Here is a 143123-nt window from a genome sequence, read left to right on the forward strand (position 1 = left end):
TTGCTTTGGATTTATATAAATTTATGATTCAGAGTGCTTAGAAAGAGCATCACTTCCAGAATTGCAGCTGTCAGGGAAGTAGTTTTCTATACAGGTTTATGCCAGAGACATAAGCAATTTTACAACTTTGAAATAAATACATGATGATCTTGTTTAGGCTCCAGTGTATACCTATGACTTCTTAAATGGATCATTGCTTTCCGTGTTCTTGACAAAATCTCTACTCCACTCCCTTCCAAGCTTCCTCATCTACAAATACCACATACGTCTAATCCTGGAAAGTTGTTCAGGCCTTCCCACCATGTTGGTGTGTCATTGTCTTGTAGTCTACATGGCTGTAGAGTGTCTTCTCCTGTGTGTGTTTCTCCTGTGGCATCCTGGAATGTGCCATGGGCCTTGGTGTATGGTGTACTACTCACCAGCAAAAGCAACGCAACTGCCTGCTGCAGGAGGAACCTCAGAGCCTACCACAGGAGTCATGGCAGGTCAGATATCTCCAAAGACAGAACCAAACCAGGCAGCACATTGCTTAGAGAGCTGCCTTAGCCAGCAGCAAGAAATGGTGGCCACCAGACAGCATCTGAAATCATGTGCCTCCACAGGCATCTTTATGAGGAAGGAGATGTGTCTGCTCAGGATCTACAAGGCAGTGCCTGGCTTCAGCCTCTGTGCCTCACGGCTCTGGGGTCAGCTCCTCTGGCAGCCTCCAGGGATCCAAACCCCTGTACCTTGCTCTGAAGGAGCAGTTCTGCCCTCTGGGTATAGGAGAACCTGTCTGGAAATACTCACTCCCCCACTGAAGCCAACGTAGCAAGTGCCAGGAGCCTTGGGGCTGGCCAGACAGCAGCTGCGAGTTGCAGCAAGGCTAGTGGGGTTAGTGGCCTCACAGGACAAGGCGCAGTCCCACAGGCCCTGACCAAGAAGAGCAGAGCCGATCTGGTGATGCCAAGCAGGGTCAAGCAAGAGTGCTCCGAGGCTGCACAGCTGCACCACATCAGCGCTGGCCCTGAGCCAACACCAAAAAACCCCCAGAGGTGAGGGATGTGCTCGGGGCCGTAACAAGACAGTGACAAAGAATGCCCTTTTCATCCTTGTTTCATACAGAATTGCATCAATCCTGCAACCTCCTCTAAGTACCCATGTCTTTCACTGCATGTGGTCCCTTCCCAGCTGCCATTTTCACAGGGATGCAGGGACAGAGGCAGCCTCAGCAAAAGAGGGCCATGCCCTCCACTACGTGCCTTCACATCAGAGGAGCTAGAGAGAAGGTGCTCCCTGAGGGGCAGCAAGAGTTGGGTCAGATGTCAGCACTGAAAGGAAAACCAAAAATGAGGAATCATAAGAGATCTAAAATTCTTCCTGCCCCACAGTGAATCATGTCTGGACCATGTTCTCTTAAGATTCCCTGGCCTCAGTGAGTTCCTTTGTGATCCCATGAAATATAGAAGATGATGTAAAATATGAATTTAATAGAGAAGCACTATCCTGGTATGACCCTAATCTCAGCAATTTAGCAGACAAAATGCATACATTGGGAAGGAGTTGTATCATACTTTGTCTTAATTAATACTGTCTCCAGGCTGCAACTGAGTAATAATTAAATGCAAAAATTCTGCCTTTGTGTAATGCTAGGGTTAATATTTTATGCACGGTAGGAGTGAAGAAGGAACAGAATTATATTACTTGTCTTCCAAGTCAGACAAAATTGATCTATGCAGAATATTTTATACGTAAAGAAAGAAACACATTGCTTACTAGAGGGTAAAAATAGGACTCACGTCATTAGAATACTAGAAATAATCTAATTTGTATTATAGATCATGTCACCATAATTACAGTATTTTTGAAAGGTACCTAATATAGTCTTGTTCTCTGTCTTAGGGAATTGTGTTGTTTTATTTACTGTCACTAGTGGGCACATGTTCCATGTTATGCTCCTGTAGCTTCAAATAAAATGGACGGCTAATACTGCATAAAACTATTTAACAAGATTCAAAACATTTAACTGCATCTATATAAGAAGCAGACTGAATAGAAGAATTTATTGTGAATAAGATGAATCACTGCCAATAATAGCAAGTCTTAAAGTGTCTCTGTTCTCGATTAAATTACTGTGTCACCTTAAAAAAATCACCTTCTGAAGGGAAACTTTCAGAAACCTCAGATGCCAGTATCTCCTGGCCCCTACTGTCTTCCCTTGTGCATTTTCCTGACCTCTGCTAAAGCCTGCCTTGTGTCCTGTATCCATCAATTATAATGATAGCTGTCCCCATTTTATACTGTATCTGGCAACCAGAGTGAATCCTGTCCTGGAGTGACTAATGCCACCATGAGTTCAATGTCTGTGCTCCTCAAGGTCTTAGCCTTTCCAGTGAAGGGATTTTTTTACGTACAGTACTTTGGCAGCTTTCTTCCATATGGACAGTTTGCTTTGAAAATACCATGAATAGGTGAAGTCTTTCTGTTTTTTTCCTCCTAGACATGCTGCTAGAAATTTAGGAATGTAACTATAATCCCACCTTTTTCAAAATCTGGTCCCTCACATCTACATATTTACCACCTTATTTAACTTAGCATCTTCGCTGCAGTTTACACTACTTGTTCAGCAAAAGCTCAGCATTTCACCTGTGTCTCTGCACTAAATTGTGCTTGCCATGGAGCCACTAAGTCAGTGTACACTGTAGTTGAGGACAATATGTTTTGCATTTGTAAAATAACCTCAGGATTGTTTCATTTGGCACTCGAGAGAGATAAGAAGGGCACACTGCGTAAGGGGGAGGAAGACACTGACCTGCAGCTACTCTGATACTTATCTCTGTGTAGCCATCGAAGTGTTACTAATGTATGTTTCTTGTTTCTCAGCAGTAAAAGAAAATACGTCCTGGAACACTCAATTCCATAATTGAAAATTACAACATGTACTTTGGAGGTGTGATGACACTCTTTGGCTTGGAAGAGGCATGTAACTCCTGCATCTCCAGCCTGATAGCACACTGGCTCCTCTTCTGGAATGGGGTTATCACAGCATGGAAGTTTGGGGAGTACTGCGGCATTCACGCACTATTATTACAATGCTTTCACTTCTTTCAAAGTCATGCTGTGCTACTGTGCAAATTACTAGCCAAATGGGATTTTCAGAAAGACATCTGTATTACCATATAGAAGGCAAAGATACCTGCACTTATTTTGGCTTTGAACAAACAAGGTATTTAATCACACATTTATTTTTGAGTATGAGACTGGAACAATGAATTTCAAGTGAAAAGATAAGGAAATACTTAACCGCTTTGCTAGACCAGGGCTGTGAGTTGCACTATAAATTAGTGCTAAGGAAATAATCATGCCTTTCCATGTGATAATTCAAGTAAGGGCAGAAGAACTGGTTGCAGAATGGGGTCTTAGGAAAAAAAAAAACAAAACCAAAAACAACTCAATAGTGGAAAGAGAGAAGGCGTGGACAACCTGTGGGAAAATATGGACATCTCAAAATGGTTGACTGAGGTTTCTGTGCAATGGCCTGATCCCATTCAAATCTGCAAGTAATTGATGACTACAATCTTCATGCACAAAAGAAATCTCTGAAGATTTGCAGGACTATGAGGTTAAAGACAAGGCTCTAACCCAGGTACAGCATTCCCTATGGAGCCACTCACCTGCTTGAAAACACGCAACCCTAGAGCAGATCCTCAGTTGATATAAAATTATAAGCTTCTGAAGCAGGATCAACTCACACCATCCAGGAATCTGCAGTGGAGATCAATAAAGCTGGGATAAAAAGGAGAGGAGATAATAACAGAAGACTTTGTCCCAAGAGACCTTTAACGTCATAGCTCTAAAAGAAAATTTATGGATAGGTATATGTGCAGTAACACAGACAGCAAGTAAACAAACAAACAAACCCAAAAAAGCAGCACAGTGAGAAAGTGTGGGTTGCTGAAATATTTGTGTAAGACATTACAATATCCTCAGCAGGTATTTGCAATGTTAGTGAAGTTGAACGGGTAATCTGAGAACTTCCACTCACATACCTGCTGGAAAAGGGACTGAAAATCTAAAGAACTCAATTCTGATTAGGGCACTCCTACATTAGCAAAGAACTTGGTATTGTCTTCCTTGTGCACCCAAATTGCTTACAGCATCAGAAATACTAACACAAGAGTCTTCATTTTCATCTTAGCTGCTTTTCATTACCTGAGGTAATGAAAACCCAATTGAAAACTATAATGGAGCGTACCAGGAAGGTGGGAAAGGAAGCATAAAATTTTTCTTATTATACATTAGTAGCTAATATCCAAGCAGCTGGAGAGACAGATGGAGAAAGATGTCATGCTTATCTTCTGTTTTGCTTCTGTGTCTCAAAACCCATCTATATCACCTGTGATGAAGTTATAAAACTGTTCTTCTTAATGACTTAAGAGCCAGAAAAAAAATTCCACTCCCACGCACGTCGTCTGTGGTAAAAAGCCTACATAACTTGTGTCATTGTGTTTTGGCATATAAAGAAGAAATTATATCCTATCTTTATTATGAATGCTGGATTCTGTGGTATTCTGCTGATATTATTCTGTAAAAGTAGATTTTCAGTATTGCTGAAAATATCCTGTAGTAGTTAACCAATTATAAATATTTAAAATCTCTCTCTGACATTCTGGAAGAGCCAAACCTCACTAATTAGCACTAATGATCAGGGGGATCAAATTAGTGAATAACAGAACAAATACATGAACAAAGCAAGGTAATGTATCAACAAAAGTTGTTTGTTAATTTATTTGTTAACAGTTTTGTTTCTTATGCAATGATTTATGATTAGAGTCACATAGAATTCTTTTTTATTACTTTGGCAAAATGCTTTCAAAGGGGAAAATGCCAGTCTGTTAAAGCTGAGACATCCTCTAGTAACATCTGAACGCAAGAAAAACATTTACGGAGAAAAAATGTACACCTCCCTAGTTCTTCGGCATCCTCCCAAAGGTTACGCTGCCCTGTCCAAACTAGTGTCAGGCAGAAACACTGGGTCTATCTCCAGATAAACTGGCATTCCCATACAGCAGAATTCCGTGTTATCCAGATATTGGCTTGGGTCCCAGATGCAGCACTCACTCCATGTGTGCACAAACCTCTGCTCATGCGCGTTAGCCCAGGCAACGCTGAGTGCCATACCATAGTTCTTTGGGGTCCCAACCTGGCTGGTTCAGAATGGCCTTGTGCCGTACAGTTGCATGCTCAGAGGGAACTAGCAGCCTGGCAGCTCTCATTTAGGACTCCAGCAGAGATTCAGGAAGGCCTGAGAGCACCTTCTGCATCCTCTTGCTGTAAGTACGTATGTGTAGTGATGGCAGGATTCCCCCATCTCCATGGCTGGTCCTGTGTACTGTCCTTAGTGCTGATCTGGACTGCTCCATTCACTCTAAAATTAGCAGAGAAACTAATTTCCATTTTTCTAAACTAAAAATTTTAGTTTAGAATTCTTTTTCCATAGTAACTGTTTAAAACCCAGATTTTTTTTTTTTTAATTCCTGAAATGATAGAATTTCAGGAACTGCAGTGCATGATATAATAATGGTATACCTAAGCCCTAAAACCCAAACTAAAACTTACCACTGTAGAAAACCTGAATTTTCTTAACATGACTGTGGACTGAACTTGCTCCCTTAGGAGTGCCTCTAACTTTACCAGCTGGACAGTGAAGGATCTATTGGAGAACACAACAGCTCCCATCTGGCATCAGGCATCTGTGTTACCTTTCAGACAGGGTAATTATTGGAAATACATCTTCCAGAGGGATTTGAATATGAAAGGAATCTGGAAGAAAACTCACTTTTATGTAAGAATTATTATTTATGCAAAGTGCAAGTTAGTAAAATTTCACTTTTAACATTTCTTCCCAAGATCTGATTGCTAAGCTAGCATGATAGTGAAAAGGCAAAATAGAGACTGTACATATGAAAATAGCAAGACAAAAGCTGATAATTAAATACAAATGTTGAGCTGCTCCAGTCACTGTGTAACTCTGTAGAGGAAGTGCACCACTGAATTTACCTGCTCTTCTAGCAGCTCTATCATAAACCTCTGCTGATTTACAGCCAAAAAAGGGAAATTGATGGTGGAAGTTGTGCCCATGGAAGCTGAACAGAAAGATAACTGGAGGATGCCTACATAGATGGGCAGGGACTGTCCACAGCTTCTCTCTCCCATGCCCTAGCACTGAGCCACAAACAGCTTCGCCCCAGGAACCAAACAGCTGTATCTGTAAAACTCAGAGCTGTGGGCAGCAGGAGCAGACATGGCTGCGCCACTTTAGACAGGAATGGGGCCCCGGCCCAGCTTGGCTTGCACCTTCCACCAGGGATTTCTCTGCTGGGTGACAGGACCGTGTCAGCAAAAGCTGCAGCACCTTGCCTGGGCTCCCAGCTCACCCACTGGTGCTCCCCAGCCCGAGAAAAGAGCTCCTATGCACAGCAGGGCTTCACAGTGCTCTAGCAGAGATTAATTAGTGCACATGAACCTTACTCCCCTCTCTTCTTTATTAAACAGGGCATATGCACAGACTGTAAATAAATGAATTCACCAGGGAAATTACTTTCTGTGTCACTAACTTTTCTACAGCCTCTCCTTCCAGAGGCCTGAGAAGACTGGTACTGAGCAAACAGGCAAAAATAATTAACCTCTTTGCCCTTCCAATTGATCAGCTGTGACCATCCTCCCTTTTTTCTGGCTAGGAGGAATAGGTTTGTGAAAGGGTTTTTCTATAGTTTACCACTGGTCACTGCATGGGAAATTATGAGATCTACTGATGCAGAAAGAGCTTATAATTAACTATCTGAGATGTTCAAAAACCTGAGCTAAAGGGTCAGAGATGAGAACTCAGCCCTTACCACATGTCAGGGGGATATGACCAGCTCAGTGACAGAGCCCAGCCTCCTGCTGGCAACAGTCTACTCTAGAAGGATTTAACCCTTAACCATTGAAGTATTTTGCATGTGGAAATTCTGTTGCAATGCTCCAATGAAACAGTTTGAACAAATGCATGTTTGCCCTTCTCATCACCCAGCCACAGAGCTTTATAGATATTCACAGGTAATGTGTGATGCAGCTCACAGAACAGCCATCTGCCTCTAAGTACATTTTAACATTATCTATTAAAGCCGGTGTGGAATGGGTTCCAAACTTGTGTTACAAATAATCCTCTCAAGATAATACAATTCTCTCTGTATGCGAAAAAAGACATGGGTATCTGTGTTCCAAACCTTCTGTAGATTTTGACCAATGAATTGTGGAAATGGTCAGGAAGTGTTTTACAGTAACTGAGTGTTTCATATGAAAGTCAATGCTCTCACTTACAGTTCTGTGCTATGCCCTAGCTCATCTGCTGTATCTCTACTTTTCCTCATAATTTTAAAACCGACAAGAACAATAGCTCCATTCTTCCAATGCTGATGTAGGAGTTCTTGTAACTCTTTCACCCCCAGGTCTTTAGCCAGAGAAAAGGCAGAAGAGATCAGAGGTCATACAGACTGCTGTGATGCCAGTGGGGTTTTGCTCAGTGATGTCACACATCTTACAGGCAGTGACAGCACTGAGGGTTTTTTGGAGGGTGAGAGGAGGGCTGCTGAAGTGAAGGGGGAAGTGGAGGCTCACTTGAGTTCATGGGCGGCACTACTTTCTGGAAGCAGAAGGGGCGACCACAGCAAGTGAGAGGTTTAATCATCACCAGGTGACCAAGAAGATTGTTTTCCTGTGGGTGTATCAGAGGTACCATCTGCAGATCTGAGGAAGGTGGTCTTGGAGAAAGAGACAAGGGGAGTGCTGATTTGGAGGAGCTGGTACCTAGGCTGTGTGGCTGTGTCAACCAAAGCAGGGACAAAGGGACCCATTTCCCAAACTATCCCAATGAAAACAGGATGGGTGGCCTGCTCACTAGATCCCAGAGACTGTGGGGGCCAGAGTAACCCCAGTGGTTACCCCTGCTGGCTCCTTGGACAACAAGTGTTTTTACTCTGCTATTCACTGGCCTGGCATTTTAATTCCCATTTGTCTCCAACTCACTGAGTTTCAAAGCCTACATTCAGCCTGCACCCAATTGCTCTGTGTCTGAGGTGCCTGGGGTTTTACTTCAAAAGTGGCCACCCTTGAAGAACATAGGCTGTTGTTCCCTTAAAGTTCAGAACAGTTCTGCCCTAGGTGGAAACACACATTTACTGTTCCTCACCTTTACAATTAAGACTGATCCAAATGAGTAACATTTTACAGACTGTATTTATTGGTCTCTTTTAAAAAATTTTTCTCAAGCACCCCTATATTTAATTTCCTCTCTTCCAGTCTCCCTTTCTTCATACCTGTTTTTGTCTGCTTTCTTTAGACCAGTGCAGCTGGTAAGTCACTTGTGTTGCCACCCAAGCTGAACTTGAACATACAATGCACAAGATAAGATGGAGTCCAGTGTTATTAATCTTAAATAATCTGTTGTATAGCTAGTTATCTAGCCATAAACAATTACTCCAGAGCTGTTTGACAGACGTAGCACAACTAGTAGTTCAGTGGTAGATCATAGCCACTGGGAACCTGTGCAAAAAATGCATCAGGAAATCATTAAACTTGTATGCTCTACTGAGGCCTACATATTGTACTTCTGTGAGAAAGGAGAAGTGGCCAGCCAAGTAAAAACCCAAGAAATACTAAGATGTATTAAGCCGATGCTAAATAATATGGAAATCTAGTGGTTCTTAGTAGACATGTGGGTTCACCCACAGCTGGAGCTCACCAGAACTTCAGAAAACAAATGAATGCACAACATACAAACAAAAATCTCCAGTGGGAACTGGAGGAATTCAGCTACCTAGCTAGCGTTCATATTGCTAGGGTGGGACACAACTAAGGCAAAGCCTCTTGCAGACGAAGTGCTGAACAAGGCAGACAAACTCTCCCTAGAGAAGAGTGACAATAATGGTGACCTTCTTTTTACTGTGGTCAAGCCTAGAGACATATTACTGAGATCAAGTAGGATCAAGCCTGAGGGTAGGAAAGTAAAATGTGTCACATTTCTCTGAAAAGATTTTGTTTCTTTAAAAAAAAAAAGAAATAACATATCCATAACATCTTTCCTTGGGAACAAACACAAGCAGCCTGGTGAAGAGGCTGACAATAGCCATCAGATCCCTGGGAACAGCACCAGGATTCACTACTGACCCACGCTCTGTCACACATAGATGCTAGGTGCAGAGGAGAGCCTTTTGTCACGTGGTATTACTCTAAGATGGTTATGTTAACTGTGATGAAAAAGGCACTTCAACTATCCATCTCTGGCTTTTATATAAGAAAAAATACTTCTTTCTCTCCCCTCTTCCCCTCACTTGGAACAAGAAAAAAAATTATTCTTTTCTGGATTTGATCTTTGCTGAATTAGAATTAATTATTACAACACTGAATTTGGTTTTTTGTTTGGGTTTTTTTTTGTTTTCTGTATAAACAAAAAAGGAGGGGAGATTTTTCCCAAGTAGTCTGCAACCACAATTCCTCTGAAAACAAACAAGGTTTATACTCCAAAGCTAGTTACACATTTTAAATAGCCTATCAATTGTATTTTATATACATACTTACTCAACTATATATGTGCATATGTATTGTGTATATAAAGAAAGCCACAAATAGTGCAAGGTGTATACAATAGACCACTGTAATTTGAAATGTACAGCAACAGGCAAGGAAAGCTCCAGTCTTTGTAATGAAGAAGAAAATCATTGATGTGTGATTACTCACTTGAAAATCTTGTTACTACAAACCAACCAGCCAAAAAAGTATATACACGGTATAACAGTGGTACCCAGAGACGGAACAAAGAAATGCACCCAGTTATTTCACATAATTTATAAAATCTTTTTCTTAGACAATTAATATTTTCATTACCAAAAGTAATCCTTTTATTAGCTCATGTAAAATTCATACCCTGTATTTTCTGTCTTTCATTAACATAACATTATTTAGAACTATCTGCAGATACAGTAATCAATGTGTTTTAAAAATCTGACACTGAAAAATAAATTTAACCTACACTTTCCAGTTTGTATACTGCATGGGTGATTCTTTTCTTATCTGCCTTTTAATTATGTTGATAAAATGTACGGGCAATTGCATTCCTGCAATTTGGGGAAATGTTGCACTTTCTTTCATTAGACACCTTAGTATTCATTGCTTATTTACCTCTTATTCTTGTTACTGAAAATATAGTTGTCCTTCCAATAATTACTGGTAGACCAACAAAATCATAAATGTCCATTTTTCCTCTGGTTATGGGTTAGACTTGTATAGGAAAAAAAACCCTACATTATTATAATTGTACAATAGCAGTGGAACACTCAGTGCCTTTTGCAGCAAGCTCTGTACAGACATAGCAAGCCAGTTTGCTATTTAAAAATGAGATGAGAAACAAGTGGTTATAATAACTGAAAAGATGGGGAAAGGTGGTAACAAAGAGCTAACTGCATTCAGCACCTTATTCAATACCAAAAAAAACCCAAACAGCAATAAAACACAGTACTGTCTATCTCTGAGAATACCAAATACAGCCAGCTGAGCAGCCACAGAAGAAGGGTTATTTTACCATTTCTAGCTACTCATTTTAATTTGTTATAAAAAAGTCTCACTTCAAGAGAAGAATTTGCTGCTTCTTTGTATCACTCCTACAGGCATGTGACAGTTTCTCAGCTTCTCTCAGATACGTTACGGACCATTATCACAGCCAATGGCAATGAATGAAGGTGGAGGCTTAAACCAAAACAAGTTTTAATGGTTAAATGAGCCTTTTACTTTCATTCTATGAGCTTATAATTTTAAACTAAGCAGCTTGAAAATTATTGATAAGGAAAGATTATTTTAAGAGTATTGTAAACCAATTTCCTTGGACAGGAGAACAAACTGAAGTTGAATCACAAAAACCCCCAAAAACCTAAACATTATACACACAGAGGCTTTGACACAACAGAATAACACTTCAGTGGGACAAGAAAACTTCCAAACATCAGGTGGAGGTGAAAGAACATCATTCCTTAACCACATCACACCACTTAAAGACAAGGAAAGGTCTCTGCCCCCAGCTTGGCACACTATGTAACCATGTCCTGCAGTAAATAAAATACGGCAGATGATCTGGAGCAGGCAATTTGACTTACTTACTGGGACTATTTCTGTGGGTAAATATGTAACATTTATGTTGGACTCATTATGTATTAGGATGTTTAGTCTTTGACTTACGAAAAATTTAGTATCTCAATAAGAAAATACACATTCAAGATATTTTTGCTATTGGTGTTCTTTTTCTGTCTTTCTTTGCTAGCCATATTAAAATTCAGCTTAAGTTCTTGTCTTGCAGTAATAGAGTCTTAGAAATAAAATGCTTGTCCCAAGAAGGAGCATGGAAGAGACATGAATTCTTTCTATTGTGCAGCATTTGGGCTATGACTATTCACGCCCTCCTGGATTCAACAGGAGTGGCGAAGGACTTTTCCACTTCCAGCTGTTGGTTACTGGCCCTCTGTCAGAATTACTATCCCACAGCTGGGTGTAATTTTGAAAACAGCAGCTAATATCCCCATCTAAAGCTATTACCTCGAGCCCGTGGATTGTTTTGCTGAGTACTTCCTCAACTGCTTTAGGCAGAATCCAGTCGATCACTTTAAAAGGGAAAGCCCATCAGGTAAAAGCTTACACGTACCACAGAGGTGAAAGGTAGTCTTTGCTTCTGAGCGGAAGGCAACAGCCAGCAGCTGGAGGCAAGATCACCCTAAATCACCACAGATGCTTGCTAAACAAACATCTATCAACGAGACATCTGGAAACTGTGTAGTAATTGGGCAGTAACCATCTGTAAAGTTTCCATAGGGGAAAGCAAATTAGCAGGTTTCACACAGGGAGAGGTGAGGCACTAGAGCTCAGTGGGGAAACAGCTCTGTAGACACACATCAAATGAGGTGAGATTAAGAGTCTGTCCTCATGGCATCCTGGTGAACAGGGTGAAGATACTGCTAAACAAGCTCACTTGCTTATGGGAGCAAATCTAGCTATGGCAACATCATCCGATTATTCTAAGGAAGCCCTCCTACCATGGAATGTAGACCTACCTTAGTTCCCCATCTCCAGTGCATTGCTACTTTGAGCTGCTATTTCAATATTGCCTTTGACTGGACTGTATTCTGCACAGTGTTTCTATATCTTGGGAAATAATGCCTGCCTTGGAGCAAAGAAAATTGCATTGTCAAGAAGGCCTGCTTATCAAAGGTACATATTGCATAGTACTCTTCAGACATTATAACCTACTGGAGAGTATTTGGCCATTTCAGCGTTGTTCTGCAAGACTGCTCCTGAGGGTCACCCCAGTAAAGTTGTTTAGATAAAGAACCACTCCAAGGTCACTTTTCAGGACATCAGGATATGCCTGAAACACTCCACAAACAGCTACGCTTTATGTCATGTCTATTCCTGTGTGCGACATCTATCGCAAAGCACCTGTGACATACCTGCTATGGCCTTTTGGCATGTACCACCCATGCCAAAGCTTGCTAACGGTTGCTTTAGGACTCGGTACCTCAGCAGTAATATGGACGGATTTTATTCCTGTCATACTTGCAAACTGGTGGATCATAGCATCCTTCAGATGTGCGGGTGACCAATAGCAGGCCTCTAATTTCTGGATGTGAAAAGACACTTTTCATAGCCTCACATCAGGAGCTAGAACAATCCATCAATAAAGACAAACTCATTTCCAAGACATAGTCTGCTTCAAAAGTGGGTGGAAGCTCAGGAAGGTGGCCACATACAGCCCCTACAGATCTGCAGGACTGTAGTTCAGTGAGGGAAATTACTCTAAAGCAGTTTGGCATCAGTGTCCTGGAGTTGGTTTAACTACCTGCATCCCCAACACAACTGCTGCATTTCAGATATACAGCATACCTAATTGTGCTGATGGAACAAACATTCCCATCAAAACACAGCTTTTCATTTTAGAGGTCAAACAATGTTACCTTCCAGGATTCATTGCCAAATCAGCAACAAGGCATCCATAGGATCACATAATGAGTATTTGCTTAAATAACCCAAAACTTCATTAAACTTCAGAAAAAGCACCAATTTTGAGCATTCCTGTGGTTTTACTTGACAGTGGATAATTCCCCATCTGACCATTCCAGTAAAAGCTAGTCTCCTGGCCCTTCATCACAGCGGTACAGTCAGTAGCGTGGATGGATATTTGCACCTTGCTGCTTGGTGGAGGAGTCCTACAGCACAGACAATTTTGTACCACGCGTAGAAAGCACAATTATGAGGCAAACAGCACACCAATATGTTGCTGCCACTAGATGGCAAAAAGCGCACATGCAAAGCAGCAACACGTTTCTGAGAGGACAACTACTAGTCTCTTCAATCAGGGGAGTTCATTCCTTCCTCGGGTGGGACATGCAGGAAGGCAACAAGGCAGCACAAAGGCCCTGTCCAAGCATGCACTGTGCCTTTGGAAAAGCTGCACTGGGTCCCTACACTGCCTAATTATCAACCTCCCTCTGCATTGAATTCTGTGGAAGGTTAGCTACCAAAAAAAAAATTTTAAAAAAGCCAAACTAAAAATAGGCTGCAGCTGGAGCCCCCACAGGGGCATGGGGAAGCTTTGAGGACAGGACTCAACAGAGTTCAGGAGTCTGGCTGCAAGAGACTGTGAAGCCCTGGGGAGAGTGCAAAAGAAGGGGGCAGGGGGAAATCCTTAGCCATTCAGAAGGATTTACTCCGCAAGACTCCTCTTTGTCTTGTGGAGTGATTATGGAACACACCACGTGATGTCAACAGAGACTTAACTAACACAAAATCACCTCACCCACCCTAGGCCTGGGGACAGACGGCACTGTGGGGCATCACCTGGAAAACACTGGCACCAAACATCAACTACCACAGTGATGGTGTTATAAGATCTCTTTCCCAAACATACCGGGAAACAAATCCCCCAGCCTATCTCCCCCATCTGTACAGCACCACCTCCTTTGAACACTAGGCTGGGCAGTGATTCCTACTGCCATTGCATCTCTGTGAACACAAAATGAGCTGTCGTTGGGGGCTGAATGACTGCAAAGCTCACAAGTTAAACGACAGCGAGGACTTGTGCTATACATCCCAGCAAGTGTGCTACAAAAGACCATGTTACTGGTAAGCTTCACTTCATCTGGCACAGTGCTACAGACAGAGCATATTCATCTTCTTTTTGCACCTACTCACTTTCTTCACAACAAAATGCCCTTTCCGTACTTCTCGGGTTTAACAGCCTTTGCAACACCTTGCAAAGCACAGTGACACAAGAAAAAGCAGATTGAAGAGGCCCCACTGTCAGCTGCACTAGGGCCATGCTAGGGCAATTACAGGCACGTCAAAGGAAAGACAGCTTACATGAATCTAGCTGCTGACTAATACATTTTTGTCCTCCACAGCACTCAAGGACTAAATCGCACCTTCCTTGTGCTGACCCCTGTACCAACACAAAAGCTCAGTCCTGAGCTTCCCACTCTGCAACTGAGGAGGAGGAATTACTGGCCCAGGAGCTGCTGGAGGTGGCAGCCCCTTACAGCATCCCTTCACAAACACCACCTGTATCATAACCCTCGACTGTCAGTTAGGGAACTATTCTAGTCTCTCACTATTTTCTCGCTCATAGCTGTACTGATCCGCTTACAGCTAGACTCATTCAGCATGACATAATTTCACATGCTGCTGCATTTTCCTACTTTGGCGCCTTCTGTATCCTACTGTGTGTTTGCACACCTGGGAGTAGAGAGGGTTGGTCATGTTCCAGGTCTGGTCAGGTAGCAGTAGCAATAGTCAGCTACTGAGGTCCACCTAACTAGTCCCCATCTCTTCAAGCAAAAGCAGACACGTAAGCGTTACAACTTTGACAAACCACTCTGGACACATAAGCTAAAGCACGCATGGAAAGAAACATGAAAACAACATACTGTTTTCTTCCCCTGTTCATGGGGAATAATTTGGATTAAAGAAAACATTCTTAATGAGAGCAGAATGATCAGGAAGGCAAGAGAGAATATGAAAGAGACACTCTCCTCCCTTACAGTGCAGGGGACTGGGAAGGCAATGAGCTGTCCCGGCTTTGCTCCCACAGCCTCATTCTCTGCGGATATGCCAGTTTCCTAAGGAAGGGATATTGCCAGGGGAAACCTGGACAGTATCAAAAGTAACTAGAGAGCTCTGGGAGCAGTAGTCAAGGGCAGGAGGGCCCAGGTGGTGTTCTCCTCAATCCTGCTGGTGAGGACAAGTCAGTAACTGGCTGTGAAACTGGTGTTGGCAACAGTGTTTTGGGTTCTGTGACTGGGACCCTGTTTGCAGATCAGCGTCTGCTTGAGAGAGAGAAGGTACACCTCACCAAGCAGGGCAAAGCTATTTTCGCCAATAGGATGGCTGACCTCATAAAGAAGGCTTTAAACTAAGAATGATGAGGGAGGGAGGGAGAGAGTAAACAGCACCCCTGTGGGGGAGCAACGGGCGGGATCACTAAGCAAAGGGCATGGGGTGATGGGACAGGAAGACTACAAAATCAACAAAATGGGGCTTAAGCAAGGACACTTCCAGTACTTGCATGCAAACAAGGAAGTGCCTGCAAAGCACCGTTATGGACAAATCCCCTACACCCTCTCCAGGAACTCAATATGCTGGTGTGCCTCTCTGAAGTGCCTGTATGCTAATACATGCAGTCTGGGGGAATAAACATGATGAGTTAGAGACCTGCGTGCTGTAGCAGGGCTATGTTCTTGTTGGGATCACAGAGACACAGTGGAATGGCTCCCATGACTGTTGGAATGGAGGGATGCAGGTTCTTCAGGAAGTACATGATGGGTGAGGAGGGGAAGCTTTCCTTTATGGCAGAGAGCAGCTGGAGTGCATGGAGCTCTGTCTGGGAATGGCTGAGGAGTCAACTGAGAGCTTATGGGTTAGGATTAAAGTGAGGACTGGTAATGGTGACATTAGAATGGCTGTCTGCTATAGGCCATCTGGCCAGGAAGAACAAGCAAATCAGGCCCTCTACAGGCAGACAGGAGTAGCCTCACATTCGCAGGCCCTGCTCCTCATGGGGGACTTCAACCACCCCGATACCTGTTGGAGGGACAACACAACAAGAAATAAGCAACCCAGGAGGTTCCTGGAGTGCATTGATGACAACTTCCTCCTCCAAGTGACACAGCAGCCAACAAGGAGAGGTGCTCTGCTGGACCTCATACTCACTAACAACAAGGGGCTCGTTGAGGATGTGAAAATCAAAGGCAGCTTGGGTTGCAGTGACCATGAGATGGTGGACTTGAGGATCCTGAGGGTACAGAGGAGAGTGACAAGCAAGCTCACAACCCTGGGCTTCAGGAGAGCAGACTTTGGCCTGTTCAAAGATCTGCTTGGAGGAGTCCCCATGGGACAAGGCCCTGGAAGGAAGAGGAGCCCAAGAAAGCTGGGTAATAGTCAAGGGTCACTTCCACCAAGCTCAAGAGAGTTCCAGCCCAACAAGCAGGAAGTCAGGCAAAAATGCCAGGAGGCCTGCATGGGCGGCTTGAACAAGGAGCTCCTTGTTTAGACACAAAAAGGAAGCATACAGAGGGTGGAAGCAAGGACGGGTAACCTGGAAGGAATATAGAAATGTTGTCCGAGCATCCAGGGATGAAGTTAGGAAAGCTAAAGCCCAAAGGGAATTGAATCAGGCCAGGGATGTCAAAGACAACAAGAAGGACTTCTTGAAGCATGTAGGCGACAAAAGGAAGACCAAGGAAAATGTGGGCCCATTGCTCAACAAGATGGGGGACGTGGTTACACAGGACATGGAAAAGGCAGAAGTACTGAATGCCGCCTTTGCCTCCATCTTCACTAGCAAGGCCAGCCTTCAGGACTCCCAAGTCCCAGAGACCAGGGGAAAATCTGGAGCATGGAAGATGTACTCTTGGTGGAAGAGGATCAGGTCAGGGAATACTTAAGCAGACTGGACATACCATGGGCCCTGATGGGTTGCACTCATAAGTGCCGAGGGAGCTGGCTGATGTCATTGTGAAGCCGCTCCCAATGCTCTTTCATCGATCATGGCGACTGACAGAAGTGCCCAAAGACTGCAGAAACAAAAAAGGTCACTCCTATCTTCAAGAAGGGCAAGAAGGAGGACCCAGGGAACTACAGGCCGTGATTCAGTGCAGGGCGGGGAGCAGCAGCCACCAGCACAGCGAGACTGGGTCCTTGATTTTCACCACACTGCAGGAAGCTCAGGCCGCCTTTTGGTTGGAGGAAAGTACATCGTCCTGGAGCTGCAGCATGGCAGCCTTGGAGCCATCAGCAGGCACCTCTTGAGAGCTCCCCTGGGCCCTGCAGGGCTGCTGGAGCTGGACTCTGACCCCACCCCAAGCCTCATTTCAGGGATGCGAGTCTTGAGGCACCCTCACCATGCACTGAGGGAAAAAACAGGAGCTGGTGAGGCAAGAGCTGCTCCAGCATCTGACGCAGCCTTTGCCCAGGCGGCACCAGCCCGGGCCCTGTCGCGGGGGCAGAGACCCCTCTCCCCAGCGCCCCTGGCAGCCCTCACAACCCCGGGGCCGCCCGCGCACCCGCCCGCCAGGCCTCTCCACGCAGCGCCCCCCCGCCCCCCCCGCACGGCCCGCGCGGCGGCGGCGGCGGCGTCACCCCGCCCTCTGTGACGCCTCCTTGTGACGCCCACGAACGTGCGCGGCGCCCTTGTGCCGCGCCCTCTGCTGGCGCATCCAGCAGGCCCTCAGTGCTGTCGCCGCCGCTGCGGGAGCTGCAGCACGTTCCGGGCTGGCAGCGTCGGTGCGTCCCTGACGCCCGCCTCAGCGGCTCCAGGCCGCGGCCACTGCTCGGCGCGAGCTCATCTCCCTTGGGCCTCTCCTCGCCCTCGCCCTCGCCCTCGCCCTCGTCCTTGCCCTCACCCTTGTCCTTGTCCTTCTCCGGGCCCCAGCAGTCCGATGGATGCGTCCTGCTGGTGGTGGCTGCCAGTGGCACCGTTACTTGAGCATAATGCCAATATTGATGCTGAGAACCAGGTAACCTTGGCATTTGGGTAAAGCTGCTCTTTCGAAAAGGTGCAGAACTTGTCTGTGTTTTTCTAACTGGGATTATTTATCCTTTCAGGAGGGATATACCCCCCTTAATCTTGCTGTCTCCAAACGTCATGAGGAGATGGTAGACTTTCTTCAAAGCAAAGGGGCTGACAGGCATGCTCAAGATCGGCGTGAAAGGTGAGGGGTTTGTCAAAATGGCACATACATCTCCTTAGTCGTCTGCAAGTGTGATTGATGAGAGGCGTGGGGATGCGCTTTGAAAAAGAAGAAGCCACATGGAAGGAGTTTCCTGTGTGACTTGTAAAAGCAGGTCTGAGGTCTGCACTTGGCTGCTCTCACACCTCAACTGCTCTCATACTCTCCACGCTGACGACTATGAGAAAGCGTTGCCTGTGGTGGCCCCTCCCCACCAGACCCAGGCCCAGAGACAGGCCCAGGCCCAGGCCCAGGCCCAGAGACAGACCCAGCAGAAAACTTGTTATTAGCTCAGCAGCATCGCTGCTCTGCAAGAGAGCATCTTTTAAGTGCAGGCATAGTTGGTGCATAGGTGTTGTCAGCGGAAGCACTGGGAGAAAGAGAGGCAATGTTGTCTGAGGGACAAGGGGCATAAAGTGAGACATGAGGGGTTCCAGCAACATGTAAGAAGAAAACTTCTTGGTGCAAAGACGGTCAAGCAGTCGAATAGTTTGCCCTGCGAGTTTGTGCAATTTCCATCCATGGAGGCTTTGAAGAGCAGAGCGGAAGGAGCACTGAGCAGCGTGGCCTGACCTCGTAGCTGAGTCTGCATTGGGGAGGCAGTTGGACCTCCTGAGGTCCCTTCCAACCTGAATTCTCCAACACTTCCGTGTATTTGGCTTTGCTTTCGCTGTGCTTGTGGGAAAGGGGGAAAGAATTGTTTGGGGAGCAAGCAGGGATTAAAATGATGGCAATGCAGTGCCTGCAGAAACGGATATATTTCATATCACCTTTTACATGCTTTAGGACTGCTCTTACGGTTGCCACATTTGCAGGGGATATGAATGCAATCCAGCTTCTTCTTTGGCATGGTGCTGACACTCTTAGAAAGATAACTCTGGCTTCATGGCTGTGCTCGCATGGATTATGCTCGCATGTCTACACATGTCAGGTAAATGGTTTACGTTATCATTAAAGGGGCTGAGTTGCCAGAGTGTCTGCACTGATTTATGAACCTTTTTGGTAACGGCACCAAGGTTTAACGATGTGTTGAGACCTTTGTTGAAGCTGGGCTCAATGGATGTCTTCTGATACATCTCCTTCCCAGGTCAAGAGTGGATGTGGAAATTGAGGACAAGTTCCACCCACAACGCTCTCTTAGAATTCCCACATGTGTTGCTAAGCTCTATGCAACCTTCCTGCCCAGGAACCACCTGCCTTTTGTTTCAGTGGGGATCTGCTTGTGCGTAGCTTTGCACCCATGGGCGTTCAGTCTTGAAGGCGGTTATGTATGCTTAAAAGCTAGGCTGAAGAAAACAGCCCTTTTTCTTCATGGTGGTAGCCAGCTGAAAGCACTACATTATCCCTAGGAGCACGCCTTGTTGAACCTTACACAACTGGCCTCGGCCCATCGATCCAGCCTGTCCCAATCCCTCCATAGAGCCTTCCTGCCCTCCAGCAGATCAACATTCCTGGCCAACTTGGTGTCATCTGCAAACTTCCTGAGGGTGCACTCGATCCCCTCATCCAGATCCTTGATAAAGATATTAAACAGAACTGGCCCCAGTACTGAGCCCTGGGGAACACCACTTGTGACCGGCTGCCAGCTGGATTTAACTCCATTCACCACCACTCTTTGGGCCCAGCCATCCAGCCAGTTTTTTACCCAGCGAAGCATACGCCCGTCCAAGCCACGAGCAGCCAGTTTCTGCAGGAGAATGCTGTGGGAAATGGTGTCAAAGGCTTTACTGAAGTCCAGGCAGACAACATCCACGGCCTTTCCCTCATCCACTAGGCGGGTCGCCTTGTCATAGGAGATCAGGTTAGTCAAGCAGGACCTGCCTTTCATAAACCCATGCTGACTAGGTCTGATCTGCTGGCTGTCCCGTACATGCCGTGTGATGGCACTCAGGATGATCTGCTCCATAACCTTTCCCGGCACCGAGGTCAGGCTGACAGGCCTGTAGTTCCCTGGATCCTCCTTCCGGCCCTTCTTGTAGATGGGTGTCACATTTGCTAACCTTCAGTCAACTGGGACCTCCCCCATTAGCCAGGACCACTGATAGGTGATGGAATGATGATCTTCACTCCTTACTCCAGTGTTCTGGCACAGCATAAACGTTGTGCTAATGCACTGGTTTTCAAAGAAGCCTTGGTCTGAGCGAGTGCTTTTTTGTTGTTGCTGGGGGGAGTTTAAGCTTCAGTTAAAAAGCAAACCTGAAAGGGGTCTCTCTCAGGAGCCCCAATTTACTCTCTCCCAAGGTTGTCAGAACACCTCTTCAACGTACTTAACACATGTAGCGCTCAGGATGCAACCGCCGCTTGATCACACTTAGGAGCTGTCCAAACTCTCAAGTCCTCAGACTAACCATAAAGATTTCTGAAGTCCTTCCAAGTCAGGACTGCGTTTGAGGAGACCATAGGCTGGCTTGACGTGAATAGTCGCAGCATTAATGTAGCATCCTGCGGACGTCGTTAGATGTGAATCTGCCAGAGGGCCTCTTAATTTTTGTAGTGCTCCCTAGGGAGGGGTTCTTTATCAGTTTAGATTGTAGCCAGCAGGGCTGTAGTGCTTCACAGATAACCAATATGCAATATACCAATATCTAGAGAATGAACATGCCTGCAGCGAATATTTCATCACGTACTCTTGCAGCAGTGCAAGAGTAAGGTGTGTGTGTGTGGGGGGGGGTGTTACCGTTTCTCAGCTGGCAATGAAAATGGAGAGGCTGGGTAAGGAATGGCTGTTGCTGTCCTAGTCAAGCATGTATGCAAAGATGTGGTTGTTTTTACTGACTACTTTCTCTCTTTCTGTTTATATTCTTAGTAAGCTGCTGGTGGAAAACGCGGACAGTGAAAACATGGAAGAATCTTCTGCAGGTGGTGCAGCAGACAAGGCATTTCTCAGCAGCTCCTGCCCTGTGAGGACTGCTGACTTTACATGGGCTGCCCTTGCTTGGGACAGAGGAGGTAGGATCCGTAACTGTGGAAGAGCCTGTAAAGGACCGATAGAAAAATGTGGGTTTTGTCTCGACATTGCCGCCGTAGCGCCATCCACCGTCGCGCTTCGAAAAGACCACCTTCTCCACAGCTTTAAGAAAAACAACCTCGTGCGCCTGCGCACAGACTAAAGGCGCGAAAAGAGCCGAGGTGGGGACAAAAAGGCGCGAAAAGAGCAGAGGCGGGGACAGCACATCCGTGGTGAGCCGCACGTACGCATTTGTGATCCGCGCATGCGTGAGCCCCTATATAAGGAGCACACGTGCCCCTCGGGTGGGGCGGCAGCGGCGGCGCATGAGAGACCACTCCTTCTATTCCTGCACCCTCAAGCCTCCCCCCTCCCCGCTTCGGTCCCCGACGACGCCCGAGGCCACCGGAGACCCAGCAGAAGATCGTCAGGACTCGAGGTGGTGGCGATAAACTCCTTTTCCTTCTCTTTCTTTCTCTTTCTCTCTCCCCTATTCTTTTCCCCTCCTCCCTTGCCCTCCCTCCTCCCTCCGTTCTCTTCTCCCCTCAAATAAAAGTCAAAGGTTGTATGACATTTGACCGATTCCAGCGTCTTAATCTCGTCCTTGGGATCGTATCGAAACCTCCCCCGACACTGGATCGGGACAGAGCCGATGAGGAAAATCGCTGTGGCCTGTAGTAGAACTGTTCCTTGTCTTTTGGATGCTGGGCTTGGATGTTGAGAAAAAGCAGAGTGAGATAAACACTCACGGTGTGTTGCTTCTTACCTCCTTTGTAGGTGCCCTGCCAGTGGGAGGAGCAGAGCAAGAGGAAGATGCTGAATCTCCTGGGGATTCCGAGGTACTTTCTGTGAGGCACGCAGTGGGGTCCCCCTTGGTTCGCTTGCTTTTGGGCTTGTTACCCTCTGGGCTCGTTGACCTCTTCTGCGGCTCCTGCCACACAGTTGTAACTGGGGCCCCTGAAATACTTGTGCTCCAGGCCAGCTGTTCATTTAGGACTGGGACGAAGGCAGGTCAAGCTGATGACCTGGGTCTCGTAGCAACTGGCCTTTGAGTTTTGTTTCTAGTGTAGTATAAAAGGAGTGAAGTTTCCCCTTGCTTCCCCCTGTTAGCTTGGAGGTGCTGAGCTGAGAAAGATGGAGAGAGGCCATCAGTTTTGCAGGTGCCTGCTGGTGGCGAGCAACGTTTCTTATCTTTGAATTCACTCTGAAGACTGACCCGATTACGTAACCTAAGAAGTAAAAGCACTCCTAATATTCTCATGTTCTTATCGAATTCTTCGTGCTCATGTAACAACATTTCTTTAGGACTGGATCGCGCAGCTGCAGCAGAAGCTTGCCCATGCTCTTAAAAAGCAAGCTACTGCCGAAGCTTCACTGGAAGTTACTACACGCTACCACAGTGACCTGGAGGAAGACAAGCTGCGCTTGCAACAGGAATTGGACAGGGTTGAAGCTGAGGTATGGAAAGTCTGTCTCTATAGGAATAAACCTGTGGCTGGCTGTTCCTTCCTGTACATCGTGAAAAAGGACAAACCAGTATGCTGGGAGGCAGTAGGAGAGAGAACTAAGGAAGTTTAAATGATCCCCTTCATTCACGAAGCCAGTGAAACCTTCAGCCAGGTGGCCCCCTCTTCCTCTTCCAGAGTGCAAGATAGTGTTACTTGACTCATCAAAAAGCCAACTGGTCTCTGTTGCAAGTAAGAGACAATCTTGCTCGTCAACCCCACGGCACAAGCTCTTGTTCAGGCTCTGGGGTAGTATTGCAGCAATAGCCTTTCTCTTCCCTTCTTCCTCCCCTCCCCTGGGGATAAACGCACCTGGCCCTTTGGCGAGCTCTTCGCAAGCTGGAGGGGCAAGGCAGTGCATTAGGAGCAGCCTTCTGGTGGCTAGGTATGAAGAGAGCAGTTTGTTCTCTCTCAAAACTCACCTCTGCTCTGAGGCACTATTTCTCTGTTCAGGATACTGCACTCTTTCTTGATATTCTTCTGTTTGTATACAACAGATGTTCCTTATTTGTAGCTTGCTAAATAATTGTAAAGGTTGTTGTCTTTGCGCAGTGTGTAGAACAACGTGAACCTTCCTCATGGTTGAAGGACCTTTTGAAGAGTTGGTAGGGTTTGAGCTTTTTTTTATAGCACAGGTGTCAGAACCGTGTAGATTGAACTAAGCAAGAAGCAGAGCTTGTTTGTAGGTGGGGTGTTTGCACTGTATATGCAAAGCAGCATCGCAGCATGTTTCCCCACCCACCCACCCACCCCCATTCTTTGGCCCTGCTGTAATTTGCCAGCCTTAAGCAGCTTTCTTGCAAGTGAACTGTAAGCTCCTTTCTGAGGCGGGGACCACCTTTTGCAGTGTTCTTACAAAAACTGAAGTATCGAGGCCTCGGAGTGCTGAAATAGAAATCATCTTAAATCTCCTTAGGAGGGAGTTTTGAAGTCACTTTAGGAGAAGGATGAACTTTTCAATTCAGATTTTCAATGGAGGAGCAAACACGGGGCTACAAAGAGTGTCACGAGTCACTGAAAGGGTGGGAGGGGCAGTGTCGGTGCTTAGAAGTGTGCTATAGGAAATCAGCGTAGGGATGGGAGAGGCCAGTCTAAAAGGTGATGAAGTAACACAGTTGGTGTTCATTTGCTAGTAGAAGTGAAGGTTTGAACGGATTTGAAAGGATTACACTTCTTTGGGTAGAGGGTATGTGCAGATATATGCAGTACTTGACTTCTTCAGCAGCAGTGGACTCCTCTGTGTAAAAGCTCACCTGACCGCTGTGGATTCTTACTGTGATTTTACAGTTGCGGGAGTTGGAAGAAGAGCATCTTCAGTCTGAGCATTGTGTTCGTGACTTGAAGGCTGCCTTGGATAACAAGGAAAGAGAAGTAATAGCTTCTTCCCAGAAACTCCAGGACCTCCTGCTGGCATCTTCTGGGACTACTACTACTGTAAAACAACTGGAAGAACACGCGCAACGGTAAGAGAAGAACACGGCGAAGCAAGTTGTCTGTCGCTTTCTGGGGTTGTGTGAAAACAACGGGATAGCCTTGTTGCATCACAGCAAGTTAAAACACGATTTTGAAGGCCGCTTTTCTTTTAGATTATGTTATTTCACGCTGTTCTTTCAGAATTGGTGCTCTGGTGGATTTCCGTCATAAGACCTGTATTTCTTTTTAAGCCTTGAAATTGAAAATGCCAGATTGGAAGCCACAGTCCAGCAACAAAGCAGTCGGATTGAAGCCCTTCACAGACACCTGCAAGCCTCTGCCTCAGTAAGCTGGTCATAAACTTCCCTTTTTGTGAGCTCCCGAGCCCAGTTACCTATTTCTGTGGGGAAATTTTAAGATGAGGTTTTCCTCGAGAGCCATGGGCAACTCAGTTCCTGCATTCTACGGAATAAAGCTTTCCCATGCTACTACAGCAAGTCCTACTTAACGCTGTAAAAGTTAAGGACTGGACACCAATACACTGGTGTAACTATTGTCTGCTTTAGACCCGTCATGCCATCAGATGCTGCTTCAGACACTTGTGGCAACACGTATCGTTAAAGGTATTCATCAAGTGAACTTGTGGAAATTCCACAGCGGGTATTGATGGCAAGTGCTTCGTGCCACAGGCCTGACTGGCATCATCGGACTGGAACAAAAATTACACTCCCCAGAGCGTCTGCTGTGCAGAAGCGCTTTTCTCCTTTGGCCACTTGGTGTGTGTTTGTTTCCATGAAACTGTGAAGAGGAATGACTGTGGTATCATTTGCAGAGCTCAGGGTGAGCCTTGGAATTTACCAGTGCCCCTACGCAGTGGTTAATTTTAGCTCAGATAAGGTGCCTTCACCTGTGGCCTGTACGAAGCATATTATTTTTGTATGGGAACCAGTGAGCTAGGGTTCTTGGTACTACTGTAGTTATTAATTAGTGCTGAAGAGATTCTGAAAATAACTCCATCTGAAAGTTGAACTTTGTGATGTACTGGTACTGACAAGAGAAGAGGAAAGGCAGTCACAGTGCTGGTCCTTCCCCCTTGGTTAACAGGGCATGGTTTTCAAGTGTCCTGTGGATGAGAACAGCTATTTCCGTCTGTCTTCATTGAAGAGTCTTTGTATCCCACGTGGTGTTCTCTCTCCCTGAAGCGAACGGCGGAGGCGATAATTGCTAACAGCTTTACAGTGGCATCAAATAAGGCCATTTTGATCATTGGTGCTGCGTGTGAACACTATAGGAATGAAGAGGTCTATGTAATATTTCTTTTTGGTAATGGGGTGTGAACGTCACTCTGGAAAGTCATAGTGTGTCGTCTTGCTTCTTTTAATGCTTCTGTAGGTTCATAATCGCCTAGAAGACTTGATAACTGGCTTACAGACAACACAGGCAGCTGCAGAGGACCACCACCAGCAGCAGGTACGTGACTGGCATCTGTGAATGACTGGTTTAGTCTTTGAATCTTCTGGGAGCAGGTAATTGATGCAAAGACCAAGCGGGCTGTGTAGGTACAGTTCAGCTGACAAATACCCTTCTAGTTTTAGGGCAAGGCACCCTCAAGGGAAAAGGCTGTCAATTTCCTCATTCCCCTGCTGCTGTCTTTTGTATCTGTGCGGTGGTGTGCAAGATACTTGTCTTCATCAGCAGGATTCATTCGATGATTTCTCTCCCCCATCCCCCCGGGAGGGAGTGCGCAAGTGGCTGTGTGGTGCTTAGCCGCCTACTCGAGTTAAACCATGGCAGATGATGGATCGGATGGATGCTGTGGGCAGGGGGGAGATCTGTGGTTGAAAGCTGAGAGAGGAGATTGGGCTTGGGAGAGCCATGGTATCTTTGCAGCTTTGTCAGGGCTTGCCCTTGAGCCCATGTGAGCTTCTGCTGTAAGACCCAGTGTTTCACCTGCTCTGTAAGGACGCTTGAGAAAGTGTACACCCTGAGGATTTCTTATCGAAGCCTTTGTGCTAAGGTTTTCATGACTTTCTGTAGATCAGTAGGCATTTTTTTTTCTTGCAGAATGCCACTAAAAGCATCTAGTCAACCTGCATTCTTTAGACTTGAACGGAATCAGCAAGTTCTGTTCCACTCAAATGCATCTGTTAGGCAAACCTTTGTCCCTTCGGGGAGAAGCATAAGTAGCCTTGCCAATTTGAAAGCATTTCCTTGCTCTCAGGCGATGGACAGTTGTTATAGAAGCAGCAAGGGCAGGGTATTTTCTGTGGTGGGCGCTAGAGGAATTATTAGATTATAAAGCATGTATCATTATGAACTCTGGAGGACCTTTGGAAGAAAGTTGTAGAGTGATTTTGTGCGTGCCTCTGTCTGTGTCGTCTTATCCCCCAAAGCTGCACCCTCATCTTGTTACTTGTATAGTGTTCGTTCATTCCACCAGCTTCAATTGCTGTTCTTGGTTATGTTTCCTGTTTTCCACTGTCGCTTTCACAGATGCAAAAGCAGGACGTGCTGGCTCTGGCATCAAAGGAATTGCACAGCATGTGGGAAGAGCAATTGAAGTCAAGATCCCACCTGGAAGGGCGTGTTGCTCAGCTTGACAGGGAGAAGGCTGAACTCTTGGAACAGGTGAGCCCAGAAAATTCTTCAGATACCTAGTCCATACCTAGGAGAACTGTGTTCACCTTTTTGTTGAGTTCTGACATGCTCAGCTTTTTCTGTTATCCCTACCATACAGGCGCTGAATATCTTGTGATTTGGGGATCATCCAGGAAGCGAATAAAAGCTAGCTGGGTATTTTTGTGTAAATTTTGGAGTGGCTCTATTAGAAAGAGTTCCCAGTGTGGTTTACTATCAGTTGAGCACATGGAGCAAGTCTGCAGTTCCCCAGTTCTTTCCTTGGATTCCTTCCGGTTATCTTCTGACCCTGTGGTTTCTGGGCAGGGTTAAAATGCTTCATGTTTCCAGTGTAATGCCTGGAGGAGCTGCTGCATGTTTTCAGGGTAGCGGGAGCTTAAAAGCCTTGCAGAAAAGCATACTGAAGGAATTTTGGCCAAGTGAACCTGGTGCTTGGGAAACAAGAAATGGCTGCCAGTTGCCAAGGGGCAGTCTTTCCCTTTTCTCCTTTTCCGAGAGGAAAAATGGAAGTACAAAGTCAAAAGAGCTGCCAGCTCTCCTCTGGTTTGGCTGAGAAAACACCAAGAGGAAGGACAACATGTGAATAAGTAAATCCCCACAAAGAAGAGGTGGAGGCAATGGCAGAGGGGAATAAAACACTGAAGAATTCCCCAAGGTCAAATTCCTTGGCAAGTCCCTGCCTGCTGGTTGTTGAAGATCCCACAAAAGTTTTAGATTGACCTATGCTCTCCCGTGATGTGCATACCTACATAATCCCTGCAATAAGCAGAGGAACTGCTGGAAGTGTTCTTCAGCATCTTTTCCACCTTTTTGCCTTGAAGCATTAGAAGAGGGTGGCCTTTGCTTCTGTGGGGGCATCTGTTTCTGTTGTTAGGTATTGGCCTGTTTGATGTGCAACCTGAAGTGATTAAATGTTCTCAGGAATTCTGTCCCTTGGCATTCTATGGAGCTTGGCTAGCCGATAGAGACATACTGCAGCTTCCCTGTGGAGAACGCTAGATGCACGTACTGCATGTAGATACTGTTCCTATGCTCTGTGTGTCATGTATCTTTTCTGTTTTGAAAGTGTGAGAGTGAAAGAAAGAAAGTGAAGAAGCTGGTAGAGTTGAAACGCCCAGTCGAACTGCGTCTGGACCAAGAAATGAAAAGAAACATTGAACTGCAGAAAGACTGTAAGAGGTATGGCTTTTTAGCATGGCGGAGAGATATCCCGGAGTAGAAGTCAAGCTTTATTGAACTTCAACGTAAAAAATAGGTGTACGTAACTCTAGGGGAGCAAATTCAAGCCCCGTGTTAGTTCTTGCAAGGTGCTTCTGTGCATGAGCCTATAGTTTTCAACAGCTGTGAAAAGAACTGCAAATGCAGGCTGCCCTTCGATTTTCCAGGGAGGGAACAAAGTCTCTTATTACTCTTTTCAGGTGAAATTTGGACCCTGCAAGTGACTTGTGGCACGGGAATGCTGTTTTTTCTCAGTAATTCCTGGTGTGTCAAGCATGTTAAAGATGGAGCAAGCTATGTCTGCGCTCTTTACATGAGAGTATGTGAAAAAGGACAGTTGGTTCATTGTTTTCTTGACTAATTTGCTGTGCAGGTTGAAGAGGCTTCTGAACAGAGCTATGAAGAAACAAAGGGTGTATGAGGAGAGAGAGAGAGAGTCCCACCTTAATTTGCAGGGAGAAATGAAGAACAGGTATTCTGAAATGGTCAATGAAGTTGGTAGATTAAGAACAAAGGTGAGCACTGGTTTGTTTGGGGGTTTTATTGGTGGTGGTGTGTTTTTCTTTTGAAACCTCTGTTATTCTTTCCCTATACTTCTTTTCATGTTGGTGATTTTTTTTTTTTTTCTTGGCTGTATTTTGGAATTGATTGACTTTTCTTGATGCTCCTTCTACTGTTACAGCAGTAGACGACTATAACTTAGACTGACGTAGTTATTGTTATGGGTAAGGATGAAAACTCTATATGCAAAGCAGTAGCTGCAAGGGCACATCAAGGGCAAGCTGTCCTGTAGAGGAAGGGCGAGCTGACAGTTGCAGCAAGACTGGCAGGGTCCGTGACAAGGTGGCAAGGTCCGTGTGCTCACGGGCCAGGGAGCAGTCCCACAGGCCCTCACCAAGAAGAGCACAACAGGTGCGGTGACAGTAAGCGGGGTCAGCCAAGAGTGCAGATCGCCAGGCCAGTCCGTAGGGACACGCAGGTCTGCATTCCCACCAGTCACGTCCAGGGGAGAGGGTCAGGGCTGAGAGCAGTGTGGCCCGGCACAGGCCTGGCTGCAGCTTGAGGCTGTGGCAGCATCTTCGAGGGCTGACAGATGAATTCCTTCTCTGGAAGAGAGGGGAGTGACACGGCCATAACTCGAACAACTGTATGAAGTTGGCTTTGCCCAAGATCCCCCCTTGAGCCCTGTCTTCGGCATGAGCGGAGCAGCAGGCAGTTCAGGTTTTGCTGTGTCGTTGCTTCCCAGGCCACGATGCGGTGAGGTGATGCAGAAAAAGTTCTGTAACTTCTTGCTCACTAGAAGTTGTCGCAGCCCATCTGTCCCTTGCCATGGGCACCCAGAAGCAGAGTTCCCAGAAGTGCTTTTGAGGTCGCTCTGCCTGTTCAGTAGCATGTAACCTTTTACCTGCTGCTCGGCTCGTTACTCAGATTTGTTGCTAAAGCAGCCATGTTTCAGAGCTCTGTTCATGTGTAGAAGGTATTGTAGAATGAGTCAGCTGCCTTTGCAGTGGCTCATGTTCAGTCCAAAAGTTAGTACTGGTTTTGTGTTTCTGGTGGAAGAGTTATTTTGAATGACAGGGAAGGGCACTGAATCGAGGCAGTTTTAAGTAAGTCTAAAGTAAAACCACTATTTACAAATCTTTCAGTGGAATGGGAAAAAAAAGACTATCTGTTTCTTGTCTGGTCAGTTCCGTAATGAAGCTCTGGCTGTGCTGACAGCATGTAGAAATTCCCCTAAAGCATGATACATGTTGTTTTGGATGAAACCAGAAGGTGGCTAGGTATGGGTGTGTTTGACTTCCCAGGAGCATATGAGCCTCTCATGGAAGAATGGCCCTAGTGCTTTTCCACCTAGCCCTATGGGTGAAATGCTGCTAGTTTGGTCCCTCTTGGTCTGTGACCTACTGCAGAAGGACTGAGAAAGGATCCCTCAGGTTCCCATCCCATCAGAAATGATGTGAAAGCTGTTCTTGTTTTAAAACAGCCTGGTTTCACTGTGGTTGTAATGCTGAGTCAGCAGATGACAAACACAGTCTCGATGGCCAACCCCTTTACAGATTTTCACGGAATTGACTCGTTTCAGATCCCTCTCAGTTCCTTGTTTGTTTGTTTGTTTTTCTTCTGTCTACAGGTTGGTGAACTTTCCCAGCAGCTGGAGGCAGAGTCTAAAAAATGCATGCAGCTAGAAGCACAAAATCAGGATTTGCGAGAAGAGTTGTCCACCATGCGTGGCAACCATGAAAAACTGGAGAAGAGCAGATGCCAGCTGAAAGAAGAGGTGGCTAACCTCAAACACCGTCTGGAGACTCACATGGTGGATCACAGCCAAATAGAACAATATAAAAGAGAGATGGAAGAACGAGCCGGACAAGAAATAAGACAAAAACTGCAAGAAGTCAATCTATTTTTGCAGGTAAGTGAATTTCTCACTTGTGTCTGTAGTCTCTAATATATACTTCTGTTGTGGTTGTCATTTTTTTTGGTGCCTGATTCTGCGTGTTAGTGCTGTACTTCTGTCTTTCCTGAAGGGCAGTGGGAGAAGGGAATATGGTTGGGCAAGAGTGCTTTCATGTGTGTGTAATGTGCGTGCAGGTCCCTGAATCAAAAGCTCACCTGAGGTAGATTTCCACTTTGCAGTTCTTGGGGGGATATTGCTGCCCGCTGGTCTTGTTCTTGCTGTTCATCTTTGCATGGGTATTGCAGCTTGCAGTTGTCATGGCCAGACACACAGGTCCTGCTTTGTCATCGGACAGCGGAAAGTGCTCAGAAAAGAAGTCACCAAAGTTGGGGGCAGGGCAGGGCGGAATATGGGGCCGTGGAGGTGAGGGATCCTCCTAATTTCTTTGAGGAATCCTTTTCTATATGCCCTGTCCTACAGAGATAGTGTTCTTTCATTAGTAGCTTTGATGAATAATAGTGCTAAGAGCGGGGTTCTTTCTGAATGAAAAGAATGACTTCACGTGGTATTCCCAGGGTTCTGCCTTCTTTGCTGATGGTAGTGAGGAGGCACAGTTGCCCCACTCAGTAAAGCTGGGCCCTTGGAATTGGGTACATGCAATTATCTGGCGGGGAGAGATCTCTTTTTCTTTGCGGTGGTTGAAGGTGCATTATCTGCTTCAGACGCAGGCAGCCTCCCAGGACAGATTAGAAGAAATCCGAGCCAGTCACCATGCTTCACTGAGAAACCAGCTAAAACACAGAATTAGAGATCTCGAATGTGAATTGGACAGGATAAAAAATAGCCAACAAGACAGCATGTTTCAAAAAGAATCCACACAGGCCGAAGTGGAAAAGTACAAAGAGCTGTATCAGGAGGAAGTCAAAATTAGAAGAGGCCTGGCAAATAAACTGGAAAGGTAAACCCGTGCTTTTTTGGAGTGGTAATAAGATAATGCTTCTTCCTCATGCATTTTCCTCCTAAAAGCCCTCTTCTACATCTGGTCAGCATTCTGTATGTAAGCATAAAATGGCATATTTGTGAGGAAAGTACCTTAAGACCCCTCCCCTTCGTTAGAACGGTCTTCATTTCTCTTTAATATTCCAGCAGTAACACCACTGATCGTGGCATTAATAGTGTGGTTTTTAACTTGATTGTGTTTTAGCAGACAGCCTTCTTGCCAGTCTCTAAGAAGCTCCTCCTCTTATTCTGCGTATGGCAGAAACGATAAATTTCATGTCCTTTACTGCTTGGATAAGGATAGGCCCTTCAGAGGACAGAATTTGATTCTGTGAAGCAAAAGAAAAAAAAAAATCTTTTTGGGCTTCCGGTTTAACAGCGTGTCTGAGGTTTGAGCTTTCCTTGGGAAAGGGAGGGTAGCCCAGAGTTCTTATGCAGGTGACGCTCCTTTCACAAGAAGCTATGTAAACACGTGGCATTTGCAGATTGCTTTGAAGCCCTAGTGCTGAGAAGTCCTCAGTGCTGGTCACTCTTGCTGCTCCTTGCAGGTAGTGTGACTTCTTCGAAAGAAGTTCTCCAAAAAACCTCAGATCAAATGATATTCCTGTTTTGGACGCTGTTAATCCCTTCCACTTTCAGGAGTCAAATAATAGTCAAGGACCCGGAGGGTAACTGTGAAAGTGTTACTACCAAAGATGACTCTTTGTATGCTTCTGAATGTTTCAGAGCTAATGAGAGACTAGCAGAAGCCAACGCTAAGCTCCTTCAGGAGCGCCATAGAAGCAAGTCTTTAATCGCAAGCAGCATTGTCAGTGGAGGTCTGGATGCAAGTCCAGTTCTGTATTCAACTGAACTGGGACATCTTGGCAACAATTTGGCACTCAACAGAAGTCTGAGTCTAGGAGGAAGCTTCCTAAGCCCGATCGGGAACGCGTTATCATCAAGAAACAGTGTTGAAGCCTATGTGGCTAAGGTAAGCATTTTGAAATACTGTTCTCAACTACTGCTGAAGAGTATCCCTAAGCAAGGTTATGCTTTTTAGCCTAAAGTTGGAATCCATTTCGAGTTCCAAACCATATGGTCTAATACGCCAAAACAACTGCTAATCATCAAAACGGTACACAACTGTATGTGGTAGGGGTGAAGACTTTTGGTCGTCAGGGTTGCACAAATTTCCAAGAGTGCTCAAAGACCAAAAAATACTGGCAGCTAAACAATGAACTGTGTAACTACCTTCTTTGACAAGAGAAACTGTGACAAAGAATACTTTGTCTTCCTATCTTCACCTTCATTGCAATAACTCTACTGTGCTTTCTTCCGGTATATTTTTTAAATGCCCTGTTATAATCTCTCTGGTGAGTTACAGACTGTTTGTGCTACAGTTAGTGTTGCTCAGCAAGCAGATGCTACAGCCTGGCTGACCAAGAGTTTCTCGTCATTAAAAATCAAACCCCAAGCTAAGGTGTCTCTATTTGGGATGATAGTTTTAGTTTTTCTCCCATGTTATGGACAGGTTTGAAGAATGTTTTAGAAGCTTAATGTTACAAAATGTAACTTAAAATATTAACTGTATATTTCCTATATAATTCCAGGTACGGCGGGAACTGGATGAAAAAATCACTAAAGAACTTGAACAGGGTAATATGTCATTACGTTAGGAGTGTTTTTAAGGAAGAAGATGACTGTTCCTAACTCTTGAAAAGAATGGCTTGAAAGTCGTCAAGTTCCTGTGCTAAGCACAGGTTTTTTTCTGCTAGCTTTCCAGTTTAGACTTGAATGTGAAACCTTCCTGCTTACCAAAACATTGTCTAGAATGTTATGCAGTTGCATGAAAAAAAACAAGTGCAAAGAAAACGAACCCATTTCCCCCACACAGATACACGTGGATTAAGCTGAAGTCACCTTTCACTACAGTTAATCCTCAAGCACAAACATCAAACATCAAAGAGGCCCCGAGATAAAATTTTTATAGACCTCAGCCATCACTACTTCTTCCATGTACATCAACTGCATTCAGCGCTAAACCCTACCATACACGTTCTCTGCTGATAGTTCTTGATTTTTGCTATGTCTCCTACTCTTTGCTTGTATTTGTAGCTTATATAGAATTATGTTGCAGTCTTTTTTGAATAAGCAAGAAGAATATAATCAGTGACAAAGTGCATCCTTTCTTTAGGAAAAGATCATTCAGTAGTGTTTAGGCAAGCATACGATGAGTTGATTGCCTCGAATACATAGCATAAAACATGCTCCATAACCTGAGGCCAGGTGTCCAAAGAGGAATTCCACCTCTTCCATGATAATTGTTCCTCCAAAGTGACTGCTTTGCAGTGACTGGTGCTATTTCAAAGCAGGCAGCCCCTGAAAGCATTTCCTTCTGTTCCTGTATGCTTTGAATCATACAGTGTTCAGCTGTTGCTTCATAGCTCTTTCTGTGTGTCTGAAGGGACGCAAAGCCATTGCACTGCATCCATGTGCATTCTGAATGGAATTGCGCATCCGCCAGGAGTCATAGAGTGTGTTTGGTTTGGGGACCTTGTCTGAAAAAGGTGGCCGGAGAAAGATGGCAAAGGTGGTTTGCTTTCACGGAGTACGGGTTTTCATGGAGGAAAGAGGGTTGTGCCAGAGCGAGTTACAAAGACGCCCCTCAGAGAAGGTGCCAGGCTGGGAGACTTGTCCTGGCCTGACTGCAGTGCAAAGGTGTTTGCGTTTTCACAGGCAGATTCCTTTACCGTTTGTCACAGCGAATGCAGAGGCTGGTTTTTAGGAGTAGTGTTCCAATAAATCACTGGTTTGAACATTTAAGGAAGACAGGCACTTGAGGTTGAGGAGGTCTGCAGGGGGCTAAATTTAGCACTGGTGTAAGCAGAAGTTGTTTGTGGACTCCCTGAAGAGGCTCTGTGTTCGTAGCCTCTGGAATGTCTTTCACTAGCTTTAGAAATACCGTTGACTGATAAGCAAATGTGGAAAAAAAGCTGTTTCTTCCTTTGTGCCTAGCCCTTTCATTGTTATGTTCCCTTGGAAGTTTTTAAATCTCTTTCTGGATTGTAGTCTCTCCAGTTACCCGTAATGTTTTTGCCGTGACTTCCATGGCCCTGTCTGCTGTGAAAATAACACCAGGAATCTTGTCTCTCTTCTCCCCAGCCACTGCTGAACTTGAAACTGGATCTGCTGGAGCTTCTCCCATGGTGTCTACTGATGGTTCCTCAAAGAAGTTCCATGTTGACCAGGATCCCCTTTCCAGGGCAATACAGGAGTACCGTGATGTTTTAACCAAAAATTACCTGATTTGAATAAAATGCTAGGGAAAGGCTCTGGAAATCATTTTGTTTCCATAGTGCATCTAGGGTTTCCCATTCCACGGTTCAGATGTGAAAACGTGTTTATTGCAGTCGGAATGTCAACTCTAAGTCTGTTCAGTGGATGTCAAGCACATTGCACTTCCCTGTTGGTTTATTGATGCATAGTTGTTTTCTTTTGCACTCACAATAAGAACCACATCTATTTTTTCTGACTAGCAGGTTGACTAATCTTGAGTCTTGAGCTTGACAGAACTACCAAAATGTTTCTTATTAAGGCAGATGCATTATTTTGCTGCGCTTCTGTTCTGTGTTTGAACGAAAGCATTCCCTCTGCTCTGTCTAATCCTTTCCCTCTATGTGTTTTGGATGTTTCCAGTGTTCCTTTTCATGCTTAGGACATTATTTGATGTGCTTTGAGCCCGCTGCTTCAGCCCTGATGCAGCGAGTATTTCTGCTGGTGAAGTGAAAGTTTTACCAGTGTTCAGGCTGGAGGATAAGGCACTTTACACTGCTGTCACTTCATGCGCCTCAGGTTTAAAAACACCCCGAGTGTATAGTAGTTGCCCAGACAGTTGTTACGTGGTCTTTTTGGTACGTTTGTTTTGTATCACAGGACCACGGAATGCGTGAGGTTGGAAGGGACCTCTGGAGGTCATCTGGTCCAACCCCCCTGCCCAAGGACGATCACCTAGAGCCGGTTGCCCGGGACCATGTTGGCTTTTGAATACCTCCAAGGATGGAGACTCCACAGCCTCTGTGGGCAACCTGGGCTACTGCTCAGTCACCCCCACAGTAAAGAAGTGTTTCCTGATGTTCGGACAGAACCTGCTGTGTTTCAGTTTGAGCCCATTGTCTCTCATGGTATTCATGGTGATGTTATCCAAAACTGCTGCAGCTTTAGACATTTGCAGGTCCTATGTCAACACCTGCGGTGCACCTGAAACACTTCATATGGGGAAAAAAGGAATCGTCATCTATCGACCTTCAGTCTCCTCAGTGCTTTCCAAAACTTGTGTGACAGGATAGCCAATCTTTTTGTTGCTGCTAGCAGCTGATGACGTGGTGGCTGTAGCCCAGACGTTGGCCAGTGTTGTGGGAAATTTGTGTCAATAAAACACGCGGTTTTACTTATTTCAGGGAGTTGCCTGCTGCCACTGAAGGTCTGCAGTTGTCATTTTGTGTCTGCAAAAGTCACTAGCGATCGGAAGATGATAGAGCAAAGTCCCAATTCTGGAAAAGTAAGAACGGTTGTAGGGAGATGAATTAAGACTGGAAAAATTTGGGGGTTTTGCCCACTAATTCAAGGACTTAACAAGCAGTGAGGAAAGCAGTGAATGGTGCTGTGACACTGTTCCTTTTTATATTAATACATTTTTGTGAAGCTAAGACACTCTATTTAATTCCAGATATTCTGTTCCAACTTCATATTTAATAAACTTTGTAATCCAGTGCATGTCTTTGTTTTGTTGCTCCCCTTCCTGCCTTTGCTTTCCACTCCCTTTCCTGCCCATAGAACTCTCCAGAGCTCGCCTCTGCTCGCTTCAGCTCTGTTCACAGCTGCATCTTCAGCTTGTCCTGGAGGCCAGGCACATGGCCAGCATGCGTCTGTGTCCTTTTCCTCTTGAAGCACAATTGCCTTGAGATCGTGGACTGGAGTCGAGTTATGGCAAAGAATCAGTTCCCAGACTCTTCCTCTGGTTTAGAGCAATCCTTCTTGTGGTCTGGGCAGAAGGTAGTGGGTGAGCTTCTGGTAGCCATGAAACACTGGCAAATCCCACAGGTTTTGATCCCGTGGGGAGTGGACCAATTTGTAGCCTGCAAAGGGAAAAGGTGTGAAGAAATTTCTTCAGCCCGCACCGGAGCGGTCAAAGAGAAGTTCAGCTTTTGGTACTTTTGAGAGTCTCTCCACAGAAAAAGCAGGTGCAGGACGTCTTGGCCTTCACTTTGTGTTGTCCTTGTGATAAACTCGGACATGACCGGTTTTCAAGTTTGTTCTTAACCTGCCCTGTGCTGCCAGTTGTCAGCGAGAGGGGAAAGTTCTTGGCTGGTGGTGCAGCAGAATGGAAATTCAGCGCTGGCATCTGGCGTAACGGGAGCTGACGGCAGTTACAGTGGGGTGGGGGTGAAGGGGTGAAGAGAAGTCCAGTCAATTCCTTCACTTGCAAGTCCATCTCCCGTGTCACTGTGGGGCCACTCCTGATGATCTCGGAAAGGCCGTGGCAGTCGGGGGAGGCTCCTGAGGCCTGGAAGACACGGAATGTGCAGCACTGATGAGGGGATCTTCACAGCATACTGCATTGCGCACGAGACCTGCCCACACACAGCACCTCTTGTAACAGCAGAGCTGTGTCTAACGTACCACCCTAAGACTGGCCAAACAAATTTGGATAAAGCCTATTGTTAGCAGCTTTTTGCTCTTACAGCCAAAATAAAACAGGGCAAATGTCTTCAGTGATCCTAAACTTTCAAGTTGCAGGCCTGATTTTATTCCGGTAGACCTCCTCCCCAATGTAATGAGCCTTTTGCCCGAGTCTGGCCTAATCTCCACTTTAATTGTAGGCTTCATTTGACTATGTGCAACAAACAAAAGAACTGCAGAATGTATGCAACATCTGCAAGCACAAAGGCACAAAGATGAGAACAACCTTCTTAGACACAAAGTCATGTTGTGAGGTGTGATGCCACCACTGAAGAATGGCCATAGAGTTTGCCAAGGACACTTTGATTTCTAAATCCAGGTCATGAGGAAAGTGCCTTTTGGAACTCTGCCACTTCCCCAACCATTTCCTCTTCATCTCATCTGTGTACCTTCTGAGCCGCTGAGATAGCGCCCCAGAAGCGCTGGTGGGTGAGCAACCGCTGGGTGGCAGTGCCAAAGTATCTGTCCTCATGCTAATATCCTTGCCACCATCAGTTTATGACTTCTCTGCTGTCGACCAGTACAGGTGGCTGTGCTGCTACCTGCCGAACCAGGATTGTGGAAATGCTCCAGCAGAAAGAAACTAGTATCTCTCAGCCAAATCAGTTTTCCACCATGCTTTTGTCAGGCCATCGCAGAAGGCAGCATGAGCGAAGCAGCAAGCACCTAGGAGTGGCAATTTCTCAGACTACTGCCAAAAATCACGCCACAGCCTCGGACTGAGTGCACCCCACCAGACGCTGGTTGCTCACCAAGCGACACCAGCTGCATTATAACCCTTGAGTGTCAATTAGGTGGAGTTGTTCTATTCTGTCACAGTGTTTTCTGTTAACAGCTGCAGTCATCTGCTTTCAATTAGGTTCATTCGGCTTGCCGCAATCTGACACGCAGCCACATTTTCATACTTTTTGCCCTTCTGTTTCCTACAGTGCTATTTGACACCTGGAAGTAGAGAAGAACCACCACTTTCCAGGTCTGGCTGGGAAGCAGCCAGCTATGGAAGTCCACCTAACCAGTCCTCATGTCCTCAAATGCATGAAGACAGGCATTACGACCTCGACAAATCACTCTGCACATGTACACCAAAGCACACTTGGCAAAAACACATGGAAATAATGTTCCACCTCCTCTCCAGGTGATCACCCTTCACAGTCATGCCTATTAGTGAATGTCTGGGCTGGAAAACCAGAACGGCCTTTGGAAGATACGAAATTTATTCAAAGAATAAATTACACCTGTTCTTCACATAACTGAGAATGAGAAGTCTGTTAAGGAGCAACAGTACTGTAAACTCCCAATAAAGGCAAGTGACATAAGAAGCAGCAGTAAGCTCTGTGACAACATGTAAGCCAAGGAAATACTGTGTTCCGTTTGGGGCCCCTCACTACAAGAAGGACATTGAGGTGCTCGAGCGTGTCCAAAAAAGGGGCAACGAAGCTGGCGAAGAGTCTAGAGCACAAGTCATATAAGGAGCGGATGAGGGAACTGGGGTTGTTTAGTCTGGAGAAAAGGAGGCTGAGGGGAGACCTTATTGCTCTCTGCAACTACCTGAAAGGAGGTGGTAGCGAGGCGGGGGTCGGTCTCTTCTCCCTAGTAACGAGTGATAGGACGAGAGGAAACGGCCTCAAGCTGCGCCAGGGGAGGTTTAGGTTGGATATCAGGAAAAATTTCTTCACTGAAAGGGTGGTCAAGCATTGGAACAGGCTACCCAGGGAAGTGGTTGAGTCCCCATCCCTGGAGGTATTTAAAAGACAGGTAGATGTGGTGCCTAGGGACATGGTTTAATGGTGGACTTGGCAGCGTTAGGTTAACAGTTGGACTTGATGATCTTAAAGGTCTTTTCCAGCCTCAACGATTCTATGATTCTATGAAATCTGGCTGCTTAGCAGTCTGATCAAAGACTATGCAATAACTGAGCAAATCGCTTGCGTTTGTATTTTGATTTGGCCTTGGCTTCTTTTTGTCTGATGCTGGTTTGATTTTAAACATCAAGTGGGCAAAATTGTTTCTGAAAGTCTCAGCCTTTCAAGAAATTTACGCTAGCTGGAACTTTAAAGAGCAAGCTAGCAATCGGTATGTGAGGCTCACAGAAAAACCATTTACCCACTGACGCTTTCAGGGCACTTTACTGGGAACAATCATGGTTCTCTTCCTCAACACTAAGGGAAAACAATCTCCCAGCCCATTCCAGACTCAAGTTTATCAACATCTGAAATACAGCTGGCACAAACTCTAAGCACAAACACTACGCATTTCAGCAACCAACAAAGCGAATAATAAATACATCATTAACCTTCTGCCTACTCTGTTTGCTATAGTGGTCCACTGCTGGAATGAATAAGGTCACCATACCTCTCCAGCAGAATCCTTCTCACAAGTTCTTCATACTCATGAACGCCTCTGGGCAGGGCTCTGATATGAGCACTGTAGACTCAGAATAACTGATATGTTACATCAAGTGTGTGGATGCACCAAACCCAACCATAGCTCTGACCCAACAAAGCATTGTAGCTCAAGTAATTTCACTAACATCACTGGAATCACTGGCAGACTTTATATTGAACTGGTATGTAAAGTCTTCCTGTGACTGGATTCTGAGCATTCAGCATTTTTCAGGATGATCAATAGACTGGAAGGAAAAATGAGTGAGACAGAGGCAACGAAACCATTCTTCTATTGCTTCTTGGTATGAGAACAGGAGAGGCCTCAAGGTAGTAAAGAGCTTTTTGTAATGAATTTAATTTGGGAAGGCTCAGGGGGAATCATTAGTCGGGGGGAAGGGGGCAGTAAAGAAGAACAGCAGCCTTCTGGCACCCACTGACAGGCTGAGAGGCAAGGGTCACAAACTGAAATCTGAAATACAGGAAACTCCATTTAAACATAAGAAAAAACAATTTTAGCAGCAGGTATACACTCATAGGACAGGATTTTTAAAAAATGTTGAGAATAACCACATTAGCAGGAATGCTACTCTCTATTCCTTTGGGAATTGAAATAAATTCTCAATGCATTACAGTCCTACTTTTAGCAGACATTTCTCACTTTCTTATGGTTTAGAATCTGTAAGTAGTTTAATTAAAAGAAGGAAGACAAAAGTTTTATTGCGCTTTGTTCTCTATTAAAATGGAACGAAACCTAATAAAGCCAATTATCATCTACCTGGCTCCACAATAAGTCCATTTCAATAACTGTATATAGGTACAGTATGCACATGCTTGCCCAAAAAGTGTGAACCAGTGAATCTATGTGGTTCTGAATACGCTAGTAAGTTTCTTCTGTTACACATTAACTCTTTCACGGTGCTGAAAAGAAAAATAACATTTCTTGTTCATCACTTAGAGGGAGCCAAAAGAAATCCATCCCACATTGTCAATAGAAAGCTAGCTGTTAACCCTACTGTGTGCACATGTGTGCATGGGATATGGTGTGAGTGTCAGACTGGACTGGGAACAAGTAAAACTGCCACTACTCGACTCAGCATACGCACTGACTGTACAGACCTCCAGAGGTGGCACGCCAGAAGCACCACCACAGCTCCAGCTCTCCACCTAGACAGAGCAAAAGCAGTTACAGTCACTGCCTGCAGGATGCCTGTAACAACCCAGTTCTCTTCAAAGCCTCAGAGCAAGCAATGCCAAGAAGTGCAATCTTGCCAGGCAGCTTTTCTGAGTTGTACCACTCCTCCTATAAATGCAGCGATTGCAAAGCAGGTGTACTAAATCAGATGATTAGCAGCATATGGTTATCAGCCCAACAAGTCTTTACTGAAATTTTTCCTTCTTGGTAAACAAAATACACAGGGTGATTTAATAGGGGGAAAATACAGATTGGAAAGAGGGAATGTTAGACTGCCATTTTGTACCTCAGCAGTACAAAGACTGTGAGGTAAATTATCCAGCTACAGTGAATCACGTCAAAGGAAAGGTGTACCTTTAGCAGACTAACTCAAATACCAAGGCTTATGCAACACTTAAGCCACACTTAAGCCGTATTTGGAAATCTTCCTGTGGTACACGGGTCTTGTGCAGGGTATCAGAACAGGAATGAAATATTTCACGTAGACAGGAATAGGAACAATAGTTGCGAGATGGCACTGAGAGAAAGCTACAGATAAGCTACATAGAATACATTGAAAGGACAAAGCAACACATTAGGAAATACCAACATCTTAAAAAAAACAAGCAAACAAACAAACAAAAACAAATAAAAAAGGAACTATTAAAAAATAAAAATAGGAACAGATCAAAACTAAAGCAAAAAAAATTCGGTATGTTCAACATCACGCATGAGCCAAAGAAATTAAAGAAATAGTATGAACAGAAGATCCAAAAGCTGGCAAAAATTAATACAAACAGCTGATAATTGATTTAGTGATAGATTCCAGCTATTCATTTTGCATCTTTTTTGGCTAATAATGCATGAACAGTTCCTGTTGTGCCCATAGGACTGTATCCACAGGCCCCATCAGTCCCCCTTATTTTCAAAGCATTACATTAAATTTCAGCCCAACCAGCTACCAAAGTCCCTACCAACTAAAGCTGACTCTCTAATCACAGGGTCTTTTACTGATACCATTCTGAAATATTTCACATTTGACAGGGACTGTAGGGTCTCTTGGTCTTGGTTGGGGCGTGATCTGCAAAAAGCAAAAGTTTCTGTGGCTGATCATATGTTCACTTGAAAAAGGACCTGAGAAGAAATACTTTCTCCTGGAAAGAGTGTAGAGATGGATTGTGTTTACTCTATATTGCCATCTTGTAAATAAAATCCTGCCTTTCTTCTAAAATGTCTGGAAGAAAGCAAACCTACCCAATTAAAAAATGCATTTGGCTCTCCATTTCTCCATTAAATGGTCAAACTGATTATAGAGATACTCTCAAAATGGCTAGTCATAGCCATTTCCCAATACTCATAGAACTTAGGTTTTGCAAACTGAATTTACTTAGCTGTGGTTTCAGCAAAAGGGTTTTTTTCTGTCTTGTTTAAATTATTATTATTTTAGCTCTTCCATCTAGAGATCAGATCTGAAACAACAGAACATTTCTAATACACTGAGAATCAATTAAGAAAAGTGACTGTACATCAGCCACTTTGGTACAAGAGAACACCGCCAGAAGCAAACAGGCTTGATAAAGCTGTGAAGACTCATTCTGGAAAGGAAAAGGAAGGTTTTAATAGCTGTACCATTGTTAGTGAAGGAGAAGAAAATATTTCAAAGGGCTGAATCTCCTCCCTAAAAAGCAGCACTATATTCCTGTTCTGTTGCAATAAATATTTTCACTGCTAAACATAGTGAAATGTGTCTCTCTGTTTTAATTAGGTTTTGTTTGCAATCTCTTCATTGTTCACAAATTCACAAGCAAGCAGCAGTTCCTAAAGAGAGGAAGAAGTGTTGTAGCAAGGCATTCCATTAGCCAAATAATCTAGGGCATACTGTACTATGACGTTACCCCAAAATCATATGGTATCTTATAGAGAGGTTTCACCACTCTGAACTACCTAGCGGCATCACTGTAGCAGGACAATACTGAGAATGATTCCCAACTTATCTATACCAAAGGCACAACCTGTGTTTTGATTTCTGTACTACCTTCTTGTACAGTGTGCATGCATGTTTGTACTCTTTGGTGGCAGTGCCAACTCAGCCACGTTTACTGGAAAGTAACTTTCTGATTCTGTCATGAGTAAGCCATCTAACTAGATGATACCTGAAGTCCCTCTCCATCACATTTCCTATTATATTAATCCTTACTGTTTGTGCCTTTGCCATCCATTCACCCAAGCCTGGTAACAGCGCTCAAGCAGTACTGCTAAATAAACCAGGACGTGAATTTCATCAGAGAATTATTTTGTCCGTAACTCCTTCATGAGATTTCCTTGTTCTGCACTTAATGCGCTTTCTCAGTTTGCACGATTTGCTTTGAAAGCAAACTAGGCCGAGCCGCCCCATGCGCTCGCAGCACAGACCCCGCGGGGGGCCAGCGGGGAATTGCTGCGGCCAGGTCCATCGACACCCCCACGAGATTCACAGCAGCGGTCCCCCGAGCGCTCCGCGGGGCGCCCGATCCCCCCGCCACCGCCGGGGCGCGCCGGGCCTGTCACCGCCCCCGCCGCGCTCGGCAGAGCCGCATCCAGGCGCCTCCTTCCCCGGACCCGTCGTCGCAGCCTGGCGCCTGAGGGGCAGAAAGCGACGCCACTCACCGTTTAACGCACCTGACAGACAACTCGCACGCGCAGACCAGGAACTAACTTAGAGACAGGTAGGCCGCCACCCCCTTCGGGATTTAAGCGCCCCGCTACCAGCCCCGGCCCTCCCACGGCCGCGCATGCGCGGACCCGCCCGCGCCCCCCCGCACGGCGGGCGGAGCGGGCCTTTCCCCTCCCGCCGCGCCTGCGCGGGGCTCGCCGTCGTGGGGGAGGCGGGGGCGTGGGGGGGCTGCCGCTGCCAGCGCGGGGTCGCGCCCCGGTCCTCGGGCTCCGGCCCGCCGGCGGTTCGCTCCGCAGCAGCCCTACTGTGGGGAGGCCTCTGTTCGGGGCTCCGCTCCTCTGCCCCTGCCCGGGGCCCGACGCAGCCCGCCGGGTGCCTCCCGCCGTCGCTCCCTTGAGCGGGGACCGTGCCCGCGTCCCTGCCGCGGGATGAAGAGGATCTTCGGCTTCGCGAGGAAGAGGAAGGGGCAGCCGCCGTCCGGCAGCGCCTCCCTGCCCAGCCCCGCCGGTGCCTACGAGCTCCGGCAGAAGGACCTGGGCAAGCTGCACCGCGCGGCCGCCAGCGGCGACCTGGCCCAGGTGCGGCAGGGACTGAAGAAGTACAGCATCGACGGGAGGGACAAGGCGGAGCGGTAAGCGGCGAGCAGAGCCGGGCGGGCGCTGGGGCGCGGTGGGGGGGTCCCCGCAGCGCCAGGAGCCTCGGGCCGCAGCCGCAGCCCCCGGCAGCTCAGGGGTGCTGGGGGCGAACGGCCGCGTCGCTGCGAGGAGCGGGAGGGCTCCGCTCCGCAGCCGAACTCGGCCCTCGGCTGGGTGTGGGAATCGGGCTTGCGCTGCCAGGAACCCTTGAAGTCGGCCTAGCATCCCGCTGCCGCCTCGCCCCTTTTGCCCCGGCCTCCTCAGTGCCCTCGTTCCCGGAGTCGTATTTCCTTACCTGGGGGCGCAGTGGTTGGAGGGGAGCTGGCAGCAGCCTGGCAAAGGTGGGTTGCAGAAGGAGCCTCAGGGCTGTTCTCCAGCCATGCTTGGAAGTCAAAGTGCAATCGCATGCATCTCTGTGCGTCTTTGAGGGCCCAGCGTGCAGGTTTAGTAGTTGAGCTGAGGAAGCTGCGCTGCCTTAACAGGGAGTAACTTAAGGAGAGGTAGGCACTGCAGTTAGGAAAGAGCGATAGCACAGAATAAACGTGTTGTATATTGATGCTGCGTGCACAGTTGCCTGATGTGCCTTTTGTGACTGTGATGTGGCAGCCAAAGCAGCAGTCTGATCTGAGGTGGCAGTTAGCTGGTTGTTTGCTCTGAGGCTTTGGTACAGCTAATCAGTACCTTGGATTGGAAGATCTAGGCAGCGACTTTCAGGAGAAGCTGCTTCTTCTGGCGGGTGTTATTGTGTGGGTTTTTGAGTCAAGCACAGCAAGTACTTGGCAATTATATCTTAAGGAGAAGCCCTGGACTGCAGCATAGCTCCTAGTGCTCCATTGTCAGCATAAGGAAATCAGCTGAAGTTTTTGGGTCTTGTATGTGTCAACCCTTTAATGCCTTTTCTGAAAAGACTCAGAGTCAAAACCTTCATAATATTCTGAAGACATGCTCGTTTTATCAGAGTAGCTCAGCTTCCTAGGCTGTCTATCCTGAAGACTGGACTTTTGCCAGCCAGCTAGCTTATTTTCCTGAAAACACCTAAAACCACCTAGATTTGTAGGAGAAGCAAGGAAGAGCATGGTAAGCATGCACTTTAGTAATGTGGGTTGTGTGCCTGAGTGTTGCCAGTCAGTGTTTGTTTATGCAGCTGGAGATGGGGGATGCTGTTTAAGGTGGACGGAGTGCGTTTTGTGCATACTCCAGCTGCCTGAGTCAAGGTGCTCAATGACATTTAGGGAAATAGCTGATGAATGTTTCTCTTTTTTTCTTCTTACTATGTTCTTTTTCACTGTGGCTGATTAAGTCAGTCATCAGGTCTTAGCAGACCCTGGTATGAAATTTGGCTGGTTTTTGCATTTTAAGTTCATCTCGTCTAGAAAGCTTTGCTTCCTCTGGAAGGGTTTCCTTCTGTGTGCCATGCTTTTATCAGTGTTACAACTGGGCAAATAAAGTAACACACTGTAAAAAAAAAACAAGAGGCAAGGTGCTGTAAGTACGATAGAGCACTGTGATGGTTTTGGTGTGACAATGCCCAGTGCTGAAAAGTTGCTGAAAAGCTTACCTGAGAGGAATTCAGTGGACAGAGTCTGCCTGCGTGCTGCAGCCTCTGGACGCTATACCAGCCATGAGAGTTGCAGGCCCGCCTGTGCCCTCTTGGTGCTTGTGGGTGTGATATGTGTCATGAGTGACCACCAGATGCAATTGTGTTTCAGAGCTTCATCGTGTCCTGCAGGGACTGAAAGAGTTAACATCGCTGGAAATAGATGTAAAGAATAGGAAATGTGGGTAGTAATGGCTAAAATGTGTGCATTGTTCATATGAATTTCTCGGTTCTGCTCCTCAGGATTTCCAAAAGTGAAATCCTGCACCAGGGATGTGGCAAGTATCACACCTACAGGCTCCTTCCGTAAAGTGGGTCCTGTAGCCCACAGGAATTCCCAAAAAATGCTCTTGGAACAGCATTGCTGAAAGAGATGGGCAAAACAGCAGAGTTGGAAGCACTGTGGGCACGATGCTGGCTAATCATGAATCCTGGGTCAAAGCTAATCGCTGAGAGAGATTTACCGTGTCAGCTGTCTGTCAGAGTGAACCGTAGAGCTTGTCATTGCTTAGGTTGTAGCTGCTGGGTTGTCAGCTCAAGTGCTGTTGGAAATACGTGCCACCAACCTGCTGTTTCCCTGTGGTCTCCCAGGGGAGTCGTTCTGCAGCTGCTCAGGCACCAGCAGTTCTCTTCTACCCCATGGGTGATCAGCGGAGGATTGCAGCAGCAGGAGAAGCAGAGCCTGGGCAGGGTCCCTAGGGCTGGGTGGCAGAACAGCTTTGGTGTTACTGGAGGCCTCTTGTGGGTCCAGGCAGCTGTGAACACTCTGGTATTCTCTGCCAGCCTGTTCTGTGAAGTGGATCTTCTGCAGAGCTCAGCAGGCCTTGCTCCAAGCAGAGCCGTCTCCTTTGCTGTTGGCAGACTGAGAGGCTTGGTTGAGGAGAGCAGCAATGAGTCTGCAGGTTTCCCAAAGGCTTTTCTGTTTGCAAAGTTTATAGTGACGTCTTCAGGTTTGTCATGTTTCCTAGTGCTTGGTAGTAGCAGCTTTTTGATGATAGTGGACTCCTTCATAACCAGTTCTGGTTAGCTTTCAGATAATCTCAGTCAGTCATTTCTTCAGAGGTGAGGGATCCTGCATACTTACATGGGAATTTCTCAAGTAAGTGGTGGTAGTAGGTCTTGAGGGACTCTTTTCTATTGATGCTTCAGTCTGTTGCCTGTCTGTAGCAAGACGTACAGGTTCTTTGAAGTTTTGTGTGTTTTTCTTGTCCTCATCCTTGTTGCCATGGAGGAGGCTCATCAGCTGCCCTATAACAAGTATCTGCATTACAAACTGCTGTGTTTCTGCATCACATGCCACTGCATACGTGTACCTCTCCCTTTCCGTTCCCACTTAGCCAGTGAGCTGTTGTGCTCCTGTCTCTCATCAAGGTACCAAAACAATTGCAAGGTTAGTCGAGCTCTCCTAAATACAGAGAAGGACCTACCCACAGTGATGCGATTCAAAACTAGTGCTGGCATCCCCCTCAGTTCTTGAGGAACTGCAGGATTTTTATTGCGTCACCTTCAAGGGGGGAAGGTCCCGGCTATTTTCTAGCTTGTCTCCTGCTCTGTTGGGACAGGTGTCCTGCAGAGCAGCAGGCACTTTGCCTTCTGCACAGAGCAAATCTTGAGCTGCTTTGTGCCTGTGATTTAGAGGAAAACTCGTGCAAGGACTTTCTGGATGATTGTGTCTTTGGGTACAAGTAGGCGGGTTAATTGACATCAGACCTAAGATGTTCTGTGGTTTGAAGGAGCCCTTTTCTTTCTGGCAAGGCTTTAACTTGAAGAAAAAAAGCTTCATTTTCTTATGCTGGTCATGTGTTGTGGAAACACAGTCTTCCCTCCTTGGAGAGGACTTCCTCTGTAGTAGGCTTTTTATGACTGTGATAGTTATACGTGTCAGGAAGGTCCAATATTACTTTCCTGTAGCCAGGATTACAGTGTTCTGCTGTCTGATTTGCTACATGTCATCAGAGGTGCTTTGGTGCAAGTGTGTTCTTGTGTTGGCTGCAGTAGTAAGCAAGCTAGAGAAAAAGCAGAAATTCTCAAAGTGCAGGGAAACACTAATATTCTTGCTATAAAACCCATCTCCTACGTCTCTGATATGCTTCTGGCATGTGAGTGATCATAGAAGAACTTAGAGGTTTACTTGTCATAGTCCTCAGATTCCCAGGCTTTGGTCTCTGTTGCTGTGGCATGTGTGTAGTCCTGCTGGAGGAGGTGATCAATGCCTGGGCACAGGAATCTGTTTGTGCAGATTCAGTTCCACGGTGAAGGAAATGTCACCATACTAAACGGATGCTGTGGTGGGTTTTTGCTAGCCAGCCTCAGGCATTTGGGGTGCAACTGCTGTTACTGGTAATGGAATAAGAAATCTTTTCTTAAGCTGGCTTTTTGCAAAGTGCAACTTGTGGCCATATCCATTTATCTCAGCCTGAAATGATTTCTTTAGTTGTCTGTCTGTGCTAATTTATTATATTTAATTTTTAGGACACCTCTGCATCTTGCTTGTGCAAATGGTCATGTGGATGTCGTTACATATCTCGTAGAAAACAAGTGTAAGCTAAATCTTTTTGACAATGATAACAGATCACCACTGATGAAGGTATGTGGAACATGTTATGTTCTTGCAAGTGGGGCTTATTGATTATGCACTAAATGATATGTATCTTGCAGGATTCTTTACACAGACCTGTGTCCAAACATGCATGTTATACTTAGTATGGAATAGGCATATGTTAGCTAATCTTTGAAGATGCTCTTATTTTCCAGCATTGGGAAGCTGAGAGAATTGTAACACAGTGAAATGTAAATGTTGGAAGTCTTTTCTTTTTTGTGTGTTGTTCCCAGGCAGTACAGTGCCAGCAAGAAAAATGCGTGGCTATTCTGCTAGAGCATGGTGCTGACCCGAATCTGGCAGATGCTGATGGCAACGCTGCCCTTCACCTGGCTGTCCTATCTCCTAATACAACTGTAGCGGGGCTGTTACTTGAGCATAATGCCAATATTGATGCCCAGAATAAGGTAAATTTTTGTATTTGTTAAGCAAGTTCTTTCAAAAAGTTGCATTAATATTTCTCTGGAAGGGTTTTTTGACTTTGATTTTTAACTTGATTTATTTGTCTGTCCTTTCAGGAGGGATACACCCCGCTTATTCTTGCTGTCTCCGAACATCATGGAGAGATGGTAGAGTTTCTCCTTAAAAAAGGAGCTGACGTGCATGCTCGAGATCAGTGTGAAAGGTGAGGGATTTGTCAAAACTGTGCACAGGTGTCTCTAGTATTCTTTAGGTTCGATTGATGAGAGGCATGCTCTGAAAAAAACCAAGGAGCCACACAGAAGGAGCGATTTCTGTGTGACTTGTGAAAGCAGATCTGCACTTGGCTGCTGTCCTACCTCAGTGGATGCTTTTCGCATTGAGGATTGCAGGAAGGCATTGTCTGTGGTGGCCCTTCTGGCAGGAAACGTGCCATTTGCTCAGCAGCATTGCCTCAATTCAGAAACTCCCCTCCTGCATAGCAGCATAGTTTGTATGTAAGTGTTGTCCATGTGGAAGCTTTGTCTGAAGACTGAAGATTTTATTGTTTTGACTCCCTGTCCAATTTTATTGTTGCTTTTAATACTTAATGAAAATTACTTTTTCTTTTGCTCATTTTAAAGTAATGGGGAAAATACTTTTTGGAGAGCAAATAGGAATAAAAATAATTAAAATGATCTATTTCACGTCATATTTTGGATGTTTCAGAACCCCACTTATGACTGCTGCTTCTGGTGGGGAGCTTAATCTGATAAAAGTTCTTCTTCAGTATGGTGCCGATGTTTCCCATAAAGACACTAATGGATGGACAGCTGAGGATTATGCTGTTATTCATGGATACTCTAGGTAAATTTTTTAAGTGTATCGTTAGAATAAGTTGTCAGTTATCAGTGTGCTTTTTGAACAGTTGCTAACAGCACCAAGGTTTAATAGTGTGTTGAGACCATCTTGAAGCTGTGCTCAGTGACGTCTTCTGAAACATATCACTCCTGTGTCTAGTGTTAATTTGGAAGTTGAAGAAAATTTCCACCCAGAATTCTCTGTTAGATTTCAAGTTTTGTTGCTAAGCTCACATCTGCCCAGTGTAAGCTCTAAGAAGTGTCTGTAGCCTACAGTTTTCCAGAGGTAGAACTTGGCAAACTGAAATGCATGTAAACCCTCTCCCCAGACCAGCACCATTGTCCTTACTGACTCCCACTACAATGACCAGGAACTACCAGCCTTTTGCTTCAGAGGAGATCTAACCGATACACCTTTGGTTAAAATCTTAAGCAGTTTTACTCCTCTTCTGCATAGCTTTGTACTTGTGGGTGTTCCTTCTCTAAGGTGGTTATGTGTGCTTTAAAAGCTAGGCTGAAAAAAATGTACCACATAGGAATTAACAACTTCATAGGTATGAATGTGCATCTATAGAATGAACATGACTGTAGTGAATACTGAAGTATGTAATAGGCGTGCAATGAATGCTGTGTGTATTACCCTTAGCGAATACATGTGACTATATGAATTCATATGGCTATGAATATGTGTAGAATGGATAATAAGTGGCTGTTAACTATTCTATTCAATGGTATATGCAAGTATGCGGTTATTTTTACCAAATATATTTCTTCTCTTTCTCTGTATAGTCTTAGTAAACAACTGGCAGAATACACAGACTGGGAAAACACAGGAGAAGCTTCTGCAGGTGGTCCACAAGGCATCATGGTACTTAGCACTCCTCACCGGGTGGGAGCTGCCGGCTTTACATTGGGTGCGCCTGCTGTGGACAGAGGAGGTAGGATCCTTAACCATTGAGGAGCTCATGAGGAAAATCACCATGGCCTTTTCTCTAGGTGGTTTGTATTGTTAAAGCTTATTGTGTTCACCACTGACTTTAGCAGAGGCATCAGATGGAGTAGCACAAGAGTTTTGTGAGTGTGCTTATTTGTTGCTAGTTTGAGGTGCTTCTTGTCAGGCTGTGGAAGCAGTTGTGATTTGCGTTCCACATGTCTGCTTAGAGCATTGTTGCCTTCTGCCTGTCAGATTGCCCATCTGTATAGGTTTTCCTCTAGAGAGAGAGAAGGGGGACAGGGAACGAACTAGAACGGAGTGGTTTTGGTTTTCAGGTGTGTACTTTTACCTATAGATGGCCATTCAGATTGTGAAAATCCAATTGCAATAGGAGTAGGTTCATCCTGAGTAGTTGTTCATCTTTCTGTAGTTGGGAAGCAACAGATGAGTTAGCAGGAAAATATATGTGTTGCTGATTTCCACTGAGTTTGTGTGTCTTTGTTTCAATATTAGTTTCACCTGCGCTAAGCTTCTTTTTAGTGAGTCATCTTATTTCTCAGCATCAGGTACAATTGTTTCCATGCAGGTGCTGTAGAGATGTATTTAGGAAAAATTGTCTTGGAGAAGTAACTTTGCTAGCAACAACAATGCCATGTCTGTGTATACCGTATCTTCTTGGACATAGTTGGATTTACAATAAAAATAATGCTTTTCTTCCACTTTCAGTAATTTTATTAAATAAACTTTAAAAAAATCTATAATACCTTGTGATCCAGAAAAACAATTAAATTGCCTTGTGATCAAAAAATTAACTCCTCCAGTGAGTTTATAAAATCCAGTCTATGCTTGTGAGCTCACACAGTCCTAGAGGAATCTTAGAAAATTAATATTTTCATATAAATGAAATTGACATGTACTTTAGATCTCAGGCGCTACAGTGGGAGGTTTTATTCTTCCTGGTTTTTTAAGGGTGTTAGGTAGAACTATGTGACAAACGGGCAGCAGACGGTGTTCAAAGACAGTTCATTACTCCTTTTTTAAATATGTCAAGAAATACGAGCAAAACATGGGATACTTTTCCTCATTGACTTTTCCCAGATATGGGAATTTAATTCAGAGAATTTAGAGCCAAACTTTGTTCCTTTGACTTGGGAACAGTTGCTTTGATCTAGGCAGAGATTTGTAAAGTTACTTGATAGATTGAAGGAAGATTTTTTTTTTTTTTTTTTTTTTTTTTTTTTTGGAAAGGGCTTGGTACAGTTAGTTTAATCAGCAAAATGTTGATTTCACCCAAACAGCACTCTCTGTTACTGCCTCCTGTGCATGTAGATAATTTCTGTGGTACCACATTGTAGTGGCTGACAGGCCTGGGTTATTTTAAAATATGTGGCTTGAAGAAGAATACTGTTGTGTGATTCCAAAACTGACATACCCTCAGGGAAATATGGGTTCTTGAATCAAATAATTTGCCCCATTCCTTGAAAATTATAATACTACTAATATAAGTCCCCAATATTATGGGAAATCTTTACTTATCTTCATTTGAAGAGGCATAGTAAGTGTGAGGAGAATGTTACTTGGGTTAAGGACTTGTGAGGAGAAAGAGTACGCTCTGTTCTCAGTCTGTTTCTAGTAGGGCTTGTTTTTCTTCTGAGTAGTGTGCATACTTTTCTCCTGGTGCTCAGTCTCTTAAAAGATGACCTCAGCGTGCTGAGTAAAAGAGGTTAGTAGCATATAGGGGACATTTATTGGCATTAATTGTGTAGTCTTTGGCTTGCACCCACAAAGCACAGGTCCTGCAGCATGAGAGTCCCTTTGATATGCTGCAGTAACAGGCTTTGAAGCCTCTGTTAGAGGAGAAGCTGAGATGATCTTGAGAGACCAGAGAAGCACCCACTTTGGAATTCTTTTCTTTTCTTTTGCTCTTCTGTAGTATTTTTCTGGGATCTTCAGTGTTGTCCTTTTTCCTTTTGCTGCTTTTGCACTTGTTGAACATTCTTCAAAATAGTCTTCTCTAATGAGCAAGTCAGCATACTTAAGAAGTTGGCTCATGCTTATTTGAATGTATACTTTTTGTTGGAACATGAACCTTTTTATTAATCACAGACAGGTTTGCAAAAACCTCTAGATGAACGGTTTCCAGCCCTAGCATATTGAATGACAGACTTGTTAGATGTGAAGTTGGAATTTCTTTGGCAAAAAATAATAATTATGCAATTTTTCTAAAGGCAAGGATTCAGATTTCTAGTATGTCTGCAGTGGCAGCATAATATACAGTACAGCTACTGTACTGTATATTAGTGTATTGTTCCTTCAGTGTTTCCCTGAGCCCCTACAGAAACTGCTGGTTTTGAATCGTAGAGCTCTTGGAAAAGAAATGAGCGTTTCAGTGTGATTTACATCTGCTGAGGTGAGGAAAAGTTGTCCTGTATCACCTTTTAAGAAAACTGAGAAATGGAGAAGGGATAAGAAACCATCTTGAGATCCTTTCTTAACTTTTTAAGTGTATGTTTTTGATAGGAGTCCTTTTGCCACATCCATTCCATGAATTTGTGGTAAAATCAATATAAGCAGGACTCCCTTCTGCTCTGAGACAGATGTTATGGCCTTGTCACAAAGAAATTTGGGGTCAGGTAGCTGCCATAACAGAACCACACCATTTGTTGACTTAAAATATAAAATTTTACGAAGTAGGATGGGCAGTGCAGGTGAATAGTGATTTCTAGTCTAAAACTTCTGTTCCACAACACACAAGACATGCATATGCACAGAAACACTCATGCATGACACTCACACCAGTCAATGCATGTGTTTTAGTCCAGTTGTGGCCTGCCCTACAGCGCTGGAGGAACAGGGTATTTGTTCTCACTGGTTGTCATGTCTGCATTCTGGCTGGTGACAAAGCTTCTGTATGTGAACAGTTCAGCGTGGTCAAATCAATATAAGCAGGACTCTCTTATCTTCAGACTGAGGTAGGAGAGGCCTATGTTTGCATTAGGCACCAACTGGCACAACTTCTAAGGTGAGCTGGTTTAAGGCAACAAGTTTCTGGGTTGCCTTTTTAGTGAGGGATAACAAACGCGCTATATCTGTAACTTGAGATGAGTGATTGTAAATAACCTAATGACTAGAAGTTGTGTGGTGGTGGAGCCGAGATTTCCTTCAAAACTTCTGGATAGTGTATCTCCAAAGTTTAGCTGTTGGCAGCTAAGGATTTTTCAGATGGGATTTCAGATTTTCAGAGGAAGGGATTTCAAGTGTGCTGTATGTATAAAGCACTCTACAAATATGAAGGAGTTGCCTTTGCAGTCTGCTCTAGATGAGGACTAGTCAAGTTGGGAGTAGAGTAAATTTCTGATATGTGTTGCAGTATTTCAAAATATTGGAATGTGGGTGTTTTACGTGGAGCAAGTAAATTAAGTTACACTGTTTGACACTGTCACTTGAGAGTAGAGTTCTGTAGATGGTGATTGGTTTTGTTTCTAGCGCTTATAACTGTGGAGTAGGGTGATAGTCACAGTACATTCTCCCATTGCTATAGCTTTGTTGATGTGCTGCTTATGTTCTCCAAATTTCTGGATTTCAAATTTATTCTGATGTCGTTGTTTCATCTGTCCTTTCCATGCTTTTTCCTAAATGGACATAGGAATGCAACAATCTCCTAACCAGACATCAAGAACAGGAAAATCAAGGAAAGGTATTCTGTACAGTAGCATTTCAAATATGAAACATGTTGTATGATATACAAATACTAACACATCTATGATGGTTTTTTATCCTGGAGGACCCTGTTTTGATGGGTTTGATTTTATAAATTAGATTTGTCAGCAGGCTTTGGGCGCTTTTTATTTGTTTGCATGTTTTGCATGAGTCCTGTATTATTGAATTGAGTGTTTGCTTTGTGTCATTAGTTATAGTAAATAATTTTTCAAAAAAATATGTTCTTCTGTTGCTCCAAAATGGAAATGGACTTCAATTAAAGTGGAAACAAGCAATCCCCAAAGGCTGCTTTTCTAGATCCCATTTCTATGGTAGGGCGTCAAGGTCTGTCTGAAAGCTAGCTCATGGACTTCCTCTGTTGCCTTCTAAAGGACAGTAGGACCTGGTTTTGATCATTGCTTAAAGTTTCCATTTGAAAGCAAAAGTTCAGATAACTGATACATTGAAAGCTAAAGTTCAGCTTACTTACTCAGTTGGTTTAATTAATTAAAACTGCACTAATTGAAAATATAACTGAAGTCACCTGTCAAGAGTTTATAACTGAGTGCTCTACTCTATCTACCCAGTTCTGAGAGACAGGTTTTCATTCAGCTTGAGAGGTTAACAGGTAGATTAGACTGTGGGTACTGAGTGAGTTAACAGAAAACTGTGGTATATAAAACTAATCAATATTTTTAAATATTATGTGTTTGTAATAGGAAACATTAAAAATCAGAGACTGTGTTTGGTATTTGAACTGTTTTAGCTTGTCCTCACACTGGAAGTTTCAGCCTCTAAGTTTTGTCGACACAACATGTCTGCACTGAACATGTGTACTCTATTTCATTGTCTGAAAGCCCTCTTCAGGTCAAGAGATGTACTCATCAAAGTGCCCACATAAACCCTGTCTTTAGGACAGACAAAATTTCCATGCTCCTTTGTGGTTTACTGGTAGTAAAAGTGATGTCTTCAGGCATGGTATGCCTTTGTTTTCTTTTCCCTCTAATGATTTTGTCCAAGACCTCGGTTTGGTTGTCATCATGTGACTTTATGGAAGGTCATCTATCCCTGTTTATAAGCAACTTCATTTTGTTACGATAGTTAACAAGAATTAGTCATTGAGAGCTTGAGGAATGCTGAAATAGCTATTGTGTGGAGGTTATATCGGTTTGTTTTTTCCCTTCTGTCTGGGGAATTGAAGAGCCCTTTTATTTCATCTTAGTTGTTGATAGTTGAGAGGTTTTAGCGCTCTTCCAGCTGGGTTTGTAGAGTTCAGATTAGAGCAGCATAGCCAAGAGACTGAGGAAAGTGATTGTCCGCCCCTACTTGGCACTCACTGGATTGTGTCCAGCTGCCTGGGTATAATTTTGAGCCACCAGTGCAAGAGAGATTGGTCTTTCAACAGTGAGCAAGTTCAGTGGAGGGCCATCAAACCTGGCAGGGGCAGGAGTACTTCCCCTTTGAGGAGAGGCTGAGGAAAGTGGGCTTGTTCAGCCTGGAGAAGAGGCGACTTTGAAGGGGACCTAGCAGCAGCTTCCAGTACATATGAGGAGAAGACACAGCCAGGTGCTTCCCAGTGGTGCATGACAGGAGGCAGAGATACAAGAGGCATAAAGGCAAACAGAGTTTCTGAGTGGATGTGAGAAGCTTCACCATGATAAGGGCAGTAAAACGTAGAGGTTGTACAGTCTCCCTCCTTGGAGGTGTTCAAGACCAGACTGGATAAAGCCTTAAGCAACCTCATCTGACCTCTTAGCTGAGCCTGCTTTGAGGCGGTTGGCTAAGAGACTTCCTGAGGTCCCTTCGACCTGATTTATCCTATGATCCTATGGCCAAGTTGCCTTTATAACACTGATGAAAGCTTGGGGTGTAGTATAGAATGCCCTGGTTATGCCCCTTTTGTCTGTTGAATACCCTTTTCGGTGCAGTGGAGAACTTCTGGTGATTCTCCTACCTGAGGATAAGCTTTAGATCTTGATTATGCTTTTTGATTTTCTTTACCTTTTCAGAATAACCTATAACTGGGTAGAGCAGCAGAGAGTGTAGTATATAGCATAATGTTATACATAATGTTACATAAAATAGTAAAATCTCTGTATGTGATGTGTATTCATGTGTGTAATATGAGTACTTTGGAGGTTCATTTACTTACTGTCTTGCTAAATCACCACCGTTTTGTTAACTCTTTACTAACATAGCATATTCACACTATGCTTTTTTTTTTTTTTTTTCTTTTAGTTTAGAGATGTTTCTTAAACTTCTAGGTATAAGGGTCCAAAGGAGATACAACTCTGGTCTTTTCTGTTTTCTTTTTTTTCAGTTTGGCTTGGAAAAGCAGTTGTTTTTGAAATGCATTCATTCATGCTGTCTTGGCTAGTCAATTCAACACAAAGTTTCATTCTGCTATGACCTGTAGAGTTGTCCATGTTAAATGTTTATATGTACTGGTTAATTTTTAGCATGCCAAATCTAATTTCAACATGTCAATTAATGTTTGAACAGCAATAGATGACTTCTCCCAAGGAGACTCAATAAGGTGAGACTTTAAAAATGCCTAACCCTTACCTGAGGAATGATTTGAGAGACACACTACTCATTTTGCTTTGCTTTTTAAGAAGCTCTGAGAAAGAGGGGAGTGATGACAGTTGGCACACTTCTGAGGAAGAAGAACTCGATTTTGCCCCCAAGGTATGGTGCATTTACAGGAAAAATATCCTGTAAAAATAAGTGACTTGAAGGCAAGTTTTCTCTGGGATTGAAAGAAACTGCAGTTCCAGCCAATATTGTTTTCTCCTTAGAAGCAGTCTCTGGCCTGCCAGCCTTTCTTCTCCTGTGAGTTTTTCCTAAAAGACCTGTAGCTGTGGCAGAGCATGCAGTAGATTTGTGGTTTGGGGCAAAAGAGCAATAGGGGATGAGATAAACCACCACATTGTTTTATTTGTTCTTGTTCATTTGAGTCAGATTTGCAGACCCTAAAAGCTTATAAGTTACTATTATAACCTATTCTGTTCTTCTCCAAACATTGTTATTGTTTCCTGTAAATTCAGTGATAGAATCCTAACTGATAAAGAAAAAGGGCATTTATTTATCAAGATCTACTGAAATCCTTCATCACCTAGTTCTCCTTTCCTCCCCGTCAGCTTCCTCAGGAGCACTCAGTGGATGAGTTACTCAAATGGGTCCTCTTTTTTTCTTCTATGAGATCTTGCATGTAATCTCACATTGCATGTTTTCCCTCTTTTTTGAATGCTCGGGTAGTATTCTTTTTGTCAGCTGCAAGCTCTCGCGCCTACTGTTTTTACTAATGTTCTGAAGGGTCATCAACTTCTGCAGTGGTGTCTGGAGCATCTGTTCTGTTGCACTGGGATTCTGCAGTAATAAGGAACCTGAGTGTGGTAGTTAAACCCACTCTGTAATGCTGGAGATTCAAGCATGTTTAGTTTTAACATGATTTAATTTTCTTGCACTGATTTAAATAGAAATGATGCATTTTTCTGGCATGATTTTGAAATGTTAGGGATATTTTGGTAAGTGTATTTGCAGGGACTAATTAATGCATTAAGTTTAGGGATCTTAACAGCTACTTGCGTTGTGCACGTTTGCAAGTAAGCATTCTGAAACTGCAATCTTAAATATAGCTGAATTTTACTTAAGTATTACAAATATTAAAAAGCAGATTTTTGAGAACTGTTATGCACGTCAGCATAGTTTTGGAAACAATTTGCAGAAGAGTGCCTGCACAGTGTTTTGGGGTAAAATACTCACTGAATTGCATATGTGGGGAGTGTTTGTGTAGTTACAACTATAGGATGGAGCCATCACCTGAGCACTATCAAAAAGACAGCCTGATTATATTTACTGTTCAAGATTTGATGTGAACAAAGGATTTGTTGTTGTTACTGTTTAAAAAAAATGTTTTTGCTTAAATAAATCTTTATTTACAGAAGCTGCAGAAGCCAAACTTGACACTGTTAATGAATGCTTCCCGGCAGTTCAGGAAAAACAGTAAGCTATTTGGCAAAGATTGCATGATATACTGATATATAAAAGTAGACTTGTTAAGTAGTTTGTTTGTTTTGTTTTTTTGCTATCGTAAATGAGAAGTAGCATTTTGAAAACACAGCACTTAGTCATTCCAGAAAAAAAAAAAAAAGTCTTATCATGAAAATGAAGATATTAATCCCCTCCGAAGCCTTTGTCCCTGGTCAAGGCCTTCCTTCATCCTGCCCGTCCCTTACCTGACTCCTTTTCCAGACATTCCCAGATGAGTCCTCTCCTGTGCATTAATCTGGTAACATACGTATTGCTATTTGCATAACTCCTTTTGTTCACATGCATTTTTCTTGTGCTTTAAGACGATGGTGATGGTTCTAGAATTGGGAGTCCTAAGTCACCAAAGAAAAGCCTCAAACAAAGAACCCCATCAGATGCAAACGTGAACAAAGGAGAACGTGGAGAAAAGTTGAATCAAGATGTCTCAGATGCAAGCAACCTGGAGGAAGAAGAATTGGAGGAGGAGGAGGAAGATGATGATGAAAATGACAATGGAGATGACGATGCAGATTATGAGGAGGAAGAGGAAGAAGAGGAGGAGGATGAAGATCTTACTCAAGATGAAAAGGAGGAGGAAGATCTGGAAGATGAAGAAACTCAGTCTAATGACATACTGGAGGAGAAGCAGGGGGAGAAAACAGAACCTAAAGGGGAAATTAATCAGAAATTGGTGTATTTTAGTAACACTAAGTATGAAGGGGAAGCTCAGTGTGGAACTGGAGATGTCTGTGATGGTGATCATAAAAGAGGTAAAGAACTTGATGAAAAAGTGGAGGAATCTGTTGATACTCCTGTGTCTTTTATAGCTGGGTGTTATGAAAGGTTGCAAGAAAATATAACTGCCATGTCACCAAAGAGAATGAATAATGAAGTATCTTGCAAGTCAGTACCAAAACAAGCTGTCTTTCAAAATCTAAATAATTTGCAAGATACACAAGAAAGCTGGAACAGGAAAAGCATGATTCAGGAGAAGTTTCACAGAAATGCTGACTCCTGTTTTGCAGACTCTGAAATTCAAGAAGAGATACCTCAGCGTCTCTCAGATAGTTGTCTTAAGGAGAAAAAGTCAAGCTTCAGTGATGGCTTTGAAAGTGGTAATAATTCTTGGTCAGCAGCAAAAAACCCGAGGCTTGAAAGTCAAAGACCGAACTCTGTCGTTCTTGAACACGTGGATAATGAAGATACTGAAGAAGAGCAATATGAAGAAGTAGATGATAAAGTCTGTGAAGCACTGAAACAAGAAGGCAAAAACTTGTGCTTAAATAGGCGTGAAGAAAATTTAAGAGCAGCATTTCACTCAAGCACCAAAGTAAGTATATAGGAATGATTCAATCAAAAGGGTTTTTTCTAAGGGTATTATAGGTAAGAAACAAATGGTAAACTGGATTTCTGTTAATACTTATTCTTCACATATATCCATCTTTTGATCATCCTTTTTTCATATTAGAAAATATCTTCCTCCTAGCCAAAGCAGTTTCTTAGGTGTAAGAATATCATCAGGCAGTATTTTCAATGATTTTTTTCTATTGATTACAGTGGTTTTGCAGGAAAAAGAATAGGCAGTAGACTTTTTCTGGAATCAATTAGATTTTTCTCAGTTGTGTGTACAGATTTTATCTGTGAAGATTTAATAAAATTCATGGTGTGATGGCTGAAAGTGAGGAAACAAAGAACTTTGAGTAAGAGTGAGAGCAGGAAGCTAGTGATTTTCCTTGGAGCAAAGTAGGGCAAAAGGAGGATGTAACTTAAATGAAGCTAGAGTTAGACTGACATGAGGAAGTGCTTCTCAGGGGCTTTGCAGAACCAGGGGTGAGACTTATAACAATAGGCATTGCTGTCTACCCATACAGATTCCTGTGGAAAAACTGAATGCCTGGTAAAACAAAGCTCAACAAAGTTTCCCTTTTGTCTTGCACAAGAAAAGTATTTTTCAAGTTGTTGATGGATGGTGAAGATGCTTGTTTCTGTTTTTTCCAGCTGTTTTGGTCAATCTCTTTTAGGAAGAATCACCTGAATGGGAAGAAGAGGAGGAAGAGCAGGAGAAGGAAGACACCGGTGAAGAGCTACAAACTGCAGTTGTTGAGGGTGTGAAAAATTCTATTTGTAATGATAGTCATCAAGTCCACAATGCTTCAAAAGACAATGCTGGTGAGAGAAATGAGTTCTGATCCCAGTTCTCCTCTATAAATATTAATGCACAGTACATAAACTAGAATGGTGATTGACTTCTGAGATAGCAAATTTTTCCCTTGCCTGTGAATCCTAGTGGGCCTTGGCAGAGAAGAAAAGCAGCTTTTGTTCCTTTTCATTCATTCCTGAAGAACTGAAATTGTGGTGTTGGATTCCAAACGATGCTATATGAAGCAAGGGCCATTCTTGCTTTTATTGCTGTGTTCTCCCTGAAGCGGTCTGACCAAAATGCGCAGATGAAAAAGAGGAGGAGGACCGGAGTGTCTTGGGTGTGACAGTAGTATTCCCCTTTCTGGGCTGTACTGTTGGATCGAAAAGCTGTGATTGCTCTTGGCTGAAGCCTGGGAAAGATTTGAGTCAAGCTGAGAGGTAGCTGTTCTGTTCCAGTGCCTCATTCCAGTCCAGTTTTAAAAAGTAGAAGGTCTCTCCAGTGCCACACTTGTGTGTGGTTGAAAGCATTACCAGCTCGGTCAGAGCTGAGCACTTTGGTACTCACCTCGGGTCTTAGAGCAGGAGGAGAAGGCACTGTTTCCATTGTCTGTCTTCAGAGAGTAGCTTGGTGTGGTGGATGTTACCAGAGCATGTGTAGCTGCTGACACAGGGGGCCTGGCAGAACCTGCTGTGTTCAAGTGTTGTGCCTATACATGCTCTTCTGTCTCTATGCATTTTACTGTAAGCATGAGTTTGGTATAGTGTAAGTAATCAGAGCCCAGGCTGGAACCAGCAGTTGCCCTCTTCTGGGGTGGGTGCCCTCACTGCCCTCCCTCCTCTCCAGCTCCTTCCCCCTTCTCTGTGTGTATGTCTCCACACGAGTGAATCCTGAATCAGTTTTACCTAATTAAAACAGAGAAATGAAGATAGTCTCATCTGGCCAGAAACCCACTGAGACTGAGCCTTGTGTTTGTCTGGTAGAGAAGAGACTTGGATGTTAACCACCTGAGACAGAAATGGCTTTTGTGTGTTTGGGGTGAGTGTTTAAGCTTTGGGCCTCTACTCTGTTTTTAAAGGGCAATGCTTGGGTGTCTAGCTTCTGGGAAAGCGCAGGTTAACAACTCTGTCAAGGAAGACCTTTCCTGGTAGCACTACAAAAGGAGCATTGTTTCTTGGTGATTTTAGTGATGTTAGCGTGAGGATGTTTTGGATAGTGTTTCTATGGTACCTCCTGTACAGTGGAAAGTGGTAGTAAATGCCAAATTCTGGAGCTGTAGGCTGGAGGGCAGGTGACCTAAACTCTGTGTACCACAGGGCTGCAGTGTGTCGGAGTCTCTTCCTGAATGTTACCTAAACGTGTGTTGTGTTGCTTGTAGCTGTGTTTGCTGTTGTGCATAGCCATCTTCTGCTGGAAAGGAGGCAAGAGGAGGTGGCAATGTAAAGGAAATACCATGATGTGGCTGGGTGTGAAGAAACCCTTGAATAACACTCACTTCTTAGTTTGTCCTCAGCAATAGAACCACTGCGCATCTTTTGGATGCAGGGCTTGACTGATGGGGAAAAGCAGAGTGAAATATAAACACTCAGCGTCTCACTTCTTACCTCGTTTGTAGGTGCCCTGCCAGCGGTGGGAGCAGAGGAAGAGGAAGATGCTGAATCTCCCTGGGATTCTGAGGTACTTTCTGTGAAGGACATGGAGGTTCCCACCAGAGTGTGGGGAGGGTAGGAGTAAGATCTGGAAGCACTTGAGAGCTTGCTTTTGACTTGGGCCCTACTGTTGATGAGGCTTATTTCCTCTGCTTCTGCTGTATGTTTTTTAACTGGGGGCCCTTGAAATACTTCTGCTCTAGGCCAGCTGTTCAGTTAGGATTGGGATGAAGTTAGGTCAAGCTGGCGACTTGGGTCTCATAGCAACTGGCCTTTGAGTTTGGTTTCTATTACAGTATTGAAGCAGTGAAGTTTCTTGCTGCTTAAAATACTCTGAGCTTTTCACAGGGGCTGGAAGGATTGTTGCTTTTTCATCATACAGCTCTATTCTGCTCAACTGGTCTGTAGTTGCCCTTAGGGTCTACAACCTAGACGGTTAGCTGCTTCTGAATAGATCCTCTCTACCTTTTGTAGGTATACTTCAGCCCTTTTTTGAAAGTCATGTTCAACAGAGATACCACACATGCTGGCTGTGTTTGCCCTTTTAGTTCTTTGTCTGTGGTAATGGGCTAGAAGAAAATGACCGGAGTCTGTAGCTAACCCCCTCTGGCTTTTCTTGTGAGGAAAAATGAACTCTTCCCCACCCCCTTCTTAAAAATACAAACCTAAATTTTTTTGTTGTTGTTAGCCTTTGTTTCTGTAAGCTTTGTCTTGCTGGTCTTTGTTCAACCCAAATCGCCCTTGCCATTGGGAACAGTGATGTGTCCACTCACCACTGCAGGATACATGCCTAGGGAACATAAGCACGAACTTAAATGTCAGGTACAAGTTCAGTACAAATGTTGGATCCCCGCAGAACTGCAGTTATTGGTTCACAACCCACATCTTGAGTTACCATGTTAATGCTCTTTTGTGGCTGTCCAATCTGTCAAGGTTTATCAACCTGAGAGAATAGTTTAGATGACTTGGGAGGTTTTTTGCCTAATATCTGAAAACATACCCAACTGCTGTGATTTTTCCAATATACTGTGTCTCAACGTGTCCTTTCCAAGGGTCTTATCAAAGGTTTTGTATCTCTAATATACTTGATAAACCATGCTATGCAAGTTGGCTTAGCAGGAGCTGTTTACATAGAAATGAGTTGAAAATGCATTTGTACCAATTCTCATGCATGTGTTTTAGATTACACAGACGGATTCTGAAAGTCTGAGAAAAGTATCGTCCGGTGTGTTGCTCCCAGCTGCAGACAGACATGGAGCATGCTCACAGATTGTTTCAGGGGAATGCGACAATGGTAACTTCATGGTGGACTAAATGTTTGTCTGTAAGCATTTATAGGCTAAAGTGAACTTTTGTCAGTGTCTGTCTTAGGAATGCTGTTACAATGTGAGTGTGTGCTGTAGCAATGAAGTGCTTAGTATTTCTTAATTAACACAAGCTATCACAGCACTTGCTGGCCAGTTTGTAAAGGAAGTTGTCTTGTTTGCATTATGTGTGTTCTTTGGACGTGTTTCTATTTTTTTGGATTCAGGTTCTTGTTGCATAGTGATGAAAGTGTATGTGGTTTAGGACTGACGTGTCTGAAAATTCAAACATTCTTGGATGATAATGCAGCAGAAGAAAGCTGTGATCTGGCTAAGCATTTTTTTTTCCAAGCTTAATTTTTGATAGCTTTCTGTTGTGCTTTGCCTAGGAGCTAAAATGTGGCTAAAAGTTAAGGTTTTATTGCTAAGGGTTTCTGCCTGTAGTTTGTGACACTGTCTCTTAGCATCTTGAGCATAGGATGGTAGGGAAGTTTTGCTATTGGGACAGAATTCTTTTCTGAAGGATTTCTCCTTTAACAAATGGTTTGTCAGTCCTGCTTGTAGTATATGTGCAGTAGAGTAGCTGAAGAAGCTAATACTGTTTTAGTTTAGTAAGCTGGAAGTAAAACTTTACAAGCTCCTGGGAGCTTGTAAACCTGCTTATTGAGTAGTTGTCATGAAAGTCCGCTTTGTATGATTCTACTAAGATAAGTTTAAAATTGGTGTGAAAAGGGGGTAAAAGGTGATTATAGTAATCTTTTTAAGGTATTTCCATACTGCTAGACCACCAAGTTTACTGAAATCAAATACTGTTTGGTTTTTAATGATTTTTTTTTTAAATATAAAAATTTTGCTGGTGAGCCATTCTTAGTAATATTTCATATACTTCTTTCATGATGGGACAACTGTAAGATAACTAAAGCAGAGGATTTGAGAAATATAGGTGGGCCAGTAGATTGTATGGGTTTGGACAAAAAAAATAAAAAAAAAAAAAAGAAAAAAGTATTTGGAACTATGCTATAAATGGAGATTACAGTCAAACAACATTTGTTTCTTTTGTTTCCTTGCAAGCTAAACCAGAAAAATCTGTTGAGAACTAGCTTGATTTTTACCTCACTGAATGACACAGCTATGAGGTTTCTGTGTCTGCACCCATGCTTTCTCTGTCCCATCAATGGAAAGGAAAATACTGCTCAACATTAAACACTTGTAGGATAATCATAGTCATAGTGCTGTTGGACTGTATTATGATTATTCATTACAGCAGACCAGCTTTGGCTTTTGAAACAATCCTTTTAGAAAGCAGGATTCAGCTCCTCAAAAGGACTAAATATTTTGATCTCGTTCTGTTAACGAGCATGACCTTATTGCTTCACATGAATTGTCCTAGTTCTGTGATTATTATTTTTTAAATCCAAAGTGCACAATGGTGCACATTGTCCATTTCTTGTATGGTGTATTATGAGGTAAATTGAATGTTAGGTATTGTACTCTCGATGAAATAATGCTTGCAACTAATACTTAGTTGTAGAAACTACTGGTGTTGAATGGAGTAAAAGATACCCTCAATTAAATAAAATAACACTTCCCAAAACATTTTTCACCTCTAGGCTTTTTGGAGAAACCCAACAATTTCCAGGTAAGTATTGGTTCATGTCAGACTGACTACTTGTTCTGCTCATTAAATAATATGTGGTTATTTTTAATTTGTTTTTTTTTTTATCATTGGATTGTGTCTTTCATAGCTGAAGACTCCTGAACCCGTTTTGAAAATGAATGAAACTTCTCCTAAAAGAAGGCAGCAGAAATCAGGTAGTGTTCACTTCGTGTGGTTCTGGGTTTAGCTTCATAATCTTTCTGGATAGGAGTATTTAATAAAGCATATGACTTATTTCTTTTGCAGATCTGTTGGAGGAATTTGGTTTAGGAGATGGAGAGGATATTGAAGGTATTCATAACAGTCTTCTTGTAGTGTTCTTTTATGGACAGACACATTGTACTTGCAAATTTTTTCCTAATACTAAATTAATGGTTCTAGCAAGGTGTTCTGGGAGCAGAAGGTCTACTGAAATATGCCTCTATGCATGTGTGTGCTCCCTCCTGTAGTCTGCCATTCAACACTGTAAATACGCTTCCATGAGGTAGGCTTCCTCTACCATACCTGCTGTCATCTCCCCTTTTCAGGCATTCCTCAAGTTTGCTTTCCTTCCAGTTTCTCAAAAAAAACCCTTCCTGATATTCCTGGTTCTCTGAGCATGTGCTGTGGCTGACTGCAGGCTAGGGATCTGGAAGCTAAGCTGTCCGGGAGCTGCAGGTGAGACAGAAAGGGTAGTTCTTGGGCTCATGCTGTAGCTGCACTTAGCAGGAATTATTACTTGCCTGGCTTTTCTCTACCTGTCTGGCAGTTGTTCCGAAACATGTAGCAAATACATTTCTCTGTGGCCTCCCCCTCTTGTTTCATGGAAGCTGACCGGGGCAGGTTCAGAGGTAGGGGAAGGAAATGGGGAAGAGAGAGACAAGGTGGAGGAAATTACAGTGTCAGCATATTGTCAGGAATTCTCTTTTCTCTGGAAACAAGGCAGTAAGTGAAGCAGCTAGCTAGTCCACCATGTATTGGAGAGAGGATATATGACTTTATTGGTTTTTTAGTTTCTTTGTTCTAACATTTATTGATTTGCATATTTGTTAATGAGATGAGAAACAATTTCCCATTCTGGTTTTAGAGTTTCTACAATCAGCTAGTGGAAATATAAACCAGAGAGAGGTGAGCAGATATGTAGGCCAGTAAGTGAAGCAGGTAATTGGAAATAATTTTTTAAATTACTGTACCTTCTAAGTATGGAATACAAATAGTTCCAAGTTCTTTGGCATCCTTGTATTAGGGGGGAAAAAAAAGTACCATTGTTCTTTTGACAATAATAGAAATTAAATTTCTCTCTAAGAAAAAATATCTCTTTCCTCCTCCTCTCTCTCATGTATTCACAATGGGTAAGCAGTAACAGGTCCTCTTTTGCCCTTTATTTTGCAGTGATAGTGTTTTTGTAAGATGCATAGAGGATTGTTAAAAGTTGCTCAGTTAAAACATGAGTTTTGGTTTTGTCTGTATTACACAGTAATGTGAAATGTAGCCCCACAGTGTACCAGTTTGTCATAAAATTACAAATGCAGAAAGGAAAGATTGCCTTTTCATAGCTTGTTTCATGTCAGCTATTTTTTCTATGTGTCTTTATTGATTTAGGTCATGTGGTTTTTTACCCATGTGTTATCTTGAAGATCAGATGTTAAGAAGTACGTGTGAAAATTTCTTTCAAACTTTTATGTTTTGATTTGGGTTTAAGCACTTTAGATTGCTTCAGCAAAGCATCATGATTCCTGTGGCACAAATATTTCTAACTTTAAAAGGGTTGAATGCCACCCTTCACAAGTTTATTTCATAAATCTGGGAAACAGGTACAGTATCTTGCACAATTAAATGTTGAATGAGAGATTAAATTTCCCGTTCTATTTGCTTTGTTACTGACTCATAGTAATAGCTTCTTAAAATCTATTTTGGGTTAAAATTAAGTAGTGGTGTTCTCATTTTTTCTATATAGAAGAGTAGCTGCTTTGCACTATAATCTGCAAAAAGTCATTATGTAAGACAATTCATGAGGAGGGAAATCTCAGAAGAGAGAGGAGAGGTAAAGGCTAACTGGAAAGAACACTAAAGTCATCTATCAATGCTAGCTAGAGAACAGGCAGAGTAAAAGATTTGCATCTTTTGTATGCACAGGGATTTCTGTGTATTGATGTGTTAGGCACAAAGCCAGATTCATCGAACCGGACTGCAGGTACCCATTAATAAAAACACATGCTAGTAATAAATGACTGGCAAAAATACTGGAATTTAATTTACTCTGTGAGTTTTTGATATACTTTTTTTTTTTTAAATGGCAGGCTCTTCAGAAGCTTCAGACTAGGGTTCTACCAGCGTTTTAACTAAAAATTTCTCCCTGTGCTAAAAATGAGAAAGTCTTGACAATGAGGAGTCATCCCTCTTTCACAGTGTTAACAGAAGCCAGTAATACAGAACGCACTCATTAATTACTGCTCCAAGAAGAGAAGAAATTTTACTTGCAGCAGCTAATGGGAGAATATGGTTTTGAATTATTTTTCCAGTGGCTTAGAGTTACTGACACTATGAGAACTGGAATTTTAGAGATGAAAGAACATTGTTGCCTTTCATCTTTCCCACCTTTTTCCTTGTTCTGTGCCCATCGTACAGAAATTTCAAGATTGATTAAACCCTATGGAAAAGAAATCTTATGGGCTCCAAAGAGCCTAAAATCTTATCTAAAGACCAAGACTTCAGACTCAAATAGTTGTTGCTGAAAATTTTACTGTTGACCATGATAGATAAGACTCAATAGGAGTTCGGATTGCTTTTGATTATAGCATTATGGCACCTAATTTTAAAGTGTCTGGACTCTGAAACAGAATCCAAAACATTAAGAAACCTACATACCCTGAACAGAGAATGGGAATTGCATATTTAGAAGGTCAGTACAAAACTCTGGGTGCTGACAGGTCGGCTTTTATCCAGCTTTCAGGCAGATACAGTCAACCAGAAAAGCTTGTTCAGTCTGTGTTGTGCAGTATTCTTCAGAAAAGGTGTCACAGCTCTCCTGCATCCACAAAATACTTAGTCTATCTTTTAAGCAAAATTGCGGTGCCCATGTTACATGGTGGGAGTGATCACACATAGCAGGTTGTATGGTGGGAAGCTGCATGCACGTTGCAGTTTGTGACCTGAATGAACACTGATGAAGTGATGGAAGAAATCTTGTAAGCATACCTTTATGGAAACCATGTAGGAGCAGCCCTATCTGTCTGAGAGACTGACCACCGCCTGCCGTGCTTGGGATGGAGAGGCTTCTAGGAGGGGCAGAAACTCCGAGCACACTGGTGTGTTTAGACTCTTCTTTCTAGGAGATACTGTTACCACCTAAGAGGCTTATGTGCAAATTACCCATGTACTGGGTGCCTGACTGTGCCCAGTTCTGCTCTCTTGAGTTATTTTGCTCTCATGAGTTATTTTCCTTTTGTTTTCTGAAAGGATGTTACAAATCAGCGCGACGTCTGTGCAGATACTTGTCTTGGATTTCATCAGGCTCCAGTGCTTCTGGCCACCCCTTCCAGTTGGCACTCCAGAACTGTATGCTCAGTGAGGGAGGGACTTGCTGGTTCAAATTATCCAGCCCCATTACAATTCTAGTAAGAGGGACAAGGACCCATCTACAAAAACTATGCATAACTATTGGAGGACAGGAGGATGTTGAACTCCAAATTATGGAGGTTATTTGTATAGGAGCTAAGCATTTACTTATTCTAAGCATCTTGGTATTGGTAATTTATGACACTGTCTACAGTACCTTCTATGGTGCTATCTACAAATGTTCCTTGACCACCAGCACATCTGTCCTCTATTTCTAATGCTGGTTGGAGCCTTCATCTGCACCAGCAAACAGCTTGGTATTGGGATATCTACAAGCATCAGTAAAGGCTAAACCTACTCTGTGATCTTGAACAAGAAGTAAAAGCGAAAAATGCCTGTTTTCCTTATAGAACACTATCCTTAGATAATCAATTATTGTTGTTATTATTATGTTTAATACTCATCAGACTGTCTGAAATGCGTCATAGTCATCAACAGGTCATCATAAAAACCCTGTGAAATTAGTGCTGTCAACCCACTAATGACTAATGTGTGTTGGGAAATGCCTTGTGCTAAAATAGCCAAAAAAGAAATTTACAAAAGATTTAGGAAACTGCATCCACCGGTGATTGAGGTGGGAGGAGAAGGTTGTTATTTCACACTATGTAATATGAGGTTAGAATCGACCTCTGGAGACCTGTATGACTGACTGAGGAGCTTAGGTTCTCAATTCAGACATGAGAGTTGTAGCTCTAATCTTGTATCCGATGTAATCCCCTTCAAGAAATGAAAGCTTGCAAAAGGAGTCACCTAAAGCAGAAAATGCCAGAAGTGAGCTTGTCCATGTGACTTGTTAATACCGGACCCTTTTGTATGTTTATGATGATACCTGTTTTCTCCCTGTCTTGCTCACTTTTTCTTGTAGGAAGAATAGAATATTGTGTTCCTCTTTAGCAGTGAGGCTTTGTGTATAGAAAGGCTATTGCATGGAAACCATAGAATTACAGAGCAGGAAAGGAGGTGCAGAGTGATTAAGGTGAAAAGCCTCCATCTCTGTTTTTGGATGCCACACTTGAGCTGCTGGAACTTGTTTCTTTCTGAATACTTGATACTTCAAAGCGTTCAGTGTGCCTTTCACGCAAACAATGACAATGAGTTGCTGCTTCTGAGTTGTATGTGGGACTATTTGGAGTCCAGTTCTCAGGATGTAAGAGAGATTCAAGGTAGGCACCCCATAATGGGGAGCCCAGACTGAGTGACTGCTTCTGAGGAGTTCGTGATCTGTCCAATATTACTTAGAAATTCTGAGAGAGGAAAGGGTGGAATCCAGTTTTCAACGGTACAAGCGAAACGTTTGGATCTCATGGGTTGTTTCTCAACATTTCACAAGCCTGTCTCTCATTCAGTGTTCCATCGGCGGCTTCTGCAACAGATGAGGCAGCAATTTGAAATACTCGGTCCAAATCCATGTCTAGAGACAGATTTGTTTCATGCATGGAGTAAAGCTGGGGCCTTAAAGATTTCAAGCCTGTGATTTTGTTGGTCGTGATTTTCTGTGCACAACACGTAGGGAAATTAAAATTGCTGGAGGAATGTAGCTAGTGACTGCATGGCACACAGCGTGTCATCTCTCTCTCCCCCCACCTCCTCCCTTAAGAAACAGGAATGGTTTATTTGTGACCATTTATAGTGATTTTCAGCAAATTTCCCTTATACATTAAAAAGTAAAATGCTCTGGAAGCAAGGAATTCACACAGATGCATCTTACATCTGTATTATGATAATTTTCTCTGTAGGAGTTTGCAAATTTGAGGGTATGTATTATTTTGTGTTAAGATTTCTCTCACAAATATGATGATTCAAGATGCACTCTGGATGTAAATAAGTAGTATGAAGTCATGCTGGTTATAAAAATATGTGGTTTTCACTGTAGGTGAGTCCTCAGGATCTATCTTTCATATGTCATCATCAGCTGAAAAAGAAGACATCAAGGATGCCATTGAAAACTATGGGATGCAGGTAATGTAAAACCAAATATTTTGAATTAGGGTCTGAATTGGTAAACTGTGTATAAACACTAAGGTAAAGAAGACTTAGCAGTCAGTGAATAATGCTCAAGGGAGAGTCATGTAGGTAGAAGGTTGTATTATAGTCTGAAGTAAAGGTGGATACAATCTTCTTATGGTGGGTAAAATCCTTGTCATTATGTTGGATACTTGCTGTTATACTGATTTATTTCCAGCTGGCTTGCTTAAATTTTGACCAGTGTTTTTCCTTTTGTGCGGTGTCAAGAAACAGTGCAGTCAAATGCATTTTTTGCCCTATGCAAAATGCACATTCAAGTGAAGAGGGAGGTTTGTCTGTAATCTGCTGATCTGTTTGATTAAACACACCTGGTCTTCCCCTTTGTAAGAGAAAGGTGAAACAAAAAAAAAATTTAAATTTGGTGACCTTCCTGATGCTTTCCGTGCCTCTGCAAAATATAACCCTAGTTTGGGCATGTTAATAAGTGTTTGAAAAGGGTTTTTTCCAGAGGACTTTCTAGAGGGGAATAAGGTAGGCATCCTGTTTGTGTTGGGCGTAAAGGACAGGGCTGGACAGAGGGATCTGGAGTCTTCTGTAACACCTCAAGAGACAGTGGGGCAAATTATTTCCACCCCACGCCCAGGCACCATGAAAGAGGGACGTGCTTAATTTTAACAGGCAGAGTGCAGAACTTAAGCCTATTGAGAGATGGTAGTAGTTGAGCAATGAACTTGGGAATGGAGAGGCTGAGACAGATGGTGGCTGGCTGAGGTGCTCTTTCTCTGTTCTGAAAGGAGGAATTTTTGCAGAGGGAGAAAAGGGCCTGGCTAACGAGAAAAGGCAGTGAGGAGCTGGATGGTCTTAGCCCATTGGGACACCAGTGCTGCAGGCCCTATTTAAAAAGGACCATGAACTAAGGAGGCATGAGGGGAGGGAGCATGTTGGGAGGAGTGTGACACATGACAGGAGCAGTCAGAACTGTTGAGGAGCAGAGCACGGGGTCAGGGCCGTGAGGAGACTGGGTGGGTGGGGTTGAGGCATGGTACGCTTTTCATACAAGATTGGGTTCCTGATTTTTGGGATAAGGGAAGGAATGGACAGGTTTCCCTAATAAATGCTTTTCTTTGGAGCTTGGAACGGAATTTAATATTTCTCCGTCTTGGGTGAAGAAATAGTCCTAACTTAGCCAGTTCTCCTTGTGGGGGACAGTAAAAGCTTGTCATGTTCATTTACATTGTATTAGCTCAGCTGGCGGGGTAAAATACCAGACCAGAGAACGATGGAGGGTGGAGAGTGGGGAAAAAGTAGGCAGTTGTAATGAAAAATGGTATTAAAGCAATAAAATGTGAAAAAATACATTGCTTTGTGACAAATGCCACCAGGTACAGAAAGCAGGCAGGCTAAAAGGTAAAAGCAACCCTAATGTCCAGACAAATCTAATGCAAGAAAAACTGTTTTCTCTCAAGTAAGTCCCTCTATTTTTAAGAAAATGATGATTCGGTGAACCTTTAATTTAGTATCCCTTGGTTTTTATTATAAACAACTGCTTTCAAAATGTCTTATTTCTATTATTTCTGTTATATGATAGGATGAGTTTGTAACAGAAATTACCTAGATTAACTGTAACTTCCTTTTTCTTGGTAATCTTTCTGTCTGTACCTGTTTACTTAAGGATAAATATATTTTAGAAACTACCAACTTGATAGAAAAAACAGCACATGAAAATCAGACTGACAAAGCAGAAATTTCACATCAGGAAGCCCTAGCAGAAAATGAGGAATCGCACAGTGCTGCCAAGCAGTTAAGTCCAAAACCTTGGGAAGAAAGATATGAAAGAATGTGGGTTGAAAATGAGAAAAGGGAATTGAAAACAAATTTTAAAAACATTACAGCAGAGCTGAAGCAGCTGTTTGGTGAAATTAATGAAACTGGGAAAACTACTTCCCTTGTGGAAGAAATGTCAGAAGATGCCTTCAGTGAAGAATTGAAGAGTTCCCGTGTTGTTTCATCTCATGCGACAGAATCAAGTAATAAGTTAGAAAGTAAAGGTGAATTTGGAGATATTAAACTTATGCTAGGTGGAAAAGAACCCAAAATGGAAATTGTAATTCCAAGTCTTGGTGTCCTTCCTGATCAAAATAACTTAAATGCAAACGTGGAAGATACCTGGAGTACAGATGAAGAAGATAGCACAAACGATACAGATAATACAAAGCTGCCTCTGGCAAAAGGAGCAGAAAAGAAAATGCCTACTATGGAAATGGAAGAGAATGAAAATGGAAGTAATAGAAATGCAGAGGGAAGTCCTGAATACTCCCTGAGACATAGCTTAAAAACAAGTATTTTGGATGACGTTTCTAATATTCTTCCTAAAATAAGACCTGTTTCTACAAGTGATGAAAATGCACTTTTTGTAACAGAAAGGAAACTTGGAAAAGACTCTGGATTTAATGATGATGTTCCCAGGGACTGCCTTGTAGACAATAATAAAATAGGAGAAAGAGAAATTGAGAGTCTTTTTGCAAATGCTCAGCAATCATGTGGCATGCCGAAAAGGAATCTTGATGAAGAACTAAAACAAGATATGGAAAGATTTAAGAGTAAGGTAGGAATGCTGCAAATAGTATTCCTGGCTTTGGAGAAAGAGAAGGTACAGCTGCAAAAAGAGGTAGAAGTTCACCTGCTACTCCTTATTCTTTAGTCTTTCTCCATATCAATGGTCCTGTTCACTTTAGCTATTCATCATTAAGGGAAGATGCTTTGTGCAAATTGGGTTTGTTTTAATGGAAATACATTACTTATTAATAAAGAGAGCAGTGGAGAGTTGTCTTTTTCCCCATTATGTGATTAGAAGGTTTTTGGAAAACACAAAATGCATTATTGTTCCAGTTTAACAATAGGTGGCACTCAGTCCCAGTGTAAGTAGTTACCACTTCGTTGCCATAAAAAGAAATGCACACAGTTACATCAGTTCTGATTCTGAATCAAAGAATGAAAATAGCTTCTGAACAGGGTCTTGACTAATCTATTAATTTGCTGTGATTTCTGCATGGTGTGTCTTCATTGCCCTTCACTAAAATTCATTTGCTGTGAAACCAATTCTGCTTGTGGGTTTGGGATCTCTTCCCCCCCCCCAACATCCTGTCCCCCGCATTAAGGAAGCAGTAGCCCCACGCACTTCCATTTGATTCCCCCCCCCGCTGTGTTTTTACAACTAACGTTGTGCAGTCCTTCTAACTCTTTGTCCATCAGTAACGCTTTCACTTTTTTGTTGTTCATGTTTTAAGATACACTCTTGTTTTCTTTATAAGGGCTATGTTTTTCTTTCATCATAGGTGAATTCAAAATACTTTCAATTACTTGGTACACTTTGTAGTGTAATTTTGTGAAAATGCTTCTCTATTTGAATTAAATTTTTTTTTTCATTTTACATGTTTTCAGAGGTAAAGCCTGAATTATTCGATCTTGGATAAGGTGTTTCTCTCTTCTAGAAATACAGAGAAATATATGAGGCTTAACTTTCTTTTTGTAGGTTGAGAAGGAAAAAAGCAAACAAAGATGTTTCGAAATGCAGGCGGTGGCAGAACAGGAAGATCTTGATAAACTAAATACACCAGCAGGCAGCGTTACTAATCAGCAAATGAAACAAAAGCTTACTCTGAGGAAGAATGACTGTTTGAAAATGGAGAAGGAAAACACTATAGAAGAAAAAGACAAAAAGAATTTTGCATCTGAGAAGAGATCAAAATTGATTAAAATGCCAATGAAAAGGTAAACTAAGGAAATAATCTCTAATTCTTATTTGTAGTACTACTTCAGTATTTTTCAGGTTTTCTGATATTGTAGTAGTTGAAGTAGTTTCCTCAGTGCTAAATGGACTGAGTAGTCCACTGTTTCTCAAAATTTTCAAGAATTTTCAATTATCAAAATTTTTTTTTATTTTAGAAAAAACTGAGCTCATAATGGAAGTTCAAATTTATTGTCCTCTTTGAGAAAAAAAAAAAAAAAAAAAAAAAGGAGAGAAACCAAATTCCTGTGGATTTCCTTGTCAATACTGAGGCTAAACACGTCTTCAAAACTAGAGTTGAAGACTGGAAAAAAGTTATTTTTGTAGGAAATGGTTATCCAGAAAAGAAAAGTAGGAACTTGCGTTTACTTTGCTTTCTCCCTTTTCTAGGTGGTTTCAGTGATCTCCATGCAGTTGGTGTTTTCCTTTTCAAGTTCAGATGCTCTTTGTCAGGAAAAGGGAAAAGATATTACCAAACCAATCTCAAAAGTTTGAAGAAGGCACAGATGTTTTTATGTAACCCTAAGCAGGAGTTTTTTCCTGTCTGTCCTTCAAAGGAATCTCCAATCTAGATACTTCCTCTAATGAGGATATCAGATATGTTCCAGCTTACCTGAATCTAGCTCAGATTCCATGTTTCTCCCTCGTTCCTAGGGGAAGGTTTTTTAAATACTTGGGTATCTTCCATGATCTTTGGAGTCAAGTCTGTGTTTTGTCATATATACATTTTTCATCTCAGTCATTTCTGGACATCATCTTAAGTATGTCTGTTTCATAGAAATATTTTATATAAAGATACTCAATTGGTGATTTACTTTTTTCTTTCTGTTTAATGTAGTAAATTTGCCCTGAATGCCAAAGTTGCGAAGAAAAATAAAAGACAGACTTCAAAGCAGAAGGCTAATCAGCACATGAGCTCTTCCAGGGGGAATCATTTTCAAGTACTGGATGATAGCACTTTCAGTGAAACGTCTCAAGATGAAGGAAGGTACTGAATATAAGGAATGTTATAATTAAAACTTTCTTAATGGTACAAATTGACCTGAAAGCTAAAGGTAAGTTTTGTAAACCTGATGTGTACAATGATTCTTGTTCTTTGTGACAACACTACCTGATGGTCTTTTGTGTTCAAAAACACTTTCTTTTTGCTGAGAGTGCTTTGAACATACTAGCCAAGTTAATCATAAGGTCAGATGTGCACAAATTCTGAATTACCTGAGCATGTGCATAAATATATGTATTTTATATTTTTTAAAAGGGAGAGGAGAGACTTATAAAAGAGCAAAATTACTCTTTCACTGCAGGTATCTCAGTTTTTTCTGCCCTTTCCCTCCTGCCCCCTCCCTCCCCCCCCAGCTGTGTCCCCTCCCAACTTCTTGCCCGCCCCAAACTTACTTGTGTGGGAGGCAAAGTGAGAAACAGAAGGTGTTGGCACTGTACAAGCACTGTTCAGCAACAGCTAGAACATTGGTGTGTTATCAACACTGTTTTGGTCAGAAATCTAACACACAGCACTACGTGAAGAAAATTAACTCCATCCCAGCCAGACCCAGTATACTAGAGAATCCAAAATTATGGTTCTTTGACCTGCAAGAGGAGGGTTCTCAATACTGTAGAGAGCTAAACCTCTAGCATTAAACAGGGAATGCACAAAACTGTATATTTGTATATCTACCTATCTGTAGCTAGAAGATTCCTATCATTTTGAGTGAAGTGCAGAGAACATTTATTTCAACTATTTGCCTAATATCTTGTCGGAAAAATAGCCTTCCAATAGACGTAATAGTACACAATTTTTTTTCAGTCTTCAACTACATCTAGCAAAATTCTTATATTAAATTTTAGCTTAATTCACTTCTGAAATGAGGTTTTCAGAGCAACTTTAGGTATTGTTCATAATGCAATATAAGCATTCCAGTACTGAAATACATTTCTGTTTTCCAGACCTGCAGCAAAAACAGGGAGTGAAAAGAACAAGGTACTGTAAAATTAGTTTCTTGATAAATAGTTTGTATCAGCTTTTAATCACTTAGATGGAAACAGTGTTTATGTAGTGATCAACCAGATGCACAAAATGCTGCTAGTATGCAACTTTATCATGTTTGAGACAAATCTATGGGCTGTGAATGACAGAATGAATCATTCATGCATTTGTAGTGATCTGTAATACTGTATAGTTGTATACAGAAAATACTGTATTGTTTGTAGGTCGGCATACAAATGGATGTAACTGATGACCTTGATTTAACTCACTCATCTGACACAACTTCAGAGGATGTCAAATTACCAACTTCAACCTACAAAGAGGCTATGTTGCTTCTAGAACAGCTCAGTGTGGATTGTACGGGTATGTTTTCAAGTCACTTTGTCTTCCACTGTTACAAGTTCCTCTTTTAAAACATGATTTCTTTATAGGCACTCCTAGCTATTTAAGTTTTATATTTTGATCTAGTATTTCTTTATGATTAGAGATCCCCCTCAAAAGATGTTACATTATCTCACCTAACCTTAGATGTCTGCCTGCATTGTCAGCAAACATGCCTTACTTTATCATTGGTTCTCTGTCTAGTCAGAGCTGGAGAAGCGGGTTCTTGCAAAGTACAGTTCAGCTCCTTCTAATGCAGTCATCAGAAGTTAGCAAGATCTCCTTTTTCCTCTTTATATCCACCCAATAGCTAACGACAAAGAGTGCAGCAAAATAACGGCTTTGCTTGAAGATATATGTGTATATATATATAAAATCAAGTGTCATAAAATGCTTGCATATATACACGTAGCATTATATAAATATAAGCGTCACTTAATACGTCTATTAAACTATGCTAAAATTTTGTTAGGCAAGGGTTAACCTTGGCTAAAGGCCAAACTCCCACCCAGCTGCTCTCTCACTGCCCCTCCTCAACAGGACGAAGTAGGATGGAAAAAGCTCGAGGATCAATATAAAGGCAGGGCTATCACTTACCAGTTACTGTAACAGACAAAACATACTCCAGTAAACTTAACTTAATTCATTATCAATTAAAATAGATTTGGATAATGAGAAACCAAGACAAAAAAAATTAAAAGAACACCTCTCCACGGCCCCCTTCTCAAGCTCAACTTCATTCCCTCACTCCCGACTCCCCTACCCCTCCCCAAGCAGCACAGGGAGGCTAGGGTCTGCAGTCAGGACATAGCAGTTTCCCTCTGCTGCTCCTTCTTCCTCACACTTTTCCCCTGCTCCAGTGTGAGTCCTTCCAGGGGCTGCAGTCCTTCAGGGAAAATCTGCTCCAGCCTGGGCTCTCCATGGGCCGCAGGTCCTTCAGGAAATATCCACCTGCTCTGGCATGGAATCCTCCACAGTGCTGCATTGTGGATATCTGCTCCAGCATGGTCCTCTCCAGGGGCTGCAGGGAAATACCTGTTCCACCATGGTGTCTCTATGGGCTGCAGGGGAATCTCTGCTCCAGCACCTGGAGCACCTCCTCCCCTTCCTTCTTCACTGACCTGGGTGTTCACAGGGCTGTTTTTCACATTCTTTTCCTCTTCTCCTCTGCCTGCATGGCATTTTTGCCCTTCCCGAAATATATTTTCCCTGAGGTGCCACCAGCGTGGCAAAGAGATTCAGCTATGCCCTGCAGGGGGTCCGTTGGAACTGGCTGTGTCCAGCACAGGGCAACGCCTGGCCTGTTCTCACAGAGACCTCCCCACAGAGACCTACCTGCAGTCTTCCCACTACCAAAACCTTGCCACCGACACCCGATACAGCAAAGCCTTAAATAATTTATACATTGGAAAGTATTTGTACGTATGTGCAGATTTGTGTCTTTTCTATCTCAAAATAGGTTCTGCTATTTTGTTGAAAATTCAAAACATCCTTCTTGAATATGAACAGATCATAGAACATGAAAAAAATCGGTATACAGCTGTCTGGAGAGAAGTAAGGAAATTGGAAAGTGAAAAGGAGGAGTCACAGTTAATAGCAGAAGAGACTCAGGATTTGAAATCCATATTGGCTCACCAAGAAGTGGAATGGAAAAGTGACATCCAAAGCCTTAAGTATGTAACCTTGCATTCTGATAATGTGTTATCCTGTCAGTGTTCATGTTGCAGAAGATGCTGATGGTACAGGCAATAGGATGAGAAGTTTCTAGTCTTTCGGGTTTGGTTTTTTTTTAATTCCATGGGCAAGTTATGTTATAAAGGACGTAATGTCGGGGAGAAAAATGCCTGGATAGTAGCTTCGTGTAAAATCTTCTGGATGTTGTTTTAACTTTTTTTAATAGCAAGAGAATATAACAAGAGAGTACGTATGGGGAAAATGAGATTTGTTTTGTTGGTTTTTTTTTTTATTTTGTCTTCGCAGCTTCTGTTGGTGTATAATATCAGGAGTTCTGGTAACTCCACAGAATGAAACTCAGAACAGCGTTTAGAGCATTTCTTTGCTTGCTTGTTTGTTTATTGGAAAAGTCAAATTTGGGATTGCCCTTTTCCCCATACTCCTGAGCTAGACCTGAATGGCGTGAGGTTTCTAATCACTGTTCACATCACTTCAGACAGGAGTGGCCAGCAGGCACCATATGCAATTCAGCAAGGACAAATGCAAAGACCTGCATTTGGGAAGAAAGATGCCCTTGTGATGATGTACCATGGGATGGCCTGGCTGGGGAGCCTACTGAGAAGGCCCTGGTGGTCTTGGCAGAGAGGAAGCTCAACATGAGCCAGCATGAGCTGGCAGCTGAGAAGGCCAATGGCATTTTAAGATTAATTAATTAATTAAAAAAATAAGAGCAGCAGAGCCAGGAGATTGAGGGGAGTGATTGTTTGCCCCTACTCGGCACTCACTGGACTGTATCTAGAGCACTGGGTCCAGTTTTTGGCCTCCCAGGACAAGAGAGATTTTAATCAATATGTGTGAGTTCAGCGGAGAGCTACCAAGCTGGTCAGGGAGCAGGAGCACCAGCCCTGTGAGGAGAGGCTGAGGGAACTGAGCTTCAAGGAGTTGTGCCTCCCAGTACGTGGAAGAGGATTATGAGGAAAACAAAGCCAGTCCCAACTTGGCCTGGATTTGACTCCCAACTGTGTTTCAAAATTCTCAAATATCTATTGATTACAAAGAATTAATATTTTCATTCGAAATAAATTCTTAAAGCAATGTTACCTTTACACCTATAAAAGCTATACTTTTTTGTGAAATTACACTACAAATTATATGTAAAGCCTTTTCCTTGCAATATATACCATTCAAATACAAATGTTAGTGTCAATCTTTCGAATAATTTGTTAGTGGTTGCTGATACTTGTTTTGCAGAATTTCTAAAGCAGATTTTCAATTGGCAGCTCTTTCCTTATGTTAATACGTGATTTTTTTTTCTTGTTGACTGTTGTAAGGATATCAGAAAAAATATTCAAAGTAATTATCAAACATAAAACTACTTTCTTGTTTGGGTACCATGGACACACCATGGACCATTTTTTACCGTGTTGGTGCTTATTGCTGATTATTTCAGATAGTAAAGAAGTTGACATTCCCTAAGGCTTTCATTATAAATTAGCTTCAAAATTAAATTGCTGTTGTTTCTCCCAGATGTAGATCCATTGAGGTTTAAAACTATTTTTAATCGTATTAAGTTTAAACCCTATGCATTTCTAAATCTATTTTTGAACACTGACCTCACTCTTGAGTAAATAGAAACTGCTCACTCTTCCTGTGTTCATAGATAAGTGGTGTGCCACTTCATCAGTATTACTTGCAATCGCTGAATCAGTAATATGTAGGCAATGCTCAGCATGTGAAGAAAATGTATATTAATCATAATAGTTCATGGTGCTTTGATCTGATAAGACAACGAACTCATTTTGAATTAAGTGTCTGTAATATGAAGATTTTTTTTTTTTTTGAGAATTACAGAAATGTGCATTCTACTGTATATTTACCTATGTAAACTTACTTACAAATAAATAATAAATCACTCGATGGTTTATTTCCGTATCTTGTACAACTGATACCATGGATAATAGAATGAAGTTAGAACTCTTTAAAAAGTTAAAAATTACAGCAAAAATATGAAATCTGAAAAGATTTAACATCTTTATGGTTTAAGTTGTCTCTGCAAGTTCAGAATGTGGAATATCTACTTTTTATATCGGTGCTTTACTTTCTCAAATATTCTGTTAAATCCCAGATTTACTCTGAAACAAGAGGAGGAAAAGAGGCTCAGAACAGAAACGCTGTATGAGAAAACAAGAGAAAAACTCAGAAGGAAAGAAGATCAATATTGTAAGGAGATGGAGGAGAAACACCAACTTGAGTTACACTCAAGGAATTTAGAAGTGGAGCTAATAACATTGAGAAAGCTCTTGAAACAGGTATATTAAATAGTGAGTTAAACACTTGTCTTATTTTTCGCTTCTTTTTAATTGACATTGTATTCCAGTATGGCTAAAGAAGGAGGTGCTTTGTTCACAGAAGAGGCATTGGATAACTATTGCGATATTTTGAGGACAGTTGTGAACAGTTGGTTAACAAGAGGCTGTTCTTTTTTCTTAATTTGCAAAGTCATGATTCCTTTTCTCCTCTTTCAGAATTCAGGTTTCATTTGTATTTCAGGCAAAGCCAGATTTTGAGTTATTTTTCTAAATTACTACAAAACATTCTGTATTTCTTCTTAACGTTTCAGAAGAAAATTAAAATTTATTATTTACAGATGAATTATTGTAACTGTGGGGAAGCAAAAATATTTGAAAGAATACAAAGGAGAGTGGGAAGCTATTGCTAGCTCTGATTTTTCTCAAGATGCAAGTAGTTTAATTGTATTACTATAGGTTGAAGAAGAGCGTGATGAAACACAGAGACAGCTCTCTCAGGAAAAAAGTGCCAGAGCCTTGCAAGAAGGAATTTTGAACAACCACCTTTGGAGACAGAAGGAACTAGAAGAAGAAACAAGAAGAACTATAGGAAAAAATTCAGAGGTAAGCAAGATTTTTTTTTTTTCTAATTAATTAAATTTCATCATGTTCGTTCTAAAGTCATAATAAATCTTGTACAATTTTTTCTGCTTCTTGATGGATTATTTACAGTTTACCAATGTAACTTAACTGTGTAAATACCCTTTCTGTTTTCCCTTATGTCTTTAAAAGTTCTAGAAAATATCATCAGTCCTGTATGTACCTGAATTGCACGTGCAAGTAGGAAACTAACAGAAGACACTCTTTACCCTGTTTCTTAAGCTATCTGTTATTTTTCATTTCATAGACATTTTATCATCACTTTTTAAGGTTTCTAGCAGCAAAACACCTAGCTACCTACGTCAAGGTTGACCAGGAAGAAAGTTGTTTGATGCTCACTCTTTGTGTTCCCATTACTTGTTTCTGGTTTTTTTTAATTACTTACTCCCTTACCAAACTTGCTTACTTCAAGTATGCCTTTCTTTTCCACCTCCACATATTAAAATTTTATGAAGGAGTATCAGCAATTAGTTAAACTCTCTGCAGGAGTTAGAATAATTGGAGGAGAATAAGCAATCATAAACACTGTATAAAAAAAAAAAAAAAAACTTGAAAAGAGATTACCGAATTTACTAGGAATGTGCAGTGCTGGGAAGAATTATTTGTTCTTGGCTGTGCTGCATAATAAATGTAGGGTGAATATGTTTATGTGGAAAAAGGTTGTATATATAATAAACAGGAAATAACAAGACTGTTGCATTCTGGGGATGGTTGACTTGTATAGCTAACTTTCAGTAATACAAAAGATAAATGTTAAGATGACATTTGACAACTGATACAAGATGAAAGGTAGCATTTATATTTGTTGCAATTTTGTTAAATGTCCCAGAAGGAAAATAGCCTAAAAAGGTGAAAGGGTAAAAAGCCTTGTTTTTACTGGATTTGTAACACAGCTAAATTAACCTTAAAGGGAATATTTTAAAGGCATGCACGTACAAGAAAGCACTGTCGTTTTAAAAGCCTTATACCTGAGATACTTTAAATAATGTTATTATTTGGTTGCTGGTTTAAGGGAAAAAAAAAAAAAAAAGGCATTGTATATTTGGGATGTTCATTTAGGTTTTAAGGGTATGTTAGTCTGCACATATGCTGTACATGTGCATGGGTTCGTAGAGTAGCTTATGTATTACCTGAAACTTCACTCTCATCTTTGAAGTTATGCTTCAGTATTAGGAATGTTAAAACGCAGTTTGATGTTGAAGTTGTTTTGTAGATTCGTTTCCCAACTGGCTATTTATTCATGTTCCCTTTCATTCAGGAATCCGACACTGAGAGAGAAAAGGATCTGCTGTTCAAAAATCAGTTACTACAAGATGAGATTGCTATGCTAAGACTAGAACTTGATCAAGTAAGACTTAGGCACCAGGAGGAGGAAGGAAAATACTTAGAGGAAAATGAGACCTTGAAAGAAAAAAATGAAGATCTCAAAAAGGAACTTAAACTGAATGAGGAAGCCTTAACACAAACAGTTTTTCAGTACAATGGACAGCTGAACTTATTAAAGACAGAATCTGCAGTGCTAACTTCCAAACTTGAGCAAACAAAAGAAAGCAAAGACAGACTAGAGACAGAAATTGAATCATTTCGTTCCCGCCTGAACACTGCTGTTCAAGAACTTGAACGTCATCAGTCATCAAAAAGTGATGTTGAACGAACATTTCAGAGAGAACGTGATGAATGGCTTCGCTTGCAAGACAAGCTCCATCATGACCTCTCTGATGTGCGAGAAGCCAATAAGAACTTGTCTCAGCAGCTGAGTAAAGCTGAAAGCAAAGCTAATAGTCTAGAAAATGAGCTTCACCAGTCGAAACAAATACTCACAGAAAAAACATTGCTTTTAGAAATGACACAAAAAGAATTAAGTCAAGCCCAGTCTCAGGCAAAGGAATGCGATCATGCTCGACAACTTGAAAAAGATCAAGTAAGCAAATTTATAATAAAGCAGGAATCCATGCAGGAGCGACTGGCCCAGCTCCAGAGTGAAAACCTTTTACTCCGTCAGCAACTGGAAGATATGCAGAACAAGGGGATCATCAAAGAAAAAGTAGTGAATGATGTGCAGGACCGGTTTAATGATATTTTCAACAAACTCAGAGCTGATACTGAAAAGCAAGTTTACCTAGTGGAAGAGAGAAACAAGGAATTAAATGCCAAGTGTACTGATTTAAGAGAACAAGTCTTTAAATATGAGACTGACAAAGTAGAGAGAGAGGTAAACTATGCGCTTAGAAAGAACAATTTATGGTTTGTCAGTTCTTGAAATTATTTTATACTTCTAAAGTGTACCAGTTAATATATAAGTTATATGCATGGGACCAAATAATGCTGATTTGTTCTGATTTGTCGTGTTTCTCTTGCAATTGTGGAAGGTTTTGGCAAACAGGATGTTAATGCTCAAATCCGAGCAGAGAACAGGAAAAAAAGGTATCCAAGTCTAAGCTTTGATCAAGAATGGCGATTCTTCTCTAGAACTTTTTTCATCTCTTTTCCTTTGTCCATTTTATGCCCTATAGAATGGTTTTATGTATTTGATGGGTTTTATATATGTATTACATTGATGACACAAATAAGAGTGGTATCAAAGGAAGAACCATCCAATATGCAAGGGCTGAGAAATGAAGATGCAGACAAGTGAAGTGATGGGGGATGAATTTATATTAAGCTCCTAAAGAGAGGAAAAAAAAAAGCTTCTCAAAAAAACTGAAGAGTATTAGTAGTGTCCCGGTGTTAATTTACGTATGTGTTTTGGGAGTTCGAAGGGGCCTACCTGTTCCTTGACAAGTTCATTTCAAACACTGACCTAAGCTTTCTCTTCTATATTTTACGATATGTAGCCGTATTTGAATGTGTTCTTTCTTTGTGGCTCTGTGAAAGACTAATTAAGTGGACAGAAGACTAATTAGGAAATCAGTTAAACTGCCTTTCTGCAAATTGACACAGTACATGAGTATGAAACGTGCTCCTATACAGAGCACGAGCATAATTTTATGTCACTTAAGTATGCATGAACCAAGCGTTGCTCCCATTTCTGCATGTAAAGGGTTTTTTTTCAGGAAAAAGGGCGGAAGAAAATAAAGGTGGGGATTGGAGTGAGGAATAGGTAGACAGTTGAAAAAGTTATGGGTAATGGGAGAATGCATTATTATATATCCTCCTAGCAGTAGGTAGGGTCTTCTCTATTGATAGAGTATTCTACCAATTCCAGGTAGAGCAATGATTTAAAAGTTGCCATACCCATTTTGTTTAATCTTTCTTTACTTTCTTGAAAATAGAACTAATCACATTCAGTATGTAGACACTCTGGTGTAAGGTTTGTCTCCCTTAATGATTTAAATAGTGATTTGAAATTACATTTCTTCATAAAAAATCCAGACTTTTTGAGTGAGGTAAATATCTGCATGTGTCAGATAACCACCTTATTCTTCATTTGTCAGTTACTTTAAGGCGGGGCAGGGGGAAAGAACTCCAGCAGTGCTGTCGATGGTTTTAATCTGTGAATTGCTTTGTATTCTTACTACCAAAATAACAGGTTCCTTTTGAAGATACTAGATATGTAGATGAACTGTCCAGATTTTTGTAAACCTAATCTGTCAGTATAAAGGCAGTTGTTACTCTAAAATGAACTCGGTAAATAGACTGCAAGAGGATGTGATTCAACATATACTTAAAGTGTATCTCAAAAGAGCTTTCAGATACATGTATTCATTTACTTATATTTGTATAATGGAGGAATAGAACAAAGAATGATCTAGTACAAAGTCCTACCTTTGGTCATCAGAGTAATATCTGCAGTCAAACTATAGCTCTTACATTGCAACAGAGTTCTTTGAGTTTTGTTAGACAAAAAATAATGACTGCAGGGTGTGCTTGTATATTGTTCCAAGAAGAATAATACATGAGCCTTTTTTATGTATTAGGAAACAGAAATGCTCATGAACAGCTGCTGATAGTTTGGAGGTGCTCAGCTGAGAAGGATGAAGAGAGGTCATAATCTATGCAGATGCCTCCTGCTGGCAGGCAAAATTTCATACCTTTGAGTTCAATCCGAAGACAGGTCTATGGCAGTTCTAACTGTATAATCAAATAAGTTAAAGGTATATTTCAGTGTCTTATGATTTTCTTGAGGCTCCTTTAACTATTTCATTAGGGCATGGTCAGACAGCTGCAGCAGGAGCTTGCTGATGCTCTTAAAAAGCAATCTATGTCAGAAGCTTCACTTGAAGTTACTACGCGGTACCGCAGTGACCTAGAGGAAGACAAATTGCGCTTGCAAAAGGAATTGGAAAAGGTGAAAAACAAGGTATGTAATGTCTGTAACTATATGAATAAATCTGAGGGTGGCTGTTGAAAGTAGGAGTGAATGTTGTCTTCAAACCTAGAAAAAAACTTCAACAGGATAGATATAACGATGTATGAATGAATTGCACTGTTTTATAACCTTGGCGTCCATGATCGGGAGGTCTTTGACAGGAGAATACTATGTCCTTACTTGGACAAAGTTTTATATTTGCTAAGGTGCTTTGCAAAATCAACTGATGTGTCTAAAGCTTCTTGCATTTGGCTTGACCAAAGAGTTATCTGATTTCTGAAAAACAGTAGAACTAGTGCACTGCATTTGGGCTTTTTTATGCTCTATATGCTTTTCCCCACTCCCCCAGCACCAGGTAACATGTTATCAACTCTGAATGCTTTTGTAACTTATTCTGCATATTTTTTTTTTTGTCTTTCCTTCCCCTTCTTTGGCCCTGCTGTAATTTGCCAGCCTTAAGCAGCTTTCTTGCAAGTGAACTGTAAGCTCCTTTCTGAGGCGGGGACCACCTTTTGCAGTGTTCTTACAAAAACTGAAGTATCGAGGCCTCGGAGTGCTGAAATAGAAATCATCTTAAATCTCCTTAGGAGGGAGTTTTGAAGTCAATTTAGGAGAAGGATGAACTTTTCAATTCAGATTTTCAATGGAGGAGCAAACACGGGGCTACAAAGAGTGTCACGAGTCACTGAAAGGGTGGGAGGGGCAGTGTCGGTGCTTAGAAGTGTGCTATAGGAAATCAGCGTAGGGATGGGAGAGGCCAGTCTAAAAGGTGATGAAGTAACACAGTTGGTGTTCATTTGCTAGTAGAAGTGAAGGTTTGAACGGATTTGAAAGGATTACACTTCTTTGGGTAGAGGGTATGTGCAGATATATGCAGTACTTGACTTCTTCAGCAGCAGTGGACTCCTCTGTGTAAAAGCTCACCTGACCGCTGTGGATTCTTACTGTGATTTTACAGTTGCGGGAGTTGGAAGAAGAGCATCTTCAGTCTGAGCATTGTGTTCGTGACTTGAAGGCTGCCTTGGATAACAAGGAAAGAGAAGTAATAGCTTCTTCCCAGAAACTCCAGGACCTCCTGCTGGCATCTTCTGGGACTACTACTACTGTAAAACAACTGGAAGAACACGCGCAACGGTAAGAGAAGAACACGGCGAAGCAAGTTGTCTGTCGCTTTCTGGGGTTGTGTGAAAACAACGGGATAGCCTTGTTGCATCACAGCAAGTTAAAACACGATTTTGAAGGCCGCTTTTCTTTTAGATTATGTGATTTCACGCTGTTCTTTCAGAATTGGTGCTCTGGTGGATTTCCGTCATAAGACCTGTATTTCTTTTTAAGCCTTGAAATTGAAAATGCCAGATTGGAAGCCACAGTCCAGCAACAAAGCAGTCGGATTGAAGCCCTTCACAGACACCTGCAAGCCTCTGCCTCAGTAAGCTGGTCATAAACTTCCCTTTTTGTGAGCTCCCGAGCCCAGTTACCTATTTCTGTGGGGAAATTTTAAGATGAGGTTTTCCTCGAGAGCCATGGGCAACTCAGTTCCTGCATTCTACGGAATAAAGCTTTCCCATGCTACTACAGCAAGTCCTACTTAACGCTGTAAAAGTTAAGGACTGGACACCAATACACTGGTGTAACTATTGTCTGCTTTAGACCCGTCATGCCATCAGATGCTGCTTCAGACACTTGTGGCAACACGTATCGTTAAAGGTATTCATCAAGTGAACTTGTGGAAATTCCACAGCGGGTATTGATGGCAAGTGCTTCGTGCCACAGGCCTGACTGGCATCATCGGACTGGAACAAAAATTACACTCCCCAGAGCGTCTGCTGTGCAGAAGCGCTTTTCTCCTTTGGCCACTTGGTGTGTGTTTGTTTCCATGAAACTGTGAAGAGGAATGACTGTGGTATCATTTGCAGAGCTCAGGGTGAGCCTTGGAATTTACCAGTGCCCCTACGCAGTGGTTAATTTTAGCTCAGATAAGGTGCCTTCACCTGTGGCCTGTACGAAGCATATTATTTTTGTATGGGAACCAGTGAGCTAGGGTTCTTGGTACTACTGTAGTTATTAATTAGTGCTGAAGAGATTCTGAAAATAACTCCATCTGAAAGTTGAACTTTGTGATGTACTGGTACTGACAAGAGAAGAGGAAAGGCAGTCACAGTGCTGGTCCTTCCCCCTTGGTTAACAGGGCATGGTTTTCAAGTGTCCTGTGGATGAGAACAGCTATTTCCGTCTGTCTTCATTGAAGAGTCTTTGTATCCCACGTGGTGTTCTCTCTCCCTGAAGCGAACGGCGGAGGCGATAATTGCTAACAGCTTTACAGTGGCATCAAATAAGGCCATTTTGATCATTGGTGCTGCGTGTGAACACTATAGGAATGAAGAGGTCTATGTAATATTTCTTTTTGGTAATGGGGTGTGAACGTCACTCTGGAAAGTCATAGTGTGTCGTCTTGCTTCTTTTAATGCTTCTGTAGGTTCATAATCGCCTAGAAGACTTGATAACTGGCTTACAGACAACACAGGCAGCTGCAGAGGACCACCACCAGCAGCAGGTACGTGACTGGCATCTGTGAATGACTGGTTTAGTCTTTGAATCTTCTGGGAGCAGGTAATTGATGCAAAGACCAAGCGGGCTGTGTAGGTACAGTTCAGCTGACAAATACCCTTCTAGTTTTAGGGCAAGGCACCCTCAAGGGAAAAGGCTGTCAATTTCCTCATTCCCCTGCTGCTGTCTTTTGTATCTGTGCGGTGGTGTGCAAGATACTTGTCTTCATCAGCAGGATTCATTTGATGATTTCTCTCCCCCATCCCCCCGGGAGGGAGTGCGCAAGTGGCTGTGTGGTGCTTAGCCGCCTACTCGAGTTAAACCATGGCAGATGATGGATCGGATGGATGCTGTGGGCAGGGGGGAGATCTGTGGTTGAAAGCTGAGAGAGGAGATTGGGCTTGGGAGAGCCATGGTATCTTTGCAGCTTTGTCAGGGCTTGCCCTTGAGCCCATGTGAGCTTCTGCTGTAAGACCCAGTGTTTCACCTGCTCTGTAAGGATGCTTGAGAAAGTGTACACCCTGAGGATTTCTTATCGAAGCCTTTGTGCTAAGGTTTTCATGACTTTCTGTAGATCAGTAGGCATTTTTTTTTCTTGCAGAATGCCACTAAAAGCATCTAGTCAACTTGCATTCTTTAGACTTGAACGGAATCAGCAAGTTCTGTTCCACTCAAATGCATCTGTTAGGCAAACCTTTGTCCCTTCGGGGAGAAGCATAAGTAGCCTTGCCAATTTGAAAGCATTTCCTTGCTCTCAGGCGATGGACAGTTGTTATAGAAGCAGCAAGGGCAGGGTATTTTCTGTGGTGGGCGCTAGAGGAATTATTAGATTATAAAGCATGTATCATTATGAACTCTGGAGGACCTTTGGAAGAAAGTTGTAGAGTGATTTTGTGCGTGCCTCTGTCTGTGTCGTCTTATCCCCCAAAGCTGCACCCTCATCTTGTTACTTGTATAGTGTTCGTTCATTCCACCAGCTTCAATTGCTGTTCTTGGTTATGTTTCCTGTTTTCCACTGTCGCTTTCACAGATGCAAAAGCAGGACGTGCTGGCTCTGGCATCAAAGGAATTGCACAGCATGTGGGAAGAGCAATTGAAGTCAAGATCCCACCTGGAAGGGCGTGTTGCTCAGCTTGACAGGGAGAAGGCTGAACTCTTGGAACAGGTGAGCCCAGAAAATTCTTCAGATACCTAGTCCATACCTAGGAGAACTGTGTTCACCTTTTTGTTGAGTTCTGACATGCTCAGCTTTTTCTGTTATCCCTACCATACAGGCGCTGAATATCTTGTGATTTGGGGATCATCCAGGAAGCGAATAAAAGCTAGCTGGGTATTTTTGTGTAAATTTTGGAGTGGCTCTATTAGAAAGAGTTCCCAGTGTGGTTTACTATCAGTTGAGCACATGGAGCAAGTCTGCAGTTCCCCAGTTCTTTCCTTGGATTCCTTCCGGTTATCTTCTGACCCTGTGGTTTCTGGGCAGGGTTAAAATGCTTCATGTTTCCAGTGTAATGCCTGGAGGAGCTGCTGCATGTTTTCAGGGTAGCGGGAGCTTAAAAGCCTTGCAGAAAAGCATACTGAAGGAATTTTGGCCAAGTGAACCTGGTGCTTGGGAAACAAGAAATGGCTGCCAGTTGCCAAGGGGCAGTCTTTCCCTTTTCTCCTTTTCCGAGAGGAAAAATGGAAGTACAAAGTCAAAAGAGCTGCCAGCTCTCCTCTGGTTTGGCTGAGAAAACACCAAGAGGAAGGACAACATGTGAATAAGTAAATCCCCACAAAGAAGAGGTGGAGGCAATGGCAGAGGGGAATAAAACACTGAAGAATTCCCCAAGGTCAAATTCCTTGGCAAGTCCCTGCCTGCTGGTTGTTGAAGATCCCACAAAAGTTTTAGATTGACCTATGCTCTCCCGTGATGTGCATACCTACATAATCCCTGCAATAAGCAGAGGAACTGCTGGAAGTGTTCTTCAGCATCTTTTCCACCTTTTTGCCTTGAAGCATTAGAAGAGGGTGGCCTTTGCTTCTGTGGGGGCATCTGTTTCTGTTGTTAGGTATTGGCCTGTTTGATGTGCAACCTGAAGTGATTAAATGTTCTCAGGAATTCTGTCCCTTGGCATTCTATGGAGCTTGGCTAGCCGATAGAGACATACTGCAGCTTCCCTGTGGAGAACGCTAGATGCACGTACTGCATGTAGATACTGTTCCTATGCTCTGTGTGTCATGTATCTTTTCTGTTTTGAAAGTGTGAGAGTGAAAGAAAGAAAGTGAAGAAGCTGGTAGAGTTGAAACGCCCAGTCGAACTGCGTCTGGACCAAGAAATGAAAAGAAACATTGAACTGCAGAAAGACTGTAAGAGGTATGGCTTTTTAGCATGGCGGAGAGATATCCCGGAGTAGAAGTCAAGCTTTATTGAACTTCAACGTAAAAAATAGGTGTACGTAACTCTAGGGGAGCAAATTCAAGCCCCGTGTTAGTTCTTGCAAGGTGCTTCTGTGCATGAGCCTATAGTTTTCAACAGCTGTGAAAAGAACTGCAAATGCAGGCTGCCCTTCGATTTTCCAGGGAGGGAACAAAGTCTCTTATTACTCTTTTCAGGTGAAATTTGGACCCTGCAAGTGACTTGTGGCACGGGAATGCTGTTTTTTCTCAGTAATTCCTGGTGTGTCAAGCATGTTAAAGATGGAGCAAGCTATGTCTGCGCTCTTTACATGAGAGTATGTGAAAAAGGACAGTTGGTTCATTGTTTTCTTGACTAATTTGCTGTGCAGGTTGAAGAGGCTTCTGAACAGAGCTATGAAGAAACAAAGGGTGTATGAGGAGAGAGAGAGAGAGTCCCACCTTAATTTGCAGGGAGAAATGAAGAACAGGTATTCTGAAATGGTCAATGAAGTTGGTAGATTAAGAACAAAGGTGAGCACTGGTTTGTTTGGGGGTTTTATTGGTGGTGGTGTGTTTTTCTTTTGAAACCTCTGTTATTCTTTCCCTATACTTCTTTTCATGTTGGTGATTTTTTTTTTTTTTTTCTTGGCTGTATTTTGGAATTGATTGACTTTTCTTGATGCTCCTTCTACTGTTACAGCAGTAGACGACTATAACTTAGACTGACGTAGTTATTGTTATGGGTAAGGATGAAAACTCTATATGCAAAGCAGTAGCTGCAAGGGCACATCAAGGGCAAGCTGTCCTGTAGAGGAAGGGCGAGCTGACAGTTGCAGCAAGACTGGCAGGGTCCGTGACAAGGTGGCAAGGTCCGTGTGCTCACGGGCCAGGGAGCAGTCCCACAGGCCCTCACCAAGAAGAGCACAACAGGTGCGGTGACAGTAAGCGGGGTCAGCCAAGAGTGCAGATCGCCAGGCCAGTCCGTAGGGACACGCAGGTCTGCATTCCCACCAGTCACGTCCAGGGGAGAGGGTCAGGGCTGAGAGCAGTGTGGCCCGGCACAGGCCTGGCTGCAGCTTGAGGCTGTGGCAGCATCTTCGAGGGCTGACAGATGAATTCCTTCTCTGGAAGAGAGGGGAGTGACACGGCCATAACTCGAACAACTGTATGAAGTTGGCTTTGCCCAAGATCCCCCCTTGAGCCCTGTCTTCGGCATGAGCGGAGCAGCAGGCAGTTCAGGTTTTGCTGTGTCGTTGCTTCCCAGGCCACGATGCGGTGAGGTGATGCAGAAAAAGTTCTGTAACTTCTTGCTCACTAGAAGTTGTCGCAGCCCATCTGTCCCTTGCCATGGGCACCCAGAAGCAGAGTTCCCAGAAGTGCTTTTGAGGTCGCTCTGCCTGTTCAGTAGCATGTAACCTTTTACCTGCTGCTCGGCTCGTTACTCAGATTTGTTGCTAAAGCAGCCATGTTTCAGAGCTCTGTTCATGTGTAGAAGGTATTGTAGAATGAGTCAGCTGCCTTTGCAGTGGCTCATGTTCAGTCCAAAAGTTAGTACTGGTTTTGTGTTTCTGGTGGAAGAGTTATTTTGAATGACAGGGAAGGGCACTGAATCGAGGCAGTTTTAAGTAAGTCTAAAGTAAAACCACTATTTACAAATCTTTCAGTGGAATGGGAAAAAAAGACTATCTGTTTCTTGTCTGGTCAGTTCCGTAATGAAGCTCTGGCTGTGCTGACAGCATGTAGAAATTCCCCTAAAGCATGATACATGTTGTTTTGGATGAAACCAGAAGGTGGCTAGGTATGGGTGTGTTTGACTTCCCAGGAGCATATGAGCCTCTCATGGAAGAATGGCCCTAGTGCTTTTCCACCTAGCCCTATGGGTGAAATGCTGCTAGTTTGGTCCCTCTTGGTCTGTGACCTACTGCAGAAGGACTGAGAAAGGATCCCTCAGGTTCCCATCCCATCAGAAATGATGTGAAAGCTGTTCTTGTTTTAAAACAGCCTGGTTTCACTGTGGTTGTAATGCTGAGTCAGCAGATGACAAATACAGTCTCGATGGCCAACCCCTTTACAGATTTTCACGGAATTGACTCGTTTCAGATCCCTCTCAGTTCCTTGTTTGTTTGTTTGTTTTTCTTCTGTCTACAGGTTGGTGAACTTTCCCAGCAGCTGGAGGCAGAGTCTAAAAAATGCATGCAGCTAGAAGCACAAAATCAGGATTTGCGAGAAGAGTTGTCCACCATGCGTGGCAACCATGAAAAACTGGAGAAGAGCAGATGCCAGCTGAAAGAAGAGGTGGCTAACCTCAAACACCGTCTGGAGACTCACATGGTGGATCACAGCCAAATAGAACAATATAAAAGAGAGATGGAAGAACGAGCCGGACAAGAAATAAGACAAAAACTGCAAGAAGTCAATCTATTTTTGCAGGTAAGTGAATTTCTCACTTGTGTCTGTAGTCTCTAATATATACTTCTGTTGTGGTTGTCATTTTTTTTGGTGCCTGATTCTGCGTGTTAGTGCTGTACTTCTGTCTTTCCTGAAGGGCAGTGGGAGAAGGGAATATGGTTGGGCAAGAGTGCTTTCATGTGTGTGTAATGTGCGTGCAGGTCCCTGAATCAAAAGCTCACCTGAGGTAGATTTCCACTTTGCAGTTCTTGGGGGGATATTGCTGCCCGCTGGTCTTGTTCTTGCTGTTCATCTTTGCATGGGTATTGCAGCTTGCAGTTGTCATGGCCAGACACACAGGTCCTGCTTTGTCATCGGACAGCGGAAAGTGCTCAGAAAAGAAGTCACCAAAGTTGGGGGCAGGGCAGGGCGGAATATGGGGCCGTGGAGGTGAGGGATCCTCCTAATTTCTTTGAGGAATCCTTTTCTATATGCCCTGTCCTACAGAGATAGTGTTCTTTCATTAGTAGCTTTGATGAATAATAGTGCTAAGAGCGGGGTTCTTTCTGAATGAAAAGAATGATTTCACGTGGTATTCCCAGGGTTCTGCCTTCTTTGCTGATGGTAGGGAGGAGGCACAGTTGCCCCACTCAGTAAAGCTGGGCCCTTGGAATTGGGTACATGCAATTATCTGGCGGGGAGAGATCTCTTTTTCTTTGCGGTGGTTGAAGGTGCATTATCTGCTTCAGACGCAGGCAGCCTCCCAGGACAGATTAGAAGAAATCCGAGCCAGTCACCATGCTTCACTGAGAAACCAGCTAAAACACAGAATTAGAGATCTCGAATGTGAATTGGACAGGATAAAAAACAGCCAACAAGACAGCATGTTTCAAAAAGAATCCACACAGGCCGAAGTGGAAAAGTACAAAGAGCTGTATCAGGAGGAAGTCAAAATTAGAAGAGGCCTGGCAAATAAACTGGAAAGGTAAGCCCGTGCTTTTTTGGAGTGGAAATAAGATACTGCTTCTTCCTCATGCATTTTCCTCCTAAAAGCCCTCTTCTACATCTGGTCAGCATTCTGTATGTAAGCATAAAATGGCATATTTGTGAGGAAAGTACCTTAAGACCCCTCCCCTTCGTTAGAACGGTCTTCATTTCTCTTTAATATTCCAGCAGTAACACCACTGATCGTGGCATTAATAGTGTGTTTTTTAACTTGATTGTGTTTTAGCAGACAGCCTTCTTGCCAGTCTCTAAGAAGCTCCTCCTCTTATTCTGCGTATGGCAGAAACGATAAATTTCATGTCCTTTACTGCTTGGATAAGGATAGGCCCTTCAGAGGACAGAATTTGATTCTGTGAAGCAAAAGAAAAAAAAAAATCTTTTTGGGCTTCCGGTTTAACAGCGAGTCTGAGGTTTGAGCTTTCCTTGGGAAAGGGAGGGTAGCCCAGAGTTCTTATGCAGGTGACGCTCCTTTCACAAGAAGCTATGTAAACACGTGGCATTTGCAGATTGCTTTGAAGCCCTAGTGCTGAGAAGTCCTCAGTGCTGGTCACTCTTGCTGCTCCTTGCAGGTAGTGTGACTTCTTCGAAAGAAGTTCTCCAAAAAACCTCAGATCAAATGATATTCCTGTTTTGGACGCTGTTAATCCCTTCCACTTTCAGGAGTCAAATAATAGTCAAGGACCCGGAGGGTAACTGTGAAAGTGTTACTACCAAAGATGACTCTTTGTATGCTTCTGAATGTTTCAGAGCTAATGAGAGACTAGCAGAAGCCAACGCTAAGCTCCTTCAGGAGCGCCATAGAAGCAAGTCTTTAATCGCAAGCAGCATTGTCAGTGGAGGTCTGGATGCAAGTCCAGTTCTGTATTCAACTGAACTGGGACATCTTGGCAACAATTTGGCACTCAACAGAAGTCTGAGTCTAGGAGGAAGCTTCCTAAGCCCGATCGGGAACGCGTTATCATCAAGAAACAGTGTTGAAGCCTATGTGGCTAAGGTAAGCATTTTGAAATACTGTTCTCAACTACTGCTGAAGAGTATCCCTAAGCAAGGTTATGCTTTTTAGCCTAAAGTTGGAATCCATTTCGAGTTCCAAACCATATGGTCTAATACGCCAAAACAACTGCTAATCATCAAAACGGTACACAACTGTATGTGGTAGGGGTGAAGACTTTTGGTCGTCAGGGTTGCACAAATTTCCAAGAGTGCTCAAAGACCAAAAAATACTGGCAGCTAAACAATGAACTGTGTAACTACCTTCTTTGACAAGAGAAACTGTGACAAAGAATACTTTGTCTTCCTATCTTCACCTTCATTGCAATAACTCTACTGTGCTTTCTTCCGGTATATTTTTTTAAATGCCCTGTTATAATCTCTCTGGTGAGTTACAGACTGTTTGTGCTACAGTTAGTGTTGCTCAGCAAGCAGATGCTACAGCCTGGCTGACCAAGAGTTTCTCATCATTAAAAATCAAACCCCAAACCAAGGTGTCTCTATTTGGGATGATAGTTTTAGTTTTTCTCCCATGTTATGGACAGGTTTGAAGAATGTTTTAGAAGCTTCATGTTACAAAATGTAACTTAAAATATTAACTGTATATTTCCTATATAATTCCAGGTACGGCGGGAACTGGATGAAAAAATCACTAAAGAACTTGAACAGGGTAATATGTCATTACGTTAGGAGTGTTTTTAAGGAAGAAGATGACTGTTCCTAACTCTTGAAAAGAATGGCTTGAAAGTCGTCAAGTTCCTGTGCTAAGCACAGGTTTTTTTCCGCTAGCTTTCCAGTTTAGACTTGAATGTGAAACCTTCCTGCTTACCAAAACATTGTCTAGAACGTTATGCATGAAAAAAAACAAGTGCAAAGAAAACGAACCCATTTCCCCCACACAGATACACGTGGATTAAGCTGAAGTCACCTTTCACTACAGTTAATCCTCAAGCTCAAACATCAAACATCAAAGAGGCCCCGAGATAAAATTTTTATAGACCTCAGCCATCACTACTTCTTCCATGTACATCAACTGCATTCAGCGCTAAACCCTACCATACACGTTCTCTGCTGATAGTTCTTGATTTTTGCTATGTCTCCTACTCTTTGCTTGTATTTGTAGCTTATATAGAATTATGTTGCAGTCTTTTTTGAATAAGCAAGAAGAATATAATCAGTGACAAAGTGCATCCTTTCTTTAGGAAAAGATCATTCAGTAGTGTTTAGGCAAGCATACGATGAGTTGATTGCCTCGAATACATAGCATAAAACATGCTCCATAACCTGAGGCCAGGTGTCCAAAGAGGAATTCCACCTCTTCCATGATAATTGTTCCTCCAGAGCGACTGCTTTGCAGTGACTGGTGCTATTTCAAAGCAGGCAGCCCCTGAAAGCATTTCCTTCTGTTCCTGTATGCTTTGAATCATACAGTGTTCAGCTGTTGCTTCATAGCTCTTTCTGTGTGTCTGAAGGGACGCAAAGCCATTGCACTGCATCCATGTGCATTCTGAATGGAATTGCGCATCCGCCAGGAGTCATAGAGTGTGTTTGGTTTGGGGACCTTGTCTGAAAAAGGTGGCCGGAGAAAGATGGCAAAGGTGGTTTGCTTTCACGGAGTACGGGTTTTCATGGAGGAAAGAGGGTTGTGCCAGAGCGAGTTACAAAGACGCCCCTCAGAGAAGGTGCCAGGCTGGGAGACTTGTCCTGGCCTGACTGCAGTGCAAAGGTGTTTGCGTTTTCACAGGCAGATTCCTTTACCGTTTGTCACAGCGAATGCAGAGGCTGGTTTTTAGGAGTAGTGTTCCAATAAATCACTGGTTTGAACATTTAAGGAAGACAGGCACTTGAGGTTGAGGAGGTCTGCAGGGGGCTAAATTTAGCACTGGTGTAAGCAGAAGTTGTTTGTGGACTCCCTGAAGAGGCTCTGTGTTCGTAGCCTCTGGAGTGTCTTTCACTAGCTTTAGAAATACCGTTGACTGATAAGCAAATGTGGAAAAAAAGCTGTTTCTTCCTTTGTGCCTAGCCCTTTCATTGTTATGTTCCCTTGGAAGTTTTTAAATCTCTTTCTGGATTGTAGTCTCTCCAGTTACCCGTAATGTTTTTGCCGTGACTTCCATGGCCCTGTCTGCTGTGAAAATAACACCAGGAATCTTGTCTCTCTTCTCCCCAGCCACTGCTGAACTTGAAACTGGATCTGCTGGAGCTTCTCCCATGGTGTCTACTGATGGTTCCTCAAAGAAGTTCCATGTTGACCAGGATCCCCTTTCCAGGGCAATACAGGAGTACCGTGATGTTTTAACCAAAAATTACCTGATTTGAATAAAATGCTAGGGAAAGGCTCTGGAAATCATTTTGTTTCCATAGTGCATCTAGGGTTTCCCATTCCACGGTTCAGATGTGAAAACGTGTTTATTGCAGTCGGAATGTCAACTCTAAGTCTGTTCAGTGGATGTCAAGCACATTGCACTTCCCTGTTGGTTTATTGATGCATAGTTGTTTTCTTTTGCACTCACAATAAGAACCACATCTATTTTTTCTGACTAGCAGGTTGACTAATCTTGAGTCTTGAGCTTGACAGAACTACCAAAATGTTTCTTATTAAGGCAGATGCATTATTTTGCTGCGCTTCTGTTCTGTGTTTGAACGAAAGCATTCCCTCTGCTCTGTCTAATCCTTTCCCTCTATGTGTTTTGGATGTTTCCAGTGTTCCTTTTCATGCTTAGGACATTATTTGATGTGCTTTGAGCCCGCTGCTTCAGCCCTGATGCAGCGAGTATTTCTGCTGGTGAAGTGAAAGTTTTACCAGTGTTCAGGCTGGAGGATAAGGCACTTTACACTGCTGTCACTTCATGCGCCTCAGGTTTAAAAACACCCCGAGTGTATAGTAGTTGCCCAGACAGTTGTTACGTGGTCTTTTTGGTACGTTTGTTTTGTATCACAGGACCACGGAATGGGTGAGGTTGGAAGGGACCTCTGGAGGTCATCTGGTCCAACCCCCCTGCCCAAGGACGATCACCTAGAGCCGGTTGCCCGGGACCATGTTGGCTTTTGAATACCTCCAAGGATGGAGACTCCACAGCCTCTGTGGGCAACCTGGGCTACTGCTCAGTCACCCCCACAGTAAAGAAGTGTTTCCTGATGTTCGGACAGAACCTGCTGTGTTTCAGTTTGAGCCCATTGTCTCTCATGGTATTCATGGTGATGTTATCCAAAACTGCTGCAGCTTTAGACATTTGCAGGTCCTATGTCAACACCTGCGGTGCACCTGAAACACTTCATATGGGGAAAAAAGGAATCGTCATCTATCGACCTTCAGTCTCCTCAGTGCTTTCCAAAACTTGTGTGACAGGATAGCCAATCTTTTTGTTGCTGCTAGCAGCTGATGACGTGGTGGCTGTAGCCCAGACGTTGGCCAGTGTTGTGGGAAATTTGTGTCAATAAAACACGCGGTTTTACTTATTTCAGGGAGTTGCCTGCTGCCACTGAAGGTCTGCAGTTGTCATTTTGTGTCTGCAAAAGTCACTAGCGATCGGAAGATGATAGAGCAAAGTCCCAATTCTGGAAAAGTAAGAACGGTTGTAGGGAGATGAATTAAGACTGGAAAAATTTGGGGGTTTTGCCCACTAATTCAAGGACTTAACAAGCAGTGAGGAAAGCAGTGAATGGTGCTGTGACACTGTTCCTTTTTATATTAATACATTTTTGTGAAGCTAAGACACTCTATTTAATTCCAGATATTCTGTTCCAACTTCATATTTAATAAACTTTGTAATCCAGTGCATGTCTTTGTTTTATTGCTCCCCTTCCTGCCTTTGCTTTCCACTCCCTTTCCTGCCCATAGAACTCTCCAGAGCTCGCCTCTGCTCGCTTCAGCTCTGTTCACAGCTGCATCTTCAGCTTGTCCTGGAGGCCAGGCACATGGCCAGCATGCGTCTGTGTCCTTTTCCTCTTGAAGCACAATTGCCTTGAGATCGTGGACTGGAGTCGAGTTATGGCAAAGAATCAGTTCCCAGACTCTTCCTCTGGTTTAGAGCAATCCTTCTTGTGGTCTGGGCAGAAGGTAGTGGGTGAGCTTCTGGTAGCCATGAAACACTGGCAAATCCCACAGGTTTTGATCCCGTGGGGAGTGGACCAATTTGTAGCCTGCAAAGGGAAAAGGTGTGAAGAAATTTCTTCAGCCCGCACCGGAGCGGTCAAAGAGAAGTTCAGCTTTTGGTACTTTCGAGAGTCTCTCCACAGAAAAAGCAGGTGCAGGACGTCTTGGCCTTCACTTTGTGTTGTCCTTGTGATAAACTCGGACATGACCGGTTTTCAAGTTTGTTCTTAACCTGCCCTGTGCTGCCAGTTGTCAGCGAGAGGGGAAAGTTCTTGGCTGGTGGTGCAGCAGAATGGAAATTCAGCGCTGGCATCTGGCGTAACGGGAGCTGACGGCAGTTACAGTGGGGTGGGGGTGAAGGGGTGAAGAGAAGTCCAGTCAATTCCTTCACTTGCAAGTCCATCTCCCGTGTCACTGTGGGGCCACTCCTGATGATCTCGGAAAGGCCGTGGCAGTCGGGGGAGGCTCCTGAGGCCTGGAAGACAGGAAATATCCATCCCATCTTCAAGAAGGGCGAGATAGAGAAGCTGAGGAACTACAGGTTAGTCAGTGTCATCTCGCTGCATGGGGAGGTGATGGAGCACATCCTCCTGGAAGCCATTTCCAAAGATGTTAGGGAGAATAAGGTGACAAGGAGGAGTCAGCATGAGTTTGCAAAGGGGGAAATCATGCCATGCCAATCTGGTAGCCTTCTACGATGTTGTGAGTAATTCAGTGGACAGAGGGAGAGCAGTGCATGTTGCTTATCTTGACTTTAGCAAGGTTTTCTCTGGCTTGCACCATAACAGTCAAGTTCAGCTTTTGGAACTTCCTGATCTCTTTCCAAAGAGAAAGCAAGTGTGTTTCTTAATTTCTTTGCTAAGGTATGCTAGAAACCCTTTCGGGCCAGTAGCTATAAGAGGATTGCTAGATTTTTAAAATCAGTTGCACAGAATATACAATTCTGTTTCAGAAAATATCATTATGCCAGTTGTTTTTTCCTCAAGAGCAAACAGCGTAAGAACTTGTCCAGGTTTTGCTCTCTTCAAAATGTTGCGTTGAATTGTGGCCACAAAACATGAGTTTTTCATTGTTAGTTATTGGCAGAGTAGTGGCTTGAAAGATCGATTAAAGGCTGTTTGTGTAGTGCTGCCATAGCACTAATGTGTCCACCCAATGAATCTTGACTTCTGAGATATTCAGGCATCTGCTTATAAGTCATTGCTGACCTCTGCTGCTCCAACTGCTTCACTGATGCTTTGCAGAGGGAATCTAAATCTGGTCTCCTATAAGCATACTGACCAACTTTGTCCTGTTTTCACCTTTTACCTTGGAAGCATCTCTCACCACCTTTACCCAGGATATAGAGATAAACCACCTGTTACTGGAAACAATCTACAAGTTCTATTTCCCTATAAAAGCCAATGGTAAATGCTTCTTTACTGCTGGCTCTCAGTGAGAAGTGAAGGTTATTGGCTGCTGGACAAACTGAACTGAAAGCCAGTGTTAACATCTAGCATAACAGTTGTTCATAACTGTTACCATGAGGGCAGCGGGTAAAGGAAAGTATAGTCAATTAATTAACTCCAAAGTTGATGTGTTTGCTTTCTTGTTCACTAATGGAAAACCTATTTGCAAAAGTGGGTACCTGGTTCCTGCTGCTTGTTGGAAGCAGCCCCAGCTGCCCTGAGAGTGGTGCTGCTACCACATTACATGACAATACACAAGGTCGCTATTTATCCTGAAGCAGAGCTGTATCTTGTTCTATAAAACAGGGAATCAATCTTCTCTGCAGCTATCTTTCATAATTTCTGTCTAAGCCTCTGGGCCAGTTCCCTGGTGTCTTAGTGCTTGATCACGTACTACTGGCACATAGTGGGTGCATGTTGAGGGGTTTTTTTTGGTTGGTTTGTACAATGCAAGCAATATAGGCAAATTGAATGTGAACAAAGGAATTTCAGCTTGTTCCTCCACCCTGCTGCTGCTGCTGTTTTTTCCACTCCAGAACAAAGGGGTTTTGGCTCTGCATCAGACAAACAATCCCCTTTCTTAAGCAAGACTGAAGTGTATGAGACTTTGAACAAGAAAATGCAGCATGTGAAGAGATGTTTCTCACTACCACACTACATCTCTTCAACTGTGCCTATTTAGGGACCTCTTTCTCTAACGTAAGCTTTCTTTTCTTCCATATCCATCACGCCTTCAGCTCCAGAGCATAGTGTCAGGCAGTCCTCTTCCAGACAAGGTGCAGCCTCGTTTTCCGTACTTTGGGAAGTAACATCCAGATACTTGTTTATGGTATGCCAGTCTACCTGTGCATTGGCAGTGTCTTTTCTTTTGCAATGCAACATGCAGTCTCCAGTCTCTTCTCTCCAACCCTTGCAGCTCCAGCCATTGTCTGCTTCTCAGCATATTATATAATTTTATTCATACTATAGTTCCTGTGTTCCCATCCTTTCAAACTAGGCAATTTTTTTCACATGCCTGATGTCTTACATGGTAGTAGTAAGAAAAAAGATGAGCAGTCTTGATTCAGTCCTGAAAGGTCAAATTAGATTGTTGGAGAAATCGGAGTCTGAGGCCATTCCAGATACACAGGGCAAAAAACCTTGCCTTTCCGAGTCTGCCATCACCAAAGAAAGCTTCAGTGCTAGACATTTATGGCTTATATACTGGAATTGCAGCATGAGGTTCCATGACAGGAGGGAATCCTGGTTCTGTAATTTATACCACTCCAGCTGCTCTGGAGCGTCACAGCTATGAAAAACGGAAACACCATGTGAGATGTGCATTCTGTAAAGCCTTGAATGCACCAGTACGTGGCTATGTGTAGCCTTTGGTGCCTTCCAATGACATTAAAACTTAGAGATCTTGTTTCAGTAACAGATAATACGGTTTAATTTTTTATAGCAAGCTATTTTTCATGCCATCTTCTTCAGTTTCTACAGAGGCCGAACGATATTTTCATGTCTTGCAGCCAGCCACTGGTACATCTCAACAGCTTTGGTGTCCATGATGCTTGAAACCAGGGTGAAGAGGTGTGATGTTAATGGGCACACTGAACTGCTCGCTGGTCTTCAGTGGTGATATACTGTGAAGAGGAAGCCAAGGGCAAGGTCTCCATTGAAAACCTAGCCACGCATGAGGATCTTTGGGGGTACTTTCCTACAGAAAGATGGCCGTCCCTCCATGAGGCAACCTGTGTCTGCTGAAAGGGTCTGTGCAGACATAATCTGTTTTGCACACAAAGCCAAAACGCATGTCTGGATATCTGTCTCCTTGGCATAGATGCCAATTCTTTTGAACATGCAGTTGTGCACCTGGTGTCAATCTTGCGAAGCAGAAGAAACCCTCCTGAGACCATGGCTTTAGCTCCTGAGGCCCGGAAGAGGCTGTACCTGACGGCGGCTCCTGGGACTGGGACCACCCAGGTCTGTCCTGGAGGTACCTCCCAGCACTGAGCTGCAGCTCCAACCGTGAGCTGTGGGAGCAGGGGCATTACCAGCCGGAACCCAGTCCCACCACTCCAGACCAAGGCAAGCAGGGTGGACCTGAAGATTGTGGCCAGGTCCAACCAGGAGTGCAGATTACCAGGCAAGTTCTGGATAACAAGTCAGCTGGGAAGTCTGTCCCCAGGGCAGGGTCAGCATCAGGATGAGGCCTTGTGAGGGTGACTGGGGTCAGACACAGCCCCAGGATGGCTGGGCAGAGCCAGGCTGCAGCATCAGCCCACGGGTCTTCAGTGTTCATGAGGCACAGGCTTGATACGATGCTGAACCAACAGTGAATCAATTAGCTTTTCTCCTCAGTGGCACCAACTCATCCAGTTACCCAGGACTCCTGTCAGAAAGCTCATTTCTTACTGCCTTGAACTCTCTGATTTAGGTATGCTGTCCTACAAGAGGATCAAGCACATCCTCAGCCCTGTTAGGGGCTCTTCTTTTGTCTGGAAGATCATATACTTGTTTACAGTTCATCCTAACAGGGCAGTCCAGCTATCCAGTGCTTACTGTGAGCAAGCTGCCAAACCCAGTAGCCTCATGGGGATGGTACAAAGATATGTATAGCTATAGATACAAAGATACGTATACGCGTATAGATAGGTCTCTACACATAGATATCTAGATGTAGGTACGTACAATGTGGATCCCTCCAGCAGCAGAGCACAGACACTCAGTCTGCCCTGTAGCTGAGCTGGTGTCTCATCTTGATGGTTTCACACCTGGACCATGGGGCTGAGGCTCTCCTGGGAGCAGCCCAGACAGCAACTACCTTCCTGTGAGTCCCTAATCTGGGCTCCCGCCCACCCTTGGGCTTCTCTGCTCCCCTGGGCTGGTGTAGATGGGCCTGTGATGGGCCTGGGTGCAGCTGGAGCAGGATTTTATTCCAGTGTCCCTTCCTCCCCACCATCACCATCCTCAAGCAGAGGAGGTTTTATCACATAACCCAACACTTAACTCCTCAGTGCCTCAATGCCTTCCAGCCTGCACAGGGGTCAGGTTTCTCACCGCTGTGTCACTTGTACCCATTATTTACCCATAAAACCCTAAATAATTGGCAAGAAGACCTTTGGCCGATGTCAGTTTACAGTCTTTGTGGCTGTCCCAATCTTTCGTCATCCCAGTGTCTGTTAACCTAATGTTGCTGTTTGCTCACTGATTTCTTTTAATTTCTGAAACAGATTAACAATGCAGAATGCTTAAAGAAATAGCAGTGTGAAAGACTCCTTCTTAATCTGCTTATAATTATAATGTCTTTGCATACCTTTTCCCAGCACAGCTCGTTTGAGAAGATTATGAAAATCATCATTGCAATAGACCTCTTCTAAATGACAGCCAGAAACACACCAGCACAACCTGCAGGTACTGGGAGGTATCGCATGATACCTGGAAAAGGCCCCTAGGACAAAGGGTTGACAACAACCTGCTAGTCAGCCTTTACCGTACCGTTAGTTTGGCTTATGCCTCCTCTCGCCCTTTGGTTACATGTTGCCCGTAGCAGATGGTGTTCACTGTTTGCACTTGCAAATCAAGCTGATAACTATAGTTCTTGACACTGTCCCTTGAATGTGCAAATTGCTTTTCATTGATAGCACCACCTTTCCCTAAACTTAAGCACTACTTCAGCTGACGTTACTATAATAGCTGACCATTCTACTACCTATTAACTATGATTAATTATTAATCATTAACTATTGCTATTAATTAATCACTGCTACAAGCACAACAAGGACAGTGACTGTTACACAGGCAAGCAGCACAGTCCATCTTTTGTTCAGGATAATTTGGACCACATACTAGTCAGGCCTTATGAGCACAGCTGTGTATCACAAATGACAAGGACAATTTTCACTTTTTATCTTCTCTTGCCATTTCTGTTTTAAACATAGAAATGGAGTACAAATTTGGCTCCCACTTTATAGGCCCATCCCCAGGCGTCTATAGCAGTGCCTTTATGTAGAACAGAGCTTTAGGCATCTTTGTAAACAAACAGAAAAATGCCTCCTTCACATTTATAGACACTCGTGCCACCTACATGGACACTACTGCCAGTCACCTTCTTGCTGATGAACTGCCAATTGCCATAGCCTTAGCAAAAAGTCACTTTTTTCTCCAGTTATATTGTCAAAATCCTGTGCATACAACTGCATTCCCTGTTGCAAGAATGAATAGACAAATCCAACTCAAATGCTCCTCTTCAATGGCTTTTCATGAAACAGGATCATGCTTACATATTCCTAGAGCACTGAGGGAGAAATAACCCAGTACAAAGCTAATAGTCCTTTCACAGCAGCAAGGTAGCCCCAGCAGAGATTATTTACCAAGGAATCCTGAATCACACAGGCCCATTCCAGCTCCCTTTTCCACACAATTCTTCAGACCAACCTGATCATCAATGTGTCTTTGTATTTACTGTTAATAAACTTGAATTGTTTTATGCTGTCCTCTAATTTTCAAGAGTTGCAGGGCTGTATCCTGGAAATGCACCAATATTTCAGAGAAGCTGGGCTTTAAAACCTCATTTGTTTCTTGGCATCCACAATGGAGCTGAGCCTTCTTCAATCAAGAAAAGGACATATTTGGGATTTTTGTTTTACCCATCTGTTTTGGGGCAAGGAAGAAGTTACTTTGAACATGGGCTGAATTTAATCACCTCTCTATAAACGATTGGTGGTATTACTTTTCGACTTTATTCCTGAAGCAAAATCCTGCACCTGCATTTTGCCATCTGTCACATGAGGGGCCCACGCCACTGTGAGAAAAATCAGCTCTCATTTTGGACATGGAAGACAAGATGTGTAGGTGTTCTGGGCACACAGACAGGGGCAAACAGAGAAAAATATGTACCAGAAATGCAGGGAAAAATGATGGATCACTGCCGTTTGCAACTTATCTATACTTGTTTAAGTCTGGATTACCTTCACTGATTAAGCCTTTATTGGTGCTGTAGTAGAACTTTTGTCATCTTAGAAGTTTCTAAGGCTCAGGTGGCCCATGGCAGAGTGCATGGAAACTTCAGTCGTTTCATAAATAATGCTCAGCTGCTTAAAGGCTCAAGATGATGAAGGGCCAGCCAGGAAGGACTGAGGCTCTTGACATTGCTCTGGGTACATCTGTGTGTTGAAGTGTGGCATTAGGAGTAGGGTAGCCTGGCAATTCCCTTTCAGCTAAGGGCAATTCTGCTGGCATCTGTGCTTTGCTGTTGATACGCAGAAAAAGCATAATTAGAACCAAACCCAAACTACTGACGTACACAATGTGGTTGTAGAGCATCATACATGTCTTACCCACAATAATATGGTATGACTCCCAGACTGAAGTTTGTCTTTCTTATTGCTTTCTGCACTGGCTGGACTTCTGAAAAATGGTAGAATCAGAAGCTAGAGCATAAAACTCAAAATTACTTGACGGATGTTATAAACTATGCAAGATGTTAAACTAGTCTCTAAATAAAACAGGAAGCTGTCCCCTTCACCCACATAACAATCATCACTTAAATTACAAAAATAGCTAACTCTACCAAGTATTAGAATTCGGTTCCATTTGTCATCAGAGACTGTTTCCACTCGGATCCTGACAATTTTAATTGAATGTGAACTGATGACTTTTCAGGGAAGCAGTCTTGAAAATCAGAAGTGCAATTCCAGAGAGCAATCCCACACCATTATAGTTACACAAAAGAATCTTAAGCGTGCCTTTTCAAAGACCTTGCGCATTTGCACTTCCTAGATTTAAGCTGCACTTACGCCCGACTCTTGTATCCAGGATGAGTTACGACAAGCAGTAGACGAAACATGGCAAAAAGCAAGAAGGCTGTTTCCGTTTGGCGTTGATGAGCGCGCACTTTCACGCATTCTGCACTTGCAGTTTAATCATGGAAATTATTCTGCACGCTCCTACTGCTGATGATCTGATTGTTAGGAGAAAGGCGGGCCCCAGTCCTATTGACTGTTTACATCTTATTGTGCCCTGTTTTTGAAATCTATTTCCAAACTAACCGAGGTTCTATTGTGTGATATTTCCTCCGCAGCATCACACATTTTCAATCAGCATCAGCTCCTTAGCCATAATCACTTCCTGCCTTGGCTTCTGCTCAGCACTGCAACTTGCTGCAAAACAGAACTCCCATAAATCCGGTCTGTGGAGATGAAATGGTGTAGGTGCAGTGGTACCTAGGTGGCAGTGGACAAGAACTGGTTTTATTCATTGGAAATGCTGTAAACTGAGTTTGAAATGGTTGTAAAGAGCTAGGGTTTTCAATGCTGCATGTTTTTTCCTGGTCTTTTGCATGCATGTTGCCTTGAATACAATTTTAGCAATCTGTCCCCTGTATCTGAGGACACTATGTCACCTGCATGTCCCATCAGTGCAAAATACTGCAGATCCTTGCCATGTATCACCAGCAACTCTGGTCGGACAGTTTGCAGAAACATCATAGCGTTCATCTGCATACAGGTGTCCATCTGCATCATAAGCAGAGTTGAAGTCTGAAATTATGCAAGTGAGAATTCCCGAAGATTTAAGCACAAAAATCCAAAGCAAGACACATAATTAAAAAATAACATTTTAGGATAGAAAGCTTCCATATGAAATTACAGTGCCTTAAAATATTTCTGAGTAGAGAATGTTTTCTCAGAGTTTCTCAGTATTATAATATGAATGACATGCACAATAATTGTATCTGTGTTAAAGAGAACTTTGCTATAATGAGTAGTGCTGTAAAACCTAACTTTGTCCATGTTCAACAGTTTTCTATCCTGCTTACTTCTATTTTTTATGAATTTCACTACTTCAAATCCAGCTTCTTCGATGTCTCCACCTGTATAAATTCCAAATCAGTTTCTATGCAGAGCACTGTAATCATCACTGCTGGAAAAATCAACACTGAATCAAAGATAAGATAAATCTAGAGTACAGAACAAAAAGAAGATGGTGGGACAACCATTAAAGATGTTTTAGCGGACAAAACCAGTACATGCACATGCCCTTGCACTCCCTCCAGTAACAAACACCTTTTAGATAAAAGTGCAAGTAGCAGGCAAGAAGTTCAGGTGGAGTGAAATTTCTTGGCATTCAGTGGCACCGTTACTGATGTAAGGCTGAACGGCAGCAGCACGTTGTTCAACGCAAGTTCGAGTTCCTGGAACGTGCTACAAGGCTCCAGGAAGGAAGATATTACCGCCTAGATAAGGTCAGGCTTTTAGTGCTAGCAAGTAGTTCTTGGCAGAAGTCTGAATGCTATTTTGTTTTCAGCTTTGATTTCTACCTTTGTAAGTGGAGCTTTTATTTTCTTCAGGCAAAGTGCTGCTACTGGAAGAAATGTCAGCATTTCTATAAAAATTACTGTAAAAAAAAGGTCTCTGAAAAGGACCCTGAGATAGAATATAGCACACTGGAAGAGGCTCTCATGAACAGGATTTCCAGGACTAATGCCTGGCTCTTTACTATCTTCTGTCATATGTTTTTAACGTAAGCCTGGTACCAGTTTTCCCTCCCTCACCTCAAGGCTTGGTCTGTACAGATACCACCTTCTGGCACATCTGGGTTTTGTGGTTTTTTGTCTGTGAATACCTGATACATGAAGTATATCTTATTATTTAAGCAACAGGGAAGCTGAGACTGATTGATATGACACAGCTTTTCTGGATCTTTACTCTGACTGAGGAACTCTCTTCCACTTAAAAAAAAAAAAGTCCACAGACTTATTTTCATGGTTCTAATCACTAACTGCAGTTTCCCCAACTGGAAAGCAGAAACAAGAACACAATTAGTAAAAATTAGCAGAGTTGCATACACAGGTGACAAAAATTGAGATAGAGTTAGTATTGTCTGTCTCCTTGCCTTGTGCTTTCTTCGGTTGTCATCATGACTCCTTACACCTGCGGCTTGAACACGCAAATGAGGCAGACTTTTTCAGAAGTACTATAGACTAAATATAACCAGCAAGCACAAACCATCTTGATGCTTCACTGACGTGAACCGCATTCGTAGTTTCTGCGTCTCTCCAAGTGGGGCTTCTGCATTCTTGAGAAGCACCTTCATGGTCATTGTCATTTAATTCCTAAAGGAACAACAGCCCACAGCTTGGTATTTGTCATGTTAACTGTGGAAAAAACCAAATCATCTCTTACCATCGCACTGAGAACACAACCCTGGTTTTTAGGGTCATTTCTGTAGGAATCTGCAGAATAAAATTCTCAGTGGAGCGCAGCTTCACGCAGCAGCAGCAAAGAGGTGGAATTATGTTCCCACAGGTACAAAGCATCTACTCAAGCATACATATCTGGTACATTTGCTATGAAAGTAGTATGGTGATGGTCATGACATAAATCTGTCAAACAAACCACCCATGTTTTATCTTCAGCTCTAACACAGTGTGTTTGATACGTCTCTCTATTGCTTTACTTATAAAATGAGTTGGAGGATAACACTAACCCCAGGGACTAAGGAACAGGCTGTAGTTGATAGTGAAGGTTGAGTCATACAGAAATTCTCCACTGTCGGAATACGTCCTCAAAACAGAATCCGTGTTCTTTCAATCCAGTAACCTGCCTGTAGGCCATGTAATATTTGAAGAACTTTGATTGCAAATATGTGAAGTGGACAGGGAGGCACTTCACATGGATTGCAATTAGGGAAGTTGCCCTTGGACCACAGAAGATGGCTTCTGCATTACTTCATGCACACCAAATGAATTTAATTAATCTCTTCATAAGCCAGCTCAGTCATTTCACTGGAGGTATGCTTTTCCAGCACTAGTCCAGACTTGTCCTTTCACTCCAAGATCTCTATTAAACAAACAAAAGAAGGAAGTGACCAACCTAGGGCAATGCAGGAAACTTAATGGAATATGACAATTACCTCCAATTCAGCCTTACTTCCTTTTGTCCTTAGCATCACCTTTCTCTGCCGTGGTCATTTTTGTAAAATGGGTTTATTACTCTGCAAGGACACACTGGATTTTACTGAACATCACCTGTTATTTATTGGATCTTTAATCTAGACTCTTTGCAGGAAAAGACCATTTCCAAGAACAGTAAGGACTATGACCCCTTTTTCCTATCTCAGCAGGGCTCTTCATGTACCCAGGAACCAGCTGACAGCCATGGCCACAGTGGTCAGGATTCACTGGGAGTGCCTTCAAGTCTGAAAAGGGAGTTACTCTCTTTTTGTTGAAAGTACTTTTCCCTCTAGCAAGAATAAAGCAAAGGCTTTTTGCAGACAGTATTACTCCTCATCTCCTAGGAGACATTTGCTTTGCTACATCTGTATGATTAGCGGGAAACGGCAAGGAGAACTTGCAGCCCAGCCAGCTGGCACACACCGACTGGCATACCACTGCTCAACACAACAGTGATCCGTGGTGCTTTTTCCTTTCTGAGGAGATAACTTTTCCTCTCAAAAATTCAGCCCTACTGCTTCACTTGCTCTATGTTTTACCTCTTTACTACTTTCAACACTTTTGCTACACTAGCTGCAGTGTGGGTTCACCTAGAGTCAAGGCACATACACAGCCTTCACACTTGCTGAGCTTCCCCCCTAGACAACTCCTCCTCCTCCTCTGGGGACTAATATTCTCTAGCTTTCTTTTTTTAGAATGACTAATATAAGGCCATCACTCTATATCCACTTTCTAGTTTCAGTCTCATTTTTTTTTCCTACTTTGATTCACTTTATGAAAGTAAATTAATGATATAAAAAAAATATTAACTTTTTTTGGTGACCTATTTTTTAGCTGGACTGCGTAACAGGTTTGATTCAATAAAAATACTGTTTCTGACTGGTTATAATTCCATTTCCTGCATCAAATACTGTTTTCCCGAGTGCTTTGTCTCCACCATATACCTACAGGGACCTAGTTATCCACTACAGATTAGAGCTCCTGGAAGTTCACAAGGCTGTAATTTCATCTTATAAATTTTAAAAGCATATCGGGCCCTAGATTTGATTTCAAGAGACCCCTTCTGACCGTGTCTCCTGCCTTTGATCCCTTCACCAGTACATCCAGAAGCAGCTTTGGTCAAATCCAGACCAAAACCAATGGCATCAAATTGAAGCAAAATTTGGTGCAGAAATTGAAACAAAATTTGAGTGTAAGCCAAAAAACCACAACTTTGAAAAGCTTTACATTGCTGCTGTCTCCACAGCCGCCAGTTTTAAGGTTTCAGACAGAGCTCTGCTTCTGAGCAGGCTCTGTCTTGGCAGGGCTGAGTTACTGCCCACAATCCCAGTCGGAGCTGTGAGCTGGCCAGCTTTTGCCTATCTCAGAAGAATCAATTTGGCAATGCACTGCATATCAACCCATTTGGGCTATGTGCAGCCAGTTTTTGTTACGATCCTTTTCTGAAAGGGAGTTTAAACTTATCTTTCTCAATCCCCTGGAGAACACCCTAAGTTTAGGCCGGCCTGTGAGTGACAACACATTTTAGCTTCTTTAAGCTGTAACCCCCCCTACCCTGCACACACAACTTCACAGGTCCAGAAAAAATAGATGCAAGACCTGAGGTCACTCAGCTGCAGGGAAGAAGACAGCATTTGCGATCTGTGTTTTAAACACCTGTGTGAAACTATTATTTTCCAGATCATGTTTTTCCTGCTTCAGTAACTCCTGAACTACTTGGAATTCTCATCTGGTCACTCCCTGGATTTTACTGATCAGCTTCACCGCCTTGGTTCCACAGCTTTGCATCCGAAATCATCACTTTAAGGATAGAGAAAATAGTTTCAACTAACATCAGCAGCTCATCATATTTTAAGTCCTTAACCAAACACAGGACCAAGGAGTTGCATTGCAAATGATGTGCTCGAGGCAGATGGTCCCCATATGCATTAACATTTCATAACCCAGCTTCCAACATAATTCCTCAGCTGTAAAGCAACAGATTTCCTTAGTCATTCCAGTGCTTCTACAAGTATTCAACCTATGTACTTCAGCTATAACTCTCCCAATACATCCAAGGCTAAGCAGTGCATTTAAAACCAGCTCATCCCGGTTCTACTCTCTTTGCCTCTGCATTTTTTCTGCTGAGCCCCAAACTAGCTAATTTACATAATTGCTTTATTTGTCCTTTATCAATACAATTCACTTTCTATACTTTCTTTTCTCTTGTGCCGATATCAGTGTTTCAGTAGCAAAAGCGCTTTTCATTATACACGATTTTTGTTGACTGTTTAATGAAACTGGTCGATTCTTTTGACATAATGGATTATAGCCAGACTTTACGGACTTTCAGTAATCACAGAAAAACCCTGACTTGCCTTATTTGATGTCTGCTCAGCAATTCTCTGCACAAATGTGGACAGAAAACGACAAGACATTACTTTCCTAGGTCACAAGATGGATAGAGGAGAAAAAGGTTTGCTGGGCTTCACATGCTCCACCAAGAACAATCTCAGAAAACAAACTGGAAGCTACAAGAATTGAGAGACAGATTTCATGGAGAAAAATATATTCAGTTCAATGTATTTGGTTTCCAAACAGTGAACTTGCAAGGACAAGTACCAAATATAATATTAAAATCAATATAAAAAAAACAAATACGCACATAAAAATAACTTTTTTTTTTGACAGCACATTTATATAGCGGGGGAAAAATACTGGACCTGTTGGCACACTAGAGGACAAGGAAAACGACTTTGTCCAATAGTACCAACTTCCTCTTGCTGCCACCATACCAGTATTTTGCTGGGTAATGAATAGGATGTGGCCTAAAACACAATATACTGCACAGACCTTGTCCCACTTAGCTGCTGCTGATGTGTAAGAGGAGGTCTATTATGGTTATATGTGATCCTTATATTCAGTATGGCAAATTTCATTCAAAAGAAATAATTTCTCTACCTAAAGTACTCCTGTGCCTTCTAAACTACACTCTAGCAAGACAACAGTTACACATTAGCAAACACCCAATTCTCTTTCTATAGGTCTTACCTAAGTTTTGAGCAACATGACAGCTGCTGAGAGAAGATAGAGAATGAGTTGGCCTGGAATTTAATGGGCTTCAAATAAAGGTATATATTTGGTTTTGGTTCTGTGCTCCTGCTCAGAAGTCTTTCTTTCTCCAATTTAATTTGTCTGCAAGCTTTAAGGCATTAAGAACTCCTGCACCCCTAGTATAGTTTGGGGACTAGAGAACAATGTTTGATAAACAACCAAAAAAACCCTACTAGATGCATAAGGCATTACTTTGACTGTGAAATCCTTTAACATTCTTGCTTTCTACATTACACAACACCCCCCCCCCCCCAAAAAAAAAGCCAGTTTTCTACTTACAGCCAGAACTACATTTAGAGATGGTTAAATTGACTGTCACACAATCTACCTCCAAATAATCCTGAGTTAACAGAAAAAGCCTTGGTTTACCTTTAGGACTGAGATCTTATTTTAAGAAGAAGGTATATATACACAATATCAGGACTATCACTGATATGGCTTGCATTTCCCAGTATCTATTTTACAGCAAAATTATGCAGCATGAAACCACAAAGGAAATTAAATGAAAGCGTCTTTAGTAAAATGTAGAAACTTTAATTTACATGCAAAACTACAACATATTCATAATAAAAAACTGGTGACTAAACAAATTAAACACAATTTGTAAAAATATTCCACGTTGTTAAATAGGTCTGTACAACCAAACATTTACAAAGTCCCTGTGCATTTTCATCTTTTCAATGCACAACTGAGTTTAAAGGTTCTGCTCGAATATTCCCCAAGTCAAGAGCTGAGTCTGTCTCTTCATCAATTTCACCAATGACAGCACTGCAATAAAAAACAGGTTATCATTTGTTAAAATCCCATAGTGTAAATCTGGAAAGCCAAAAAATTGCTAGTGAAGACATCCTTTTTTTTTTTTTTTTTAATTGTAGAGTTCTATCCTTTGAACTTCAAATTTTGATGGCTATAAGTAGAGTCTAAAGGCAGTTTTTTTGGTTTTAAGATATAGGTTATAAGAACCAAACACTACTGGTCTGTTTTAGGCAATAAGTTAGCCTCTGAAACCAGAACTGGAAACCTTTTAGAGAGAGAATAGCTTTTCAAGAGTCTAACTGTAGCAATTTATAAGCGCATATGGCATCAGATAAGCAAGACAATTTCCTTCAACACAGCCCAGTGAAATGTTATTAATTTATCCAAGGGAGAATATATAGCATTTCATCTATGCTACGTTAAGACTTACCTGGACTAAAATACTAATGGACTCAGTAAAACTGCCTTAAAGAGAAAAGAAGATGAAAGTAATAGAAGTCTTTCTAGTTCAGGACAAGAACTAACCCAGAAGGAACATAAGAAGAAAGAGTCTAATCTTCCTGGCATATCTTTCTATTCACCACTTCAGACACTTATGAGCTAGTGGCTGTATCCACAAAATGACTTAACAGCCACCAGAAACTATGTTACATTAATCCATCCAATAGCTTTCTGAACAAATTTATATTTTTGGTCTTTGCTACATCCTGCAGCAATGAATTCCACAATTAAGTTTTGCAGTGTGCAGTGAAATACCTTTATACATAACTTGTTGTGAGATTAAAGAGTATTAAACAATTATTTGGCTTTTTATACACATTTGTACTATTTGAATGAAAAGTTACTGTTAGAGCAGCATGCTTAGACCTACCTTTGTATGTCTATCAATTTATTTATTTTTGCTGAAAAGCTTAAGTCAAGTGATAAAAGCCTTCCAAAATGATCTGCTTTCTCAATGATGTCAGATAAACACACCTAGATATAAATCTAAGTCTTGACATTTCTTTGTACAGAAATATCTATTAGAATTAGAAGATTAAAATTCCTGTCCAGGCTCATACATTGGTCACTGTGACGTGTTCTTTTTCTGGTTGTGATAAAAAACAATCTCATTTTTTGCCATCAGTTTCACAATGCTGCTACAAAAATCATCTTCCTAGCAGGCCCACTTACCAGGCCTTCTTCCCACTTCTCTTGTAACCCTCCCATCTGTTTGGCACATCAGCTACTTTTCTCTGCGTTTAATGAACTTTTACTATCATTTTGTCATGGCATTTTACATCAAATATCAACTCATACCTTTGACCTGTCACTAAGTTGGCTTCAACTGTCCAGTTGTTACACTGTCAAGCCAGAACCTTCACGCATTCTCCAGATTATAAAGTGTTCTCTATGAAAATCTCATGTAAAAAAATCCTGTTAAAAGTTAACTTTGTATACCAGATTGCTGACTTGGTGCACACAAGTTCTACTTCATCTTTTGTTCATTCTTCTATCTTTTCCTCTGTTGACGGATCCTGTCATTCACAGGCTGGAATAAAGAACATCTACACAATGCCTAGACTCAAGAAAGGAAAATGCTGAGCTTTATACTGACCCTTCCTGGATTGGTATCAGTACGTGAGCTGGTTAATTTACAGCTCAGTAAATCTAGACAAACAAGATCTTAACATCACAATGCAATCACTTCTGTAAGAGAAGCATAGATATTTGCTATTTAACATGCCTCAGATTTGACAGTACAATCCGTGCTGCCCACAGATACAAATACATAAGGTGCCTGGGGCTATCAAGATGTATAGAGATATATGAGAGATATATATATACACACACACTAATTTTTTATTGATTGGTTTACACAAGCATATGCTGTACTTACACATTATCACCTCTTACGATGTATAATCCCAGCACTACTTGCTCAACTCCTTGTGAAGAACTGAACACTCGCTCATGGCTTTCATCCAAAATCAAGTTAATGGTCTGATCAAAACCTTTGAGGGTTCCCTGGAAAAAAAAAAATAAAAGCACTCCACTTACCTTTTAAATTTATCATCTTTGCTCTCAAGGATATCTTAAACAAGGTGGCAATACTAAGGTACTAGAAAACAGATGCTCTACTTATGTTTTATTGTTAGGCTTAAACACAAACAGCTGGAGAATGAAACTTTAAAAGCAATTAATTGATTTTTAAAAAGTATCTCTATTTACTACTGAGTGTTCATGCTAACAGCTACCGTAATCTTTAGCATTAAAAGTAGTAAAGTTTCCCTTGTACCAATGACGGCCCTCTAGTCAACTAATTTTACTATTTCTACACTATTTTAGTCTTCCTTGTATGGAAGGTTCCAGAAATGAAATAATTAAGTCAAAGAACAGAAAAATTATTCTTTTGGTCAACAGTATTGAAACCATTCTTAACATCTGATTTTAAGTGGTATCTCTTTGAAGGAGATTAACTTGGTTCCACAAAATTACTCAAAAGCACCTCCAAAACACACAAAAGGAAGAATTTTTGTGACACTTCAATATGCATTTGGAAAAATGATAACATAATTGATTTGTATAATTTACCATCAGTAATTGATTAAGAAATTTAAATTCATCTAAGACACCATTATTCAAACAGCAATAACACCCATTTATACCATCTAACCATGTAACAATGAGTCACGTATACCAATTCTATTCAAATCTTCTTGGTAGAAAGTATCTCGTATCACAACACAAGGTCTACCAGACCGACTCCAACCAGACAGATTTGGTGAAGCTGGTATTTTTCTGCTAAAAGTACCGTTTTCTCTTTCCAGAGGCCACACAGAGCTAAGTACAGGCAGATAAGAACATATAATCCTCATGCAAAGATCTTACTATTACGTTAAACTCAAAACACAAGAGAATAAAAGATAGAGGGGAAAAAAAGAAAAAGGAATACAAGAAAAAAAGTAACACCAGAAGCAATAAACCCAAAACATTAAACAGTCTAATATATAGTAGTTTGCCAGTCCTCAGCTTTTCAGGCTTAAACAGAACCCCATAAAAATTTAGATGGAAACCAAATTACTGAACAGAGAAAGAATTGCATTTTCTTATGCATTCCTATAGAAAAGGACACTTGTCAAGAAGTCAAAGCATTTGCACACACAAGTTTATCAAAGGACAAAGCTGACAAGCAACAACCAGTAACTGTTTAAATCATACAATGTAAAATAATGGCCATAAAGCTTAAAAAAAAAAAAACACATTGCAAACACGTGAACATATAAGTGATAACATCCTAGCATGGTTTCTTTATTGCCATGATGGAAATTCTTTATGGAGGCAAAATAAGATGTGAAAAAATACAAGTCTCACCACAATCATTCTTCCATCAGAAGTAATTACTGCAACAGTACCTAACAGTTCATTAAGGAAATGTTTAGAGATATCTGAAATAGAAGTATTAGCATTTACTGAAACATTCATATGTAATGTAAGTTTCAAGAGCCATTAAGAGCCTATTGGCATTTCAATTCTAAAAAAAAGGCAGCATGGTTGATAGTAGCATTTGACAACACAGTATTTTTTATGACAATCTGTTTCAACGCTTCACTTTACCCAGCCATGGGGAGTCATACACAAACATGAACACCATTAAAAGCAGATTAAAGATTTGAGTTCACTTCTCTTCCCATTACTAACTGCACTACTACAAAACTGAAACAACAGGTTTAGAAACACTTCAAGTTAAGTCCTTAAAAACAGCTTAGCAGTGGGGATCCCAAGTCTGGCATTGTACATCCACTCACTCTGAAGGTCTGACTGTATCAATTTGATGATCACATATCCATCATCCTGAATGATTTTGCATTAGTACCTTACTATTTGTGAATAAAACTGAAAACGCCTATAGGTTAACAGGAGTACAAAAATTAGTAAGAAAAGGGTTCCAAGAACACCAACTCACAGCTTTTGAGCAAATGATGTAAAGCTGATAGCTAAACACATGTTAAGAGCCCCTTAAGGGGCCACTGTGAATCTCGTTCCTCACCACAGATCAGGTTTGCAGCACTAGAGGCTACAGGTGACGCTATTCTCTGAGTCTCCTGTAACCTCCATTCTACCTGCCAAGCCAATCTCACTTAAAGAGCCAACCAGGAAGGGCCAAACCAACGCAACGACCCGCGGGAGCGGGATGCAGGAGGCCAGAGGCCCCGGCCGCTATTCTTTTCACAGGCCCTTCAGCAGCCTGCCTGGGGCTGGGGATCACCTCGCAGCCCACTCCTTGCCGGGCCCGGAGGTACCCGGTGCCCGCAGTAGCTCTGGCACCCAACCCCGCGCCATGCTGCAGCCACCAGCCCCCCGGGGCCGAGGGCCGCCCGGCGCTCCGAGCCGCTGGGCCCCCCGCACCCAGCCTCCCCTCACTCCCGCGGGCGCGAAGGAGAGAGAAGGCCCGTTCCCGTTCCCGCCGCCCCTAGGGCTGCCCCGGGACATTTCCGCCCGCCGGAAGGATACGGTTGATGTAATTCTCCAAGGCAGAGGTCATAGCGGCGGCTCCCGCGCTTCGCCTCCCACCGGCACCGGCAACCACCTCCTGCGAGACGGCGGTGACGACGGCGACAAGGCTCCTGACGTCACCTCCGGCGCGCGCCGTGGACGCGCGGCCCGGCGCGCAGGCGCACAGCCCCGCGGGGAGGCGGGGAAGCGCCGCCCCAACCGCTGCGCACGCGCGGCCCGGCGCCGCGGCGGGGCCGCGTTTCAAACGGCGCGAGAGCGGGAGCGCGCAGACGGGCCCTCACGGGTGCGCATGCGCGGGGAGGCAGGGGGCGGCAAGGTGTGGGTGGGCCGTACCAAATAGCGATCGGCGAGGGCCGCGCGGGGGGGGGGGGTTGCACTGCGGCAGATGGCACCACCCGCAGGGACGCCCGTTGGGTGGGCGGGGGCGCAGGGCGAGCCCTCGGCTGCTCTCACCGCGCCGCCGCCGCCATTGCTGGGGAGGGGCTCGGCTGGGGAGGGAGCGTTTGGCGGGGAGCGGGAGGGCTGTTTCCCTGCCCAGCCTAAGGGCTGACCTTCAGGGCCTCGCTGCCTGGGTGTAGCGTTTCCCTTGGTTTCCTGCCGGGATGAGGTGGGCAGGAAGGCGGCCGGGCTGCTGCCCCGCCGCGCTGGTTCGGAGAGCCTCGCAGCAGGGCTGTGGGATGGGTGCCCGGGGCCAGCGTTGCAGTGCTGTTTATTGAAGTCCCATGCAGAGGTGCTTTCTGTAGGAAATGGTGGCTGCCTGGGTGCGGGGAAGACGAGGCTTGGGGAAGGTGGTTTTGGTGTGTCCTGGTCCCACGCTGTAATGGTGCATGGCACCAAGCCACCTGCTTGGTCCAGGCTGCGGTCTCCAAGTGGAGAGTTGTGCCGCTGTTTTAAAGAGAAATGCAGTGGTCAAGCTGTGCAATCCGAGCAAAACTATGCATCTTTTTAAAAATAGGAGCTGTGCCAAGCAAGTGGTGATTCTTACACATAAGTTTGTATTTTATGCTTGTGGGAATCTCCTTTCACCATAATCTGTAAATGTGGGAATGGCAGGTAAGGATGTCCTGAAGGACTCGTGCTTTTTCATTTTTGTATAACTTTACCTGTCACTAGCATTCTCCCCTTCCCTTCTGGTGGCCCATTATTTCTTCTGATGCGTCCCTGACTATTACTGCCTTCCATTCTTTATGGTCTGTCTATGTGATGCACGCAGTGTTTCCTCAGTATCCTTGAGAGTCGTGTGAGGTAGAGGAATATATGAAATCTGCTGGATTCAGTGGTGGCACTGCCAGACAGTTCTCAGGAGTGTAGGAAGCTGGACTGGTACTTCACACAAGAAGAAATATCTCAAGGAAATTAAGTTCAGACATTTGCTAATAGAACCAAGTTAAGCTACAAAACTAATCCTAGTGCTTTAGCCATCTTTGTGGGAGATAATGTAATTGTTAGTTTGCAACAGGCTTTCAGAAACATACTGCAATATCTTGTACGTACAGGCATCCTCTGCATTGCAATATATTCAGTCATGACTGCATCCCTCTAATGGTGTTTAATAATACAGCAGTTGTGTTGGTGATAGCTTAAGTCTTACACACGTATGACCTCTTATAATAGTCTATCTGTCACGTTTCTCAAAGCGTGAGGCCAATGCTGTTGTTTCAGCACCACTGCTCAAATAGTCTACATGGAGTCACATTAAAACAAATTTTCTTCCACCTGTTTTTTTGACAGTATTGGCTATTTATTGCACTGGATGCCAGCCTTTTCAGATGTAACACTGTGTGGGAAATACCCTTTCAAAGTATAAAAACAAACAGTGGGACATTTGCAGTCCAGCATATTGTGAAATGAAATGTTACATAAATTCTGGATTAAAAAACTATTGTAAGTTCATGAGCTTCAGTAGACAGAAAATTAGCTTGAGACCTAGAATATGGAATTCCCGTTTTTGTCAGTTTTTGGATGACACTGAGAAAAATTAATCTCTGTAAAGTTTTCTAATCTGTCAGTGAAGATAGTGATTGTGATGGGCTTCATAAAATGGTCTACAATAACATTAGATCTGTGTATAATCAGGAGATTACATTTGCTGAAGCCCTGAGTAGGCGTTCACAGGAGAAAGCTTTCACAAACAATACTTTGAAAAAACTCGGAGGAAGTTAACTTTCAGAATTTTTTTTTTTTTTTATTATCTTGATATTCTGGGCTTTCACCTGTAAATTTCATAAATCTTCATATATTGAAATACTGAGAATGCATTTTTTTAATAACTGGAAGGTACAATCAGGTGTTTAAGACAAACTTAAAATTAGAAATTGTCTACTCCCAGTTTTGTAGAAGAAACACTGAATAACTTGACACAAATGAGGTACCAGCCTTTGTTCTCTTTAACTGATAGAATCCTATAAAAAGAAGTCTCAGATCATGTAGCAAAAGGTGCAGACACAAATGAGGCCAAACTGATGTTTCTTAAAACATCTCAGTTGTGCATTCCCTGACTTCCGTGTGTCTGCCTTTCAACTGCAAAAATATTTTATGGTCCTCTTTTTTTTTTTTATTTTACTATGTAGATGCTACTTCGAGTTTAGATCGGCCCTGTCATTACTAGTCCAACTTCCTTTTATTTCAGTAGAGACTCCAGGGACAAACTGGCAAGGGGTGCAAACTGGAACTCAGTGTCCAGCCCATGGTTTAATTCCTGTGGGGAATACCATTTCTGGACAGCAGAATGCTATTGTTTCATCCTCTTCTAGTGTGCTAATTGTTTCCTTTCACATTGTAGCCATCACAACTACAGAGAAAGCAAAATGAAGTTTTTTTAAGGCAAATTAGCCAGAAAAAAAGAATAGACATTTCCTGGCACCTCTGAAGGTAACTACACCAAAGTAGTCTCTCAGGAATTTGTCTAATGGCTCAGCCTTTATCAAAAACATGACAAGAGATGTCAGAGAACAGGAAATACTTTTGGAATTGGGCATTGAATAATGCCCATCCTCTTAAGCACTTATTTTAAAAAGCTTAGCAACTGCCACTAATCCTTTTACCAGGATTGGAAGTAATTATTGTATATTCCATGTAAAAGACTGAAGATTTTTTTGTGTGTGTGGTTAGACATTTTCCTTTTCATGCTTGTCCTTCTCCCTATAAAGATAGACATTTTCAAAGGCCAAGAATATGAGATCATTAGGATACAAGGATGTAGGATAAGATCTTAAAATACCTGCACCTTGACATTACCTCAATATCTGATCCTCTGAGCATCTCTGATCTATCTGTTTATTTTAACGGTGTCCCTGAAAAGCAGAGAAGGACTTTTTTCTTATTTTATAAAGGAGGACTAAAACCCAAAGAGTAAGGCTTAGGTCTGGGCTCCTGAAGTCAGGTACCCAGGCTTTGCCAAACTAGGTGGTTAACAGCAGTTAGCACTCTCAGTATAAAGGAACTCTGAAAAGAATTCCTGGCTTCATCTACTTAGGCTTTCCCTGCCTTTTCCTGAAGGCAAGCAGCTGTGCCCTTCTTCTCACAGTCCTAAGTGAGGTTCAGTCTCCTGTTTGAAGCCACCACTACTATTATTCTCCTCTTACGTAATAAACCTCCGCATAGGAAGTGGAAAACTCGAATCTAATCCCCGCATCTTTTTTGGGGGGGGAAAAAAAAAAAGGGTATTGCCTGCCTCTCCCCCTCAGTAGCAAGGTTTGGTAAACTAAGTTACAACCTAGGGCCATAATTTGCCCTTTCGTTGAAGCTGTGCCACATGCACAGAAAACATGGATTCATTAGGCTAGAGTCTAAAACTGTCGTTAAACTACTTGTCCAGTAGAGGGAAATCTTAGCTTCTGGTTGCTATTACAAGGTCTCTTTCAGTACAGAAATCCAGTGGCAGTTTAGGTTAAATGAATAAGCAGTCTTCGACATTGGTTCTCTGTACCTGGTGAAGATCACTGGAATCCTAATTTTAGATGTAGAAATTCAGTATCTTAAACCTGAGCACGTCACCCTAGTCTTCTTTACAGAAAAGAAAAATTATTTTTTTACCATAGGATGAGATGCATATCCCACTAAAAATGTCTGTGTTTCTCTAATACATACAAAGTGAGCCTAGGGTGACTAACTCAGACACAGACATTTCACAGGTTTACACTTACATTAGGCCAGACAAATTTTATTCCTGGTGACCATAGTTGCCAATATAACATTGGTTTTAGGATCAGAAACCTGCAGCTAGACGCCCTTTGCCTGTTTCTTCCCTTCAGTTGCTGCAGAGCTGCCTATGAGGCCACACTAAATAATTCAATATAAGCATACACTAAATAACTGAATATGAGCATAATGCACACTAAGCTCTCAATTAACTGAAGGAACAAAACACCTTTGTAAAAAGGCTTTCCCTTTCTCTTACGTTGTCTAGATATAGCTTACTTGCTAATTACATTTATTCATGTAATTAAAATCAGTTTATTTCTGCAATTGATTCTCCATATATTAAGGTTGCTGTGGCAAGTGATTGCTGTATGTTATGCTTTCCACAGAATATATAACCAACTAATCATGCCCTGGAGTGTCTCTGCAAACTTTCCTGCTTCCTTATAGTCTGCCAGGGCAGGAAGGAAACCCTGCAATGGTAGTTGTAGCTTGTGTGTGCAGGCACTTATTGTGTGTAAACTTGTTACCTAGCCTAGGGCTGGTGGAATGGGTGAGTGAATGTTTTGTTGCTGCTGTCACTGTATATTGCTTATCAGTTTTACGCCTCCCAAAACACACTAGCTTCTGATGGCTTTGCTTTCTTTGGTTCTGAAGAAGTAGCCAGGTTTTATGGACCCAGCCATGCTGAAGGATGAAATGGCTTTGTGGAGTTCTTGCGAGAGCAGAGGCCCGACCAGTACGGCTGTGCCGTGGCATGTCAAGCCATGTCCCTGTCAGATCAGATGGAGAAAGGTGCAAGGCCTACTCCTCAGGCTTCTTTGAAAGCTTAAACTCTAATATAATCACCTGACTGTTGGAACAGGAGCTTTAAGAAATTTCTTGTAACAAAACCCCCAAAATTGGTAACATCTGTCAGCCTGCTCAACAAGAATTGCATCCCCTGGTTGCTGCTCAAGAAAAAATAGCACGTGAGGTAGGGAATAATGGAGTGGTATGTACCTAAGAAGAAGAATCAGACAGTACATACTCCAGAAGAGAACTAAGCACCCCCAAATCCTACACATTTCATTTACTTAATCCTTCTAACAGCCTTTCTCATACTTTGTGGGACTCAAAGTTTTCAATCTCTCTGATTTTCACCTACATTCCCAGAATGTCACTCCATAAAAAGAACCTAGCCCTTTAGCTCGTCTTTAGTTTATACACACCCAAGCTGGCTAAACATGACTGGTTTTTTTTTATGTGTTCAGGAAAAACAGAAACATCCCTTCACCTCTGCTTTGTTCCTCTGAGTCTGGAGAGACTCTAGGGTCCATTACCAGCAATGCAAGGACACAGATTTTATCTGGTAGCTGGAGAAAAGTAGAAGGATCTTGCTCACCTCATGTGTGACTAGCTGCAATCTAAGTTGAGAGTGTTTCATGTATATTATTATATCAAATGACAGAGGTTTGCAGTGAAACAACTGGAAAATATTATAAAAGGTTAAGAGTCTGAAAATTGCTGGTAGACTCTGAATATAAGTTACAATGCACTAGAAACAAATCTGTAGCATAAGTAGTCCCAAAGTGCTTTTTATTTATCTTTAGAAACTCAATGTTAACAAACACCTGATCTGGATTTTGTTTGTTATGATAGCAACTGCTGCTATCATGGGAAACATTACAAAAAACCTAATTTTACTCAAAGAGCTCCTTTATATGAGAAAGTGTATATTTTTTCCAGCAATTTTTGCTAGAATATGCAAAATACGATAGCAATCTTAATGACTATATCCCTACTTAATGTGTAGAAATAAAAAATAACTTTGCATATTTCTGTTTGCAGGAAAACAAATGGTTTTCCATTTTCCTCTTTCCTTTAACAGAAGAAACTGAAAACAGCTGTAGAAGTTCAGTACCATTATCCTTTTAGATAATAATTTTGGGGGGTGTTATGAACTGTTTATAGGAAAAAAGTTGTTGCTAATGGGTCATGTAGCTACAACTGCAGAATTACAAAGCAAATGGATTCTTGTTTTCAGCTGCTCTAAGCAGAGTATTAAGACAATTCTGATGTACATAAAATGAATAATAAGCTTCAAGTAACTGACATTTACTAGCATGTCAGGTTCATAATTTTTTAGAGTCATAGCTGAAATTGCATTTGCTAAATTGCTCTCATGAAGCAGGCTTTTCGTTCTGATACATTCCCTCCTTCTCAAAGTATAATTCATCTTCCTGTAAAAGCACTGATCCTAATCTTTAGCCTGTGTTAAGATGACTAGATCTTCCAGTTTTAAATATAAGGTCCTTTATCTTAATACTCTGCAGGGATGCCGATTTGACCCCATTCCACTTCTTGTTTCATTTGCTCTGCAGCACATGATCACCATGTAAAAGCAATAGCACATGGTCAAAGGGCTCTGTTCAGAGGTGACTTACACACACTGCCTGCTGCCAGATATAATGTAGATTGCACTAAAAAAAATCAATATAATTCTGCTTTTTAACTTATGTGGCATCATTATTTTGTGAAGTAGGTTATTCATTGTACCACAGAGCAGTCTTTTGGCACCAGGACCTTTAAATCAATTGTGGAAGTGGAGAAAGAATATACTGTGGATTTGGTCCTGCCCAGAAGAGGTGCCGAATCCTTCTTGTTAGAAACATGTCAATGAAAAATGATCAACAGGAGAGGAAATAAATAGGAGAACCTGCCTTTCCTTTAACAGGCATTGAACTGTGTTTTGTCTAATAAAAGGCATAAGAACAAAGGGCAGGGAGGAGGCTATTTTTTTTATCAGTAGGCTATGCTGTGAAAGGCAAAACTTGAAGCAAAAGCAAACAGAATTGCACCAACAGCAATGAAGAGAGGTGGCACATGAGGATGGCAGATGCTATGCTTTCTTCACAGCCTTGAAGAAGGCTGTCGGTTTTGTCATTATTTCTAGCATAGGATGTTGCAAGCTACTGCTCCAACTGGATATTTTCTCTTACAACCCCCAGAATCTCCTTGGTAATTGCAACTGGCATCCTTGTTCACTGCCAGAGTACGTGCTAGCTCTTTCACTTGGTACGTCCAGGTACTCCCTTCACATCCTCTGGTTAGTGTTTCTGCTAGCAGTGGAGATTCCTTCTTGTGATGAGTCTTTTTAGCTGTTAGTGTTCAGATACTGAGGTCAGTTAATTTGTGGGGAGAAGAAATAGCTTCAGGGGGCTTGCTTGTCCCAGCTGTGGTAGCTCCTGATTCAGGCAGGCAGCTGGCACCAATGCTGGGCTCAGTGTTGAGGCCTTTGGTGTGAAAAAGATAACTGTATATGCTGCACCCTGGAATCTGGGCTGCAGCCAGCAGAAGGGTATCTGGAGGGAAAGGAGGGATCACGAAAACAAAGATTAATAGGGGCAAGAACGATTGGCAGCAGAAGAAAGTCTGTCTGTTGACTTACTGTTTGCACTGTTGGTCTAAATTGGAGAACACTTTTGTAAACAAAAAAACCCCAGGGCTTTGGGTCATGACAAGAGTATTCCTTATTTGAAGAGATATCCCCATGGGTAAGGCTTTCTGTTTGAGGCTGATCTACTTCACAGCAAGAAGTTGCACTGTGCTCAGTTTTCTTTTTTCCTTTTAATCTCAGACAAAATTTGTTCTTCTCATATTAACATGATAGCATCCAAGGCCTAATTGCCACTCTGGAGTGATGAACGGCACAGATAAACTCATGCCCTGAAATTTCTGGGCTGTTTGGATGGGTACATCTAATGCCTGAAAGTGCAAGTTAGTTTTGCAACTCCATAGTGCTCTATTAGTTGGGAGGGAAATGATAAAAGGCCTTGAGAAATGTCCTTCTATTGGAGTGCATGCTTAGCTGGCTATGGTGTAGAAGGGTTACCGTCACTCCACAATATCTTACATGAGAGAAGAGCAGTGTCTCAGAGAGCGCAGTGCTAACCGTTAGTAACTGCTGCCTTTTCATTATCAACCCCTGTGCTATTGCATTATTGATTAATGCTGTTGAAAGCCATTCCTGCTGGTCCCTTATGTTCTTACTGAAAACCACTTAACATATCAGTCACATCTAATTGAATAGCAAGAGGAATGAGTGAAATGTCATTCATAAGCACTCCCTCCCTTTATAGTCATTGGCAAAAGTATGTATGTCACTGAATATTGAAACCATCCTGGAGGCATCAAATTTCCAAATATAATGCTTTTTTTTAATATATCTTACTCAACATGTGCTAGATATGCTGCTGCTACTAATGTTCTGGAGACTCACATGCTTCACTTATTGTAGGGACTGGAAGTGTTTTGTACAGCTTAGTTAAGCATTACCATATTTCAGAATGATTTGTAAATATTGTTCTAATTATTTACTAAATCTGTAAGTTGGATTGCATAGACATTCACTGAAATAGCAGAATTTATTTTGAAGTCAGTGGTGGAACTGTAAATAGAAGTTAGCTAATTTTTAAATATTGGTATTACAATGACACCAGAAGGCATCAGTCAATATTAGGGCCTCATTATCCTAAACTCTCTACATAAACGTGTGAAGAGAGACAAAAAGTCTTGGCTACAAGGAATTTGCATGGTGAATAACCAAGAGAAAGTGAAGAAGGAAGAAGGTATTAATGTCTCCATTTTAATGCCCTTAATAACATGCTTTAACTTTTGGTCAGCCATGAAGTGGTCAGGCAGTTGGACTAGGTGATCATTGTAGGTCCCTTCCAACTGAAAATATTCTATTTTTTTCTGTTCTATTTTACAGACAGAATGTAAAGAAAAGTGATTTGCCTAAGGCTGCGGTGTACCACCAGTAGAAACCAAATTTGCATTTCTGAACTATATTCTAGGCGATTTCTCATAGTTTATTTTACAGTGCCCTTTTGGTCTTTGCAGGTTCCCCTGCTTCCCCCTCAGCATGTAATTTGATACAGACCATGTATGAGCATTCCCCATGTAGCCCCTTCTCTTCCCCTTTCCAGAGACTCCAGTACTTTGCTAATCACCTTCATTCTCTTTCAGCCTCAGGAGAAGTTCCAGAGTGGGATATGGACCGCAGTATGCCAGACATGAGGTAAAGCACTATTATCATCTGCCTCACCTGCTTGTCTGTCTTTTAATTAAAAAAAAAAAAAAAAGAGAGAGAAAAATAGAGAATTAAATGCATCTGAAAAAAGATCATTAGAATGCAAATAATATTCATTGCCATTCCTGATGACACTGACGTGACATATTAGGGTGTTTATATATCTTTCAAAAAATGGTCTGTCTTCTTTTATGTCAGATAAGTGATGAGGCAGGTGCGTCTCCTAGGCAAAACAGGACACTGCAAATTGAAGCACAATACCAAGATAAGACTCTCATTGTGCAAGTCTCTGCTGCCCCGAAGCTAATGTGCACAATCTGTTTTCGCAAGTGCTTTCATATTTTTGTTCTTTATTATGAACATATACAGCACATAAGCGTTTTTAGTATTGGCTGACTCTGGTATTTTGTAGTCACGATTGTGGTATTTAAACAGGAGGTGATCTGTTCTGCACATGGAAAAGGGGCTGTGTTATAGAGGAAATAATTGAAAAAAGTGTTGCTATTTTTTGGCAAGAGGGTGTTATGATAATTTTTCAAAGAAAAATAATTCATTATGTTCATGTACAAACCCATGGTGATTTGAATCTGATTTCTAGTCTGTACCTAGGAAGCATTATCGTTGTGTTAGAAATGCAAGTATGATATTAAATTGAAAGCTCTTACAGATATGGTCTCATCTATTTCTTTTTTAGCTGCTGTATAACATTGCTTCCCAATTTCAGCCTAAGAGCTGTGATTACTTAAATTAAATGAGCAATGTCACTTGAATAGCAACTGTTGTAAATAATGGAGATCTTTTTATAAAACTTCATCATATTGTTAATATCCAAAATGCATTTGGTATGATACAACAGCACATTGCCCTTGGTTAAGAAAATTCCTTTCAAAGAGTTTGCTTGGCAGTGATTTTTAAAACGCATTTCAAGACTTTCTGAAAATCTTGAAATACAACCGTGACATGATTGTATTATGAAAATGTGTTTGGTGAGGGACACAATTATCTTCAGTTCCCAGATGAAGCAGAGCTGGTAACTTCTCTCCAGTCACTGCTAGCAAATTTGTTTAGACACTTATTGAAAGCAGGCTTTTTGTTTTTCTTTTTTTTTTGTGCTGCACCACTCTTGTACAGAGAGAAGTTATTTTTACTGGAGGCATTGTGTCCAGGATATACGTATCTAGCTGAAAGTTGTCTCAAGGTAGGAAAAGCTCCTGAAACATGCATCCCTCACATCTCAGGGATACAGTCTCTCCAGGAAAATGCTCAGCTTTATAAACTGTATGTCACGGCACCATGTGTGCATATATTGGAACACACAATGCCAAGTATAATGCCAGGTTTTCTGAAGCAGGTCTATTTTTTAGTTTAAAGCATTGTTGTGCTGAATTGGTGATTAATCAGTAATGTTCCAGCTGAACAAAGCCTTAGTTCAGAAGGGTACAATTGCTGCTCCGGGTTTAGACATTGTCCAGCAAGGGGCCTGTATGCAGTGCGAGGATTCCAAAGGCAAATGTTTGAGCATAGAAATAAAAAGAGCATGGAGGAAGCTGCCAACAAGGTTATGCCAGCTAATGCTCTTACAAACAGATTTTGAACAATGCCAGTACATTGAATTTAGGGGATGGGTGGGTTACAACCCAGGTGTATTGTTTCATATTGGGTATTTTTTTTTCTTATGCAGGTCTTTACCTTTTTTCTCTCCACATGGTTTCAAGAAATGCAAAGCAAGCTATCACTATGTGTCAGATGCAAGCAAGATCTAAGAGCTCTCGATCAGCTGAGAACATAGATACAGCATCTTGGGTGTCAGGAGGACGCTGTACTGGCAGAGGAATCTGTAAGGGGCAGAGGCTTCCATTTCCCGCTGAGTTTTGTCAGGATCCAGGTCTGCTGTGTTATACAGAGAGAAAGTGTTGTCTGCAAGATGGGAGTGTGTCTCTGTAGCACCCCACAGACTGAGAGGGGTCCCTGCCTGGGAGTACAGGACACATTATGGGTTGCAGGGGAAGAGCATTTTGGGATTGCACAAAACTTATCAAAGGATGTTTAAGGGAGGAACTACAAGCAGAGAAAGGGAGGGATAGAGGTGGTTTGGGGAGGAAAAATCTTGGGAAAACAGACGGATAAGGGGCTAAAAGGGGGCAGTCACATGTAAACAGGTGGCTAGTCAGTAGGCTTGTCTGGCCATGCCCTGCACTTGATCAGCACAGTCTGTCCTGTCTTCTCATTAAACTCTATTTTTATTTTCCTGGGTGCAAGGCTCTCTTCTGTGTGTATGGAGGTCTGAGAGGCCAGAAACTGGGGTGGACCACAGGATCACAGGGGCCCCTGTCTGTGGTGTTAGCAACTGGAGTGGGTGAGGGTATGTAAGTCAGCGTGGGATTGCTCCTGAATGTTAGCCTGGGGTTGCAAAGTATTTGAAGTGACCTGGGAGCCAGGTGTGCACAGGTGTCTCTGACAGTGAGACAACTGGAGGAGCTGGCAGCAGGAGGGAGTGGTGGTCCCAGTCATGTGGCAGAGAGAGTGTAAGGTCTGGGGTTGACTGAGAGATCAGACATGTCTGTGTCTGTGTGGGTGTGTGTCTGTCTCTCTCTCTGCATGAGGCAACTGAGGAACCAGGGCCAGCTACTGGAGGGACTGAGTGTCTAAGCCCAGCTACTAGAGGCAGCTAAAGCCAATTCTTCACATTTTTCTTGGCAATTTACATCTATGCAGGGTAGGCCTCATTCTGATCCTATAAAATCAGAGTGTTTCAATTTACCCCTCCTTTCTTCTCAGCCTCCATAGAGACATATTTCTGTGCTCTATATTTGTAGTGATGGTGTAGAGAGCAAGATGCAGAGATTGCACATGATGTGCAAGTAGATAGAGAATTTGGGTCTTCCTGCTTTTTCCAGGTGTTTTTTTCTCACTCTATGCAGGTACAGAGTAGTAGAAAACCAGACCCTTTGTGTCTGGAATGTTTAGCACCCCTTTTCTGTATCTTTTCTATAAAATAGACTTCTGTTCTGCATCCAGTTCACTTGCTGTAGTTGTTTACCCAGAAAATCTCTGGACTGAGAGTGTCTGTAATGCGCTGGGTTTGGCAGACAGGCGTGTGAACTGTAACTAAGCAGTCCGGATGAGGAGAGGAAGTACTGACTGGTTTCTTCCCCATGCTCCTTAGGAAAACCCCATACATAAAGAGTTGTATGAAGTATGCGCTATCTATTGACATGTGTCACAAATAAGTCTGTCACAGTGTTCCTCAAAGATTGCTTCAGGATTCTGTCACACCAAACCTCACCACTTCCGCATGATTAATTACTGACAAGTCCAGTCTCAAGCAAGAGCCAGTAATGCATGGATATATTTGTGTAAGGTGTGGCAAAGCATATAGGCAGATGTATATGTTGTACATAATACAAGTTTCCACATATGGTAAGGCTTCATGATGAGATTTGACCAGTCCCTTACCAAGTAAGAGAGAACATTTTGCCTTAGTGTGAGCTAATGATTTTTTTAACATTTAGTGAAGTCTGGGGAGTGGCCTTCATTAACAGGTCCTGCTTGCAGGAAGGAGAGGGATGCCTGCTCCTGGCCTCAACAGGGGTGCCGGCTGTTTGAGGAGGTGAAAGCAGTGAAGATTTAGGGCGAGTGAGTATTAATGTTATCTCCTGAATAAATTAAGAATCAATAAGTCTCCTGATGGGGAGGAGGAATCAGGGTGGAGGTGAGAAGGACAAAGCAAAAGAGGCTGTAGAGGTGAGAATTAATCCAAACAGATGCTAACAGAGGGAGGAAGCATGCATTCCCTGGCTGAGGTCTTCTTTAGGTTTGTTTCCACAGGATATGATGGATTTGCATAAGGACTGCATTCTGAGCTCCAAGGTCATGGCACTGGTTTGACATAATAGAGTATAGGAAGCTCTCTGCATGTGATCTAAAGATAGATAAATACAAACATAGACATCTTTTATTTCTGTTCAGCATTTTGCTAACCTCTGTTTCTCTTCAGGAACTTTAAGTGAGAAATATAGTGCCCTAGGCACCATTTCCTACCAGCAGATGGGTCCTACCAGGAGGTGGTATGGATCTTAGGAGCTGTGAAAAATTAGGTGAGATGATTGGACCCTGAAGGAACACTCCCTCTCACTCCCCCCTCCCCACCAAGTCCAATAAATCAGTGCACAAAAGCTGTTTGGAAAACAACCGATTAAAAACAGAACTTCATTAGTGTTGTTGTAATTATATAAATGCTAAGCAACACCTACAAAGAAGCAAACTGTGTGGTGGTGGAGCAGTTGCATCCTTTCAGAAACGTTTAATGGAGTTCCATTTAAAAAAGAGCAAAAAAAGTCTTTGATAACAAGTCTAGTCTAGAAACTTTACACAGCAGCTTTCCATGATGGTTTCAGAGTCATTTATGATGACAAATTCTCCATTAGCACCAGAAACTGTTCCTGCCATAGGTATAAAGTTACTCAGTGTTGTATCATGGTGAAAAACCACACAGGAGTCTCTGTTAACACTCATATGAGTAGGTGAGCAGAGCCAAAAAACCACTGAACTTCAAAGACATGGTTCTGTCATAGGTATTAACCCATTTACTCTGAGATGATGGCATAGAATTGTGTAGTGTCTTTCGATTTAGTATGTGTTTGACAGTTTATGCTTTCTGAAGCTGTGTGCCAACCAGAATATCACCATCTTTCAGTTCATTTAAGCAGGAGATGGGTAAGATCCATCACCCTTCCCATGTATTCTGGCCCAAGCCTGTCCTGGAGAATACAGCAAACTGTGTGCACATTGGTTAGCACGTCACCCCAGCAGGCACAGCTCCAGTGCTAGACTGTAATCCTTATCACGTGTGTATCGGTAATTCCTTTCTCTCCAGTGGAGTTTCACTGCTGCTGTGAGGAACGTTGGCTACAATTCCTACGTGTTGGAAAGCAACCAGGAATTTGGTTTCTATAGATGAAACAATACTCTAAATCAGCCGTGGTCTATCTCAAATTCACTAAGTCTTTGAATATCAACAGGAAGCTTGATATATAAGCCTAAGTTTTATTGCTTTAATCTTTATAACTTTAATATAGCCTTATTTATAAAATGGATTTCATTCATGTAACCACTGTGTAGGAATGTTTTACAGGCACCATTAATTCCTTATCCAGGATTACAAATACGCCTAAGAATAAAATGGAAGTAGATGTTATGGTATTAATTTATGCAATTTTGGAAAACATCAAAGTCACATAACCTTATGTGTAATGATTGCAGTTAATCATACAGTTCTACATTTTCGTCTTCAAAGAAATCTGCAAACAATGACTAATTAATCCTTGCAGCAGCCCTTTGAAATAGGTAGATAGACATAATTAATCCCATCTAATTGATTCCTCGCCCAAGGCAATACATTGAATCAATATTTAAGCCAAGATTAGAGCTCAGTCTTACTCTGTGGTCATTTCACAAAACTAGCAGTTCCCAAGTTTCCGTAGATTGGGCTTGCTCCTACATTGCTGTGATAGTTTAGACAGACATAGGCCTTGACCTGCACCAGGCCTTCATTCTCTGTCTTCTACCTCTCTGCCAAAATGCTTCCTCTCCCTCTTCCCCTCAAAAATTACTTCTACTCCAGTCAATCCAGGTGTGAAAGGTCTAACTTTTACCCTCCAAAATCCCGTACCTGGCTTTCACTTGCTTATGCCTGTCACTGCCTGACCGACTCTTTGCACCCGCAGTCCTCCTCCCACAAGTTCCCTGTCCTCCATTGCCCCCGCTGCAGACCCCTGCTTCTGTGCTTGGCATGGGCATTGGCATCCCCCAGGGAATCGCCTCTCTCTTCCCCTGCTCCTGGCTCCCCCCAGCAGCCAGGAGGAAGCTCTGCTGGTGGGGCTGGTGCAAGCTGCTTTGTATCTTCTAGTTGGCTCACTCTTGTACAGTGATCAAGGAGAAAATTGAAGGTAAGCTTTGCACCATTAAATAGCAGACACTGTTCTCACAGGCCATGGCCCACATCAAGATGCAGCCTACAGTCCACGTGTCTGTTATTGTAGGTGGGGAGTCATGGAAGGTTTTGCAGCACATTGTGAGTTACAAAAGCGCTTTATACGATCAAAGGCAGGCGTTGTTCAGGTAATATTGAAGGCTAAGGAAGTTAATGAGTGTGGAACTAAAGAGAAGCTGATGTAACAAAGAATATTACTTACCTTGAAAATGGTCTAGTGATAATATAGTCTGGAGTGAGGCAGTTCTGAACACCATAGTGAACAGCAGGGATTGCAAAGCGACAACAGTTGTCTGTGGCAGACTGTGATAAAGTCCTGATTTGACAGAAGAAACTAATTCTGCACAGCATGTAGTGATGGATGAAGAGAAAAAAACAATGGAAAAGGAGATTCCCACCTCATGTCATCAAAGAATGGCACCAGAACCTGAGAAATAGTGCCAGAACCTGGACTTCCCACCATGGCAGAGGTTAAGATCTGGTCAAATCTTACTTGGCTGTAGCTTTTCTTATCTGGTAGGAAATGGAGTTAATGTGATGTATGCTGTAGTTGTTGATAATAAAATCACATTTGTATTTGTGCTTTGATATAATATGTCAAACCAGAAAAGGTGTTCGCCCTAACTATAGGGATTCTGCTCCCCAACAAGTCAGTGAATGAACCAGAAATATTCCTGCAGGCAGCTGATCTGACTGCCCTCAGGTGATGTGCCGCACTGTCCTTGTACTCATCATTTCCTTTACTTTATAGAAAATGTTACGTCTTCATGTGACTGCAGGAGAAAGAAGAGGATACAGAGAGGACCTGAAATTCTCCAGCAACGTTGCACAGTATCTAAGGATATACTCCAAACCTGGTGCACCACTGCAAAAACACTGATTTATCTCAGCATTCCCAAAGGTGTCATTTTTCTATGGGTGCGATTACATAGCTATGTCTGCTGCTTGATTCCATTTTCTTTAGAAAAATGTTTGATGCTCTGGCCCATACTTTCAGGCTCTCGGCAGCTGACTAAAGCGGTGGATATCTTCCTAAAATAGATAGCCTGCTTCAGTCACAAATTGATTGGGCTTTGACTAGATAGAATTATATGTGGTGCCGAAGGTCAGATGGATGATCGTAATTGTCCTGCTTGGCTTTAGATCATTGGATTTACCTGAGTATTAAGTCTCTCCATTCAGCATGATTCAGGAGAGTAAAATCCAGAGCTCCATAAAATAGGAATTGTACATTCAACTAAATGGAGAATGGCTCAGTATAGACATATGGCAGATTCATTTTTTCAGGCTGTTGATAATCTCAAAGAACATGTAGTAACAGAACAAATCAGCATGTTGGTGGAGGTTCCCCCGCCACCCACAGCAAATGGTATTTTGGGGCATATAAATAGGAGTCAATTACAATAACACATCTCTTTCAATCTGAGTAATTTCTACTGAAATCCAAGATGACTACTGTCAAAAGGAGATGTACAAAGGCATAGTGTTCTTTCTGCTTTAAAATAATTATATACTGCAAAGACATGCAAGAGAAGGCAAATCATTTAAGGACTCTCTTGGAAGAAGTAACTTAGTGGAAATATGAATGTCTGTCCGTTTCCTGACAGAGTTTAAATGTTAAATGACAGATGACCTAGGATCACCCAAACTAGATGGCAAAGCTTTATTTTATGATACTGTCTGACAATGAAATCCTGCATCTTGACAATTGAATTAAAACATTTCTTTCACAGCCACATTGAAGGTCTCTGTTTTGATATTTTCTCTTGCACTTACATGACTCTACAAATGTTTAGCTTGTGTAGAGCCAATGCAGCAGTGAAGACTTGCTGCACAAAATCTTGAAGGAAATTTTCTTTTAGTCCAGGAATATATTTTTTTGATCTCTGGAATTAAGAGCCCGAGGGCAGCTAATGAACACAAGGCAAAAGCCCCACTGAAGTGTTACCAGGTACTTCCCCTGTAGTGAACAGAATCCTCTTAAGATGATGACTGCTGAGATACATTCAGTGGTCTTTGTCTCTCTCAAAAAGAGAGGGAAACATGAAATGCCCTCATTCCACTATGCTAATTTTTCAGGCAGTTTACTGCGTTTAATGAACCGTTATAGCATATGCAGATGAACACTTCCCACCCGCTCTCCGCAGATCTGGCAAATGGTAATCTCTTGTCCTATATTTGTGTGCTATATAGTGGCTTCCTCTGCTCATAGAAACACAGCCCACAAAGTTGAAACAAAGGTCCCTAAAGGCTTCAGTTTGCCAAAGGTTAAATCTGTATCCTCCTCTCAGGCCAGGGCACGAGAGACTGACTGGTGGTGTCTTCTCAGCTTTAAACAAAGCCAAAGACTAGGTGGCAAGCAAGAAAGTGCTGCCCTTTCTGTCCTACAGCTCAGACCAAGCAAGACCATTGCTTCCTTTTTGTGTAGGCTTCCTTGTTAGAGCCACTGAACTCACCATGGAGCTTTGAGCTCCATCTGACCACAGCGACTTTGCCAGGGTCATGCTGGAATTGAGGTAGTCCTACAGAACCGGTGCAGGTAAAAGGAAACATGTTAAGCGCTTTCAGTGAAATCCAGCTCATTGCAGAGCCTTTAGGCTTACAATCAGTAAGATGTCTCTTGAGGTCAATTATGCATAACCACAGCCTTTTGTAGATCTCCGTTTTGCCTCTCCTACGTTAGGCATAGCACTCCTATTCCTTTCTTTTCTGTCTTTGTTTATATAAAATTATGTCTGCACTTGTTTGTCCAAGAATATTTATTATCCAGAGCCTGTGGATAACTGCATGGTAACTTCCTATCTCTTAGCATAATTAGTACTAGTGGTGCATACATTATATCGGAGCCTGAGCAAGAAATGTTGTGATCAAGTCAATGGCTGGAGTGCTAGGTGTCAAATGCTTGTGCTGGGGACTGTTTTTCTCCATTTATATTACTAGTCCCAACTTCACTGCAGGACTGATATTTGGACAGGTCTTTGAAAATGTTCTGGCTATCCTACCATTACTTGGAAACGAAAGGTGGACCTGAACCTTCTCACAATTCCTTTGTCTTGCACCTGGAGAAATTGTTCATTATATATAAAAAAGACCATATATAATATGTACATATATGCCTTATATATAAAAATAAGTATATATACACATATATAAATTTCATACACAGGTATTGCCTCCAACAGAAATGTACTACAATTGCGGTCCAGACAAAATTTAAAAAAGATTTTAAGGAGTGGTTCATGATTTAAGTTGCCAGCCTTGAGACATGTTATGCATGCATGCTTAGTACACTGTGAAGATCAGACTGTTTAACTATCTTGAGTACAGTCTGTAAAAATGGAAATATCCTAGATCAGTAAACACTTTTGCAAGTTTTGGTCTCATAGATTTTAATTCTGAAAGCGTAAGCTATTTAAATTTTTATTTGGAAGCGAACATCTGTTAAGTTAGGTAGGGCATAGAAAGTTCACTGGAAATTTTAAGAATATTATCTGTTTGATCAAATATTATATCAAAGCTTTTATTTCCTGAGTCAGGGACAAAATTACAGTGGTTAAGTTTCACACTCAATAAATCATCTACCAGTTTAGTAGCTTGACTGATTCCCATCTTCTGGAGTAAACTGCTTTTTAACTAACCAAATAACTTCTCACTTAAAGGAAAGTTTTTCTCTCCAATTTGCACTGCATGTAAATGTCCAGCATCAGTGGGAATTTTTTTATTAGGGTCAGGGCAGAACACGTGCTCCAATACCAGAATGCATCTCTCTAGATTCATACACTATCTTTATAATCACAATAAAGATTCAGTCTGAAAATGCAGTCACTGATTTATTTCACCTGGCTTTTAAAAACAATTAGGGAAGTTAAAGTAATGACCAAAGCATTGTAGGTTTTTGTATTCAGTATCTCTACCTTTAGAGCTACTGTTTGGTGAAAAGATCATCTGATTAAGGTGCTTTATGAGAAGCCTTACATCTCTGAGCTCCACCTATAGCCTATAAAGCAATAGACTTTCCCAAAGGTTGAGTCCAGGTGCAGTCAAAGGTATTTGATCCAAGAAATCCTCAGAATAAATAACCAATATCAATGGACTATAAAGGGAAATAAAGATTAGCTGTTCAGTCTAGGTGCTTAAAGTTTGAACATTTTGAATGTTTCTCTGAAAGCTTGCATTTAGAATTTATTTTATATAAAAAGAAAATAACAGCCTACTTTCAGAAAAAGAGCATATGAATTTTAGTATGCAAGACACCGCTGACATCAGCGATGGAGTCACTAAGAAGGAAGTAAAGAGTCAGCTGAGGTAAATTATGATCTCACAGTGAAGAACTGGAGGGAAGCCTGAACGCAGACCTCTGTGTAGAGATCAGTATACTTTGAAGTTGCTTTGCATTTCTTCAGGTTATGAACTCTTAGCCAGACCATCTTCACAGCAGAATGAGCCAAAATACGTATTTAAAATCAATTTTACTTACAGATCAACATTTTGTGGCTCACAATCATCTCTAGTAATTTTTTTTTTGCTTTGTGTTGAATGACCAAAGAAAGCATGGCACAGCAAAATTCCTACTGAAGTGATAAATGTCCTTACTGGTATGAAACTTTGCACTTGTACCCTCAAAGCAAAAGGGTGCTTGCCAGAGTCAAGAGTGATTAAGTACCAACGAAGAACTTCAGGATTAGGCCCAGAGGAAAATGTAGAAAAATATTTATCATTATCTAGGAACTTCTCCAGAGTGAAATAGAAACTCTTTTGCAACAATATAAAGGAAAGCCTTCTTGAAAAGGTACTTCTTTTTATTGCTTTTAGAACTGTTTGCAAACAGGCTTTTCCAGTGGCCATGATCCTTAAGGTGAGAGGCAACGTAACTTCCTCCCGCGGCGTAATAGTGATAGCATGAATTGTCTTTATGAATTTTCCTAAGTATGAATATTGCAGTCCTGCTTGTGCTTTTTAGAAGTAAAAAGCTTTGGGACAAATGTAGCCCCAAGTCTGGTATCTTTTACTTTGCCAGGGAAGCAGCGTCTGTTCCCCATCATACGGTTTCAGAGAGATACCTCTGACAGAGTCTTCTTCCATGTACTACTTAAAAATGCTGAAGCATAAAAGCCAGAGCTGCAGATTTCCTCTCCCGTGGAAATACAAATGGGTGGAAAACTGGTGGAGGTTACATCTTGAATTGTCTCCTGAATAGAATTGTCTAAAAATGATTCCATGGAGAAACCTGGTTTTGACTCTGAGATGAGGCAATTCTTCTCCATGAATCTCTAGGATACACAAACGGCTTGAATGACCCACACAGAGGTCCTGTACAGCAATGCTCTTGTGCCTCCTTGTTTCTGCCCCAAATCTCTGCCAGATTTCTCAGTCAGCACCTTTGCAGATGAACCTGATCAAAGTCCAAGTTTCCTGGGAAACTCTTCCCTCTCCTGATCCAGTCTTAGGATTTACCTGATGAACTGGATAGGAGAGCTAATCTAGCTGAAAAGAAATCACCTCCTCTTGTGCTGGGCTGGGTTTCAGCTAGATCAGCTCCCCAAACTTCTGCCTGGTGGTGCTAAGTCCAGTGTAAAATGAGGTACAAACATGTGACAAGGCTTAAGAAAGAGATTTAAGTCCTAGGTTGCTATAGAGTTTTACCCTTAGTTTTCAGTGTCTTCTCTGTCTAAGAAGAACAACTTGTCTTTCTCTTCACGTGCCCCCAGCTTCTTTTGTTTTTACCCACAGAACAGTGCAAGTAAATACCAAAATATTTTGCAAGATAAGAAACATGTATCATACTGCGGAAGCATCATATGAAATAGATGAGATCAATGCAGCATCCCTTTAGTCTGCTATGAATCAGCTTCAGCACAGCCTGCCTAGAAGTGCTCTAACAGTATCTGGCCTTCTTTCCACTATGAGCATGAGAAGACCTCTGTCTTCTTCACTCTACTGGAGGTTTTGAATCTCAGCATTGTTTCTCTGCATCCTGTAAACAAGCCAGAAAGACACCTGCAGAAAATCACAGGCAGCAGTTCCTGCAGTCATGATGGTTTTTTAACCTCTGCTCCCAATCCTTGCAAAACTGGGTGATAGTGATCCAACAAGTCTGACATCATAGCCCCTGTATGGGAAATAAAATGTCAAAACATATTAGTATATTCTTATCATGGATGAAGGACATTGAAACTCTGGAGAAGAAGTTGAAAAAAAATGAGGGTATTGTTTACCAACAAAATAAATCAAGCTACCTGAGTTGCCTGACCTTCAATTGCAAATCTTCCTGTGAAGTTTTCAGAGCTTTTGTAATAGCCTTATCTTGCCTGCTGTGCTAGGGGAAATTAGAATAATTAGGCATTTTTTATACCTATTTGCTTCTCCAGCTGCAACATAAGTCAATTTATGGTTTTCATAAATTTAAAATACTCTAGTCCATCTGTTTTTTATTCAGTGGTGGCTTTCAAGAAATACCACTAGAGGGCAAGATGACAGCTGTGAGCCATTTGAATTTTGGGACTTCAGTCCTGCAGATGTTGAGGTTGATGAGAAATTATTGACTCCTGTGGTGCTGAAACAAGCCTTAAAAATCCATTCTCTTCCATAAATACTTAAAAATTCCCCTGAGATCCTTAAATATGAAAAAGAAGCTATTTAATTTAAGCTAACATGCTATGAATAACTGTTAAATGTAATTAGCAAAAATTATATATATTGTCAATCAGTTTTATAAAACAAGAAGGTACAAGTATCATATCACATGTCCTTCTGAAATTGTCTGTTTTTCCCCAATATAAAGAGCAGATCTTACCAATTCTGTGATCGTTGTATTCAACATATATATACATACACACACATAGGTCCATGCCTACACATACACGCAAATTTACCTCTACATTAACAATATAGATGGAGTGCTGAGCGAATGTGGAAGAGCTGAATATGATTCCTAATACTGTTATAGTGTTCCCTAGACCTTCAAAAAATGCTTCAAAAAATACCTAATGCAGTCCTACAGCCAGAGGCTTTGAGCTTGTCAAATGCCGTAAACAAAGCTACAGTGGTCCTGGTCAGTGCCTGAATGAGAGGCCTCAGAGGCAAGAAAGGAGTCTGTGGGATGCATGTATTTTCTGCTTTTAGTCCTGCTGCTATTTCAGTCTCCCACAGAAGTTCTTGTATTTCAGTTTGTTCTCATTGTGAAACCTTTGTTTCCTTTTTTCCTTATATTTTACGAAGAAAATTGTATACAAACAGTGGGAAAAATCCTAAATTACCAGCTCATTTTTTATTCTAAACATTACTTGCATAAGGCTTCAAAGGAAATAATAAACAGTGTTTGAAATAAGGTCTTTAGCATTTGGCTCATTGTTTAAAGGATGCTGTGGGTAACATTTCAATTACCAAGTTACTGTGGCTGCAACCTGGAACCGTTTCCCTTCAATTTTGTCCCACAAGTGCACATAGCTGTGATAGCGCTTTTTGTTACATTTATACAGTATTCTTTGCTTTACAAGTCCCTAAACACACTTCATCAGGCATACAGCATGTTGATACATTCAAGGGGTTTCCTTTTGCAAGAAGTGGGCATTAAGCCTTGGAAAAATAAGACTCTGTTAACAGAGTGAAAGGGAAAGGCCCCAGTATGTTGGCTGTTGAAATCAATCTGAACTTCTCCAGCCTGTTGAGAGTCCAAATTTGCCATGTCTTCATGTGATTGTGTCTCAGGGTTGACTCAGGAAGCAGGACGAGGGTGAGCCAACTCTTGGGCTTGGAGGAAAATCTCAGCTCAACTTGCACCTCAGAGCAAGTTCAAGCATGTACTTTTCAAGAGTGACTACGTCCTGGTATACTCTCCTGGATCAGATCAATCTTGCACGTTACTAAAGATGTCCATGGAAAGGAAATCTGATTTTCAACAGAAGTTTTGGAAGCTTCACCCTGATGGATCATCCTAAAGCTTTGAGCTCTTCTTGCATGGCAGGGCAGGCCTGTAAGTCATGCCTGTCCCTACACCAACACCCTTTAAATCCCCAGCCTGGTGTGTCAGGCCCAAAAGCCATAGAGTTTGTGTCTGATAGGTCCTTGGGGGCAGATCCTGTTGGCTGCAAACCCAGCTGAGAGGGCTGTCCCTCCTCTGCACAACTCAGGTCTCAGAGGAGCTCCAGGACCAAGCCTTCAGGGCCAGCCAGCTCCCACACAGCACAGACGTAGCAACACCACCTCCCAGGAAGGTTGTGTGAGGCCCCATTTGTCTCAAAGTGACATCCCTGGGGCTTGGGAAAACGTAATGATAGGCTGTTTAAGTGGGGGTGAAAAGTCAGACACTTTCTTTTAGGACAAGGTGGGCTGTGGAGATGTTATTTGTCCCCTTTGTCTTCTCTCTTGCTGTCGGTCCCTGAGCTAATCTGGCTGCTGGTAACAGTGGAGCCATCAGAGGCACGGGCAAGGGGTGCAGAGGGGAGCATCATGCTTGTGATCCAAGAGGGGGAAGGGGGATCCCACTCGAGACTCCTGTTTGTGAAATCCTGAGGGACCCTCAGTTACTGATGAAATCCTGCACATGGCAATTGCAGTGCCCCATGGGGTAATACTGGCATTCGAGACCAGACAGCTCGTATAAGCTAGCAAAACTGCAGATGAACCCGTTGTTTCTGGTAGGCTTCTGCAGGACTGAGTCATTTATCTGATGGATAGCTGCACAGCTAATATTTTTCTAAGGAGCTGGATCTGTAACGGGCAGGGTATGGCACAGTTATATGGCTTGACTCTGTAGCAGGTGAAATTTCCTAAGTGATTTGGGGAAAAGTGTTTCTCTAGTTTCTGTGATTTTGAAGTATTATGTATAAAAGTTTCCGTCACCACTGTTAATCATGCATATTTTAATAGCTATGTGCCCAGTGCTTTAGGTGGGTACGTAGGATAGTAGTAACTAATGATGATCATTATAGCTAGTTGGGTAAAATATAGTTAGTTGCATTTTTCAGAAAAGTTGAAGACCCATACCTATACACAGACACATGCACACATATATATTGTGAAAGTTTTTCAGTGAGTATTTTATTATCTTATTTTGCAAATAATAGTTAATTCTCCTTTTGGTCCAGCTTCTCCATTTATCCTGTATCTGATGATCTACCTGTTGCTAAATAGGAGCATCACTGGAGTTCCTGACAACAGTGCATGAGAGCAGATGTGCTCAGGAGAGCAACCCAAGAAGATGATGGAGACAGGGAGATAATGAAACTCGCAGGACACCTGCTTGCATTTCCAAACATAAAATTTTGAGATTCAGAGAAAATGTTTTGTCTTTTAGGTTTTCATATTCCATAGAAAAATCAAATGGAGCATGAAAAGCAGACCTTGGAAAATTAACCAAAGCCCTAATTCTCTACAAAAAGACTGCTTCAGTAGGAATATTTTCATGTTAAAAGCATAAAACCCCCTGCTGATTGAATGCAGTGCTCTGCTCTGAATTGTAAAAACGAGTATGGATTCTTAGACATTTGCATATATACTAAAGATACAAGTCAGGTTCCAGCAGAAGTTTGTCTTTATGCAAGATGTCAGTCCCTTGAACTCTACTGAAAGCTCTTCCTCTGAGGCAATGCCTGGGAGATCTGCTTCCAGCTCAATTTTCCTTTTGGCTAATCTCTCTGTTAGTTAATAAGAAGCTATTTACACTTCATTACCAAGATACTACTGTCAATATTAAAATATAATTGATCCTCAAATTCACCATTTACATCTGCTACAAAGTAAAGTGTACATTATCTTTTTGTAACACTCGCTTCAGTTGATAAGTGTGTTGCATGATACTCTTTACATTTTCTTATGCTAATGATATTCTTGCAATTCCCCTCGTAATATAAAATAGTTAATTATCAATCATGACAATCCTGCTATAGGTTTGGATAGAGTATTACATGCCTCCATTTATTATCCCTGTTGTCAAACAGCGAACAAAAACCTTGACTGGTTTCTCTTAGCTACTGTTGCTTTGGAAACTAGTTACATGTCTTGATTTCTAAATGAGTGTTCTTTCAAAAAAGAGAGTTAAAAGAATCTGGTTCGTTTGTTCTTTCTTTCTTCCTTTCTTTCTTTCTTTCTTTCTTTCTTTCTTTCTTTCTTTCTTTCTTTCTTTCTTTCTTTCTTTCTCTATTACGATTAATATGCTATGTCTAAGAGCTCTATTTCAAATTGGTGGGCTATGGATTCTGAGCCTTCTGAGTCAGCCTTCTGAAAGCTAATTAACTCATAATTCAATTTAGAGTAGGCATTTGTCAGCAGAAACTTAGAATCAGAGAGGAAGGATGGTGTAACAACTAATGAA

General features: G+C 42.4%; 3 protein-coding genes and 1 long non-coding RNA gene across 25 annotated transcripts; 3 read left to right on the forward strand and 1 right to left on the reverse strand.

Annotated features, from left to right (window-relative positions):
* The first annotated feature begins 18204 nt into the window (after window positions 1-18204).
* LOC148054532 (uncharacterized) lies at window positions 18205-35312 on the forward strand. Its single transcript, XM_087764222.1, is given in 17 exon segments — window positions 18205-18263; window positions 21088-21230; window positions 22006-22067; window positions 22534-22800; window positions 23997-24196; window positions 24398-24491; window positions 25251-25292; window positions 25295-25447; window positions 25539-25616; window positions 26640-26774; window positions 27850-27962; window positions 28375-28516; window positions 30133-30414; window positions 31122-31357; window positions 32125-32371; window positions 32991-33036; window positions 34543-35312. Coding segments are annotated over 17 exon segments (2448 nt in total). The 3' UTR covers window positions 34692-35312.
* Window positions 35313-43511: 8199 nt separating this feature from the next.
* Window positions 43512-107016, forward strand: ANKRD26 (ankyrin repeat domain 26). Of its 10 annotated transcripts, XM_087764416.1 has the most exons (40): window positions 43512-43958; window positions 48032-48146; window positions 48392-48565; window positions 48677-48783; window positions 49287-49424; window positions 50207-50355; window positions 53998-54048; window positions 56553-56586; window positions 56666-56738; window positions 57995-58055; window positions 58406-58852; window positions 59108-59412; window positions 60104-60251; window positions 61838-61899; window positions 63054-63165; window positions 64786-64814; window positions 64921-64987; window positions 65079-65123; window positions 70303-70388; window positions 72067-73062; window positions 73927-74165; window positions 75020-75169; window positions 76126-76159; window positions 76390-76528; window positions 78006-78219; window positions 80346-80529; window positions 80986-81132; window positions 82427-83380; window positions 85316-85468; window positions 86436-86611; window positions 86813-86906; window positions 87954-88031; window positions 89055-89189; window positions 90265-90377; window positions 90790-90931; window positions 92549-92830; window positions 93538-93773; window positions 94541-94787; window positions 95408-95453; window positions 96954-107016. In XM_087764416.1, exons 1-40 carry the CDS (start codon window positions 43756-43758, stop codon window positions 97100-97102), a joined length of 7314 nt encoding a protein of 2437 aa, XP_087620542.1. In that variant the 5' UTR covers window positions 43512-43755; the 3' UTR covers window positions 97103-107016. The 10 variants fall into 10 exon arrangements, 9 of the variants coding, with proteins under 9 accessions (XP_087620542.1, XP_087620538.1, XP_087620539.1 ...); XM_087764412.1 differs by having other exon boundaries at window positions 58406-59412; window positions 96954-107015; XM_087764413.1 differs by having other exon boundaries at window positions 56669-56738; window positions 58406-59412; window positions 96954-107015.
* Window positions 107017-112865: 5849 nt separating this feature from the next.
* LSM8 (LSM8 homolog, U6 small nuclear RNA associated) lies at window positions 112866-117695 on the reverse strand. Its single transcript, XM_087766564.1, has 4 exons — window positions 117603-117695; window positions 116463-116503; window positions 114988-115115; window positions 112866-113120 (listed from the first exon to the last, which is right to left on the reverse strand). Exons 1-4 carry the CDS (start codon window positions 117631-117633, stop codon window positions 113030-113032), a joined length of 291 nt encoding a protein of 96 aa, XP_087622690.1. The 5' UTR covers window positions 117634-117695; the 3' UTR covers window positions 112866-113029.
* Window positions 117696-117774: 79 nt separating this feature from the next.
* On the forward strand, window positions 117775-136680 carry LOC148054533 (uncharacterized). Of its 13 annotated transcripts, XR_015706607.1 has the most exons (7): window positions 117795-117888; window positions 118561-118658; window positions 126756-126807; window positions 127951-128017; window positions 128501-128656; window positions 130817-130916; window positions 133563-136680. It is a non-coding gene; the product is annotated as an uncharacterized LOC148054533 (long non-coding RNA). The 13 variants fall into 13 exon arrangements; XR_015706613.1 differs by lacking the exon at window positions 118561-118658 and having other exon boundaries at window positions 117775-117888; XR_015706611.1 differs by lacking the exon at window positions 127951-128017.
* Window positions 136681-143123: the final 6443 nt, after the last annotated feature.

This window comes from Nipponia nippon, unplaced genomic scaffold (assembly GCF_047370975.1).
Source record: "Nipponia nippon isolate SJK-2023a ecotype South Korea unplaced genomic scaffold, ASM4737097v1 scaffold_3, whole genome shotgun sequence".
Classification (NCBI taxonomy): domain Eukaryota; kingdom Metazoa; phylum Chordata; class Aves; order Pelecaniformes; family Threskiornithidae; genus Nipponia; species Nipponia nippon.

Coding starts and splice junctions, on each gene's coding strand:
- LSM8 (XM_087766564.1), bottom strand. CDS start 117,633: ATGACCTCTGCCTTGGAGAATTACATCAACC. Junction 116,504..117,602: donor CTTGGAGAATTACATCAACC/GTATCCTTCCGG, acceptor ATGAACTGTTAG/GTACTGTTGCAGTAATTACT. Junction 113,121..114,987: donor ATCGTAAGAGGTGATAATGT/GTAAGTACAGCA, acceptor TTTTTATTGCAG/TGCTGTCATTGGTGAAATTG.
- ANKRD26 (XM_087764412.1), top strand. CDS start 43,756: ATGAAGAGGATCTTCGGCTTCGCGAGGAAGAGGAAGGGGCAGCCGCCG. Junction 50,356..53,997: donor GCCTGCTGTGGACAGAGGAG/GTAGGATCCTTA, acceptor AAATGGACATAG/GAATGCAACAATCTCCTAAC. Junction 73,063..73,926: donor AGGTACAGCTGCAAAAAGAG/GTAGAAGTTCAC, acceptor TTCTTTTTGTAG/GTTGAGAAGGAAAAAAGCAA.